Source organism: Candoia aspera, chromosome 1, assembly GCF_035149785.1.
Source record: "Candoia aspera isolate rCanAsp1 chromosome 1, rCanAsp1.hap2, whole genome shotgun sequence".
Taxonomy (NCBI): Eukaryota; Metazoa; Chordata; class Lepidosauria; order Squamata; family Boidae; genus Candoia; species Candoia aspera.
This window is the reverse complement of record NC_086153.1, coordinates 89160782-89304960: the sequence shown is the minus strand read 5'-3', so window position 1 is coordinate 89304960 and position 144179 is coordinate 89160782. Positions and strand designations below refer to the sequence as shown.

General features: G+C 38.0%; 1 protein-coding gene across 1 annotated transcript; it reads left to right on the top strand.

Moving 5' to 3' along the window:
* The first annotated feature begins 27023 nt into the window (after positions 1–27023).
* On the top strand, positions 27024–139078 carry ADGRG6 (adhesion G protein-coupled receptor G6). Its single transcript, XM_063294338.1, has 26 exons — positions 27024–27287; positions 29821–29981; positions 31998–32086; positions 71394–71741; positions 74083–74703; positions 81064–81132; positions 84191–84271; positions 96041–96126; positions 98942–98994; positions 99079–99138; positions 101209–101345; positions 102550–102664; positions 102872–102933; positions 106025–106232; positions 107375–107540; positions 109399–109539; positions 112941–113069; positions 114272–114317; positions 115913–116019; positions 118653–118780; positions 119762–120030; positions 123393–123504; positions 125479–125762; positions 130347–130448; positions 133166–133318; positions 138534–139078. Exons 1-26 carry the CDS (start codon positions 27024–27026, stop codon positions 138710–138712), a joined length of 4170 nt encoding a protein of 1389 aa, XP_063150408.1. The 3' UTR covers positions 138713–139078.
* Positions 139079–144179: the final 5101 nt, after the last annotated feature.

Sequence of the window (144179 nt, the reverse complement as noted above, 5' to 3'; positions counted from 1 at the left end):
CGAAAAAACTGGGGCCTAAGTACATCGGGCCGTTCCGAGTCACGCAAATAGTGAACCCGGTAGCAATACGCCTGGACCTGCCACACAACCTCCGGAGACTCCACCCGGTGTTCCATACCAGCCTCCTAAAACCGGCAACCACCTCCCGATGGCACCCAAGCACGCCACAGCCCGCACCGCTAATGATCGACGGGCAACACCACTTCGAGATCAGGGACATCCTCGACTCCCGCAAGCAACGAGGAACTCTACACTATCTGGTCAGGTGGAAACACTTCCCCCACCCGGAATGGGTGGCGGCGCACAACGTTAACGCGCCTGACCTGACCAGAGCATTTCACCGGGCATACCCCGACAAACCGCAACCAAGGTCAGCAAATCCAACCCCCCCCCCGCAGGCCCCCCCCGCCTCCCGTGCCCCAAGGGAAAGGGCCCCCCCCAAGCCCGCGACTTGGGTGGACCTTCCCCCCCCCGGGACTCACTCCCCCCGCCCCGGGCCCACGGGGTGGTGACAAACGATCGCCAGCACCCTCCCCCCGCCCCCCGGCCGCGGGGGAGTGGCAAGCAAGTCAACAGGGCAACCTGGGGGCAACGCCCAGGAGACACAACAAAGGCGACGCACTCTAAATAAGAAAAGAAGGGCCCTACCTGGAGCTGAGCAGCACCCGACCAGCCACGCCTCTCGCCTCGCCGAACTGAGCCAAACAAACAGGGTGTGGTTGGAGCATGCGCACGCCAGGTCAGAACCCGAGCATGCGCACCATGGACACACCCTGGGAAGGCACGTGGTGAGGGAGGAGCAAAGGGAGGGGCGACAACTACTCCGGCGGGAACTTTGAAAAAAAAAAAAAAAAAAAAAAAAATGTGGCGTTTTGACAGCTCCACGGGGAAAACCAAGAAAACCGGGGGAGAACACTATTCGAAAAGGGGGCAGTATGTCATGAGTGCCGTTGAGCTAAAGTCATCAGCGCAATGGCACTCATGACAATGACAAGGAAATAAGTGAAGGGGCACAAATTAAGTAGCCATCAACCCACAACGACTAACGGCTAACAAACAATAGCTAAACGAATCACGGAGCCACCCAAGCCATCAGCGACAATACAACGGGGATCGCCCAGCTGAAAGCAATCAGCAGAAGAATGGAAACCTGAGGATGGGTGATCCTGGAAACCCTCAACCAATGGCAGGGCAACGCATGGGACAAAGGGGGGTGACGTGACCGTGAGCGAGGGGGCGCTGACCGGCGCGGGGTATTTAAACCCCGCACCGGCGCGCTCCTGTCACTCTCAGCTTTTTTCTACCAACGTTGTACCTAACCTGAAATAAACCAGAACCTGCTTTGCAAACCAGCGTCTGAATGTTATTCAGAGGTAGGCAGCGCATGACACCCATCAGTATCTTGTAGCATATTGTATCAGGATGGATCCTTCTATTTTTGTTCTTCCACATATGGACTTCTTCAGTTTTTCCTTCAAGTAGAAATTGCAATTGTGCCTTCAGGATCTCAATCTGAGGAATGACATTTTGAGGAATGTTGTTCCTCAAATTTTTCTGCAATCATTTGAGACTGTGGCCAATGGTGTAACTTTATGAAGTAACATAGTTGTGGGATTGGGCACTGTGTTCATGTCTATTTGTTTGTGGGGCTCTTGCCTGCTAGGTGTGGTTTAGCTGGCTCCCTGTGTCAGCTGAGTATAACACCTTACAGCATTATATCAGAACATCATCCGAGTGTTGCTCAGGGTGGTTCAGTGAGCCCAAGATTCTTGACAGTGATCAACAGTGATTCTCCAGGTTTTTAGAAATATTTTCTCATCTTCCTGGAGATGCCATGGATTCAGTGAGAATATCTATAGGCTCTGCCATTCAGTTATGTACTGTTCATTCAGAAGTAAGGCCAATGTAATGTAATAGGATTTAGGTATCGTGCGTGTTTATGGCAAAGATAGATAACCTTTTGGTGACCAAAGGTCACACAACATTTTTTCAGGACTAGAGAGCCCCAATAGGGAAAAGGAATGGAAAGTGCCATGTTCCAAATCTGGTCTTAAAATCAACAAAGGGACATTGCTCCACAGATAGATCCGCTGAGGTTCAACTGAATTTTGAGTCAATTTTGAAGGTAGAGTCAATTTTGTAGATCTTCTACAATTGAAAACAATAGCAATTGCATCCCAACCCTAACCATGTTTATGGAGAAGTTTGTCCCAGAGATTTGCAGTGGCTTGCTGCTCCTGAGTTACAATGCCAAGGACTGAAGGAATGTAATTTTGCTCTGAATATAATTAAAGCTTTCCAATTCCATAATAAAACTCTTGCCAGTAGGATGGAACATTTGAAATCTTAAAAAAAATTAATAACAAAATAAATTGGAACCAGGCATTCTTACTCTTGGGGGCAGGGGAGTAGCTGGCTTCTTGTGCACTGGCAAGGGACAACAGTGAACCAAATGGGTTCTAAGAATAGAGAAGAACGTAGTGCAGTAGTGACCTATAATAGGCACAGTATTTCCAGAGGAAATTTCAGTTACTAAACATGGGGCCAGGACTGTCAGTGGGTGCACATATATATGAACTGGAGTAGAGGGGGTAGGAATTGCCATCTATATTCTTCCTCCTTATCCTTTGAATACACACATCCACATAAACACGCACATGTACATGCATACACACAGAGAAATATAACCACTTATTCTCAGAAATGCAGACATCTTCATATTCGAGAGTTAAGCAAGTGTCACTTTCCCACAACCTCAAATAGCCTCTCCAGGTTTGTAGCTAATTCACAACCTTTTATTTTTCTCACAATGGAAGCTTTGAGTTAAAATACTGCAGAGAGAAGAAAACAAATGGCAAACTATTATTTCCTGTCAAGAATGAATATTAAACCAAGATGTCTTATAAGACAACTAAGGGAATATAGCTTTTTGGAAAGGGGTATGGAAAAACACAGCTATGAATCTAGCAAATAACTAAGTATAATCTCATCCATAATAGAATATGAATCGGTGTCACACATCGATTTGTCATGAAGTCTCTACTTTCTTTAGGCTGGAGAAGAGGATGCATTGCCAGATTCTCCCACTTTCCCAGCTATAATTTCCTCACCATCCATTATAACCGCCCAGAGTCCCCTTTTCGGGAGAGATGGGTGGTGATAGAAATTTGAAATATAAATAAATAAATAAATAAATACTCCCAGTTGTACAGTACTAGAATCGTAAGACTATAATATGCAGATATTTATTAAATGTATAGGCAGTGGAGCTGACATCTCCACATTTCTCCCTTGCCAATGCTTTCAAGAAACAGTATCTAAGTGACCCTGGACTGGTGGCAGCATAAAACTAAATGCACTGTCAGACACGTAGGAATGAAGGAGTTGGTAGAAAGAGCCAGACAGAGAGGAAACAAGGCTTAAATAGAAGCAGGGAAAACTAATCACAGAAGACTACTTTATTAGAGGACCTCATCACAGGTAATTGGAGACTGATCCCAACCTGCCTCAATTAGGTAAAGGGGCTGCAGCTCCTACTTCACAGTCTCAGGGATCTCAATAATTATCAACAGTGTCTGTGGGTGGGGGTCAAAATCAGCAGATGGAGAGTTGTGAAGAAAGCCCCTCCTACTGTACCCACTTGGACACTGCACACATATTCAAAAGGGATGGGTTTTGCATTGCAACGTTGCATCTGCCATCCTGCGGATTTTGTTGTCTGCCTCCCTCTCCCAGCTGACACTGCTGCTAGCTATCCCAAGTTTTCACATGTACAGTATACACACAGACACATACTTATGTACCCAGTATGTTATTATTTTGGAGAGTAAGCCACATTATGCCAACTGCACAAAAAAGTATACAAAGTAGTAAGCCAAAGGAACTGAACATAGAACAGAAAAGGAAATCAAACTAAATCCACTTTATGCCAACATCTTCTCTATACTCTTACCCCAGATTTTTAATTTTCCAAATTAAAAAAGAATAAGTCTCAAGCCCCTGAAGAGAGGGAGATGGAAAAATGTTCACATTCTATTTTGTCCAATAATTTTGTGCAAAAGGAAACCATTATCACTTTTTTCATATGTTTAGCTGATGAAATCACAGCTGTACTTGACACTTGGCAGTGTGTAAGCAGTGCTAACTATAGAGTTAAGTGAAGAGTGACCATTTGGGGGCTGAAGAAATTTCTTGATTATTTAAACTAATTCTTGGCCAAACCTCCTGGAGCAGTGGGTGATTGCTGCCCATTGAAAACGTTGCTTTTTTGCTTCCAAGAAAATATAAAAACAAATTTTCAGCTAAATCATATTGCAAAAATGTTTTTACAGTTGAGTGTCTCTATACACAAATACCATAATGTTTTAAAGTAGACTTCTATAGTCTGCTAGTCCCTGTCAATTTCATCTATCCCTAGAATTCAAGCACTACTTTTGTACCATCCAAAATTGTGCCAGCTCAACAGTCCTCAGCATCCTTTCCATTCCTTTATACACTATACAACCAAAGAGTCAGAATACATCTAGAGTAGCCTCAGATGTGTGAGACTACAATTCCCACAATTTCTAGCCAACACGGCTAACAATGGAGAACTGGTCTACAAGTCAGTAACTTATTGCTGACTGTTATTCATAAGATGGAGAGAAGATATGCAGGGTCTAGAGCTTTGTCATTCCACCCTGCCTTTTTAATAAACAACAATATCAGCATCAACAACAACACATTTTAGCCAGTCTTGAAATTTTGCCTGGTCCTTTTTAAACATTTATTCCAATTAAATAGAACACATAAAAGGCTTACATTCGCTGCTTCTCCCTCAGAGGAATATATCTCTTGATGGGAAAATAGATCTCACATCTACTTTAAAATGTAAAACCATAATATAAGCAAACTGGCTGGACAAAATGAAACAGTTGCTGCAGAACTGCTAACCGTTTGATTAAAAGACAGGTGCCAGAGGAATAGTAAAAGTAGAAAGCCAAACACATAGGCCACATCCCCACTTGCACTTAACTGTGGCAAAAATATGTCCTGGTACACTGCTTTTCTTCTACTGTGCCTCCATTCCATTGCCTACTCCTTTTCCCCAACCTATGAGTAAGACAGGCTTAGAACATCCTTAGCTATACCTGTATTGAACCAACAATTCCCCCTTACAGTATTTCAATAGCATTTAAAGACAGGTTTGAGGGATTTTTGTCATCCATTTTGTTCATGGGAAGTCAAGTAACTGGCAGTGACTAAATGGCAATAGAGGCAGAATTGAGATTGACCACAGGTAGAGCAGATTTCATGTTGGTATAGTGTTCTGCCAACTCAAGAATGGATGGATGGATGGATGGATGGATAGCACTATAACTATGGCATTGGAAAAGGTCCATAAAGTATCTGCATTCCAGTATGATGGCAATGGAGATAGGAGGTAGAAGTATCAGGCCCATCAGTTCAGGAAGTGAGCAGTTCCTGATGTCAGGGCCAAGGGTGGCATGACAGAAGCCAACAGTTCCCAGACTAGGGAAGAATATTATATAAACAAATCTGAGCCACTCAAGCCCACCAAATGAACCACCAAATATCTGCTAACTCAGAAAGGCACAAGGAAAAAGCTAAGAGTATAAACTTAATTGTACAGATTCTTTGCTCTGCAAAGAGCAATCAGCTATTGTGTTTATGGCTTCAGTCTTGCCTGTAATTAAAGTTCCAATTAGCTGAGTTGTATCTTCTACCTGAGAGCCAGTTTGGTGTAGCGGTTAAGGCATCAGGCTAGAAACCAGGAGACTGTGAGTTCTAGTCCCACTTTAGGCACAAAGCCAGCTGGGTGACCTTGGGCCAGTCACTTTCTCTCAGCCCTAGGAAAGAGGCAATTGGAAACCACTTTTGAAAAACCTTTCCAAGAAAACTGCAGGGACTTGTCCAGGCAGTCTCCAAGAATCGGACATGACTGAATAGATTAAAAAAAAATCTCCTACCTAGTCAAGCCAAGTCCTGAATAAGGCATTAAGTGTCTGGAAAGTTGTGATTTACTCTCAAACCCTGGCATGAAGCCTAACAGCTGCCCCCTGGAGGAATCATACAATATGGCCTAGAACTAATTGCAAGTAGATTACCAGCCAATTCATGCAGTTGATCAACTTTAACTGACACTGAAGAACTCTTAATATATAAACAAATTCAAACTGTTCTACCCCATTTCCCACTGTTTCCTTTAGCCAATCCAAATCTAGTTTTCAATTTCTCATCACCCCCTTGGAGGATCTAGAGTCTCTGCATACTCAGCATTCATTTCTACAGTGGTAGACAATGCATTGTCTTCAACTTGAGAAAGCTCCTCTCTTCCTACTGTTATGACAGGGGTGGTGGTGTAGAGGCAGAAATCATTCAGAATGAAACCAAAGGAAGAGCAAGATATGGAAAAGATAATGGGTGAGTCTTAACAATTACAATTAACCCTCAATTTAGCAGGTCTCAGTTTAGCAGATGTTGGATGCAAGGGATGATATCTCTGTATGCTTTTGTACATGCATAAAATCCCATCCCCATTCCATACATACATAAAACGAAATGTGTACAATAAATAAAATACTCATGCCTAAAATTCCATTCAGATTTGAGGGATATTTTGCTTTAACACTTCCCTTGCTTAGTCTATTAAACAGAGTTCATTATATTACCATGTATATTCAAAATGGTTGGTGAAAAATCACTACTAATGTTGATAGCTAGCATGCTGAGTTAATCTCTCTGTTAAGGGTTTGATTCCTAAGCTCCTTGAAAGACAGCTGTGCCAGGACTGATAATTTAATAAGATTTGGAGGGACACAGTTTCTCCACCAGTGACCTCTGTAACCATTGGTATTTTTAATAACGTTTTAGTTACTTGAAGATATCTATAACTTTTTAGATATAGTGAGCAATCAGTTCTGCCTCTTATGGATAAAGAGGGCTTCAGTTTTATTCAGAGAACTGTTGCATTAATTGTCATGAGAGAACAGTCAGGGCAGTTCCCTTCTACATTTCACCTGGCTTTCTGGCATCAATGAAAACTGCCCATTTTGATTTTAACTATTGTTTTGCTATATTAACAGTCCATTTTATCACTTTTGTACATTAAAAAACATAGTATTTTTTAAAGAAAAGAGTATATACCTCTGCATATAGTTTTCTCAATATGCACATTTTTACAGAAACTTTACCATACCTGCACATTTTTTGGCAAGGAATCTTCCTTGAAGGATTGACCTTTTGTGTGTATTTTTCCTTAACATTATTTCTATATGCTCACATCCAACTTACACTTCTTTACACTTTTTTGGTAACTGCATCTCAAAATCTAGATTTCAGCATATTTGCTGTATGCATCTATATTCCTCTTTGCATTTATGCTCAGAAAGTGCACACTGTTAAGGTTGTAGTATTGCTGCAATTCCCTGACATTGCAAGCAACAGATCTAAATCTTTGATATTGGGGCCATGATGGAAGATCAGGAGAACAATAGATTTTTTGGAACCCTGGACAACCCAATCAACCCCTGTCTAGCCCCTTCCTACAGATTCTTTAAGGTATTTCTGATATTAAGGATTACTAATGGAGGGAGGAACTCTTATAAAAGTTGGTGAGGAGCATCCAATATCTGATTCTACCCTAAAACTTGAAGCATTCTCTCTTAAGTTTGGTAGGGATGGGAGCGAGGAAATACAATCTATTACACTGTCCTTCAGCTGGGTTTGATTTCGTTGTTGAGTTTGTTTGGTAAATTTAACACCTCCATGGACTGACCTTTGATACTTGTTCTGAATCTGATATGGTATAAGGCAAACATTTTGTTGTCAAACTACAGGAGATTAGCTCACAGCACTATCCTACAAATGGCTAGTCATAGAAAAGTCCCATTGAGTGCACCACCATAAACAGTCATGAAAAGAGCTGTACATCCCACTAGAGATCAAGCAACTATGAGGCAAGGATAAGAGCTATAGAGGTCAGCAGCACAAACTAATCACTGTGAAGTAGCAATTTAACACACAAGACCAGAATTAAAACTTCCTCTTGATCATGAAGCTCATCTGATGACCCTGGGCTAGTTACTAATTCATTTTGTTTCTGCCTTTGGGTCAGTGTTGACTCCTGGCAACTGCTTGGACTAGTCCCTGCAGTTTTCTTGGCAAGGTTTCTCAGAAGTGGTTTGCCATTGCCTCCTTCCTAGGGCTGAGAGAGAGGGACTGGCTGAAGGTCACCCAGCTGACTTTGTGCCTAAGGCAGACTAGAACTCACGATCTCCAGGTTTCTAGCCTGATACCTTAAACACTATGCCAAACTGGCTCTCTACTAATTCATAGCCCAACTTATTTCTCAGGGTAGCTGTTGTGATTAGAAAATGGAAAAGACCCATGTATGTTGACCTCAGTAACCTGGGAAAAGGACAGACTAAAATTGTAATGTACAAGTGCAAATCTGTGCCAGATGTTTGAAGCGCTGGGAATGATCTACCCCCTTGTTCAAAATGGGATCAAAGTATCTGCAGTTGTGGAAGTGATTACTTGCCAGGGCAAATAGAGCTGATTCATAATTCTGGAAGGGATATTCCTAAATCTGCATGAATCATTTTACTGTCCTTGTTTTCTTTTTCTTTGCCAAAATTAACAGCTAGAGCATTTGGGACAGCTAAGACATAGGTCCTTCAATATTAATAGAAGCTTAAATGGTCCAGCCCTATGCACAATTACAAAGAAGTATATCCTTTACATTCAACAAATTCAACCAAATAAGGATTCATGAGATTTCATTTTCAAGGTGTTTCCAGACAACACTTTATAGTGTAATTGCTCTGTTTCATTAAGAAAATACTACATGCAGGGTAAAAGAATCTTCCAGCTATAACTCGGGTTTTGCACTACATCTATATTTTTAATGATCTATCAAGGAGGAAATAGCTGCACAATGTGTTTTTTGGACTGGTGATATTAGAAATCATCTGCTTGGAGGAACCATTTCTAGTCTCTCTCATTGAAACAAAAGCACTTCCAAACATTTTCCATGTTTTTCTGTTTTCTAAAGCTTGCGGTGGCGCTGCGGGTTAAACCGCTGAGCTGCCGATCGGAAGGTCGGCGGTTCAAAACCACGCGGCGGGGTGAGCTCCCGTTGCTAGTCCCAGCTCCTGCTCACCTAGCAGTTCGAAAACATGCAAATGTGAGTAGATCAATAGGTACCGCTTCGGCGGGAAGGTAACGGCGTTCCGTGTCATCATGCTGGCCACATGACCCGGAAGTGTCTATGACAACGCCGGCTCTAAGGCTTAGAAACGGAGATGAGCACCGCCCCCTAGAGTCGGACACGACTGGACTTTACGTCAAGGGAAACCTTTACCTTTACCTTAAAGCTTGCTTTAGAAAGAAGAAAAAAGAAAGACATGTAGAGGGAAATACAGTCTTATGAGAAAATCTCTTACTTTGTAAGTGAAGAAATGAAGTTTTAGAAATCTAATCAGAACAACATTAGCATTAAAATACAGTATGTCAGGTCGACAAATGCTTTCAGAGCAAACTGTGTAGTGGGTGATAAGAAAAATAATCCATCTGAAGTCCCACTCAAAGTTCAACTACTTAATTCAGACAAGTAGCCCCTAGAGCTTCTAACTGTAGCTGAGTTCACACACCTTGCAAATGTAAAAGTCCCCTGATCCGAGCAGTACATGGTTTGGCTCTGCCTTCTTCCATAGGGCCTTTCAGTTTCTCACTCTAGCCAACAGCCCTGGAATTCCCAGGCAATCCACCATCCAAGTACTAATCTGTTTTTAAGTACCGTTTCCAAGATCAGCTAAGGCCAGCTAGATGTTTCCATCTGCTGTGGTTGCTACCATAAATCCTAATGTAGCTTATTTGGTGTGGCTAATCTAATTTGGTTTACGGCATTTGCGAACTCAGAAATTGTGGTCTGTGCACTAATTTGTAGTGTAGCAAAATATGTAAATCCAGGCAATTGTGGATTAAGTCTGCAAAACATTATTGGGGGGGGGAAACCCAGAATAGTGCAAAGTGGGAATATAGCTAACCGTTTTTGAAAGGCTGAAAACAAATGATAGGCGTTCCATGCTCATCACATTCTAGATGTCATGCAGCCAAGAAAATGCAGCTAAAAAGGATGAAAACCCCTTTAGTTTAACCAAAAATAGACCCAATCATGCAGCCACTACACCCAGATAATCTTGTAATGGGTACATCCAAGTCCAATCAACTGAGCAATTTTGCTTAGCTAGTCCTCAAAGGAAAAAGCTGAAGGGAAAGAACAGATGAAGAAGCAAGCTTCTCCATTACAGAACTTGCCACCAAGATTGGCACCATAGAGTAAGATCCCAAGTGCTGATTGGTTCAGGCAGTCAGCAGCACTTATTGCTCCTACCTGACCAACAGGGAAGAAGTTATTTATTTCTTTTGTTTAATCTAATTTCAACACTGCCTGACTCCACAATGACTCTGGGTGGCTTACAGCAAAAAATATATGGAAAAAACACACAACTGACCAGGATGGAAGAACCAGCTATAAACCACCCACAACAGAAGGGAGCACCACAATCGCCCCATCCCAAGGCCTTATGTTCCAATCCCCAAGTTAGTGACGTCATGAAGCCCTGCCAATTTCTTTTGGTACAAGAGGTAGAAATAACAACTATATCAGTAGGCCAGGGTTTTAGAGCCAGAAATCTGGCCACAAATTAAAACAGCAGTGTGAAAAAATTATCAAGAAAAAAAGACAGCCTGGTAGGTTTGTTCGTTTGTCTGTCTGTCTGTCTAAAGAAAAGAAAAGAAAGGCAAAATCAATTCCTTTCACTTTTTAACCCTGTCTAAGCCCTACCCCCAGGTTGCTTGTTGTCCACCCTGATACAGAGTTTCAAGATGTGAAACATAATAAACTAACAATTAATTCATCTCATTCATATTGTCTATCCAAGAGCAGCTTTCAAAGGTCTGAACCTGGACCTTCTGGAAGAGCACCTACTTTGCACTCAAAAGCTCACAGTCAGTGCCTTTGTCTCGTCTACATTCCACAAACCCTGTGGTTGAAATGTGTATGTGTATGTGATTGTATATTTATTTCCCCAATGAATTTTTTTAAAAAAATCTCAAATAAAAATACGTTTATGTTTGAACAACAGTGATTCTTTCATTGCCAGCCCTGGAGTGCTGTACCTCTGTGAACTTTCTCAGATCTCTCAGCGTTCCAGCCCAGATGGAAAATTGAGGGTTGGAGGTTGCTCAAGATCTTGTGATGTGGATGGTGACATTTTCTACAAGGATGCTTCCCATTAGTTGTCATTTCCATGGAGAGGGACCTTTTGAGCTGACCAACTGCCCCCCCCCCCGGTACATTCTTCCTTGCGCACAACAAATAGAAAAGCCATGTGAGTTTCCTCTGTTTTGCCAAAACCATTATTCCTATCTTAAGAAGAAGTGGGAGGGAGGCAGGGGGGAAAGAAGTTCTCTTTCTTCTCTTCCAGGCATCCACAGGAGCAGAAAATGTGATGTTTTCACCAATAAACCTGTGAACTTCAAGGTCTGAGACAAGACTTAATGGTTACTGTGCCAGTTCTCATCACCTAGAATGGGATGGCTTGTAAAATAGGGCAAATATTGCTCTTGGCGTGTTCAAGCTGTCAAAATCCTCTCTTATGAGAGGCCCAGTTTATTCCATCAGGAATTTCTATTTAACATTTGATTGGTTTAAAGCTGGCTGCATTTACAATTCAGTCAGGAAATGGGGGACATTTTAGTTCTCTATTTTTATAATAGACCTCTGGATATTGGTTTAATGTTCCATTTCCAGATGATCTGGAGGAGAAGTAAATGACAATAAGCACAGTGTTTTTGAAGCTAAATTAATCTTTGTCCCACATTCCTGGGAATCATAGAAGTCTCTGGAGCTATGTTTGAATGGGTCCCCATAGATACAACACTGCCACATAAACACTGAGTGCAGATGACCAGCTTCATAAGAAGCATTTTAAAATTCAACAAATGTAATATTGTTCAGTACATACTACTGACCTAAACAGGTTTTTTTTTTCTTTTCAGCACAGCCTAAGGTGGAAGAAAGGACATGGTTTAAATGTGGCTCAAAGGTACCCAGAATCCCAACTCTAGAATGAAAGCATTATTGTGACTGTAATCAGTCCATCATTTTGGATATTGGTTTCTTGCTTTCTCCCATATTCACCAAGGAAGGTGTGCACACACACACACACACACACACTTTAAGACAATTCCAGTGAGATAGCAACCTCAGCTCCTGCGCTGTTGCTATCTTATTTATTTATTTATCATATTTCTATCACCGCCCATCTCCCCCACATGGGGGAGATTCATTCATCTTGCAAATAAATTCTGATGTTACAGAGCTGTAACTTTTGATGGTCTCTCATACTTCTGGAGTCACAACTGATCTGAAAGGATTATCAAATAAATGTAAGTTGTAAAATAATGCATGTTTCTCTCCCCTACCCAGAACTATTTTATACTGTATTTCAGGTTTTCTTGTTCAAAGCAGAGGTCAGCCCCCGGTGGATCTTAGGATTAAATCGACATGACATTGGTGTTAATTAGCCCCAGTTAACATGGTGTGTAAAAATTAGAGCATCTGCAAGGGATTCTAAATGACAACAGTATACTAGAAATTCTAATTTAATAGTATTTATATCTTTTTTCTATTTAAGCAACTATCATTTCTAATATCAACATGAAGCCACTGTGGGAGGTCATCTTTTAATTCAGGGTGATATACTCATGATTGATTATGTCCCATTGAGTCACTGTCAACTCTTAGTGACCACATAGATAGATTTTCTCCATGATAATGTCCCTAACCTGGTCTTTCAGGTCTTCCAATGGTGCAGTCATCTATATATCTCCAATCTGGCACAATGGAAGATGCAGATGATCTCTTGACCTGATACCTGGATGTACCAATGACTGGATGGGGGAAAATAAGATCATTCTCAACCCAAGCAAGATGGAGTAGCTATTTATTCAGAAGCCGACTGATTCTGGGATGACACCAAATGTACTTGTGGATGGAGTTGTGTTCCCCATGAAAGAGCAGGCCCACAATCAGGTAGTCCCCCTGGACTCAGAGCTCCTGCTGGAAGAGCAGATGGAGGTTGTGGCACCTTTGCCTAGCTTTGGCTGGATTGCAAATGGAGGCCTTTCCTAGAACAAGATGCCCTGAGGATTGTCACTCATGTCCTTGTCACTTCCTGTACGGATTACTGCAATTTGTTCATCATGAGGTTGTCCTTGAAGATCACTCAGACATTTCAGCTAGTACAAAATATGGCTGCCCTTGTGCTTTCTGGTCAGACATGATATTGCCATTTAACCCTACTGCCACTGGAGCTGCATTGGCTACTGTTTTGTTTCTGAGTGCAATTCAAAGTGCTAGTTATCGCCTATAAAGACCTCTGTGGCTTGATGCCAGGGTATCGTTGAGACTGGCTGCCTAAGATACATTCTCCGTATTCAATCCAGGCAAATAGAGGAGTCTGCGATGATGGTACCAACATTTCAAGACATACCATAGGGTTGGGCATCCCCTACTCTCTGAGGCAAGAGCAGCTTCTCCTCTCATGACTTCCTAGACGTGTAAAGACCTGGTTTCTCCAGAAGGTCTTTGAGTCCAGTGCCAGGATGGGACACAGCTCTTCACTGGTGATGGTTTTATTATATTAATATTGCATTGCTTATTATTTTTATTATTATCAGACACTGCTTAGAGCCCTGTTGGACTGAAATGGCATAAAAAGCCTACAAATACATGGACAAATAAAGGTTCGTCCCTGTGCCAGTTTGCAAATCGTGATTGTGTTTGTTCTGAGGCAAACTTTCTATTTAAAGCAGGAACTGTCATGATCCATGGCATCCTGTTGTCCTATTTTAGTGGATTCATCCTGAGAATACGTGAAGATTTGCTCTTGGACCTGCCTTTCCTGGATATAAGAGCCATGAGAGCTGCCTGCCTGAATGGAGGTCTGAGACCTTTAACGCATCTCATTAGATACACTGACCCATCTACCAACCCCAAAATACCAGGTCACCCCTGCTAGGTTCACACATTGAATTAAGACATGGTTTGTTTAGCTGCAGTTTACTGAATGCAACTAAGCTAACAATTATGGTTTCTAAATGAGAATAAGTGTTCACACAGCAACCATCTTTACACAATGATTGTGCTCACTCAACATATTAAGCTAAAAAGCAAGCATGTCTCAGCATGATATATGAACTAAGCCAATATTTGTATCTTCTGCATGGTAATTTTCTCTGAATGCACACTGTGATTTTTCATCAACGTCACCAGCATGGCTATACATATATTCCTTGGGACCAGGTTACCTTAGGGACTGTCTTTCCCCAGTCCTGCCCGTCCAATCCGGTCCAGCAGGATGGGCATGCTCCAGGTCCTGTCAGCCAAGGAATGTTGGCTGGCAGGGACCAGGAAGCATGCCTTTTCTGCTGTGGCGCCTGCCCTCTGGAACATCCTCCCTCCTGATAGTAGGATGGCCCCAACCCTGTTGGCTTTTTGGAAGGCCTTGAAAACCTGGCTTTGTGCCCAGGCCTGGGGCCCTGAGTGTGGGAAGGCCCCGTTTCATGGTTATGTTAACACCATGGCTTTTAGATCGCTTGACTGTATTTATATTTATATTTAATTTTTGTTACTGTTTTTATTGTTTTATATCATAACTGTTTTTATTGTTAGCCACCCAGAGTCACTAGTTTGAGATGGGCAGAAATATAAATTGAATAAATAAATAAATATTCCCCTTTCAGTATAATCCTCCATGTATCTGATGAGGTAGACAGTAATTACAAAAAATTGTGCCATAATAAATGTAGTCTTTAAGATGCCACAACACCCTTTATTGTTTTCTCTGGTCAAAATATATTTTTAAAAAAAGCAATTGGAAAGAAAAAAAAAACCTTCACTTTTGGACAGTTTCTTAGCTGTACCCAAACTATTCATCCTGCTGAAATCTAGTGAAGCAATTCAGTTTTTTTAGTGTTTTGTTTTCCTAAAGTAGTGCCTTAACTAACCTAAGGTCTCTTTCTGTTATTTGTTCATAGTCCTAAATAAACTTGGAGAGCTTATCCCCATGTCATGTTGGACTTTTCCCATATTGCTTGTTGTGGTAGTGGTTTCTATACGTTCTTAGTACACAGGGAAAATAATATTGTTTGAGTTTCTAAGAATTCAGTTTTGTAACTGGGAGACAGTGGAGGACAGGAAGGCCTGGTGTGTTATGGTCCATGAGGTCTTGAAGAGTTGGACACGACCTAACAACTGAACAACAACAACAACTTAACATCAAACTGAATTATTGGGAGAGGTGAGAATACATATAAGCTAGAGAGTCTTTAGTGTATCAGTGGTACCCAGTTCTCTTTCCATCTTTCATCTGATGGCTGAAGAAGTTGTGAAGGTTTTAAATTGGTCAGTTCAATAAAAAACTAGGTACGGGTTAATGAACTGAGGTATGAATCAGAAACACGTGGCACTATTGTTCAGTGGGAGAATTGTGGAGATGCATCCAGTTCTGGATGAGATTTTTCCTTGAAAGATCATGTCTGATGTTTGGAAGATATACTGGTCCCACCCTTGCTCCAGGATGTACAGATGGTTTGTAGCAGGGTTTTTATAAACCAGGGCTTACCCTTTTCCTATGCTGTTTGTGCAGTGCAATGGATCATCTGCCCAACTATGCCTACAGTAGAGTAGATTAATGTAATAGGTTCTCTTTGGGGCTGCCCATTGAAAAATATTTGAGTTTCATTTGGAGCAAAATTTGAGAGCCAGAACACAATTTTGTTTCCTCTGCACTGGCTCACAGATCATTTCCAGAGGATTCAAACTGCTGATACTTACTTCACTACATTACATGGATTGGGATCGGGTATCTGAAACACTTCCTCTAATCTTCAGTGGGTTTAATACTGAACAGTGTGCCTATTTCATGTATTCAACATTAAAAGTCCTACTATGGAGCTCACTGGTTTGTCCCTTAACTCACTAATGTTTGATGTTAAACATGAATAAAAAATATGTTACTTCTATAAGCTATTTTTTAATCTCTTGTTTTATTCTAATTTTTTTTAAATTACTTGTTTAGAAAATACGTTAAAGGTAATTTTAGGTTTTATATATGTGAAATGAGCACCAATTTGGCATAATGGTTAAAGGACTGGGCTAAAAACTGGGAAACTGTGAGTTTTAGTCTTGCCTTAGGCATGAAGCCAGCTGGATGACTTTGGGCCATTTACTCTCAGCCCCAGGAAGAAGGCAATGGCAAGCCATTTCTGAAAATCTTCTAAAAACTGCATTGACTTTTCCAGGCACTAACCAGGAGTCAAGACTGATGCAAAGGTACAAATAAATAAATCAAATGCTATGGAGTCGCATTTTTCTTTTATGCTTTATTGTGTGTCACTTGAAGAGTTTTCTCAGGAACTTGCTGCTTTCATCCTTTTCATATGTGTATGTAATGTCTCAACACATGTAAAAAAAGGCAGAGGTTTTGTCGTGCTGCAACAATAATTTCATCAGCCTTCCCTGAACGTCTTGCAAGCACTGCTGTTTCTTGACATAGGAGGATTTTCCATAACAACTAAAGAGAAGCCACTCACTCTACACAAGCAGTTAATATTTGTTACCTGCAGCTGAAATAAACACCCTGCTTCTACCCAACCCAAAAGCATCTGGGGTAGAGTAGTTGCTTAGCTATTTTAGCTGCCTCAGCTCCAAACTAGTCCACTTCTCTGGTGTCTTGCCTTGAGGTCAGAGTATAGGATCAGCCAGTCTCATTTATCTAGGTACAAATGCAACATGATTACCAGTTTGTTGGCTTTGGCTCATTCCTCACTGTTCAACTAGTAGCATGAAAGATTCAGCAATTAGTGCCAGGAGCCGGTCTTTTAGGCCAATCGCTTGGTCATGATAGCAGCACTGCTTGAGAAGTTTTATGGGCAAGTAAGATGCAAGAAGAAAGCCAGGTGGGTGTAGCAGTTAAAGGCACCAGGCTAGAAACCAGGAGACCGTGAGTTCTAGTCCTGCATTAGGTACAAAGCCAGCTGGGTGACTTTGGGCCAGTCACTCTCTCTCAGCCCTAGGAAAAAGGCAATGGCAAACCACTTCTGAAAAACCTGCAGGGAGTAGTCCAGACAGTTGCCAGGAGTGACTCAAAGGTGCACACAGACAAAAAAAAATTACATGAAAAAACTTAAGTGTTCTTATACACTTTAAAGGTAGCAAAAGGCTTTACTATACAAATATCTTCCTCTTTTACCCTTGATCAACTTGTTTATCATTCACAGAAGTGAAAATATGAAAGGAACTTTTCCAGAAAGTAGTTTTCCAGAAAGACACATACTAATACAATATAACTGTGTTGCACTGTGGTGAATATTTTATGGAAAATCTTGCATTTCTAAAATGCATCCTCAACTGTGGGCAACCTCATTCATAGAAAGAACCACAGACTTTCCTGTGAGGAAATTACATGCAAATCCATAATTGCCTAAAGTGAATAGAATATGGTAAATTTTTCAAACTCTCCCTTTCTTCCTATTAGAGGCTGATTTTTGCTTAATTTCAGTTTTAATTATGGCTCTAGTTGCTCATGTTCTCACTGCCAGAAGTACCCTGAAATGCAGAATTTGATGTATTTGAAACCATGAATGATCCAAATTTCCTAAAATTATTTGTAATTGTTCTCCCATTTTAGGAATACCTCCAGCATATACAGTAAACATTTTAAATAATAAAGTCCTTTCATCATTTAACTTTGATATTATTCAATTTCATCTTCATTATAAAAAGCATGACAAAATATAAAATGCCAAAGAGGGTTGCATGTGAAGTTAATTAAGGGAACATCTTTTCCCAGTTTTGAACATGTTCAGAAGAAATGGGTTTTGATTATGTTTCAGTTCTTTATGAAAGTTTTGGGCAAAAAGAATGCTCTAAGTTTTGCTAGTGGCATGTTCATACATTCCTTCTTTAATCAAGGTGTTAATTCTTCTGACTTATCAAGACAAAAGGTTGTTGATGTGGTTAGCATCATAACAAGGTTTAATATTTGGAATGTCAAGGTCTCTTTCATTTGTGTTTATATATATCATAGTTTATTCCTGCATTTTGCTACTATGTATAAATTTACTAATCATATTCTGCCACTTGTTCACAGTTTGAAACTCAATCGGAAGAATTTATCCAAACTGTTAACAATATAAACCCTTAGATATTTGAAAGAGTATACAGTATACAGATTTCAATTCCTCACATATTTTGTATCATCATAGGGTAGATGGTCCTGTATATCATTATTTCCTCTCTGTAGTTCATCATGAAATATTTACTTTCAAAATCAAAGGGGCATTTAAATACAATGTTTTCTTTAAATTATGAATGAGAGATATGTACAAATAAAAATGATAACATGATTCTAAGTATAAGAACAGTAAGTGATAACTGTAACTGCATGGGATGCAGTTCTTAAGCTCTTTAATGTGCCTTCCTATTCAACATAAAAACTGAACTCATGATGTTACAATTATTCAGTTTCTGCCTTCATTAATAAGTGGAAACAACCACCTGGGACACAATAGAGTGAGCTCTGGAAAAACTGGGTAGGATAATAAATTCTCACAATCAAAAGAGCCTTAATTGTTGACAACCTTGGGGCCATATTTAATTAAGTTTTTCTACACTTTTGTATTAATCATTCAAGGTCCATTTTATTCTTGCACAAGAATAAGGCCAAACATGTTTCCACTAAAAGAAGAATCCAGAACTCAATCTCGCATTTTTGTCACTAATATAGCCTGCTGTCTCATTACTGTAGTTTTTAGGGGTTTGGTCACCAAAAGGGCATGTTGAAAAAAAAGAACAGTGTCAGATGTCAAGTGCAAAGCTCTGTATCATCCTTAGAAGAACATTGTGAAATTTTCTCTCCAGTAAATATTGCATCCTTATATCTTCCTGTTGAGTTACCCAAGTTTCTTAATTTTATTGAGCACTCTCTCCACAGATATATGCCTGACCTCTGCCCTATACATATTTTTTTTATTTTTATTTATTTATTCATTCATTCATTCAATTTATACAGCCACACATATCAAACAAGTGACACTGAGCAGCGAGCGCTCATAAAATCAATTAAAACCAATTAAAAACACAATACAAAAAAGTAAATATATACAGCAGCTGAGAAAAATTATAATCATAACTAAGAAATGGGGCCCTTAACACACTCAGGACCCCAGGTCTGGGCACATAATCAGGTCTTCAAGGACTTAGGAAAGCCAACAGGGTTGGGGTCATCCTAACCTCTGGAGGGAGAATGTTCCAGACGGCAGGTGGTACAGCAGAAAAGGCATTCCTCCTAGTCCCCACCAGCCGATATTCCTTGGCTGACAGGACCCAGAGCATGTCCATCCTGACGGACTGGATTGGACAGGTTGAAACAACTGGGAAAGATGATCCATCAGGTAGCCCAGTCTCAAGCGATGAAGGATTTTAAAGGTGACAACCAGCACCTTGAATTGCACCCGGAAACACACTGGCAACCAATGCAGCTCACAAAATCAAGTACCCGACACCATTTACAACCCATGCATCTGCATTCTGCACCAGCTGAAGCTTCTGAATGCTTGTCAGGGGCATCCCCATATAGAACATGTTGCAGTAATCCAGACAGGAAATCATGAGGGCATGAGTGACAGTGAGCAGAGCCTCCCAGTCCAGGAATGGGTCACCTGGCACACAACCCAAAGGTGTGCAAAGGCCCTCTTAGCCACAGCTGCCACTTGCTCTTCCAGCAGAAGCAGTGAGTCCAAGAGGACCCCCAGACTGTGAGCCAAGTCCATCTGGGGCAGTGCCACCCCATCCAGGACCAAAGGTGGAAAAACCTTGACACCAGAAGGCCCAAGTACCCAAAGCCATTCTGTCTTGCTTGGGTTGAGCTGAAACCCATTGCACCCCTTCCAGGCTCCCACAGCCTCCAGACACTGAGGCAGGACTCAGGCAGCCCGGGGTGGAGATATAAAGTTGGTTATCATCAGCATACTGATTATATCTCACACCAAACTGTCAGATCACCTCACCCATCGGCCTCGTGTAGATGTTAAATAAGAGGGGAGAAAGGAATGAGTCCTGCAGCACCCCACAAAGTAGGGGCCACAGGCTGGACCTCCCCCCCCCTCATCAACACCAACTGAAACCAACCCCAGTGGAAGGAGGAGAACCAGCACAACTCAGGGCCGCCCACACCCAACTCCCAAAGCCAGTCTAGAAGGATACCATGATCAATGGTATCAAAGGCTGCTGAGAGGTCAAGAAGAGCAAGGATGGATATACTACCCCCATCCCATTCCTGCCAGAGATCATCCAAGAGCACAATCAATGCTCTCTCAGTCCCGTAACCTGACCTGAAAGGGGTCCAGATAATCCGCTTCATCCAGGGTCCTTGGAAGCTGCTGTGTGACCAGTTTCTCCACAGCTTTCCCTAAAAAGGGAGGGTTAGAGACTGGTTGAAAACTGTCCAGATTAGTTGGATTGAGTGATGGCCCCTTGAGTAGGGGGTGCACCACCGCCTCCTTAAGAGCCAGAGGGAACCCCCTTTCCCTCAAGGAAGAATATTCTGAAAACAAGCCAAAGATTAATTAAATGGTGCCTTTGATGTACTTGTTGTTGTTGTTAATTTATATTATTTACATATGTTTTTAATACTTGGAGTCAATTTTCCCTGCTCAGAGTTCCTAAAGATTGGGCTGGGCTATAAATAGTTTATAAACAAACATGATCATAAACATGACAAATTCCACTTTAGAAACAGGCCTTTTGTCCTAGATCTTCCTCACCACCACCATCACCCACAATTTTGAATGATGAATTCCTACAAATTGTAAATCATTCAGTAATGCAAATTACTATGATGACTTTATATATTTTTTCACTTAATTTCTAATTAAATAATGTTATTGTAAGAACTCTTTTTATTCACAAATAAATCTCACTGAATTCAATGAATAAGTGCATATAGAAGTGCATATAGAAGTGCATATTTTTGCTGTTTGGCAATGGGACAAACTGATTTTAACTGAGAATGGAAAATGGGGAAGAAAATTTTGGTTAGCTATTCAAAGGTTATAGAAGTGATATCAAAGCAATGAACTGGTATGTGTCTTCATGGAGCATAATCTATTTTGGCCTAGGACCGATCTTTAAATGGTGTTTATTATTTTCATAACATGAAGAAATGACTCCACACTTACAGAGACTGAGCCATATTGTAAAGTAGTAAGAGTGTGAAAAGGCACCAGGAATTAGTTCACATAATATGACAACTATGGATGGAATCATAACTTTATTCCCTCTTACTCTTTCTTCCAACTTTGTTGCATGTCTTCAGTTGGATTAGAAGAGTTTTGGGGGCATGAAAGAGCTGCAGAAGGAAACACCTAATTAGATTTTACCATATGGTAGGTTCACTCAACATTCAGAACTAATCTAAATGACATTAGGTGATTCAGCATATTGTGAGAATCCAGCCATTTTTTGTTGGGTGAAGTAAGGCTTCACATTAAGCTGTAATATGTTTATTTGGACACCGCATGTTATATAAATACAGCAGTTGTGCTTTGTTAATGGGAGTTTCAGAGTGTCATGTTGTTTAAACCAGCCAAGTATTAATACAGTTCTAACTGGAACCTACCCAGATTAATAAGTAATGTTACCCTCCTATGTATACTTTTATCTTTGTAAACTATTCTTTATAACTTAATCTAGCATTATGTAATTCTCCTTTGATCTCAGATGAATATCTCTCACATAATGCACATTTCAAGAAAAACAATGAAACTGTATCCAAAACAGAACATCTGCACTGGATTCTCATGTTCTGAATGGTGTTCTACAATTTATTATGCATCTCGATGTGATTATATTGTAGGCTTCCCTTTCCTTATTGAGTGATGCCAGCAGTATGAACTGGGGATGAGAAAGTGCATGGTCCAGGACAAGATGCATTTATTTATTTGTTTGTTTGTTTGTTTATTTAATTTCTGTAGCTGCCCATCTCAACAAGCGATTCTGGGCATTACAAAGAAGGAAACAGCTCCATGTGTGAGCTTTTCCTTCCTCAGAATCTTAATCTCATGTTACAGTTTAAAGCATGACTTTTACATTGTAATCAGAATGTTGTGCCACCGCTTCCTACTTTCTGGAGTTTTTGCACTGGTGGCCAACTCAGTTAGCAATCTACTAATAAGCAAAGCTTTATACATTGAGATAAGATCAGCTCTTTTAGTTTCCTACTATTATTTTATTATTTTATGGCCTCTCTATGGAAATACAGAACATATTTATGTTACTAAAGGGGAAAATGACTTCTATCCAGTCACCACATTCAGCTGCTTTTCAGCCAATGCAAATATTATTATTCACAGGAGTCACTTCTTGAGTATGCTTTTAATATTTTCTTTGCCGTGCTCAGCTTTGTTTCCATACATCTAATCAGCATAATGTGTAAAATGTAGAAAATAGCTAAGTATTAATGGCCACATGAACTAGGACTTGCAGTTATTGAATCAATACAGCCTGGAAATACTGTCTGGAGGGGCTTGGAATGGTCATCTGACTAATCAGGCAAGATTGTCCCAATTAAAACAATTATAACAATTAACAGAAGTAAAATATACCCAATTAAGATGCATATAATAAAGTGACCAAAGGCTGCAATGTTTTTTTTTTCTGAAATCAGTGGGAAATAAAAACTATTACTTTCAATGAGTTGTCACTGATTCATAAAAAATAAATTATTTCTATTAATATATTAAATTAACAATATGAATTTACCAAACAGCAACCAACTATCCACTTCTTTATCCCTCAGGACAAAATGAGTCAGACTTTTCCAGATTTTCCAAACTTTTCAAGCCTGCTAAATTGAGCTGCAAACAGACAGTTGAGAAAACTTTTCCTCACGAAGTTTCCAGTGCTTTAGCTAATATACCCCTGATGGAAATAGTTTGAGGTCAGCCCTCCTTGCATATTTCTTAACTTCCACATCTGTTCAGAAAATGGAAAATATAAAAGTCAATACAGAAAATGGATTCTACTAACCTTCCAGTAATACATGTAATGTGTTTTTAATGGCTTTTCACCTTTCTAAAAGGCTGATTACCTAGTCTGATTCTATAAATTACTGTAGAAGGGTAGAAAAATATAATCTACAGTATTTATGGTGCCTTTTGTGTGAGCACCAATATTATATGAAGAACCAGTTTAAAAGAGTTTGTGTTCAGACAGTCCTCTGAAAATCATGTGGACTGAACTGATGAATCATATTGAACATTGTGTGCACGTTTCAAGCTCTTTGCACGGGAAAGAAGCTGAGAGGTTTCTGTACTTTCAATTTTACGCTGTTAAAGAATTGTCCCAGCAGAACATATGTCCTTTGTTAAATCTATTTTAGCCAAGCTTGTAAGAATAAAAATTAACATTTAAGCAAATTTTTCACAGTCCTTAAATGCAAATGCTGCACTAAAAGTTTTCCCTTAAATGGCATACAAAGATGCTGAGTGGTCTTATCCTCAATTTCTTAACAGCAAGTTTTCAAACTATCTTTGTTTGGTGAATGCTTTCCATATAAACTTGCCCTTTGTGGAAAGCCTATCTGCAGCAGATTTAGGTGCAAATTCTAAGGCACATGCTGGGGAAAGCAGAATGATAGCCAAATTTCTTTCATATCCTTTCATATCCCTGTAATTAAGGAGGACTGTAGCAGAGCACATCCTCTGCACGTAAAACATCCTTAGAAAACTTCATGGGATCTGCTCAATCAGTATAGATCATGCTCATGGACCAGCGGTCTGATGGCCTGTAAGACAAATTTCAATCTGGCTGTAAAGAGATAGGACACAAGTAGCACTTCTTTGGGGCTGCAGACTACAGAGTCAGACTGGTAATGAGAGGAACATGCCTCTGAAGAGTGATGAATATTCTTCTTAGAGAACATCTGATAAGCTTTCAATGAACATTGTGTATTCATTCAAAAATGTCTTAAATTATAGCTTGAAAACTATGAGATGACACTTAGGGTGATCTACAGAGAACAAGATACAATCATATACAGATACAATCATAAAGAACAGATTCAAGCATGAAGAAGTGAGAGAGGGGAATGGGTAAACTGGAAGACCAAATGTTAAGAAAAACATTTTAATGAAAACTTGGATGCATACAGTTTTTTTCTTCTCCTGGCTCTCATGAATGATAGAGGATGAAATATCTATAATGGAAGCTAGTTTTGGAAAAGCAGAAGATTTAATGAATGAACTCTTAATGATCAATAATATGAGCACAGTAGTCTTTGGCGACAGTTGAAAGATTGACACAATCTGTACAGAAACCAGAGTATTCTTTCCCTGTCTTATCTCAATCCTATTCTTGTTATTTATTTTTTACAGTTTTGGCTGGAAGGAGGTACTATATACTGTGTATATTTGTGTCTTTCTGTGTGAGAAATTAATTTGTGTGTGAAAGAGGATGGGTTGCATATGCAGATTGAGGATAAATTAATTTCATAAATGGGGTGTCTTATTTTACATGCAAATAATTTTAATCAATAATTATTACATTTTTTTGGCCTTTTTTGGCATGTGACTTCCAGAATACATGCATGCACACATATATACAAGTGTGTCACAATAAAGGTGGAACTGAATGATCACGAATTCATGCTCATTGCTTGATAACTCCCGGTAAAATTCTCCCACTGAAGATTCTTCACATGTAAAGAAAGCATTGTGTCAAAACTGATACGAAAACTCACCACATTTGATACATGATGGTTTTACAGACTGAAACCATCATGTGATATAACCATGCTAAAGCCATGCCTGTGCATATTTTAGTTAGCTACAGTATATTAAGGTTAAACAAATGTACATGTATGCCATGCATGAACGGAATTGCCATTATTTCTTTTTGTCGCAGAAATCCTGCCCTTTCTGGAAAAATTCATGAGACTGCGGGGGAAAAGGAAAATTTTGTCAGCAACAAATTCATGACATCCTCTCCCAGACAGGGTGCCAATAAGTAGAAGTTCACATTCACACCAAGAGTCTGAATGGCAAAAACCGTGGTGTTAACGTTCTGTGATGCCACCATAATCATGGTGTCAAAAGTCAAAAGACTTTTTCAACCTATTTCAACATAGAGATATTTGATCATCATCTCAACAATACTGATAGATAAAGGGTATGTAATATAAGAAATATTATGAACCATTTACATTTTGTAGTCCATTGTGCAATTTAAATAAACATTGAGAAAGTGGTGGCTTTGCAGCTCCAGAGGATTCTGGATGAAAAGGATTATCTAGACCCCTTTCAGTCAGGTTTCACGCCCGGTTATGGGATGGAAATGGCATTGGTCGCACTTATGGATGACCTCTGGCGGGAGCGAGATGGAGGCAGTGCATCCATTCTTGCTCTTCTTGACCTCTCAGCGGCTTTCGATACTATCGACCATGGTATCCTTCTGGACCAACTTAGGGAGTTGGGGGTGGGCGGCGTGGTTCTGTGCTGGTTCACCTCCTTCCTCCAGGGTCGGTCCCAGTCGATGTTGCTAGATCCGGCCCGCGGCACCTCTCCGCTCCTTTTAACAGCTACATGAAACCACTGGGCGAGATCATCCGTCACTACGGGGTGAGGTATCATCAATATGCAGATGATACCCAATTATACATCTCCATCCCAGGTGAAGTAAGTGATGCTGTGGCCACCCTCTCCGAGTGCCTGGGGACTGTGGGGGCTTGGATGGGGGACAACAGGTTGCAGCTGAACCCAGGGAAGACGGAGTGGCTGTGGGTTAATAGCTCCTTGATTTCTGGGAAATTGTCATCTTTAGTTCTGGATGGGGTTGCACTGCCCCAGACAGACCCGGTGCATAACTTGGGGATCCTCCTGGACTCACGGCTCCTGCTCAAAGAGCAGGTGGCAGCCGTGGCTAGGAGGGCCTTTGCACAACTTCGCATTGTGTGCCAGTTACTCCCTTTCCTGGACCTGGAGGCCCTTCGAATGGTCACTCATGCCCTAGTTATCTCCCATATAGACTACTGCAATGCGCTCTACATGGGGCTACCCTTGAAGAGTACCTGGAAGCTACAGCTGGTCCAAAATGCAGCCGCGTGGATGATCTTGGGAACTCCTTTGCTCCGTGAACTGCATTGGTTGCCAGTATGCTTCCAGGTCCAATTCAAGGTGTTGGTTATCACCTTTAAAGCTCTATATGGCACGGGTCCAGGTTACCTAAGGGACTGTCTCCTTCCCATCACATCAACCCTTCCCACCCAGTCATGCAGAGAGGGCATGCTTCGGACCCCGTCTGCAAGAGAATTCCATCTGGCGGGGTCCAGGAGGCGGGCCTTCTCTGCAATAGCACCTGCCCTTTGGAATATCCTTCCCCTGGAAGTGAGATTGGCTCCCTCCCTCCTGGACTTTAGGAAATAGCTAAAGACCTGGTTCTCTATGCCTGGGGCGGGAGAGAGAGTAGCCATTCCTGGGGATGGTTAGTTTCTTAGAAGGACCCTGCTCTCCTTGCAAATCACAGAGAGCTTCCAGCCATCGAGGTTTTTATTATATTTATTGTATTATGTATTAAAGTGTTTTACTGTTTTATATTTTTATGTATGTTTTATTGTAAACCGCCCAGAGTCCCTTTTGGGAGATGGGTGGTGATAAATTTGATTAATAAATAAATAATAATAATAAATTAATTAATGCAAATTTCACATTTGGAAAAAGGAAGTGCTCCCCTACATTTCTCACTACCTGGAATACCTAAAATTACAATCGGGTGCAGCAGATCAGGTGCAAATGATTAGAACATTGTTAGAGAGGTTCTGGGAGGGACCTGTCTTATTTAAACCTCAGACATTTAGTGCGATTTGCTCTTTGTTGTTGAAGTGTGTAGCATCACCATGCCTAGACTGAAAAAGCTCCCTGAGGCCTTCAAAAACAAGGATATAGATGCCTATGGTTCTGGGAAGGGATTTGAAAGAATTACCAAACAACTGGGCATCAATTATTCCATTGCGTGGAAGATCATCTACAAGTGGAGAAGATTTCAAACAACTGCCAGCTTGCCGAGGCCAAGCTGTCCCAGCAAGTTCAGCCCAAGAGCAGAACGCAGGATGCTAAAAGAAGTGTCTAAGAACCCCAGAATTTCGACATATGACCTACAGGTAGTTCTCGCCACTACTGATGTCAAAATGCACGAGTCCACCATTAAAAGGAAGCCACACAAATTAGATCTCCATGGGAGGTAGGACAGGAGGAAACCTTTGCTGTCCAGAAAGAACATCAGGCAACACTAAAGTTTGCTCATGAACACCTTGGCAAAGACCAGGACTTCTGGAACAATGAACTCTGGACAGGCAAGGCAAAGATAGGGTTATTTGGCCAGACATGTTTGGTGAAAACCAAAGGCAGCATTTCACTAGAAGAACCTGATGTCAACTGTAAAGCACAGCGGTTGAAATGTTACGGTTTGAGAAAAAATCCACTATGAATTCTTCATCTAATCAGAGGGTGCTTGAGGATAATGTGAGATGATCTGTCAGAAGACTGAAGCTCAGCCAAAAGTAGGCCTTGCAACATGACAGTGACCATAACATTTTCAGTGAATCTAGCAAGGAATGGCTGGGAAAAAAATAAGAAAAAAGAAAAAGAAATAGACTGGCCAAGTCAAAGCCTGGATCTAAATCCCATCAAGATGCTGTGGGGTGATTTGAAACATGCTGTACATGCAAGAAACCTCTCAAACGCTGCAGAGCAATGAAGAAGTTCTGTAGGAAGGAGTGGAAAAAAAAAACCCTCCCAGTTAATGTCAGAGTCTGGTATACAGTTGTAAGGAACACCCCAAAGGGGGTAATACCAGATATTAGAGCCAAGGGTGTACTTACTTTTTCCACAGAAAGAAATGGCAAATCTGTTAACCTTTTTGGTGAATAAATGCTTGCAAAGTCAATTTTTCATAGGTTTTTTTTTGTTCAGTTGCATCACCTTTATATACTGTTTGAATGAAGGTAAAATATTGGTATGTCCACATACGTTAAAAAAGAAAAAACTTTACATGGGGTGTGCTTATTTTTCACATGTCAGTATAGTGCAATATCACAGAACAACAGATCTGCTTCATTTGATTCCATGAGTGGTTTCCGGGGGGTCAAAAAAGTCAAAATGGCAGCCACAACCACACACACACAAAAGGGGTGTGGCTTCAATACCAGATTGGGGGTGCCATCTTGACATTTTAATCCTTTTCCCTTGTATGGAATCTCCTCAGATTTATTATATGAGTTGAAGTACTCCCTGTCCTTCAAAAATATATATGCAGACATATTTGCTGTTCCAATGCCCAATCCTTCTATTGCCTCTTTTTCAAATCACTGCAATCTGACTTCCCTCCAAAGTAATGGCTGATAAAGCCTAGAGAAATTTTAAAACGTTGAGGCTGCCCTGAGATAGGGACAGAATGAAGGGGAAGTTCCACTTTAACACAAGTACAGCCACCGATGACTTCATCCTGTCTTATTCATGGGTGGATGAATGTCATTGGGCATGGCAAGAAAAAGATATTGCCAGGACATGTTTGTGCCATATTCAGGCGCAAATGGGAAAGGCACATCTAAAGATTCACAAGGAACTGTTCTAATTATGCCTGACTTTGCATAGCATTACTGGAATGAGAACAGCTCACCCACTGTATTTCTTCTCGCGGGTTACAAGTAAAAGGCTCAGGGGCAGCTCACCTTGCCACCATAAGGTGGTGAACGTAAAGAGTGAATGAGGTCTCAGGGTGGCTTTCTGCACCTGATACCCTCCAGATCTGCTCTTCAACTCCTGTAACCAGACATTACTAGACTAGCTGACAGTACTGTAACTAGAACACCGTCTACTGCAGCGTTTCTCAACTTTGGCAACTTTAAGATGTGTGGACTTCAACCTCCCAGAATTCCCACGGGACCGGGGAATTCCCACGCTGGGTGGGGAATTCTGGGAGTTGAAGTCTACACATCTTAAAGTGACCAAGATTGAGAAACATTGATCTACTGTTTTTGGAGGAAAGCAGACTGGAGGTAGATTGCCCCGAGTGAAGGCCACCTCTTTTAACCAATTTCTTCATTTAGTAAAAATTAGATTCCGCCCCCCCCCCCACACTCCCTGTACGCACAGTTTAGTGTGCTAGCGATAATGAGGGACAAGAGATTAATTGGAATTAATGACTGCTCTCGGGCACGGGCGAAGTGAATCATGCGCGTGAGCAGGGCAACGCTCGCAGCTCGAAAACTTTGGGATGCCTTCCCTCCCTTTTCCGCCCCCGCCGTCACTTCGGGGTGGGGCTCAGAGTTGTAACCCGGCCCCTAGAGGTGAGAGGCGGTCGCCCGCCGAACCCAGCCGGAGCGGCGCGGGGACTCTCGCCAGGCGCGGGGGCCACGTGGAAGCCCCAAGCAGCGCAGGCTTTTCGCTTTCCAGACCTTGCGCGGGAAGCGCCCGACTGGGCGGGAACGGGGCGCTGAGTCGCGAAAACTCCTTTCCAGGTTGTGTGGCTTCTCCTCTGTCCGAAAGGCGCAGCAGCAGCAGCGGGAGAAATTGCTCGGTTGGCCACCGTTACTGCCTACCCGAGTTTGTCTCGAAGTTTTGAAGAGATTTTGGAGAGGGAGGGGGCAAAGAGACCCGGCGCTTTTCCCCCCTTTCCTTTTTCGCCTTCGCCAGGTCCCAGACCTTGCGCGTCGAAACGAAGGTGGTGGAAACGAGGGAGATGGACCATCCCTCGTGAACTTTTCTACAAGCCCGGCGCTAGACGAGGACCACAAGGAAGCCGAGGAGGGGGAAAAAGAAGAATCCCAACACCAGAGGATGCTGACTGAAACCAAGTAATGTCAACATGTACGTTTCTGTCTCGGCACTTGTCTTTACTGAACGGAAGCACTCTTCGTTCCCCATCTTTTTTTCTTCCATTTCCCTCTTTTCCTTGTGAATCTGTCTCCGTTTCCTTGCCAGCGCCAGAGAACCGAATAGGTTTGGGTTTCATATGCATTATCCTTGCACGGTACATTCCGGCCAAAGGAGTTAGCACCCTACCGCTTCTTTTTTCCTTCTTAGGAATTTGGATAAAGGTTGGTCGTTTGCGGTTCAGGGTGGACAGAGCCGGTGACTCTTATGAAAGAGAAAAAAGTAGGGCCAAAAAGGCTAGCTGTATGAAGAGCAGGTTGTTTTTTTTTTAAAGCCCCAAATGAACAGACTTAGCAGGATCTGAATTATTTGAAAGCTGAGATTGGACTTTAAATGATCACAGGAAAAGTTTTTTTTAATTATTTAAAAAAAATCATGAATTCACCTTGTAGATTTAAAGTAATAGTTATAATGACTTGTTTTTGCTTTTTCATACACATTTGCACTACTGCTTGATGGAAAGTTCATAAAAGCAGCAAAAACCTTTAGCCCTCTGATGCATAAATTCACATCCCAGCTAAATCTTTGGTTGAGGTGTAGTTTAAACCCCATGCTTTATCTGAGAGAAGATGGGAATAAACTGTTTTATAAATATTTTACGAAGAAATAATTCCAGCCAGAAAGGTGCTCTGCCAAAAAGAGGAACAGGCAACTTCCTAACAGAAGATACTCACCACCTTTATGCTTTCATCGTTCTCTGATTGATAGGTTGCCAGTGAGAGATCTTTTTCTCTATCTTGGGGAGAAATTATCATGCTAATTGGATTTGAATGATTATGCATTTAACTTTCCTAGTGGCTGGTCTAACTTATTTCTACAGTATATTTTACAATCCTGCATAGTGACAGAAGTTGCTCATCACTTTTGCTCTGGGTTGATAATTGCTAAGTGTCAAGTGAAAATACATAGTTGGGAGCAAGAAAGTAAGGAACAAGGGAAATCATGTGGAAAAATATACTGTCCCATTTTGTCTATACTGCCTAGGCACTTTTAACAGAGCAAACTACAGAGGATCATTTTCATAAATAAGTTTTCCTGTGAGAAATTTGCTTCACAGTCTGTCTGGTTTGGATTAGAAGTCTAAGTTGCTGAAATTAATCTTAAAAAGTAGTATTTTTGTGCTACATCCATCATATTGATCAAATTTATTTATTTATTTATTTAAAAGATTTATATTGGCCACCCATCTTAAGCAACTCTGGGCAGCTCACAACAACAATAAAACCAGTAACAATAAAACAATCATAAAACAGTAAAACAAAAAAAAACGATTAATAATTCTTAATAATTTGCAAGGAAAGGTAAAGATGGGGCACATATAGTATTTTAAAAACTTTACTATAAAGTGGAAATGGCTAGATTGACACCCATGAATATGAATGTGATTACTATCTAAAGAGAAACAGGTGGTACAGATATTATGGAATGGGCAGATGTAAAATGGCACAGATAATATTTACACTAGTGTAAGAAAGGGGATGTTGTGAATGTAAGTGACATATTGAAGGGGAGGGCTGATATTTATTTATTTATTTATTTATTTATTTATTTATCTATCTATCTATCTATCAAATTTATCACCGTCCATCTTCCCCACAAGGAGGGACTCTGGGCGGTTCACAATAAAAACATTCAGCCACAATATAATACACAATAATATACAACAATATCAATGACATAAAAATATAAATATATTAAAATATAATATAATGTTGGATGATATTGGATATTGGATGTTATTTTTGTCGTTCTTTGTATCTAGCTACCATGATTTTGGGTGGTGGGGGGTAATTACAAGCACTGGGATAGGTTAAGGAAAAAAATCTTGACCTGATATCCTGTTACACTTAATGAGGAATAAACTGAATTGAAAAGTATACATGTTTCTGAGTAAATGTGCATTGGATAAGTGAATGTTGTACATAACATCTCATTAGTCTGCTGACTGATAGTAGATTAAATGAAGAGTTGACTTTGAAGATGGGACATGATACTTTAATACAGATTGTTGTGATGGTGAAATTAGGTAAGATTGCATTATAATAACTGTTAAACCCTTGGGCTAATATGGAAAAACATCTGTGCAACCAATACGTAGCAGTCATTAAAATTAATTAAATTATATAATTAATTTGATTTAATTCCTGATTATTAATGATAAAACTTTAGTACTCCAGTTGAAGTGAATTCAGTTTATCATTTATACAGTATTAGTAGTAATGGTTAATACCTCAAGTACCCTTAATGGTAACATCCTTGTATTACATTTGATTTTGTTTGTTGTTGATTTGCCCCAAAGTATCTTGGAAGTTGCAAAGTCCATCCTTTTTTTAAAAAAACCAACTGAGGCAGCAATTTTTTCTATATCCTCTGTGTACTGTCAGCAAAAGTTGGTGTTCAAGAGGAAGTCCATATTTGCTGAAATTTCATTTTTAGTAGGCAGCTGCATAAATTCTAGTAGTTCTGATGGATAGTCATGCAAGGCCATAATTATATGAATGAAACCATGGAAACTTATCACTCATTCTATTCATTAATCTTTCCAAAGTCAGGCTTTGTTGCATGCCATTTTAGAGAGTTGTATAGAGCTCTCTATAGCAGTACGTCATGTTGATATCACAGTAGTGCTAAACAGTCATCTCTCTAATTCCTTTCAATTTTTGTAATGTGTCTTACTGCCTTACAAATTGCTTAATCAGCAATATATGTGCATTAAAATAATGGGATTTAAGATTAATGATTCATTTCAACTGCCTTGATCCTTCAAGGCTACAACATTTATACTGCCGTTTGTATCCGATGAAAAGAGGGATTTAAATTAAGGCAAATTATGGCACTTTCCTAAAAGCAGTGATAAGCCTAAATATTGTCCAGATATAAAATGTTGATTTGATATCTATCATCTGTCTGTCTGTCTGTCCATCCATCCATCCATCCATCCATCCATCCCTGGATATTTCTTACCCAGTTTCTTGTAGACTGTTTTCCTTGTTACTGACAGCATTTAAAATTGATCATCAAACTCTATTTAAAAGAAAATACTTCCAGGGGATTCTGCATGGTTCCAATGCTAATAAATAATAAAGAGCATCCTTGAATAATTACACTTACCAGATATAGGACCTGTTTTGGGCTTTATCCCTATCATTATTGTGATCATATCTGACTGCTATCTCTCTGGCCTAGGCCTCCATATTCAGAATGTCTTGGAAAAAAATAAAATCATGGGAAGCTACTCAGTTCATAGATATGAATTCTATGTACATGTTGGATTTAGAGCATATTTTTTTAGATCAGTAGACTATAACTCAGAACACAGCCATAAAGCTCAGAGTACTCTAGTTAAAAACAAAATATTAATGGAACTTCTGCATAGTTTGTCCCCTCCCTCCCTTCCTTCCTTCCTTCGCTAAATCACTAAGAAGTTTATAAGTTCCTAAGCCAAATGTATGCTGCACTGCAGTTCAACAGCATCTAAATAAATCTCATGTTTTGCTGAGAATAACGTGAACTGTTTTGTGTCTGATCACTGATGATTATTGTGGCTTACATTCATATTACACACTTTTGCTGTCTGAGAACCACAGTTGGTCACTGGTGGCTGCAGTAGCAATTGAGGGAAAAAGAGCACCCCTGATGGGTACTGGTGACAGTAGTAGTAGCTGGTAGAAGGAGCAACTTATGGTTATAACAGAGGATGTTGCAGTATTACAAATCCCAAGAGATACTCCAGCAGACAGGAAGAGAAGGGACTTAGAAGAGGAATGGGGAAAGAGACAAAATGAACTGTGGGAGTACTGTATTTAAAACTATTATATAATGAAAAGATTTAAGTTACAGCCTACGGTAGACTTCGTGTTAAAAAGGTTCCAGAACAGAAAATAGAATTGAATAGGTTTGTTTGAGCAATTTAATATATCTGGTCCTCAATACTCAATCTGGTCAAACTATGAGGATATTTCAATCTATTTTTACGGGACAAATTGTCTTTAAGTTATTCCAACATGGATTTCTGGATAGAGTACATTCTGATCATCTCCCTTCTCTCCACATTTAAACTGATATAAGAAGATTGCTATAGAGAGAAAAATAAAAATGTTTACATCTTAGAGACACAGAATGATGGTTGGGGTGATGTAGGATGTGGGGAGGAGAAGAGACATTAACTAATTGGAGAAAAGTTCTTACAATATTTGTTTTGGAATTGGGATTAGTTCCAGATATGTGTGGAGTTCTAGACATTTATATGAAACAGCGTAAAACCAATATAATTTGAGTTAAATGCTAGATTTAAGTTAGAGGATTGAGTGCGATCCTGTCTCTCGTCTTCAGTAGCTATAAAATATTGCCTAGTTCTTTTAATTGACTTTATACCTATGCTTTATTTCATATTTGTGATATATACTGTATGTATATATATACTATATATTATTAAGAATTTTTATTATAATAGTAAAATCTAATACAACGTATTTGTTTTAAGGGCTACTTTACAGGTACATAAGAATTGCAGGAACTTAGAATAATTTTTAATAGGCTTAATTTCTCTTTCAAGGTGAGAAAACATTTCTTTAAGTAGGATTGATTGAAAATGGATGACGCTCTGATATTCAAAATGGAGTCTGTATTTGCCCCATTTGGCTTAGCTGAGAATTATAGCTGTGGAATAATGTACAGTAACATTTGGGTTTTTCTGGGCAGATAAGATATTTTGATTTACAGAATTAGGGTCATAGTACAGCCCATCCTTAAAATGTAAAGCTTTCCTTAGCCATATTTTCTTAGTTAATATTCTTAGACTCTCTGTAGGGTATTTCAGTATTATCCACATATAGAAAGAAATGAGGCTAAGAGAAGGCAAACTTCTTCATCTAGTAAAGAATTCAGAATATGTGTTCACTTATTAACTATTCATTATGGATCTCTGGTATCTCGTTTTCAGAAACTTTAGCAAGGATTTATTTGCAATTGCACTGACTTGCAGGACAATCATTTTGTTGTGTGCTAATCTGGTTATTTTAGAGTGTCTGGCTTCATCAAAGAGCTTTTTATGTTTCAGAGCCACAAGTAATGTAGGATCATCATCAGTGCTATTAAGTTTAATGTTACTGCTCATCAGAAAGATGAGTCACTTTATGAGCTGATAATTTAAAACATGCATTCAGTAAAGAAAAATGTGATTGATTAACCAGCTACTTATGTATGAAAAATCAATAACAGGAAATTTAATTCTTAACTAAAATGAAACTGCTCTTGTTTGCACTTTTACCTTTTACATAGACATTTTTCTGTCCCTTCTAAGGAATTAATTTGTTTAAGAAAATCCCTGTGCCATTATCTAGGGAAGAGCAAGTTGCATTAGAAATGTTAGATCCCAGTAAAATGTTTGCTTTTGTCTGAAAAGAAAAACCAAAAGAAGATACTTTCCACACACACAGATTAATCCCAAAACAACTTCTTGTTTTACTGATGTTTTGGATTAGATCTTTCCTGATTCCAGAAGGATGCATGGAACTGGTAAGGCATCTGGAGGACATTGCACTCTCTGTGTCATGAGTAAGGATGGCGAGCAGGGGGCTCCCATCCAGGCTGTAAAGCGCATGCATAGCACTGAGGAATTGGTCAGCCATTCCAAGAGACACCGATCGGGCCCGCCTTAACCTTTGGGGTTTATATGTCTGGGTTTTTCCCACGCTTCTTCAGTTTGTTAGGAGTTCCCTGTTATGTAGCAACAATAAAACACTAGAGACCTGTTCCTTGTCTCAGCGTGGTTCCTGGCTGTTAGGACACTCTGTGAGGAAACTCAGATATTCTCAGAAGATCTAGTACTCCCATTGATTTACTTCATATTCCCTTTCTCACGTAGGCACAGTTCTCATGAACCTGATGAAATATGGCTACTTATATGGGATTAATATTAATGTAAGATGAAAGTATTTAATAAATTAGTAATCTTGTCTTAGATATTACAGAATGCAGGTAATGAATATTGGCCACTGGCCTATAACACCTATATGCCAATAGGACTTTAATACAGCTTTCCACTGAAATCAGTGAAGGTTACTTTAAAACCCTGTTATCACACTTTGGGAAGAAATATTTTGGACTGAATTGTGAAAGGCAAATGTCCCCTGGCTCTAATTCAACGTTAGTCACTGTTGTGTAGCTTTTTCCACAGTAGATGCATGGATACAAGAGTCATCCTAGAGCAAATGGTCTGATACCCCGATGGCGGAAGCGTGTTGGCCTGCCTCTTTTGTTAATCATAGTGTGATTCTCTCCTGGCCTGCATGCAATGGGGTAGTTCCTATACTACTGAACCTGCAGTAGTCACCAATTACAGCACACTGTCTCTGAACCTGGATGTACAAAAGGAACTTAAAGAAAAGGAGTGGTATGTACATCTCAGCTTCCTCTTCCCTGTTGGTAATTGTGATCTTGCTTACTTCATGGAGATTGCAATTAATGTGTAATGATGACTAGCTTTGGTTTCAAATTCTGGTTCTTGCAAATGTCATCCAGTTTGCATGACATATTTAACCTTAAGTAAATATTTCTCCTCCCTTAAGGTAAGTACTTCTCCACCCTCATTGCATCCACAGATTGCCGCCCCACAGGTCTATTTTGGGTGACACGAGCCCTCTTGGGTAAAGAGGACATGGGGAACCGCTTACAGGGGTGTGCGGAGGAATTTGTGCAGCATCTGTCAAATAAAGTTGCTCAGATTTGTTCCCAGTTGGATGCTGGCTTTGCTTTGGTCCAGAGGAGATGCCTGGGGAGGAGTCTTGCCCGGTTAAGGGAATGGTTTGCCTTGCCTTTCCTGGGGATGGTTTGATACTGTGGAAATGGACAGGGTCCTTAGGTCTGTGAGCTCGGCCACCTGCTCTTTGAATCCATGCCCCTCCTGGATGGTTAAAGCGACTGGGTTGGGGTCGTGTGAGTGGGTTTAAGCTATGGTTAATTCTTATTTGAGTGAGGGGGTTGTTCCTCTACCTCTTAAAGAGGCCTTGGTCTGCCCTCTTCTCAAGAAGCCATCGCCGGATCCCAGCATACTGGACCATATTTGTCCAGTATCTCACCTCCCTTTCTTGCGGAAGGTGGTGGAGAAGGTGGTTGCACAACAGCTTCAGAGGGCCTTGGAGGAAACAGATTATCAGTCAGGATTCAGACCCAGGTATAGGATGGAAACGGCATTGGTCTGCTTTTGGATAAACTCTGGTATGGTGGGATTGGGGCTGTGCTTCCATCCTTGCCCTACTTGACCTCTCAGGGGCTTTCGATACCATTGACCATGGTATCCTGGATCGGCTCAGAGGATTGGGGTGGGCAGCACAGTGTGCTGGTTTGCCTCCTTTCTTCAGAGCCGATTCCAGTCAGTGTTGATTGGGGAGGAGAGGTCCTGCTCTTGGCCCCTACTGAGTGGGATTCCACAGGGTTTGGCGCTTTCCCCTTTCCTTTTTAACATCTACATGAGTCAGCTGGATGAGCTCATCCATCGCCATGGAGTGAGGTATCATCAGTATACTGATGATACCCAATTATGTATCTCTACCCCTGGTGAATTAAGTGATGCCATGAATGTCTTATCCCAGTGCCTGGAGGCTGTGAGGGTCTGGATGGTGAACAACACACTTCAGCTGAACCCTGGCAAGACTGAGTGGCTCTGGGTTTTGGGGCCCACTGGTTCTGGGACTTTGCCATCTTGGAGCTGGATGGGGTGGTACTAACCCTGACAGACCTGATGCGCAATCTAGGGGTTCTCCTAGACTCATGACTCCTGCTGTGACAGTCATGCCTAGGAGGGCCCTTGCATAGCTTTGTCTTGTGCACCAGTTCCTGGACCACCAGACCCTGCTTACAGTCATTCGTGTCCTAGTCACTTCCAGATTGGACCACTGTAATGTGCTCTACACAGGGCTGCTCTTGAAGATATCCAGAAGCTTCAGCTGGTACAAAATGCAGCAGCATGGGCAGTTATGTGCTCTCCTAGAATAGCACATGTTACACCTCTGCTCCATGAGCTGCATTGATTGCCAGTTTGCTTCTCGGTCCAGGATTGCTTTAACCTTTAAAGCCCTTCATGGCATGGGACCGGGTTATCTGAGGGACTGCATCTCCCTGATTACAGCAGCCCACCCCATCAGATCTAGCAGAGAAGGCATGCTGAGAGTACCATCAGCGAGGGATGTATATTTGGTGGGTCCCAGGCATCGGGCCTTCTCTGCTGTGGCGCCCGCCTTGTGGAACATTCTTCCCCCCAGTATTAGATTAGCTCCATCCAAAGCTCCATTAGCTTTGACCTTTTGGAAATCTCTCAAGGCATGGTTATGTCACCAGGCCTGGGGCTCCCAGGGAACTGGAGACATGCTTAGATGGCTCCATTGCTGAGTTAGCTATCCTTATTCTCTCTTGCCTAGGGTTTGTATATTTGGTTTTTTTTATCATAGTTATCTTTTAACATTGATTTTTATATTTTTATACTGATTGTTTATGTATGTGTTGTTTTTATTGGATTGTTGTAAGCCGCCCAGAGTTGCTTTTCTGTGAGATGGGCTACAAATTAGATAGATAGATAGATAGATAGATAGATAGATAGATAGAGAGAGAGAGAGAGAGAGAGAGAGAGAGAGATAATACATTTACTTAAAGACTGTGTATGATGTGAGACTTCAGCAAAGGATCGTTACCTTGTTGTGGTGCTGGAGCTTGAGCACCTCAATGATGCCATGAGCTAAACCGTGAAGGGCCACCCAAGACGGAAAGGTCATGACAGAGAGGTCAGACTAAATGCAATCCCTGGGGAAGCTAATGGCAACCCACCCCAGTATTCTTGCCGTGAAAACTAAATGGATCAGTACAACCAGAGATATGTCGGTATACCATCGGAAGATGAGACCCCCAGGTCGGAAGATGGTCAAAATGCTACTGAGGAGGAACAGAGGATGAATTCAACTAGCCCCAGACGTGATGACGCAGCTAGCTCAAAGCCGAAAGGACGGCTAACGGCCGACGGTGCTGGTGGTGAATGGCGAATCCGATGTCCTAAGGATCAACACACCATTGGAACCTGGAATGTAAGATCTATGAGCCAGGGCAAATTGGATGTGGTTCTTGGTGAGATGTCAAGATTAAAGATAGACATTTTGGGCGTCAGTGAACTGGAATGGACTGGAATGGGCCACTTCACATCAAATGACCACCAGATCTACTACTGTGGACAAGAAGACCACAGAAGAAATGGAGTAGCCTTCATAATTAATAGTCAAGTGGCTAAAGCAGTGCTTGGATACAATCCAAAAAACGACAGAATGATCTCAGTTCGAATTCAGGGCAAGCCATCTAACATCACAGTGATCCAAATATACGCCCCAACCACAAATGCCGAAGAAGCTGAAGTAGAGCAGTTCTATGAGGATCTGCAGCACCTAAGGACGACACGCCTAAAAGAGATGTTATTTTCATCACAGGAGACTGGAATGCTAAGGTGGGCAGTCAAATGACACCTGGAATTACAGGTAAGTATGGCCTGGGAGAACAAAACGAAGCAGGACATAGGCTGATAGAATTTTGCCAAGACAACTCACTCTGCATAACAAACACTCTCTTCCAACAACCTAAGAGACGGCTTTATACATGGACAACACCGAAATCAGATTGACTACATCCTTTGCAGCCAAAGGTGACGGACATCTGTACAGTCGGTAAAAACAAGACCTGGAGCTGACTGTAGTTCCGATCACGAACTTCTTCTTGCACAATTTAGGATCAGACTAAAGAGATTAGGGAAGACCCCACAGATCAGCTAGTTATGAGCTCACTAATATTCCTAAGGAATATGCAGTGGAGGTGAAGAATAGATTTAAGGGACTGGACTTAGTAGATAGGGTCCCGGAAGAACTCTGGACAGAAGTTGGCAGCATTGTTCAGGAGGCGGCAACAAAATACATCCAAAGAAAGAGAAAACCAAGAAGGCAAAATAGCTGTCTGCTGAGACACTAGAAGTAGCCCAAGAAAGAAGGAAAGCAAAAGGCAACAGTGATAGGGGGAGATATGCCCAATTAAATGCAAACTTCCAGAGGTTAGTCAGAAGAGATAAGGAATTATTTTTAAACAAGCAATGCGCGGAAGTGGAAGAAGACAATAGAATAGGAAGGACAAGAGACCTCTTCCAGAAAATTAGAAACATTGGAGGTAAATTCCAGGCAAAAATGGGCAAGATCAAAAACAAAGATGGCAAGGACCTAACAGAAGAAGAAGAGATCAAGAAAAGGTGGCAAGAATATACAGAAGACCTGTATAGGAAGGATAACAATATCGGGGATAGCTTTGATAGTGTGGTCAGTGAGCTAGAGCCAGACATCCTGAAGAGTGAGGTTGAGTGAACCTTAAGAAGCATTGCTAATAACAAGGCAGCAGGAGACGACGGCATCCCAGCTGAACTGTTCAAAATCTTGCAAGATGATGCTGTCAAGGTAATGCATGCTATATGCCAGCAAATTTGGAAAACACAAGAATGGCCATCAGATTGGAAAAAATCAACTTATATCCCCATACCAAAAAAGGGGAACACTAAAGAATGTTCAAGCTATCGAACAGTGGCACTCATTTCACATGCCAGTAAGGTAATGCTCAAGATCCTGCAAGGTAGACTTCAGCAGTTCATGGAGCGAGAATTGCCAGATGTACAAGCTGGGTTTAGAAAAGGCAGAGGAACTAGGGACCAAATTGCCAATATCCGCTGGATAATGGAAAAAGCCAGGGAGTTTCAGAAAAACATCTATTTCTGTTTTATTGACTATTCTAAAGCCTTTGACTGTGTGGACCATAACAAATTGTGGGAAGTTCTTAGCGGTATGGGGATACCAAGTCATCTTGTCTGCCTCCTGAATAATCTGTATAACGACCAGGTAGCGACAGTAAGAACAGACCACGGAACAACAGACTGGTTTAAGATTGGGAAAGGAGTACGGCAGGGCTGTATACTCTCACCCTACCTATTCAACTTTTATGCAGAACACATCATGCGACAAGCTGGGCTTGAGGAATCCAAGGCTGGAGTTAAAATCTCTGGAAGAAACATTAACAATCTCAGATATGCACATGATACCACTTTGATGGCTGAAAGCGAAGAGGAACTGAGGAGCCTTATGATGAAGGTGAAAGAAGAAAGTGCAAAAGCTGGCTTGCAGCTAAACCTCAAAAAAACCAAGATTATGGCAACCAGCTTGATTGATAACTGGAAAATAGAGGGAGAAAATGTAGAAGCAGTGAAAAACTTTGTATTCCTAGGTGCAAAGATTACTGCAGATGCTGACTGCAGTCAGGAAATCAGAAGACACTTAATCCTTGGGAGAAGAGCAATGACAAATCTCGATAAAATAGTTAAGAGCAGAGACATCACACTGACAACAAAGGCCCGCATAGTTAAAGCAATGATGTTCCCCGTAGTAACATATGGCTGCAAGAGCTGGACCATAAGGAAGGCTGAGAGAAGGAAGATCGATGCTTTTGAACTGTGGTGTTGGAGGAAAATTCTGAGAGTGCCTTGGACTGCAAGAAGATCAAACCAGTCCATCCTCCAGGAAATAAAGCCAGACTGCTCACTTAAGGGAATGATATTCAAGGCAAAACAGAAATACTTTGGCCACACAATGAGAAGACAGGACAGCCTGGAGAAGATGTTGATGCTAGGGAGAGTGGAAGGCAAAAGGAAGAGGGGCCAACCAAGGGCAAGGTGGATGGATGATATTCTAGAGGTGATGGACCTGTCCCTGGTGGAGCTGGGGGTGTTGACGACCGACAGGAAGTTCTGGCGTGGGCTGGTCCATGAAGTCACAAAGAGTCAGAAGCGACTAAACGAATAAACAACAATGATGTGAGATAGGATGGTGACACATAGATCCCATTTCTAGTATGCATTTTCACTTTTATGTGTTTTTGTGTGTGTGTGTGGGTGTGTAAAAGGAGCTCTGTCCTAGAATTCCCAGTTGTAGTAATGGGGCATGGTTAGACCCTAGGAAGAGAAGAGTTAGCGATGTGCTCAGGGTTCCAAAAGTGCTCTGCGACCGATGGATTTATGCAAAATCTTCAGTTTATGTGCGGAACAGAATACAGGGAGAAAAACCTATCATTCCTTTGGGACTTTTAAGCATGTTTGGCCAAACAAATATAGCTTCATAACTTACTGTCTCTGTTCTCATCTCCAACTGTGGCCCTCACATACTAATGCGGCAGTTAGGACCAAGTTGATATTTTAAATATCAGAATAGCTATTTGTTTTTCCCTTGTATATTACAGTAAAACTAGGTGATGTTGGTGAGATCTAGCAAGGCTTCCACTAATCCACTGGCTGATGGAACACAAGTGCAATTTCACCCTTAAATTGCAGTCTTATATTGTCACCTATTTAAATCAATGGAAAAAAAAATCTTAGGTCTGGTACATTTGACTGTAACTTATTTGCTTGTTTTCACTACCATCCAGATAACAGTACTTTAGAATTGTATTTCATGAATAGCAGCTTTATTCCAAAACATTTGGAGACCAGCAGATAACCTTTCTCTGTTATAGATAAGAAAAAAAAGTAATAATTGTTAATGTGGTTATCAACTGTATGACTAGGAGATCTAGAAAAGGACCTCAAATATTGAGTATACAATGCAGGAAGAAATAGATTGAATAAAGCAACCCTTTAAAGAAAAAGAGGATTTGTAATACGTCAGAAATGTTAAAAAGGTAACTTTATCTAAATTTTTCTCATTTCTTGTTCCATAGGATGTCAGATGAAAGTCAGATGTGGTGCTGTCAGTGGAAAAAGAAGCCACATTTATTTTTTCTATTCATACTCAGTCTTATGGGCATACAGAATTCAGGTAAGATACCATGAATGTTTCTTTAGTAAATCTTTTTTAAAAATCTGTGTGTTTCAGAAGATAATGCTTAGGTTGGTTTTATGGAGGTTTTGCAAAAGGTATTTGAAGATAATTATATTATTAATAAAGCAAATATGAATGCTTTGCATCAATACAGGTCTATTTGGATGCTTTTTCTATCACCAATAATCATATTTTTTTCCTTGTTAATTTTCAGTAATGCATTTCATAAGTTATTAACCAACAATTTTCAGATCAGATGCCCAGTAAATGCAGGGGTGGCACCCAATGGCCTTTAAGAAGCATGCAGCCAACTAGCACCATTTTGTGGCTCCCAGAGGACCACGCACTCTGCCTGTGTGTGATTGCATAATGCCCTAGAACTAGAATTTCGCAAGAGCTGTAGCAGCACCAGTATGATAAGTGGTGCTAGAGTTCAATACTACTAAGACTTATTGTAGACAATTCCGTGCAATAGGAATTGAACAAATGTCATACTTAACTATCAGAAATAGCACCTATAGATCTTATAATTACTTCTTTCAATATGAACTGCACACACAAATAGTATCATTTAAGAAGTTTGTTGAGTTTTGTGAAGTACCTGCTAAAGGTGTGTTGTGAATGCAAAGTATAGCTTCATCTGTTCCGGAGAGTAAGAGCAATTTTGTTATATAGCTGGATTATGAAACACTTATATAAAAAAGGAGGAAAAGAAATCCCCCCAAAGGAAGGAAATAAGCTGGATATTTCCCTCCTTGGCACATCTCTGAGGTTCTGATAGGAGTGGCCTTTAATTATAGCTTCAATGTTATTATTCCTTGTCACCTTACCATATTTGTGAGTCTGTGCCAATAGTTCTTTGAAGGTGTGGTTGTATTTTTTGCAAACAGAAGGATGGAGGAGAATTAGGCTTCCTCTATTTGTATGCAGTGTTTGGATTAGATTTGCAATTAAGTAGAACAAAATGAGAAGTAAACGATATTGGTCTGCCTCTTTGTGTTTGCTGTAATGGGCATTATGGTGAAGTTTATTTCTTGAAGCATGTATTAAATGTTAAATTATATTTATGTGAAGACTGGGAAGGGAGATGACTTGCTCTGAGAAGTAGAAGGAAGGAATTGCTTTTGGTACAGATAAATTCCTTCTTTTCAGAAGACAACAATAGCCAGGGAAAAAAAAACACAGCACAAGAAGGGCAAAATAGAAAACAGGTGGATAGAAATAATCTAATAGCAGGAGGGACAGCTGCTGCTGTAATAGTCCAGGTAGGAGAATTCAAATGATACTACCCCAATGGCACGACACAAGACAAAGTTCCAGTTACAGTTGCTAAAACAAAAAGGAACTTTAAAAACACTTCTACAGTAACGTTAATATTTTAGCTTCAGGGTCTTTAAAATGACGTACAAATCTTTGAAATCAAAAAATATCAACCATGGTAAAAGCCATGTTTTTTATAGATTTTCTGAAAGCTGAGAGATTGGGGCCAGATGCAACACTTGAAGGAATGTGTTCCATAACCTGGGAGGAATGCTGGCTAAGGTTCTCTCTCCTTGTTAGAACCACAGATCTCTGGCAGCAGGGGCATCTTCACAAAGCTCCTCCTCCAGACCTTAACTGCTGGACAGTTTTTTAATGAGAGAAACACGTCATTAGATGGTTAGGCCTTAAAAGTAATATGGCTTAAAAGGTCAACACTACCACCTTAAACTACGTCCTGTAAGCAATTGGCATTCAGTCCCAATATTTTGGTAAAGAGATCATTTGATCTCTTCTCCTTGTGCTGGTTAGCAGCCTAGACACCATATTTTGCACCACTTGACATTTCTGGACACTTGGTGTCCAGAAATGTCAAGATGGTAGCAAGATGTGGAGTTTGTGGCAATGTCAGTGGTAGCAAGATGTGGAGTTTGTGGCAATAGACCAGCATGGATAGCCACCGTTAATCTGACCAGCTCACAAAGGATTGCAGTTGACACATCAACCTCAATTGTATGATGGTGCCCTTTAGCTCAATTGCTACCTGTGAATCTGGTGACAGCTCATGATCAAGGGGTAGTTCCAGATTGTGGACTTACTCCCTTAGGGGGAATGCAGGCTTGTCCAAAACAAGCTAAACCTTCATTTTTAAGTCCAGTTTCCAATTTACATAGGTTTTAATTTGAACTTCATCCATCCCCTTATCAACTTAGGGTATGTTCAAGGCTTCTGATAGCTTATTTGGAGTTGGGTGCTAAGGAACCATATAGCAATCCAGCAAAAACCTCCAGATGACCTCCTGCTGTGGTTTCATATATGTTGAAAAGTTTGGGAATAATTGTTATGATCCTAAAGACTATGAGCTCCACCCTCAGTAAACATGTAATAGATTCATTAGATTCAGGGAGATGTGTGATGCTAAGATGGCACTACTTTATGTTCTATGGGCAAATAAAAAACATTGCTTTGATGGACAGCTTTTCCCCGTGTTATTGTTTTAAATCTGAGTTCAGTACAAGTTTAGTTGTCCCTGTCTATGAATCCTACAGTATTCCAGATAATGAAAGTTTGGTGTGGTATTCTGTTAGGAAGACTATGTAAAATAGCAGAGTATGAAAGGATAATATTGGCGTGAATCGTCATAGTATTTTATAATTAGATGTGAACTTTAGTACTTCAGAAATAGTGGCCCCTGAACTTTCATAAAATTGCTTCATGAATGCAAATGCTGCAATGCGCTCAAGATCATAAATTAAGTAAAATGTACTTAAAAACAGGAAGCTACTGTTATGCAAGAATGCTTGGAAATATTAATTTAAGTAATAATGCACCTGTCTTGGTACATCAGTAATGAACATAGTATAATGAATATTGTTAAATTTTGAACCAGTGAAAAAAAAAATTGCTTAGCTGTGAAAGTGATTTTTTTTTTAAACTGGAGCCAACCACTCTGTTCAGAGCTGGCCTATTAGGCATAATAAAACTGTGGATTAGAATCAGTAACTGAAGTGGGGTTAAGTATTCACCTACTGCCTTCCAGATCTGTTGCACAGAGGACCTAGTCACTGTGCCTATGGCACACAGAGCTCTATGTAGTTTGCTACCTCGCCAGAAAGTTCCTCAGAGCATAGTGCAGCCAGCTTAGTAAAATGCAAATGCTAAGTATGGAAGTGATCATAACAAGGGAGTACTAGTTCCTTCTACTGCTTGGGCAAGGACTGTCTCAGGCTTCTTTTAAAAGTTATTATCTAAATAAAGCTGAAGTATTTAAAAATATTAGCATAAGAAAACTTAATACTGCAATAGGATTTGTCATTAAGGTATTGTATGTTCAATTTTTTTAGCTCTGTTTAGGAAGTCATAAGAAAAAGTACTAATAACCAATTGGGAATGTGTGGGTTACAACCAAAGCACTTTTCACATTGTGAAAAGTGCTTTGGATGTAACGTCTTTTTTCATTCTTGTGCAATTGTTTCAAAAGCTGCTTCCAGCTGTCTCCTGACGTGTGGACGTGCACAGACATTTCTGTTCATTGTTTTTCCCAGCAAAGAGAAGTGGCTGTGCATGGAAATTCATGCAGTGACAGCTGGGAATAGCTTTTGAAGCACCTGCATGACCCTGGGGGAAAAAGTAGCTATCTTCACTGTTCAAGACGAGATACTTCAAATGTACTTCTATGCATTCTAAAACACATCTTTTGAAAGATTTGCATAGTCCTATTAGCCAATCCTAACAATTTCTTCATTATTGCTTTTGAAACATCTACAACTGTCTTAAAAGTTGGACATTATATATATGTCAGTATATTTTCCACAATAGGTAGGATACAAAGACTTCCTAGTTCAATTTTGTCCTCTTTAAGTTGCATTCACTTTTGTAGTTGTAAACAAAAAGGCCTACTTACTAAATCATAATAGGACAGTATCACTGACCAGGCCAGTCAGTGTTTCACCAATAAAAAAACCCAAGTGATCATCTAGAGATTTACTATGCTAAATCCAACACTTACATTAAAGACTGTCTGGCATGAAGTTCCTAGTTCCTGAAGCAAGGATAGAGATTGGGAATAACATGTTCTTTCTCCTTCCTAAAGACTAGCTTAATTTTTGAACTAGTAGTAATTGAGAACCTCTGATGCTGAATATTGTAAATGATAACAGATGACTAGAAGTTTTCCAGGTCTCTGGAGCATCCAGATGCTGTATAGAGTTCACAAAATTACAAGAAATGGTCATATTTATTTATATTAGTGAGCACAATCAAATACGTTTTTTAAAAAATAAAATTCAGATGCTTAGAAATCAGAAAACACCCAATTTGATGTAAATATCTGCAAAAGTAAGAGATCTGCTGATCTTAAAGTATTAAGATGCCTAATATGACTTACTTCGATATAGCAGTTCTAGAAGGAAAAATATGCTAAGAATGCTGTATTTTTCTTTGTCAATTGTACTTCCTGAAAAATACTGAGCACTATTATGTACAGCAAGACTGATAATCCTCACTTCTTATTCAAAAGGAATGAAAACTGAATTTTAATACCATTATCTGGCCTATTCTGCAACTTCAAAGGTCTTCAGTGCTGATTTGAGTTTTTCTTGCTTCCACACCAATTAGATGATCAACAATGCTTTGTAAATCAATTTAGAACAGTCTTCCCTAACCTCTAGATGTGCAGTGACCAAAGCTCCAAAAATTCCTAGCCAGAAAGGTCCATGACTGAGAAATCTGGAATTGTACTCCCAAACAGACTTAGAGGGTACCATATTGCAAAAGAATAATTGAAAATAGGCAACTCTCTAGGTGAAATAAGCCAGAAGATATCAGGAGTGGAAAGAGTTGCTGCTGACAATGAATACATTGCAACATGAAATATTCTCCCTTGTTTCATCTAGAGAGCTGCATATTTCCTTCATTAGAGTTGAGTAATCTTTGTTTCTGTCACTCTAATTGGGAAACCACTTGCCTTCGAAAGAGGAAAAATCTAAAACACAGAAGAAGACTTCAATTCATGACAAGGTGTCAGTTCTGTTTTTTCCTACTTCATCCACCTCCAAGGAAAATAAAAGCATACTGTAATACTTTACGTTGAAGAAATGAATAGAACATGACTAAGGATAAAGGAATGAGAGATTCAGTGGGTGTACTTGAAACATCTGCTGATACTATCACGGCATAATTAATAAAATAAAAAGCAGTGTCTCCCAATTAGATGATAGGCAAACACATTCTCTAACTGGAATAACAACTTTATAGAAAGTTAATCTCGCATGTTACAAACCAAATTTATGAACGTGAGAATTAGTATAAAAATGTAGGCCATTGCTGAAGTTATGGAAAAGAAGCATTGCTTTTACTGAAGCCTTTTGCATGAGGTACTTATTTCATTATAGTTTCAATTAGAAGGAGAAGGGTTGTTGCATTCTAGCTCATTCTGTTATAGGAATGGTAATAGATTATCCTTGTCTGTTCGTTGTCAACTTCTTGATATTATCAGGAAGACATCCTTCATTATACTTATGATCAGGGAAAATATGAGGAGGAAGGAGTATTATGTATGTTCACCGCCTTGAGTTATTTATAAAAAATATATAAAGGGATATAAAATAAAATAATAATAAAATACTCATGTGTGGTCCTCTTCAGAGTCAAATGTGAACTTTTCTGATTCTACAAAGAAGGGCTTCTTTTAGGGTTGCTACCTATCCATTCAGATATAATATGGATGTTTGTAATCCAAAGGGGAGGAGGGGGACAATATTTTCCTGACATGAATTATTTTATCACACATGATAAAAGATTTACTGTCACTTTGTAGTCAAATTTACATAGTATGTTGCTGCTATTTCTTGTATAGACCAAATTCTAAACTCAGTTGTGTATGTGGAACATTTATTATCTCAGGCACATGTAATGCTTAATGTACTTAGCAAAAAACAAAACACGTGTCCTGGAGAAAACAGATGATTTACTAATTCAGCAATCTGAGTTTTAAATGGGCATGCGTATTGCCTTAGCTGAACGGAATTTGCTCTAAGGATTGTATAATTTGACTAAGGCTATAAATAATTCTAATCCAAATGGAAGTAGTCTTAATTTTGTTCAGAATGACTATTGTGAATGATACAAAACCATTATTTTAATGTGTCCTTAATTTTCAGTTATCACGAATATGTTAACATTGCATTATACTGGGGTAAATGTTGTATTTTGTTAACATGTTCCTCTTTTTTCCTCATTAAGTATTATTAACCTCCTCCAATTTTTGGAATGTGATAAAGTTAAGTTATTCCTGTTATCTTTTCCCTTCAGTATACAATTATTGGCAAAACTATCTGTTTTTCTTTTCCTCAAAGGAGTCTGATGTGAAGAACTCCAATAACCCCTGTGCCCTGCTGACTTCAGGAAGGAGGCAGGGTGGAAGTGAAAATGACAAGTTTCTTGCACCTCTGCTTCATTTCCTGGGTTTTTTTCTTTAAAGAGGAAAAGCATCTTTCTAGGGAAGAGAAAATAGGATTGCAGCCAAAATTTGTAATTTAAACTTGCAGTTACTATCAGTAGAAATCATGCTATGTTTCCTAACTGAAATATAAAGAAGTAATAGTACAAATGAAAAGATGAATGGGGTTGCTTTATGACTTAACTTTTTAACTGTGATTTGTTAGGAAATAGAGGAAAAAGAAACTGCAGGAATTGTTTGTGCAGACTAATTGTATGGCAGTGTGCCTGGAGCTTATGGATGGATATTTCTGTGTTTTAATCAACCTTAAAAAGTATATTCTTTTTGGAATATGATACTTTGATTTGAAAAAAGTCTTTAGCCAGATGAAAGACCATAGACACAAAGCAAAGACCTAGTGCCACACCTTTCTGTTTCCTTACCACTCTCCATTCCAACACTTTTGAAGTATCTGTATTATAATTCCAAGCACTATTTAAAAGAAGAATTTCCTTTAGATCTAAGAATTCTTTCTAAGCAATTATCATGTGACAGAATGATTAAACAGGAAATGGTTCTCTAGCATAAGGAGAACTTGAGATAGCAAATCTACTCTGAACGATGGTTTTTCTAAATTGTAAGGACAGGTTTTATGCCAGCCCAAGATCCGGCTAGATTTGTTTACTACTGGTACTGACATTCTTTAGATTGTTCAAGTAAATGGTTTGAGAAGTTTTATAAGGTAGCAGGCACAGTAATGGTGCTTTACAAATAATAAATAATAAGAATAAGAATATATAAATATGCCACAATTAATACCCACTTGTTGTTATTGGCTGTATTTACTGGTTCAATATTTTAGCAAATGTTTGCAACTTAATTTTAATTTTACTTGCTGAGGACAGTTTCTTTTGTTTTATTTCTGCCTTGCCAACGTCTATACTGTAAACACCAAATGCATTTTGACTACTAATAATATGTGATTAGGTAATAAAAATAGTTTAGCTGAAGAAGAGAAAGCTAAGGAGAGACATAATAGCAGTCTTCCAATACCTGAAGGGCTATCACAGGGAAAAGGATGTAGATTTATTCTCCATACTGCCTGAGGGCAGGACAAGAACCAGTGGGTGGAAGCTAAACGGAAAGAGATCCAAGCCTGAAATTAGGAGGAATTTCCTGACCATGAGAACTATTAAACAGGGGAACAGCCTGACTCCTGAATTCATGGGTGCTCCATTTTCACACAATGGTTAGACATTTGTCTGAAGATTTCTGCCCTCGGCAGAGGATTGGACTAGAAGACCTCCAATGTTTCAACCCTATAGTAGGACTAGTAGCACCTTTTCTGCCTAACAAACTTTGTTAAAAGGCAAGTGTGTATGAACTATAGCTCACTTTATCAGATGCCGTTAAAAAATTTTATTAAAAGGCACCAGCTTTTGTGAACTGCAGCATGCCACTCCATGCATTTGATGAAATAAGCTGTAGTTCACAAAGGCTGATAACCTTTTAATAAAATTTGTTAGTTGGAAAAAGTGCTACCAGACTCCTGATTTTGGGTACTCTAGACTGACACAGCTCTCCTTCTGCAGTATACACAAAGCTTATGCAACTCTAAAATTTACTCCTTTGGCCAATGCAAATTTAATTTCAATTCCATTTGTGTATAAGTAGTTTGGATACTCTGTTGCATTTTACTTCACTTTGCAGTGCTTATAGCTTCCTGTTCTTGAATAAGTTACATCTCCATGAAAACACCATATCTGAGTATTACCCTTCTTTCTCATATAATAAGGTCTGAGCTGAAGAAGAAGGCTGGGGTTATAACAGATAGCTCAATACAGTGGGGCTTAAAAGTTTGTGAACCCTGTTGAATTTTCAATATATCTGCATAAATATGACCTAAAATGTGATCTGTCCTCTATATGAGTCCTAAATGTAGATAAAGAGAACCCAATTAAACAAATGAGTCAAAAACATTATTCTTGTTCATTTATTCATTGAGGAAAATGATCCACAGCTACATATTTGTGTGTGGTCTGGTAAGGCCTATCCTATGGTATTGAGTCAAACCTACTGTCATGTATTTTTCTGTTTGAAAAGACATTTTATTCTTGGCCAGCCATTTCAACAACTTGGTGTTTGCAAGTGACTCAGTATCGGTTTGGGCATTAACATCCAAGACCCTTGGCCTGATGACCAGCTGAGAGAAGATACAAACACTTGAGCAATGGAGGTGAGGTTCCCTGGTCTCCAAAGCTTTAGAAAAATCTTTAACCATCCATACCCATAAATTGGCAGACACAGTTGAACTCAGAAACGAGTTTTCATCCTAGTCCAGGTTAAACTAAACATAAATTTCTTATGCACAGCCCGGTTTCAAAAGGCAATGCAGGCTAACAACTTGGCAAGAAAACTGAGCTGTGACAGGGAATATTCAGTGTCACTTAGGGAGAGCCTTAAATGTTTGAGGCATAGCTAGCATAGTCAGCTCTGATTGTAGGAGCTTGATTACTTGAAAATAGCCTGTTCCTGAGAGGGAACAGCCTACTCCCAAGTAGACCATTCTACCCAAGTACCTAACCATATACTCAAGCATTCTGCTATGTCTCTCTCCCTCCGGTTTCCTACATGGTGGCATTCCTGTAGGTTGAGTGGTTGAAATTCTGGACCACAGGAACAGTCAGGAGCAGCAAGACCTATCTCTGCCTCACTAATGGCTCTGGAGCCTGGTCCCTCAGATTTAATCTGTGAGATGCTTTATTGTTTTTTCTAATGTTGATTCTTATGATACGAGCATGGTTCTGGCCACCAAATGGTAGGCATCAGGCTATCCTGCAAAGCTCTGCAACTTCCTTCATGCATTCTTTCAGTGTTTCCAGAAAATAGGTTTTCACGAGTAGAAATGATGGATGGAATGGTTGCAGAGCTTCTCACCAATGCATAAGCAGCCTTACAGTGAACAGATTTCTACTATCCTGCACTTAGCCAGCATGGGAAGAAGTTATTCCCCAATCTTAGTAAGGAACCCTGTGTTGTTGCTTATTCGTTCACTCGCTTCCGACTCTTTGTGACTTCATGGACCAGCCCACACCAGAGCTTCCTGTTGGTTGACAACACCCCCAGCTCCCCCAGGGACGAGTCCGTCACCTCTAGAATATCATCTATCCATCTTGCCCTTGGTCAGCCCCTCTTCCCTTTGACTTCCACTCTCCCTAGCATCATCATCTTCTCCAGGGTGTCCTGTCTTCTCATTATGTGGCCAAAGTATTTCAGTTTTGCCTTTAATATCGTTCCCTCAAGTGAGCAGTCTGGCTTTATTTCCTGGAGTATGGACTGGTTTGATCTTCTTGCAGTCCAAGGCACTCTCAGAATTTTCCTCCAACTCCACAGTTCAAAAGCATCTATCTTCCTTCTCTCAGCCTTCCTTATGGTCCAGCTCTCGCAGCCATATGTTACTACTGGGAATACCATTGCTTTAACTATGCGGACCTTTCTTGTCAGTGTGATGTCTCTGCTCTTAACTATTTTATCGAGATTGGTCATTGCTCTTCTCCCAAGGATTAAACGTCTTCTGATTTCCTGACTGCAGTCAGCATCTGCAGTAATCTTTGCACCCAGAAATACGAAGTCTTTCACTGCCTCTATGTTTTCTCCCTCTATTTGCCAGTTATCAATCAAGCTGGTTGCCATAACCTTAGTTTTTTTGAGGTTTAGCTGCAAGCCAGCTTTTGCACTTCCTTCTTTCACCTTCATCATAAGGCTCCTCAGTTCCTCTTCGCTTTCAGCCATCAAAGTGGTATCATCTGCATATCTGAGATTGTTAATGTTTCTTCCAGCCATTTTAACTCCAGCCTTGGATTCCTCAAGCCCATGAGGATGTTCTGCGTACAAGTTGAATAGGTAGGGTGAGAGTATACAGCCCTGCCGTACTCCTTTCCCAATCTTAAACCAGTCCGTTCCGTGGTCTGTTCTTACTGTTGCTACTTGGTCGTTATACAGATTTCTCAGGAGGCATACAAGATGACTTGGTATCCCCATACCGCTAAGAACTTGCCACAATTTGTTATGATCCACACAGTCAAAGGCTTTAGAATAGTCAATAAAACAGAAATAGATGTTGTTCTGAAACTCCCTGGCTTTTTCCATTATCCAGCGGATATTGGCAATTTGGTCCCTAGTTCCTCTGCCTTTTCTAAACCCAGCTTGTACATCTGGCAATTCTCACTCCATGAATTGCTGAAGTCTACCTTGCAGGATCTTGAACATTACCTTACTGGCATGTGAAATGAGTGCCACTGTTTGATAGTTTGAACATTCTTTAGTGTTTTCCTTTTTTAGTATGGAGATACAAGTTGATTTTTTCCAATCTGATGGCCATTCTTGTGTTTTCCAAATTGGCTGGCATATAGCATGCATTACCTTGACAGCATCATCTTGCAAGATTTTGAACAGTTCAGCTGGGATGCCGTCGTCTCCTGCTGCCTTGTTATTAGCAATGCTTCTTAAGGCCCATTCAACCTCACTCTTCAGGATCTCTGGCTCTAGCTCACTGACCACACCGTCAAAGCTATCCCCGATATTGTTATCCTTCCTATACAGGTCTTCCGTATATTCTTGCCACCTTTTCTTGATCTCTTCTTCTGTTAGGTCCTTGCCATCTTTGTTTTTGATCATACCCATTTTTGCCTGGAATTTACCTCCGATGTTTCTAATTTTCTGGAAGAGGTCTCTTGTCCTTCCTATTCTATTGTCTTCTTCCACTTCCACGCATTGTTTAAAAATAATTCCTTATCTCTTCTGGCTAACTTCTGGAATTTTGCATTTAATTGGGCATATCTCCCCCTATCACTGTTGCCTTTTGCTTTCCTTCTTTCTTGGGCTACTTCTAGTGTCTCAGCAGACAGCCATTTTGCCTTCTTGGTTTTCTCTTTCTTTGGGATGTATTTTGTTGCCGCCTCCTGAACAATGTTGCGAACTTCTGTCCAGAGTTCTTCCGGGACCCTATCTACTAAGTCCAGTCCCTTAAATCTATTCTTCACCTCCAATGCATATTCCTTAGGAATATTAGTGAGCTCATATCTAGCTGATCTGTGGGTCTTCCTTAATCTCTGTAGTCTGATCCTAAATTGTGCAATAAGCAGTTTGTGATCTGAACTACAGTCAGCTCCGGGTCTTGTTTTTATGAAACATAAATAACCATGAAAATAACGTCTCTTTTAGGCGTGTTGTCCAGTAGGTGCTGCAGATCCTCATAGAACTGATCTACTTCAGCTCCTTCAGCATCTGTGGTTGGGGCGTATATTTGGATCACTGTGATGTTAGATGGCTTGCCCTGAATTCGAATTGAGATCATTCTGTCGTTTTTTGGATTGTATCCAAGCACTGCTTTAGCCACTTGACTATTAATTATGAAGGCTACTCCATTTCTTCTGTGGTCTTCTTGTCCACAGTAGTAGATCTGGTGGTCATTTGATGTGAAGTGGCCCATTCCAGTCCATTTCAGTTCACTGACGCCCAAAATGTCTATCTTTAATCTTGACATCTCACCAAGAACCACATCCAATTTGCCCTGGCTCATAGATCTTACATTTTAGGTTCCAATGGTGTGTTGAACATCGGATTCACCGTTCACCACCAGCGCTGTCGGCCGCTAGCTGTCCTTTCGGCTTTGAGCTAGCTGCGTCCTCACGTCTGGGGCTAGTTGAACTCATCCTCTGTTCCTCCCCAGTAGCATTTTGACCATCTTCCAATCTGGGAGTCTCATCTTCCGATGGTATACCAGCATATCTCTGGTTGTACTGATCCATTTAGTTTTCACGGCAAGAATACTGGGGTGGGTTGCCATTAGCTTCCCCAGGGATCGCATTTAGTCTGACCTCTCTGTCATGACCTTCCCGTCTTGGGTGGCCCTTCATGGTTTAGCTCATGGATCATTGAGGTTCTCAAGCTCCAGCACCATGACAAGGTAACGATCCTTTGCTGAAGAAGGAACCCTGTACAACTCCTATATGCTGAATGCATAACTGTATTTAATTGTAACAGCTTTCTATTGCTGTTCCACTCTGTAATAAAGTTCTTATTAATTTTTGCTGTGGGTCTCACATGACAAAATATATGCCATATAAATATATAAATAACTGGTAATAAACATAGAGTTCAAAAATGATAGGAAAATTTAAAAGGGAGAATATCTTTGTATATGAAATTTTAATTTTTTAAACTAGACAAGACCATTTATGGCTAGGGGCCGGTGGCAGATTTGTATTTCATCCAGGGAAATGATGACAAGTATAGTTAATCCTGAGTTTGTACATAGTGTTAAAGTTCAAGATAAGGAATATTGTGCTAAATTACAAACATAGACACACTGTTTTAAAACAATTTGTTCAGTCGATTTCAGTAAAGACATTAAAATATCTTAAGTCACTTCCTAATTCATTTCAAGAATCTTTGTGCACTTGTTATCCTGCTTCATAAATCTTTCCAAGCCTCTTTAAAGTATGTCTCCAGAGATAACTAAATGCCATTTTCCTGTCTGTATTACTTTTAAATACATAATCATGAAAGAGATTTCCTTTTGGCTAATATCCTTGGGTTGGTTTCAGAAGTTGTAAAGCAAGTCAGTTGTAAAGCTCTGCAGTTTTAGAGGGAAATACAAGGTGCAACAGTAGGTCAGACATTAAAACAAGCTGAATTGCAACAGCTTTTTTCTTGTCTTTGCTCCTTTTGTAAGTTATCTGCTTGGGATTTGGGGTGATAGAAAGTTGCCATTTTTAAAGCAATACGCTATTCATGTCTACTTTCTATTTGTATTCTATATGGTCTCAGTTTAACTTTACGTTGAAGTTAAAATGAAGTGTGATTATCCCATTAATTTCTTCTCAGTTTTAGAATAAACTTGATTAGAAGCCATACCAGTAAAGAATATATACTTTTATAATTCTGTTAAGATGCTAAAACTTACATTGAGCCTATATTCAGTTTAACAAAAAAGACATGAACACCATTGCAAACCCTTCTTCAATCATGATTCTTATTATTCCTATTTCTGTACCTCCTAAAAGTGTTCTTGATTATGTATCTCCGTATGGGTACAGGTGTACAACTAGATTTACCCTCATAAAAAGGATGTCATTGTAGAGAACAGAATTTTTGTCTTGTTACTGGATTTTGCTTGTCATAATTGCTGCCATTATTTTTCTTGCGCACTGTTGATTTTATAGTAAGTTTGTAGTGCAAGATCCATCATAACATGCTGATATGCAGTCTATTATTAGAAGCTGAGCTGCTGCACTGTTGAAATACAACCTAAGCCTGAACTAAGGATATAGTCAGAGCAGCTTGAAGAAAGAATAGATTTTTTTCCCCTACAGTAGTGTGTGGAAATAAATTACACTAAAATGAAATTAATTTGTAGAAGGAAGAAAATAAGACCATAGGTCAATATTTTTCTGTGCATTTAATTTTTTATTTAGTGAAACACTGTTGGGTATAAATTATTAGAGTACCTTTCAGTCTACTGAGCTATAATTAATTTATAAAAAATATAAGTAGTTTATATAGAAATGAAATTAAGATTCATATTAGCAACTCAGTTTTGTTATTTGTAAAAATGTATTGCATGAATGCCAATGAAAATACTCTTAAATTACATTGGGTGTAACACAGGATTTTCATGTTACCTGTTCCTCCGAGGGAAATCCTTACTCTGCCTTCAGTGTGACCTCTTCAAAAACTGGATGTGGATTGAGCTAGTCAATGCATTGTGCTTCTATTTGAATTTTCACTGGCAGAAGACCAAAGTATCACGGGAAACAGGCAGGGCAGGGCCCCAACTCTGGCTCAGAAAATATGTTCTGCTTTTACAACTTGTTCTTTCATAGTTCAGTCTATCTATCAGGAAAATTAACACACACATATGCTATCATCCTGGAAAAAAATCGTAATCTCTAATTATACATAGAAGTATGCAACTTTTTCAAGCAACGTAGAAGTACACAACTTTTTCAAGCAATTTTGCTTTTAATGTAAATTGGTCTTTGGCATATCAAAGGGATTTCAGAGAGCACCTCCATGTCGCACAACTTTGATAGGAACAGAGTACTTTGCAGCAAGACAGAGAAAGCTGAAAGCTGAGGAAGCCACAAGGGAAGAAGTAGCCCTGCTAAGAAGGCTGTGAGTGACAGGATATCTTCCCTTCAAGTGAGAGAAGACAAGAAAGGCAGTAAGTGGGTACGAATGAAAATCTCATATTAAAGTACAAAGCAAAGGGAAACCAAGTTGGTTAGAAAGACCTCAAGGTCTACCTATTTTTCCTCACAAAAATTGTATATATATATTTTTGAAATACAGTAGCTGTATCACTGGGAAGTATAAAAGAAAACCAATTTCCTGCTGATGCAACTTCTGTATAAAATGTCACTTACTTGAATATTATATGAGTAAAGACTGAAATCCTTAGCAATTAATACACAATAGAATTTCAAAACAAAAAAAAAGTTCATGCTAAACTTGAAGTAAATTTTTGAGAGAATTACTTAATAGACTTTTATGTTTAGCGTACAGATTGTCCTTACTTACTGATCACAATTGGAACTGGCAACTTCATCGCTAAGTGACACGGTCATAAAGTGAAATGTCACATGACCATGCCCAACTTACGTCATTTCATCAGTTCCAGCTACGGTCATGAAGAGAATCACCCACAGTTGTTAAGCACAACATTGCATGACTGTGACTTGTGACTTCCTGCCGGCTTCCCCATTGACTTTGTTTGTTGGAAGCTGGCTGTGAAGGTCGCAAACGGCGATCATGTGATCACAGGACACTGCGACTGTTGTGAATATGCACTGATTACCAAGCGTCCGAATTGCGATCACGTGACTGCAGGGACACTGCGACAGCCACAGCTTTGAGGCCTGGTCATAAACCGACTTTTTCAGAGCCATCATAACTTTGAATGGTCGCTGAACGGGCAGTTGGTAAGCGAGGACTACCTGTATTACATATCCATTGTTGACATTTAGTCTTTCTTTCACTTAAAGGAAAAAACAAATAACTTCTGATACTGCAAATAGTGAGATTTTCTCCCACATGGTGCAAAGTACCAAAGATTAATTTGAAAAATGTAGTGCTAGAGTTCCTATCATTCTGAAAAACAAGTCCTCTGTCTGACTATCCTTTAATTTCATGTGTGGCAGCAATATCATGTTGTGCGAAAATGCAATTTGTATGCTTTTGGTGGTTCATTTTTAGCACTTTATTTATGCAGTCATTTTTTTGTGTCACATGCCTGCAAGATCCTAGGTGATTTATAATTATGAAAAGGTAATAACAATGATTAAAGACACAACCAAATTCCTCCATTGTTGTCTGCCTAATTTGCCACACCAAGATGGTGTAGAAATGCACACTTTTTATAGCTTTCCTAAATGATTACTATAGCATTCCCTCTGTTTTCTGCAGGCAGCTTCTACTTAGAGAACATAGGCCTAAAGGTATGGAGGACCTGAGCCATAAATGGTTTTATAGATGATGACCAGCACTTTGAACTGGGCCAGGAGCCTACTGACAACCAATGCATTCCTGTAGTACAGGCATTACTCTCCTAAACCAGTTACTACTGGTCAGTGTGCAGCTACCTTCTGTGGCAACTGTAGATTCTGGGTCATCTTTAAGAATAGCCCCACTGCAGTAGTCTGACTGGGAGATGAAAAGGGCATGATTTGCCATCTTCAGCACTTGCTGGTCTAGGAAAGGTTGCAATTGGCAGATGAACAGAAGTTGGCAGAAAGCTCTCCAGGCCTTGACTTCCACCTAATGTTTTAGGAGGTATGCTAACCCAAGAAAAAACCCAGACTGTGCACTTGCATTTTAGGGAAATGCAGCCCTATCAAGAGCAATAGATGGAGTATCCATAGTACCTGCGGGTTTCCGTACTATCAGCAACTCTGTCTTGATGGGATTCAGTCTGAGTTTTTTACCCTCATCAGTCCCTCACAGTCTCTGTATACTGGATCAGACCTTCAGCTGCATCTCCTACTTGGCCTGGAGTGAAGATGTATAAATGGGTATTGGCAGCTTACTGCTGACACCTCATCCCAAACCAATGGATGACCTCTCTTACCAGCTTCATCTTAGTACTGAAAAGAACAGAGAGTGGGCCAAGCTCCAGGGTTCCACACTTTGAAATGCTTAAGAGTTTGACATCACAAGGTTGTTGTTATGTGGAAAATAGGAGGCAAGACCATTATGAACTCCACCTGGCATTGTTCAAAAGTATAAATTAGATATAACTCTGATAAATAATAAAAAGTGACTTTCACCATCAGTGATTGAATCTATCCACTCAGGTGAAATCAGTACAGAACAGTCCCCCAATCTCCCACCTAACAGGCACCCCCAAAGAATACTATTATCAATTATAGCAAATGCCTTTGAGAGAGCCTACAGGTCCAGGAGGGGTGCACCACCCACATCCAGGTTCTACCACAGGCTATCCACAAGAGCAGACAATGCAGTTTCCAGCAATGTGGTGGCCTGAATCCACTTCATGGGATTGGACATTGGAAACTGGGGATGGACATTGGAAACTAATTCCAGTATCGTGATGCCTGTTTTGTTTCAAACTTAGATGGGATGGGAGATAAATTACACTCAAAACAATACTGGAAAATTAGAGGATTAAGCTGAAAGTAACAGAATTAAATAGAGACATGCAAAGTTTTTCACTTAGGAAACACAAATCAAGTGCACAAGTATAGGATGAAGAACACATGGCTTGATAATGGTTTTTGTGGAAAAGAATTTGGGCTATTAGTTCATTGCAAATTGAATATGAACCAGCAGTATGATGTGGCTGTTTTAAAAAGGCAAATACAGTTTTAGTTTACCTCAGTAGAAGTTCAATTTCCAAATCATAGGAAGCAATAGTTCCACTCTATTTTGCACTTTGAGCATTTTGTCCAGTTTTGGGTTCAGCCATTTGAGGTAGGCCAGGTCAGAAAAGAGACACCACAAGAACTACTTTATTGTTATAGGGTATAACAACAGAATCTTGAAAGCTGCTTGGAGAGTTTCTCTCTGCTCCGTTACACAAAAGAGAATCAAGGCTGGATCATCTTCAGGGTTTTTTTTTTCCTCATCCCCTCTTTCTCAGGGATGAGCTAGTATTTACATAGCAGCTGTTAGATTTCTTCTTCAAGGTTACCTTAGAGGTTACTGCCACATCTGAGTATCACCCTTTAAGAATGAGTTAGAGAAATTGGGATACTTTGCGAGAAGAGTAACAAGGAAAATCAGGAAATTAAAACTTGTGAAGGGAGATTGAAGAGGCTTTGAGAAAAGATGACTGGGGGTGAATATGATAGCATTCTTCAGATAACTTGAGAGTTTGTCACAAAGAAGATGGTCACACCCTGCTCACTCATTCCAGCGTACAGGACACATAATATTGGTTTTAAGTTACAGGAAGTAGTTTAATTTGGATTCCTGCATATTATGACCTAGATGACTTCTTCTAGCTCTGGCCCTTTTTTTGTTTCAAATTCTTTCTATCTAAAATGTCCTCTGTCTCAGATATTCAGTTCTCACTTCCAAGACTTTAAAGCAAAGATGTGTAATATTTTGGTGATCAAGGGCTGTACAATATTTGTGGATGGACTGAGGGCTGCAAGTTGGGTGGGACAGGCATGTCCACAATAGGCAGCCCAAGAAGGTGGCTATAACCATGGATCAAAACCCCTTCCATCTTCTCCTCCACTCCCCCCATTACAGATGCCTCTGGGATAGTGTTACATTTAGTAGGGTCCCTTTTGTTGTTTAACTATGATGTGCATATTCTACTCTATGTTTTCATGTGCTTCCCACCTCAAAATGATAGAAAATTGCCATCAGTTTTGTGCATCTTGTTCAGAGGGATCTAATGGGGACTAGTGAGCTAAAGGTTGCGTATTTGTGCTTTAAAGCAACATGTTAGTGAGATAGTTAAACTCTGTTTAGCTGAAAATTCTTCAGGTGATTTTGGATGACAATTTTAATGCCATCAGTCTGTATTCTTCACTCTGTAAAGACTACACAATATAAACATTATTAAAAAAAAATTCAGCGAAGCATTTATTTTGGGGTAGCTCATTCAGGACATCTTGTGATTGTATCCCTTACTATTATACACATTAAGCAGTTGAGCTTTCTCTAAGACACAAAGTAGCAGCACATAAAGATATAAAGCAAGCTGGTGGGACTAACAATAATGCTCTCTTTGTTTCCTGTCATCAGTGGCCAAAACCCAGTTGAATAATTTTATGAGTGCACAATCCTGTCTTTCATTGAATTATAAAAGATTTCATGAGGCTTGTACATTATTTCCAGTCCAGACTCTGAAGGATTTATATTCTTCTGGGTTATGGGAGTCCCACTGTGCAGTTGAGAGGAATGAAACAAAGAAAAATAATAAGGCTAGGTTGCAATACCTCATATAGTGTAGGAAATAGCATCAGTGAAATAGTGCTTTTGAATATTCAGAGCAGGAATACTATAATGGAACATTACGTTGTTACTTGGGACCTCATGGAATAAGTACTTCTATATTTATGCATAGCCATATATGGCAATATAGTTTTAAGACTTGGAATTATTAAAGATTGACAGTTAACCTTAATGTCACAAGCTATAGTTTTACTAAAATTCTTTGCAGGGAAGAATCCCCTTCATACTTTCATGTGAGTTTGAAAATTACAAAATAGGTATTCAGATTGATGCTGGTAGAAGCAACTGATTCTTTTTAAAAATGTAAGTGAAGGACATTTGATAGAAGTGTCTTTGTTCTTGGTATTGATACTTTGCTTTTTGATAATAAAATAAAATTAACCCACAAAGAAAAACCTTCTAATTAAAAGAATCATTTCTGAATGGATGGTTTAGTGAGAAAATATTCTAAGAAGAACCTAGCCACAGAGAAGGGCTCTGTTAGATCATGTTTCTCTCTCATGTGCCTGTCCTTTGGAACTATATCCCCCTCCCCCCGATCCCTTGAAGGCCCTGTGGCCCCAACCCTGCTGTTCTTCGGGAGGACCTTAAAGAATTGGTTCGTCTTGCAGGCATTGGGCAGGATGGTGTGTAAACCCACTAAATGTTGCTTATCTGAGTCTGACTTACCCCAGTGCTGTTCCTTTTATTGTGATTTCTACAAGTCAGTTGTTGTTTTTAACCCTCTGTAAGCCTCCCAAGACAGCAATTGGTTAAGGCACCAGGTGAGAAACAGGAGACCATGAGTTCTGGTCCTGCCTTGGGCACCAAGCCACCAAGTCAACACTGACTCAAAGAGACATACACACACAAAAAGCATCCCAAAGTCACTTGGCAAGTTGGTGGCATCAGAAATTGAATATATCAATTAATAATAAATAAAATAATGCAGTGCTGTTTCAAGTGTGTATGTAGAATCACTCCTCTAATTCTGCTTCCAGGTATTTGCTGAAAAGCAATACCCCATTAGTACTAAATAGTTCCATTGTGGAATCAACTGTGATTTTCTTAGCATGTGTCCCCATTTTTTTGCGTATTCCAAATCTTCTTGACATTTTCCACTTCGTTATTTATTTATTTATTTCACCTGTTTTCAACGGCCTCTAGAAAATTTCATTTTTTACTGCTTTCCAGAAGCTCATCACAGTCAGGGCTAACTTAAAATCAGAAAGGAGACTATTCCATAAGAGTGTAGCTGTGACTGGCAGTTCAGAGATGGGATGCTTATGTTATCTGCCCTGAGGATGGGTGAGCAAACAAGGCAGAGGTGCTTGACTATACAGCAAGCAAGACCAAGGCAGATGCAGACTCCTCCACTGTATTATATCTTTGTTGTTCATGGAATGTATGCTCATGAAAGATGCCTATTTTAATTTCCTGCAACTTAAGACCACACTTCAGACACATTATGTGAAGATCTAACTCTCTAAAGAAAGCTGTAATGTTGGGAAAGGTGGAAGGAAAGAGCAGAAGATGACTAGCAGCAAGGTGAATGGACTCAGTTGCAGTGGCAATAGGTGAAATGTTAGAAGACATGAAGGACCATGTTAGGAACAGATCATGAAGAAAATCTATGTGATTGCTAAGAGTCAACTCCAATTTGATGGCACATAATCAGTGGTCTTCCTTTGTGTAACTGTTCAGGTATTTGGAGGGTGTTATCATTTTGCCACATAGCTTCCCTTCTCAAGGGTAGACATGCTTAGTTACCTCAATCTCTTCTCTTAGGACTTTTTTCCCAGCTCTCTTGCATCTCTATACAGGCCTCTCTTACAAATCTTAGTGGCCAAATTCACAATAGGAAAGGCAGTCTTTCAGAAACTCAAGTCCTAAGTCATTAAAGTTAACACTAATAATTTAAATTGTGTCCATTCCATCCTTCCGAGGTCGGTAAAATGAGTACCCAGCTTGCTGGGGAGGGTGATGACTGGGGAAGGCAATGGCAAACCACCCCGCTATCGTCTGCCAAGAGAACATCACGAAAGTGGCATCCCCCCAAAGGGCCAGACATGACTCAGTGCTTGCACAGGGGACCTTTCACCTTTCACCAAATAATATGCAAGCAGTGCAGGCATCATATTTTCTCTGTTCTTTGTAGATTAGCAGCTGAGGTATCACATCTTGTACCAATTGCAACTTCAGGATTTCTCTTTAAGGACAGGGGCTTGTAGAGAACATTGTATTACTAAAGATAGGATATAACTAGGACTGGTATAACTATTGTCAAATCTGACCACCTCAGATAGAATTGCAGCTAGCACACTTTTTTGCCACAGCTGATACCTGTGAATCCAGAAACAGCTGAAGACTTAAGTTGCACTGTTGTTTAATGCTGACAATTAATATCCACAATTTTAATTTCTCTTCAGCAAACAAAGTGCCCACATCTCCCAACACAGTTGAAGATTACATTGATTTGGGCTCTACCTGGCAACTGGAAGAGCTACTGTATCTTTTTCTCCATACATAATTGTTAAGTAGATAACTTTCTGCAATGTTTAATATTAAAAGTAGATAATTTTCTGCAACATTTAATATTAAAAACTGAAGATGTATTCTGCTGTTTAGTATTTTTAGATACATGGTTTTAAAAAATTATCATGGATTTCTCCAAAAGATAAGATTGGTTAAAGTTAAGTGCTGCTCTCTAGCCTTGTCCATGAGTCAGCGTGTGGCTCATCCTATCCAAGAATTCAATAAAACTAGCTATATAAACAACCATTAGTCATTCAGGCCCTTACCAAATCTTTGTCTTGTTTTCCACAAAGTTTGGCTCACACAGATCCAAGTGTTTCCAGTTCTAAGTATGCTCTCTTGGTTTGAAAAAAGTTACCAACTACCGCTGCTGAACAGTCTCTTTCTCATCTCACAGATGTTCTTATGCTACTCGTATGATCATAAGAATATTTAAGAAACTGTGGCAAAATAATTATGTAAGGAGAACGTAAAATATTTTAGAATCTAGATAGTTTACTATTGTTCTAGAGGTATATGCGTAAAGCAATAATAGGTCAGTGAGAATATATTTCTACAAATCACTAGTATACTCTGAGTGACAAAGTATAATTATTTACAGAATTGGGTCTAACATTTAAGGTTTTTTTTTCCCATTCTGGAAAAATATGTCCTAATATTAACCAGTAAGGATGGAAAAAATGTGGGGGTGAGGTGGAGTGGGGTGGGGTGGGAGTTTGAAAGTCAGGTTCTTAAATTCCTGTTCTTGTAGTGTTTTTGACTATGAATGTAATTAATTACATTCATTATACTATGAATATAATTAATTGTTCACAATCATTCAGCATGTATTTTCTTGCCAGAATATCTTGCAAAATATTACATGCTTACAATTAATATCCACAATTTTAACTTCTCTTCAGCAAACAACTTTACAAAGTATTTCTCTGCTATGGCTGTGAAGTGAGCTTTTGCCAGAAGCAGGCTTTTAGAAATAATTGTTCACAAGTTAAAGAGGTGGCATTATGTATAAACAGAAAATATTGCCAAATTGTACATTCAAGGCCAATTCTGATTATATGTGCTTTTTGTCATTTTTACTGTTTTTCACTGTGATCCTATGTAGCATGAAGATTGCCAAGAAAGTTATTATGAAAAAAGAAATTTTGTTGTTCGATATAACTTGACAGGGAAAATGGAGTGAACAATTCCAAGGTGGCAAATAGCAAAAAATTAGAGCAAACAGAAGATTTTTGCAGAATGTTTACTGAAGTTGAGGAATGGAAACATTTCAAGATGTGTAAATGCTGGTAGAAATATAGTGGGTAGTCTGTGGTCTGCTGTGAGGAATGAATGCCTGTCAAAAGAAGCTAAAAAGCTTATTAGTAAGAGTGCAGTTCTACCCATTTTGTTATATGTAAGTGAGAATCAGGTATGTCAGAAGAAACATAAAACTAAGTTGAATGGAGTGGGTTTGGAAACTGAATGGATGTTGAATGAATGTAGACTGAATGCAGAAATGAGTGAGCAGTACAAAAGAATATGTTGAGGTGATTTGATCATGAAGAGAGAATGAATGAGGATCAAATCACAAAAATACATGAAGGAAGGAGTAAGGGAAAGACTGAGAAAATAATGGTTGAATGGAGTTGATCAGGTCCTTAAAAAGAGAGAACTGAGAAGGGCAATGCATGAATCAGTACTTGGATATGATGGAAGCAAGAATAATTTGCAAGGATAGAAATTTATAGAGAAGTATATTAAATAGAATGAATAGGGTTGATGTAAACTAGATTTAGTCAATGTCCCGCTGTCTTTGCTTATCACATTCCTTAGGGTTTTTTTTTTATTTAACTACTTAATTTTTTTCTGTGTTGTGTATGCAAACATGTTACACGGTTATGCCGTTTGGGAGAGCTTCTAGATCTAGATCCTTCTCTTGTTTCCCAGATTGAGGCAATTATAAGCTTTGTTAATGTGCAAGCTGCATCCTTTTCTCAAAGAACATGACAAAAACGTGAAGCATCTGTTGGTAACTTCCAGCTACTCTATATGGAGTTGATTTTATGTTAATACAGAATGCAACAGCCAGGTTTGTTTGTTTTTTATTTATTTATTTATCAAATTTTGTTACTGCCCATCTCCCCAAAAGAGGGACTCTGGGCGGTTTACAATAAAGCCAAAAAGATTAAACTACAATAAAAAGGTATAAATATAAAATATAAAATGGCATTCAAGATGGCAATTAAAAGTTCTGATTCAGATTCATAAATACATGGGAACCACTTTAAGGCACTAGGCACCCCCAGGATTGACTACCCCCCTTCCCGCCCCAAGCAAGATAGCGGAGCCAGGTCTTTAACTTCTTCCAGAAGGCCAGGAGAGAGGGGGCTTGCCTCACCTCTGGGGGAAGAGTGTTCCAAAGTGCGGGAGCCACAGCAGAGAAGGCCTGCTTCCTGGACCCCGCCAGTTGACATTCTCTCATGGACGGGGTCTGTAACATGCCCTCCCTGCATGACCAGTTCATGGAGGTTCATCTCCAGAAATAGCTCAAACAGACTAAATTACACCAGTTACACAGCTGGCACTACATCTGTTGGTAATTTTTTCTGGGTGAGATGCAAAGTTTTCATTATTACCTTTAAAGCCCTGCATAACTTGAGTCTATAAGATGAAACAATACCTTCTTTTATATGAAATCCCCTACTCAGGGTCATCTGGGGAGAGCTATCTACTGTTTCTGTGGGCATATCTTTTGATCTCTTGGGGTCAAGCATTCTTTGTAGCTGCCCCATGTCCAGAAAATCGAATGTTTCCCAAATCCTTACATCTCTAAATGCAACAGCTTTAAAGGGGCCTTAAAAGCACATCTTTTGGAAAGATTTAAAATATTGATTATTTCATTCTGGTCCCTAATTTCAGTCTAATTTTTGTTTTATGCTTTCACTATAATCTGCTGAGATTTCAGCAGAGAGCAACAAAAAGCTTAAAATGTTTTATTTTATAATAAAATTCATTTTTATTGCTGTTATTAATATTAGTAATGATATCACCATTAATAGAATTGTTATTACTACTTATTTCTCATTATTATTTTAATATAATAATATTTTAATGTTACCATTTACTAGAGGAGGAAAAGCAAAGCTTTAAAATGATCACCTACCAAATTCAACCTAAGTATGAACAGGGAGTTAGCCAGAAAATTCAAAACAGGCACATTTAAATTCAAAAGTTAAAATCTCTATAAAGGAAAATTGAAAAGGAAAATAAAAAATGTAATATTTCTTCAGGGTGCTAAGATTATTTAAAAGCATGAGAATTTAATCTCTTATCATTTAGCCCATACTGGAAAGATACAAACAAGTGCAGGAAGGTACCAATAGGGTTTAATAAGCAAAGTTAAGAAAACTACATATAGAAAGAAGCCTTCCTTTCCAAAAGCAAGAATCAGCTCCAAATCAGAATAGAAAGAAAAATATAGGGAAAAGTACCAATTGTTAGGTGGCAAACTACGAAAGGATTTCTTGAAAAAAAAAAATTGAAAAAATCTGAATGAATTCATTGTGCTGCCTTCATTGTGGAAGATGATGAATGGACACGTGCACATGAACCACCTATTTCATTCTTCTCAGAAACTACATTTGATGAACTAAGCAAAAGCAATAAAACATTTGGAACGCCCCAGCTTCAAAAGCAGATTGCCCTATAGCATTGGGCTTCCCTTTTAAAAAAAGCAAAATTCAAGCTACTTTGAATGTCTGAAACTAATGCTGTGACCCTCTCAGGTATGTCCTTAGTCTTCAAGTAAGTGGATTGCTTCAGACAACTGCATTTGTATGTACTATCACTCAGAAAGAAGTTAATTTTACAGTTACTCTCTTTCCTTCAAATATGTGTTCTGGTACTGTAAAAATAAATCTGGATTGTGTTAGGCACTACTTCAGACTTTCCAAGTGTAATGCCCTCTAGTGCTTTGTTCTATAGCTCCTGTCTTTACCAGCATTAACCATGTTGACTAGGTTGATGAGAGTTATAGTCCAGAATATTTGTGGAACTTGAATGGGAAAGCTTATTTTTATTATTTAATGATATAATGGAAAATAATTGTTAAATTTTAAGTCTTTGTTTTATTGGGTTGGAGATAATGACTTCATCTTCAGGGTTTGTTTGTTTGTTTGTTTAGTATTCTTTTCATTCTCTTATTTGCTCATGTTTGTTTTTCTTCAATAACCAGATTATGATTAGAGTTTATCATTAAATGAGGACTTTTCTTTAAAAGTAAGGAGCTTAGTGTTTAGAATGTAATAATGCAATTCATATTAGATTGCTACAATGCACTCTTCCTGCAGCTGTCTTTAAAGACTATTCAAAAACTACAATAAGAGTCTATGAAAAAAAGCTAATTGCTTCAAACCTCACACATAGAGGTGACCTATCCAGCTATGATTCAGTGTTAGAAATGAGTAGATTTATTTATTCTTTCAAGATGTTGTAGAGAGTAGAGGGAAAGTCCTTGAAGGATAGGAGGAACAGCCACTACCAAGACAACGATCAGTTGAAAGGGGCCTGAGCCTGAGATAAGATTCTGTTAGTACAGCTTTACAATAAAATAATTACTGACCTACATGGCATTGGTTTCCTAGTCTGGTCTACCTTGAAGGGCTGACAACTGTAAAGCTAATCAATTAAAATATACTCTCAAAAGTTACACTTCCATTCACTAGGCCATTGATTTGTAATAGTATGTGGGAATGACCTTGGGAGTCAAGAAGAAGAGCCACAGACTGGGCAACTGTCATGTAAAAGATATCTCAGCCCACAGAAGCAGAGGGGATGTGGGAAGCATTTCAGAAGGGACCCTCCCTAGTTTTCCAGACAGAAGGAGGGAAGGGGAGAAATGTACTTTCAAACTTGCAAGGTTCTGTTAATGTAACTTTATAATAAAGATAGAGCCCAACAAGAGCTGGTTATGCTTCTTCTCTGGACTACCTCTGAAGGGCTAACATGATTTCAAAAGACAAAAAGGAAAAAAAATGTATTAATTCTGAGAGGGAGGGAGGGAGGGAAGGAAGGAAGGATCAAATGGGCATTGTCAGACTCCACAGTCAGGTGATTGCTGAATCATCTGATCGTGTTCGTCTGCCATGATGAGTCGATGCGTGTCAAGAACAAGATGGGAGGGGGGAATTGCAAGGAGTGTGAATCTTTTCAGTTTGGGCTGGAAGTGGGGGAAAGTCAAGGTTGTACTGCCAGAGACATCTGTGCCTGGTATGGCTGATAGTTTGAATTAGGTGGGAAAGAGATAGGAGGGGAGAGGGAGGTACTGGAAAGTTTTAATTAGCTAGTTTAGGCAGGAAGCTTTCAATCATAGCTTTTCTTCTGTTCTGTACCCTTGTTTCCAATAAATCTGAATTCTGCATATTTCAACTGTGCATGAGTCAGGTCATTACTGGGACTAATGGTGTCAGTTCTTACAGGCATTATGCCACCAGACTTCTAAGAAACTTGAAAAGAGTCATATGTGATTGGAATGGTGTAGTGGTTAAGGTGTTGGGCTGCAGCTGGGGAGACCCATTTTAAGTCCATCTTCAGCCACAGAAACTTGCTGGGTCGCTCTCAGCCCAACAGTATTACTGCTGTGGGGATAAAGTGAGAGGAATACCTCTTGTAAACTGTCATGAGCTCCAAGAAGAAACGCAGAATATACTGTAAATCTAACAAACAAAAGCATGACTAATAAACTTCCAATCCATGTTATATATTGGATACTAGGCCTTAATAGTATTCACTGATTGCCAGGCTTTTTCCAACACCAATTCACTGTGCTGATTTTCATGTTTAAAAATCCTAAGTGGCATGTGATCATGGTAACTTCACAGCAGTGAGCAGTGGCCATAGAAGCTGAGATAATGTATTGCATCTTTGTGTCTGTGTGTGAAGGTCCATTCAGGGTGGGAGCAAGCACGTGTTGCTTCTGTGTGTGTTTGTAATAAGGATGAGTTCATACATATTACCTCTGTCATTGTATGTTTTCTGTTCTCCCCTTGCTGCATCTGTTCATCTTTGTGTCTATACAGTAAATACACTGAGAAACACAAGCTGGGCTGCAGATGGTCACGTGACCAGGGGTGCTTAAGAATGAAGCAGTTGGCTGCCCAATTGCTTATCTCCTTGGATGACACTGGGGTGTTTTTTCTCTGCTTCTCCTGGCCAGATTTGGCCCATTTTCAAACTCAACATTTCTTTTGTCAGCTTGTTCTCCTACACCAAATTTAGTCCCATTCCACCCTGGTTTTGGATAGTTATCCTGCTGATAGGCAGAGAGGGTCCTTTTACATAATATATTTCCAAAGTTCTTAAGGGAATCAAAATGAATTTCTGCTTTTAGGATGTCCTGATCTAGATCTACAGAAAGATCTTTCATCTTTCATCTTTCATCATTTTATTTGGTATATTGTTGTTGCTGAAATGTCAAACTGTTTAAAATTATTTATTATGATAATATGTTCTGTTTTGCACATTTTTGTGTACTTTAATAGTATGCTCTGTTAGCCTCTTTGAGGTTCCTTTTAAATGGAAAGCAGGATATAAATAAATAAATAAAAACATCTAGGAGTGGAAATAAAAATACGTTTTAACTGCCTTAGCAACCAATTAACAGTTATGCTGGAAACATATAAATTACAAATTAAGAAATTTTATTTACAATGTAGTGTAGCCCTTGCATATTTATTCAGAAGAAAAATCCCTTAATTGAAAGAATTTACAGTTAGGTAAGGACAGGGTTCTAGCCTTAAATGATGTAAATAAAGACTTTTGCTAGTGATCTAAATCTTGTTTTAAATCATATTTAAATATATTTACCTGGTTTATAATTCAGAGATATATGAAACTATGGCTGTATTTGAAGGAGACCAAGTTCAGTTAATTGGAAATATTTCTTAATTATGCATGAAGTGATCAAGAACATCTACACTGTGGTAAATTCTACTTTGTTTTGTTGACCAACTCTTCTCTGTTTTTTGTTTTTGTTTGTTTTTGTTTTTATTCCAAAGTTCTAGGATGCTCAGAGTGTCGTATGGTACTCTCCAATCCCACAGGAATTTTTACCTCTCCTTGCTTCCCCAATAATTATCCCAACAATCAAGCATGCAAGTGGACCATCAGGGCCCCTTCTGGGTACATCATTCAGATAACATTTGTTGATTTTGATATTGAAGAAGCTTCTGGCTGCACATATGATCGTGTAATTTTGGACACTGGAGACAAAGTCAAAAAAGATCTCTATTGTGGCATGACTGCCAGAGGTTTATCATTTAATTCATCTAGGAATGAAATGATTGTATCTTTTATAAGTGACTTCAGCATCTCAAAAGCAGGCTTCAATGCCAGTTATACCCGAAGTAAGTATACGTTTCTTGCTGCTTCCAATCTGTCTTCAGAATGTAGACTGTGTGCAAACTTTTGAGATTGTGATTTGATAATATCTATTTGACTGTAAAAGTACAGTTTTTTTATTTAACAGTGTTAGGTAAGGTATCCAAATCATTGACTTAAATTAAGTCGGAGTTCTCTTACTTATTTTAATACAGCTTCTGTGCAATAAATAAAAAGAAAAAATTGTGTTGCACAGCAGATAAGAGATAAGGTTCTTTGTTCAGATCTCCCCCCTATCATGAAGTCAGTAAGAGGGTCTCAAGTATGCTGTACACTGTACTTCAGACTTTCTGCATCTGCAGTGTGTAAAATAATATTGATCTAGGTTATAGGGTTATTGCAAGATAGGACTACCATATGGGCTGCAAAAATCCAGATGAGGAGCAGATGGCAGCAAGACAAACCAAATCTCTAATTCTTGGTTGCCCTCTAGTACAGGTTGCCCCCTTGTACAGTTTATATATAGTAATCATATGATAAAGATTATGGCATGGGCTGAGTGAGTAAATAGGGATGTAATGGATTTCCTTAACATTCTAATTGCACATCAAAACCTTTCAAGAGTAAGTAAGATGATATAGATGATATAGAAGTTATTTTGAAATGCTTGAAGGAAATAAGTCCTCTGGAAACCAGATTAATGGAATAAGACTGCATATCATTATTTCATTAATGAAATAAGATTTCCAAATCACTAACTGAAAAGTTAACCCTAGTTATAGTTACATAAAAAATAACACAAAGCAATGAATTAGCCCAGATGATCTAATTTAAGTTTACTTCTGATTAGACAGGCCTGTAGTCATCCCATCTTGTTCTCACAATGTGGTATTAAAAACCCTATTAATTGCCTTTTTTATAGCCCTTTCCAACTTTTCAAGGAAAATTTAAATTGTATCCCATAGGGGAAAAAAGATATCAATGCTCAGTTTCACATTGACATTAGTTACTATTTAATACATATTTGCCATTTATAGATGTGGTTGCTAGGAGTCGAAAACAACTTAATGGCACATAATCAAAAAAATTATAGATACTGATTGTAAAAGGAATACCAACAGCAGGGATTCCTCAAGAAATTTAAACATCTTGATATCAGGAGAGAAATCTGTTACTAATATTGGCACTGCATTTCTTGTGAAATTACTGACAGAATGTTTGTCCTTTCTCTCTTGAGCTATTACTGAAAGTATTATTAGCATCAGGTTGCCATTGTTACATAACTGTATTTGTAAGAATGTTTTTTCAGTGTCTCTTTTCTAGACTTACTTCTGGGGTTCAGTATGGTGTGCTTGTTTTTGACAGACTTCCAAAAAGTATTAAGAGGCAAGAAGTAGCTTGAGTTTCTTGTTCCTAAGATAAATCAGACTCAGAACAAGTTGATTTACATGGTACCTGAGTCAGAATAACTTTCGCTTTTTATTAGTAAAAATGAAGTAACAATATACAATCAAGTGCCCTTTCATGAAACCCTAGTACAGCTAAAGCAGCCGCTTTCCTCTGCCAGATGATGTGGCTAGTTATATTATTTGTGGAGGAAGAAGTAAGGTCTTTATATCACTGTATTTCCTAAAGGAATCTGTTAATTAATCTGTTAATATTTGTAGCTAACACAATGTCTATCAATCTGTTTTGTATGGGATCAGTCACTGAAATGTCTTTAGGATTATGCTTGGCAAGATAGATAAAAATCATGAATAGGATTTTTAAGAGTTAAGCATCAATAAGCCATTGTGGCTACTATCTTGTATATGTTTACTGCAGAGTAAAGCTCAATTAAAATACTGAGATTTATTCCTAAATATAGATGCAAAGGATATGGCTGCCAGATGTGGCTGCTGGTATATTTAGTAAGTTGTTTTGCGATGAAATGTGAACAGATTTATTCAACTGAAATTCAAAAGTTTGTAAACAAAGAGCTTTTATTTGCAAAATAACATGGCAAGGCGCAGTCTGAAGAAGATGTCTGGCATTCATTTATTCAGTGTAATGCAGCTGTACAAAATAACCCATTGGGGGTAATACATAAAGAAATGAAAGGGCTGTTTCAGGTTACTGGTTTATTGCTTTGTCAAATACAAACAGGTAAAGTACCTAGAAAATTTTTTGGCAAGTAACTTACATTTTGTAGGAATCAAATGGTCACATTATTATTTACAGTATACGTTAATTGAATACAATAATACTCCTACATACAGTATACTTCTGACTGATGCCTTTAATTATACAGTGATAAAAAATACTACATTACTTTAATTAAAATTTGGTGGTAGTTGATTCCGAAAACATTTTCTTTCTATATTCTAGTTGCTGTATCTTTGAAGAATCAAAAGGTTGTCATTCCACAATTTCTAGATTCTGATTCTGTGTCTCTGGCAAATTCCATCCAAGTACCAGAACTTAATCAGTTCACCTTGTGCTTTGAAGCAACAGCAAACAACAGAAATAACCATGACTGGAAGGTTTTCTCCTATGGTGATTCCTCTGTGGAATTCTTCAGCTTTGGAAAAACAAAAAAGGGGCACTTCATTTTTATCTCAGACACAGAGTGTTTTTTAAATGATGCACTTGACGTCGGTCTAAATGAGGACTTCTTCACGGAAACGTTTGAAGAGCTTTGCATTGTATGGGATAGCTTGTCAGGCACTGTAGGTGTAAATGTTAAACAGATGTATAAAACAGTCCGTTGTTCAGATACTTATGGAAAAGTGATTCCTGGTAATGGGAAGTTGGTTCTGGGTTCTGACAGAGATGACATAAGCCCTCTAACTGGAGATATGTACAACTTCCGGCTTTGGAATTTTACAATGAATTCCCAATCACTTTTCAACCTCAGCTGTGATGAGAAAGGCAACATTGTTGACTGGGAAAATGATTTCTGGAGTATTCCAACAACATTTCTAAAAGCAGAAAACAACCTGAGTTGTGGTGAGTTTGTTTTTTTAAATTTAGGCTTTCCTCTCTGGCATAGCTGTAAAGATGTTTAAGTCAGAAAGAAACTTTGTTTATATTGAAAATGAGTTAAGGTTCCCATAGAACTTAATCCATTTTCTTGGACTTGTTTGGCTATAAAATTCATATGCCACAGGAAATATTATTACTGTGTAGGTTCTTTTTGTGAATTAAAAACCACAGTAATGTGTTTGTTTATTAAATTTATGTCCCACTGTTTTGTTAAGGAGCTCAAGGTGTTATGCATAACACTCCATCCTCTTTATTTTTCCCCACAATAACAACCTTGTGAGTAGGCTGGACTAAGAGGCAGTGATTGGCCCAAAGAAAATTTCCATGGCTGACCATGGACTAAAACCAGGGTCTTCCCAGGACCAGTTCAGCCCCTTAACAGCACAGACTGATTTCAAGAGTTTCAAAGATAGATTTTACAATGAGCTGTACACACAATGTTATAATTTTAACAATTCTTAAATTGTTACATTTTAGTGTTAATTGAACTATATTATACAGGCTACAGTCAATAACAAAAACTATAACATCAACTATGTTATATTATGCTTCTCCTTACACTCACAACCTTAAACTAAATCTATTCATTTATTTGTATGCTGCCCATTCCCGAATAAGTTGTGAAAATAGAAACAAAGATTTCTAAGCAACCAGAGTCTTGCTAGTGATCAAACTATATATGGAAGGCATCTTAAGAAAAAGCTGACAGAAGAGGGAATAAAATCACCCTTCCCCAAACTTAATTCATAAAGTACTCTGGATCTGTTAAACATTTTTCTTCCAGCCTTGTTTAGATACTGGAATAGAGTTGTGTGGGGTGAAGTCTGGAATACAGAAATCTGGTATTTTCGGATTGAGCCCATAAAGTTGCTCCACACCTATTTTGATTATCACTGTACTTTCTCCAATTCCAAGCTGGATAGAAGCCTTGACCTGTACATTTGAAGGGTCCCAAAAACCTCTCCATGCAAAAGTGTTCTTCTATATTCATTTTAAGCTTGAAGCTCATTACATTGGAGGCTTCAGAGGGCAGAGGGGCACTTACCATTAGAGGAATGTTTTTGAATAATTGCCTTGGTATCTTGCAGAGGGTATCAAAGAGGCAGGATGGCAGGCACAGAAGTGTGATTAAAGCCCTTTCCTTTTGTAAGTGCATGCGGCACACATGGAAAAGGGGCAGTTTCCTTTGCTCTGACACATCTGCCATCTTGCCTCTTTTGACTCCATCTGTGATTGCCACTGACAAACAGCAAGTTAAAATAATAGTTAACAATTTTAAGAAAATATTCTTACTTTGTTCTGTATATTTGATCCTTAATCTGCCTTCTATGACTGGTGATTATAAAATTGGAGGGGGCATTCTGTATATATAGTTTTGAGATCCTGGCAGTAAGGCAATGTATTCATGCAATAACTGAATGATCAAGATGATGTTGATGATACATTTATAGCAAAAGGAACAATTTTCTTTCTTTCCTGAAATTCTCTTGTAAGTGAAACTGATTAGATCAAAACTTCCTTATTCCAATCTACTTAATTTCAATACATCCTTGATTTTTATTTAGGGTATATGCTGATCACAAGATTAGGTTCAGTGATTTGAATAACACTCCAGTTAATCACACACTCTGCTTCAGAAGTCACATAATTCAGGTATGACATAAATCAGAATCACACTTCAAGAATACTTAACTTTGTGCCTCTCCCCTGATTGTCACAGGAAATCAAAAAAGATTGCAAATTTAAAAAAATCAGAAGAATCAGATATATATAATAGCCCCCTCTAAGAAGATTATGTACAGTTGTCTTCAAATTGAGCTTTGTTCCTGGGCTCAATGGATAGAAATGACCTCCCATCCAACTACTATACAGTCTAGCTTAGTTTTTCAAGATCAGTCATGGTCAGCTAGATACTGCCACCCTGTTGAGCCTCGGATATACCATCTGCCAAATTTTAGGCTGTTAGGTACAGTGGGGTAACTTTTCAATCTGGAAGCTTTCAAAAGTGGAGATGCTTTCTTTTCTGTGGTTAAAAAAAAAGTGAAAAGAAATGGGCTTTGTAAAGCTCCTTTACACTTGATTGGGCCAGAATTAAAAAAGAATTTGCTTTGTTCTTCAGCTTCTATTTTACTTTTTTGTGAGAAGTTTTATCCTTATTTTGCAGAGATACCCCTAAGCAGGAAATCTTAAAAATTTTCAGAAGAGCAAGGGAAATATAAGGAATACACACAGCTTTAGAGTTTTATTTCTTTAGATTTCTACTCTGTTGACAGAATTCAGTCCCAAAAGCTTGTAAGTATTTCATGCTTCATGGTGTACAGTAGGTTACCTTATATTGAGAAAGACATGTAAACAACACTGTAGAGCTTGTATAGTCAGTATAGAAAGAGTCTGATAGACCTTTTGAGACTAACCATTTTATTTAAGGCATAACATTTTGTGGGCTGCAGTTCATTTCATCAGATGCATGGAGCGGCTTGGCTGATGGAAGATTAAATACATTAGGATGAGGCAGAGGGGAAAAGGGAGGGAAAGACAGGGGAGATGGGATTAGGGAGATGGGGTTCTTGGGAAGGCAGATTACATGTACCTACCAACATGGTCCTCCTACAAAATATAGTTAATATAGTGTATTTTAAAGGAGCCTTTAACATTTATGGTATGATTTTAAAAGCAATTTGCTGCTATGTGCAGAAAGAAAGTGACAGCACAGTGCTGAAGCAAGCAGAAAATGCTACATTTCACAGCTGCTATGGTCTATGTCCATAGCTTCCTGTTATACATTGATAGCAAGCCTCACACTAACAGGAAGATAACAGTCTGCCTCCCTGCGGTAGCATCATTAGAGGTACTGAATTCAATGGATCCGCAAATTTCTACTTGGACTGAGTCTCAGTAGCATCACTCAGTTACAGCTAGCTCTCAAGCAAGCTATTTTGGGAAGTCCTGGTGCTGATGCTGACCCAGAAACATAGCTCAAGACACAATGAAGGCATAGGACTGCCTCTGATAACTCCTTTATACATCCATCCCAAAAGCCCTATAATTAAAGTGAAAAGTTCTGATAAGTTCTGAGTTCTGATAAAGTTATTCCTGATTAGAGGTATCAGTTCTTCTCCTTCCTCCCTTTTTTATCTTTATCTTCTAAATTTGGAGGGAAAATAAATCAATTTTGGGACACCTTTGAATCTTCAGTTTGCTCACAGTGTTTAGGGAGACTTTGCTTGGAATGAAGCTCAGATTTGTCTGAATCTGCTATGAGCTCAGGATTTGGGGTTCATCTGAATTGTATGCACACCATAATTTTGAACAGGACCTGAAGTTGCAATTAGAAATAGTAAAAATGGATTGTAAAATGGTCAAGTGTCTTAACTGGCTTTCCTCTCTCTTCCATTATATTAGTGCAGTTATCAATATTACCAATGTTAGAGCATGGGCAATTTCATAGAGCTGCTAGGGGAAAAAATCAATCTGTGCCCTTTTTGTTTTGTAGTAACAGCCTTTTCATATGTATTACACACACACTCACATCACATCACATCACATATACCTACATGTCTCTTCAGCCCCCTTTCTTCTGTTTTATTCCCTGACATTTTAACCTGATACCGTTTTTGCAAAAAGGCTGTTTTGCTTAATACAGGTATCCCATTCATGTATTTAAAATCTGCTTTTAAGTAAGCTATTGATTAGTTAATATATTAATAGTTTAGCAGCCTTTCTCAACTTTTTGACCCTGGAGGAACCCCTGAAATATTTTTCAGGCCTTGGAGAGCCAGTGTGAAGAGCTGTAAAAGATGCATACAATACACTTCTTTATTTTGCTAGGAAAATAGATAATTTATTTAAAAAGTAATATTTGGAAATACAGATGCTCTGGATCAGAAATGATGCATTTACTCAACTGTAGTGTTAGCCACTGTACAATTAGTGTGCTGTATTGTGTTAGCTACAATACTGGCAATGTAACTGATCTGAAATTTGTATTTTCAAAGGTTATGGTAGTGATTAGGTATAACAGCAGATGGCAGCACCCAGTGGCCTTGGCTCATCTCAAAAAGCTAAGCAGTGTCAAGCCTGGTTAGTATTTGGATGGGATACTACAAGGAAATCACAGGATTGTAAACTGGACTGAGAAAAGTAAAACTGCTTCCATATTGTTTCTAAGAAAACTACATGGACATGTTTAGCAGTAGCTATTGATTACTTAATATATTAATAGTTTAGCAGCCTTTCTCAACTTTTTGACCCTGGAGGAACCCCTTAAATATTTTTCAGGCCTCGGAGAACCCCTGCGCATTCAGACTCAAATATAGGGCACAAGTTACAAAATTAATTACATTCGTTTCATGTGTAGGCCTATATATATGCATTAACAGTGTTCTTAAACTAAAAATAAAGAATGAAACATACCTCTTTAATGTGAAGCTGCCCAAATTTGAAATAATTTTTTAAATAAATTGTGATCTCCCAGGGAAACCCTAGTGACATCTTGTGGAACCATAGGGTTGCACGGAACCCTGGTTGAGAAACCCTGGTTTATAGAAAGAACCATCCTGTAATAGTCACTGTAACAAGATTCAAGGAACAATGAAAGGTCTGATTTATTTGCATATGAATGTCACTACCATGATCATACTTACACATTTTTATTTACTGATTTTTGGCAGATGTTTTAGTTATTTTCCTGGTAAATGTCTCAGGTTAATATGACATTTGAAATTAGCTTCCTTGTTCCACTTTTGTACATGCCTTGACATGTGGATCATATTATTGTTAGTTTAGTTAACTAAAACTAGGGTTTTCAGCAGGTAAGAAAAGTTGTCCTGCATTCCCTTCCATATTTCAAATACCAATGCAATACATACCAGCACCCCAGATGTCTTGTAATACATGTATAAACAGAAGAATATTGGCGTGTAAATTAAAAGGAAATGAATATTAGGCAAAAGAAAACAAACAAAAAGGCACAGGACTTTCTAGGACCATAGAATATGGAGGGTGCCAATTTTTTTAAAAAAAGTGGGTAGACAACTAGGATTGGACAGAAAAATTCCCCATGCTATACAAGAAAGTTTCAAGAGAGAGACATAAGATAATGATAACAAAAACAACAACCATTGCACCACAGAACTATAAAACACTCAAGTTCAAAATAGTCCCAAATGCAATACAAATTTATCACACTGTAACCCAGGTTTTACAAGAGCAAGAAGGGGAGAATTTTTCCTTTACCTGAAGTTCCTCCAAGTTCACCAGTGCAAAGGAGTTCCCAACTGTCTCCTAATCATTAGTTTTCATCAATTAATCATTAAAGACTATTAATCAGTAAGCTTTCTAATAAAGTAATACTGTACTTGGCTAACAGCCACATACACTCCTTCCCAAATTCTTGTGACCTTTTAAGGCCCTGAGCTTCTTTTGGAATAGAGAACAAATTAACAATCCAAAACATGCAAAATGACTAATCAACATGCCCTCCCTAATAAGCTATCATCTTCCTGATTTCTACTCAGATAATTAATATAACACAAGAATGTTCTTTGTTTATAAAATGAGGATTTTGGCTTTTGACCCAAAAATTTTATCCCCATCTTCAGGATCATCTTGTTTACATGAACAGAAAAAAAGTGGTTGGAATTTCATTTATATATGCAGATGGTGTCAGGAAGTAAATAGGGTTTTCTTTAAGGCAGCAAATCCTCAATTTCTAATTATATTCCCAGAAAGGGAGCAATTATTCTGAGGTACATCCAAGCCCACCTCCAGAAATTGTGCCATCTGTGGTGAAAGACAAGATGTTCCCCTTACTGCTGCCACAACTTGTTTCATGCACAGAAATGAACAAGTCTAGCTTCTGTGTCTTATTTAACATGGGCACTGGAATAGTGTCCTGTCACAATTGGCTTATAGAACATAGGCTATGTGTCTAATTTCATGAAGAGTATGCCCTTCTATCCTTTGTCTTTTTTTGCAAAATGAATTATTAGCGTATTCGTTTTCCTTGAATGAGGCAACTTGCCATCTCATCTGCCTGAATCATAAGTATGGGGTTAAGCTAGCAAGCCTTTGTGTTTACACTTGTGTATCAGATTTTTTGGAACCCTAAAAAAGCTCCAAGATAGCACCTCAACTTTCACTGAGTTAGCAAAAGACTACAGTATCTACTGTTAAACTCAACACATTTGTTTGATTTAGTGATCTACTATATAACTCTGTTCATCTGAGTATTTACTAAGGCAGTTTCTGTAGCTGTCTCACTGAGGACAATTTCTAATTAAAAGACAAGTCTTGTTTATAGTCTGTCTCTCTGTTTTTTTAAAGGCTCATATCTCATTCTCTTGCCTACCGTTGAACCAACTAGCTGTGCCAGTGTAGGAAGCCTTTGCCAAGGTAAGAAAGCAACCCTATTATCCTATATCAGAATATATTGCTATGTTTTCTTTATGGGCTTTAAGATTTAAATGGGAAGTATACAGAGAGGAGCAATATGATACCTTTGACGTAAGTGGATAAGCCAAATGTGGAAGGAAAACAAAAATAACTCTACCTTTTCCATTACATGTTTTAAATTTTGCAGATAACCAACACATTCAATATAAAAGGCTCTAGCCTCATTTCTTCCTTCCTTCTGTCTGTTGCTATTGTATACTTCAAAAGTGTACTTTTTATTTTGACACAATAAGAGTATGAGCGAACCTGTGACTCTCAGCATTTTCCTTGAGAGTGATGCAGTGTTAGTTCCTTCTTCTCTGGCTGGACAGTGAGCCAACGAAGTATTCAAGAAAAGGGGGGATACCTTCACTGCAGTATGGCTTGTGGTAATTCATTATATTTCTTGATTCATGTTTTATTCCGTATAGCGTAGAAATTACACATAGATTTTCTATGGTAGGCTTTGTTTTATTTTATTTTTTGAGAAGAAAGAAGAAAACCCTTATTGCTCCTCTGCAGGCCAAGCACTCAGGAAAGCTTTTTATTTTCTTTCTGGTCTTTTTTGCTTTCTTATGTTGTGCTGCTCATAAAATCAAACTTAAGACATTACACATATGTCAAAGCCATTTCTTTATATCTTTCTTTGTATGTTTTTTCTTTTTCTCTACTTCTACTTTTTTCTTTTTGCACTTTTAGCTTTTTGTTTTATTTCTCCTTTTCTCCCTTTCTCTTCTTTTTTGTTCTACTTTAGTTTGTATTCTTCCTATTGTTGTTAAAACTTTCAGTAAACATTGTATTTAGAAAGAAAGAAAGAAAGAAAGAAAGAAAGAAAGAAAGAAAGAAAGAAAGAAAGAAAGAAAGAAAGAAGGAAAGAAAGAGGATGTCAGGACTGCCAGTTGAACAGCTGTGAGGCAGATAGCTTCAGATCCAAATTACCTATGAGAGTTCACCCATTTATTTACCATTGATTCAACATCACTGCATATCTCCTTTAGAATTTTGCAGTGAAAGGGTGAGAAATGAGGATTTCATGAACTTTCTGTTTCATAATGACATGATTCATGAGACAAGTCACACTGCTATGAAACTGTGTTTATACAAGCTGAATGTCTTAGTAGTAGGCATTCAGAAAAAGTTAATAGATTTAATACTGATGTGTGTGCGTACACACACAAACTCATTACATTATGTACTGTAATAAGTTATTTCAGTCAGAGGAATGGTTTGAGCTATATTATCCCACTGTGAAATTACTGGTATAGAATTTTATTCTGAACTGTTGTTTTGGCTTTTTTTTCCCTCTGGTGCAGACATACTTACATTTCTGCCCATGTTTCTATTCTTTACTTAATCATGAAGGCTTTACTATACTGTAAAGTGGGTGAAGGAGAAGCTGATGATTCTAGAGTGCTGCTATGTGCAGTTGGATGGGATATGAAATAGTCAGGTATTAATTGCAAGATTGAAGCTCAGTTTTATTTATTGGGTAGCTATTGTCTGCTACACTTTCGTTGTACTGTCCTGTCTCTGTGTGATGGGAGTCTAAAGTCTCTTGAAAATAAACAACCTTCTAATCCTAATCTAGCACTTTAAAATCTAGTGGTGAGACATGGAAAGTAGAGAGCAATTGTGAGCATGAATTTGTGAAAGAAATTAGATGCATATGATACACCCAATGATTTTGTAATTCATAAAGTATCTGCAAAATACATCAGGTATGTGCTGGAAGACACTGTGAATTTAACTGAATTTGAAAATCTTTTAACAAGAAACTCAGAGCATTTAGTGGGCCCTAATTATAAATTAGGATGCGTTTAAATTAGCATTTAGTGGGCCCTAATTATAAATTGGGACACGGTGGTGCTGCGGGTTAAACCGCTGAGCTGCTGAGCTTGCCAGTCGGAAGGTCGGCAGTTCGAATCCGCATGATGGGGTGAGCTCCCATTGCTAGTCCCAGCTCCTGCCAACATAGCAGTTCGAAAACATGCAAATGTGAGTAGATTAATACTGTAGGTACCGCTTTGGCGGGCAGGTAATGGCATTCCGTTTAGTCATGCTGGCCACATGACCACGGAAGTGTCTACGGACAAACGCCGGCTCCTCGGCTTTGAAACGGAGATGAGCACCGCCCCCTAGAGTCGGACACGACTAGACTTAATGTCAAGGGAAACCTTTACCTAATTATAAATTATTGGTGAAATATGACACAGGAACCAACAAGTTAAGAGTGAATGAATACATGGATTTAGGATCTAGATACAACTGATATGCACTGAGAATTTCAATGGAAAAAAATATTCATTTCAGACTAATTGTCTTATTCAGGTGACAGGTTTGATGTTAAACATAAAAGTCACTTGCAAATAATGTGTTTAGGTCTGAAATATCTTTTATTAACTAATGAAAGGTATTGTTTTGTGTAATATACTGTGGCAAAACTCTGATGGTAAGTTCATGTTACTTTCATTTAAAAAAAATATTGCAACCATAGGTTTTAGCAAAAATTCATATAAAATTACAATAATCCATATCAATTCAGTTCTTCTCCCCTCACAACACTATTTGTCAACATCTGCATCAGTGTCTTCCTTGCAACCATTGCAAACAAAGCAACTTGTTTTGTTACACACATGTCTACATTGGTCAGCAGGAAATAGTGTATGGTAATTTATGTCATACATCAGTTGCTGATCTAGTAAAAATTGTGAGAATAGTTTTAAGCATGAATTCACCCATCCAGTACTGTTAAATTGTTTGTCAAGGCACTGTTTTGCCAAATAAGTGTTACTTTCATTTTGCAGGTGAACAAATGAGACTTGTTTAAAAATATATAGCAGAACTGGTATTTGAACTGAGTCTAACACAAAAATGTGTATGCCTGTTTTTATGTTGTATATGGATTCAGTAGTTTAAAAGTAGTTTCCTCTGTTTGTGTTTTCATGTATTCCTATTTTGCCTGACCTTATTAACATTCATATTCCATACAAGTTCAATTCTTTTTCATCTTTGTTACCAGCTACTGTAAGTTCAACCACTTCATCACCCACTGTTACCACTAACATGCCTGATACTAACAGAACCGATAAAATAATGGATGGTAAGAAATTTAATGTTACATTTTCTTTGACATGTCACAACACCATTTTACCTTTTAAGCGTACTTGCATTATATATGGATGTCAGATTCTGTTTCAGCAAACATTGCTGAAAGGGGTTTGTGTCAAATAAATAACAATTTTGGATAAACAAAATTTCCTATGTAGGAGGAAGATTTTTTTGAAGCTATTTTTCACATATCTGATTTGATTATTTTATTAATCTTCAAGTGCTAAAGATCTTACAAAAGCAATCTTGATGTTGTTCTCTGTAGGGCTTGTTATTTTAATACTATTGCTTAGCTTGATCCAGAGCGCCCTTGGGGTTTCTGAAAAATAAGAATTATTTATACACTTCTGTTAGGGTCATTAATTCAAGTAATATCATTAAGAGTAATGCAAATCCTTTTGAAAGTAATTGTTACCTTTCTTCTGAAGATAAGCACGAAATATGATATTTCTCTTAGGATCCTGCATATAGAATGTGAGCAATATTCAAGTGACCCTGATGAAGCAAGAGTATATTTTAAGAAACTTTATATATTTTATCGTGTCCTTTAAGTAAGAACTCTCCCAGTGGCTAACCAAATTGTAGGCATAAATTAGCAATAAATATATAACATGAATGGATTGGATCCTGAGCCTTATTCTTTTGGCATCCTTGAGGGGGATTCTGCTTAGACCCTCCATGCAGCAGAAGTGAGGCTAGAAGAGAATTATCCTCAGAGTGCTACTCCACCACTGTTGGAATATGTTTCCTTCACCCCCAGTAGTACTGTGGAATTATAAGGATTAGAACCTGAAGAGGGAATTAAGATTTATGTTAATGCAGAGATGGATAACCTACGGTCTGTGGGCTGCATGGGATCCTCACATTTTTTTTTCTAAGTAGTTTCAGGCACCTCCTTGTTTGCGACCAAATTTTGGCTATATGCCTGACATTTAAACTAATAGAAAATTATATAATTTATAGTTTGGTGTGGCACGCATGGAATCTCTCCCCATTTTATTTTTGCAACAAAAGCCCTATGAAATAACCTGGGCCACAAGATAGCAATGTCCCAAAGTCATCCATGTTGTTATGAGTTCCATAGTCAAGTAGGCCTTGATCTTAAAACTCTCCACTCCCATTCCAAATTTAATTGCTATACTGGTCTGGAAGTAGAAAATATTGGAAATAACATCATATGATGACAATATAGTAGCAAAAAAATAGTTCCAGCTTAACTGCAGAAATATTTTTAGATCACAAACCATTAGAATGTATCCCTCAGGTTGGGCAGTAGGTTGGGGAATGGAGGATCAAGAGAGGTCCCTTAGCCTGTAAAAGCTTGTCTACTCTTGCTTTAAATCATTGTCAGATTCTGGAATGGAATTTTTTCAACTTTCATTGGACTATAGGCAAATGCAATAATAATTAGATACAGAATAATAAAGAAGGCAACAAATAGCAATATAGGTGGAAGACCATCAAGAGAACCAGGTTAGAGCATGAGTTGGGGGGATATCTTTATGTATAGAGTAAGAACATTTCACAGATGGTAGATAATATAATAGAATTTATGACCAGGAGCTCATTCGAAAAGAAGTCCGTATATCTTATAAATAATGAATAGAATAAAAGTTTGTTCAAAGTTAGAACAGGACTGAAGTACATATCTATGTCTCCTGTACACATTTTGAAAAGTTCATGTCAGCAGAAACAGTTTTATATAATGAACAGTTTAAGAATAAACTGCTTAAAATTTCTTGTTTAATCTTTGCATATCAGAACTCAATCTATTCAGTGCAGTTCTTGCTGAAATACATGATTTCTTCAAAATCAGTCTCTGAGCTGTATTTAATGAAAAAGTAGTTTCCTTAAGTAACATTTTTCATTTATTAATTGAATGACTTATTGTATACAGACCTGCAGGAAATGAAAGGTCCTGCCACAATGGTCTTCAGAGTCAAGAGAAATTCAGCTGACTCTTCTCAACCTATTCAACAATGGCAAGAAGACTCTAAGATAAGAGGCATCAAAAACATAGGAATTATATCAACCCCAATAGTTTGGCCTGTAAAACAGAGGCCTCTGCACACCAGTAAATTTACAACAACTGAGAGAAAAAGTGCACCCAGTTACTTCATCACAATAACTCCTGAGGTCATACCATCTGCTTCTCAAGAAATTCAAGTTAATATCTTGGGCCCTTTTACAGAACAAGTAAACATAAATTATAATTCTTCCATTGAGTTCTCATACTTTAATAATGTTTCAGGGCATTCTGAGAGCTTGTTAAGTCAGAGCAGTATTTCAGAGGAAATACCAACTCTCCCACTTGATCATATCAGGAATTTAGGATTCCACATTCAACAGAGTGGAAGTGTTGAGATAGAAGATTCTAGATCAAACTTGCTATTTCCTTCACTGGTGAACAAGGACACTTTTTTTGAACTTACAGAAGATCCCCAGTGGATGCTATCTCCTATTAGTTATACATTTTCTTCTGTGTATAAACACGCTAACAGTTTCTTGCAGTCTTCGAGTATATGGAAGGAAAATACAACTTACAAGAATTTTATTTCCAGAATTCCAGAAGAAAACCTTTCTTCTCTTGCTCATCAATATTCTTATACATACCCTAAGGAATTAGTGCAAGAAACAATGCTTGGCTTACTAAACAGATCACTTGAAAGTGTCTACTTGCAACCCACAAAGAGAATTCTACAAGAGGATTCTCTTAGAAATGGCTTTTACATTGTAGATGACTTACAGACTACAAAATTAAATCACATAAAAGACTATAATTCAGTACATTTCAAAAAACAAATGTTTAAACACAGTGCATATCCTTCTGGGTCATTACAAAACATGAAGGCCTGGTTTCCAGATGTTATGCCCAGAATCCATCCAACAGAAGTCTTCCTGTCAGTGGAATACAGTACAGAACTACATTTATCAGCAGGTTTACCAAAAGCAAGAGGCAGAAATTCAGAAATTCAGCAAACTGTTTTTGTTTCATCTTTATATCAAGAAACATTCAATAGAGGTTTTTTAAAAAGTGACTTATTTATATTTCATCCTCTCACTGAGCAATTAGATAATTTAGAAGAAGAAGAAGGCTCATCTCTAGAAGATGAATTTGAGCTTCCAGATAAGTTCATATCTTACAATAATGATGTATCTTCTTTTTCACTTCTATTGGAAGATGTCAAGTCAAAAATGATTTCTGGAGCAGGATATGTAGAAAATAACACATCTAGCAGCCCATATAATAATATTGCTTTTCTCACAATTGATCCTAGGAAGACTAATGATATAAGTCTTCCAACACAATACATAAATACTTCATTCTGGACTATGGTGCATGATCCCCTAGAATCTTCTAAGGAATCTACAGGAAGATTGTTGTCTTCTTTTAATCAAACATATTCTTCCCTAACAGAGAGAATGTCTTTTTTCATGTCTCCTACACAAATAGATGATATCACCATGCAAATAGTTCCTTATAATAAATTGGTAGGCCATGGTGTTTCAAAGTTAAATGTTTTTACTTCTATATCAGAAGAGAATTTTAGTTCAGTTCTTCCAATATACTCACCAAGGTTTTCAGATGTTATTGAAAGAATATCACAATCAGCAATAAAATCAGACCCCCTTCTTAACAAAAATGGACCCATAAATGATGTTTCAGCTGTTTATGTTCCTTTAACTTCCCAGGTAATACCTTTGATTCAACCTTCCTTGCATTTACAGATAAGTACTTACGATATATTACAAGCAAGGTTTACTTATGATTTAAAAATTACTGCCAGTTTAGCCATGCAACAGACCATGGAGAAAATACTGGCTGACCAAGTAATAACTTTTTTTTCTTATGCTGAAACATCAGCAACACCATTTTTTGAATCTTCATGTACAGAAGGTACCTGCAAAGTTTTATCGCTAAGTCCAATACATTTTAAGGAACTGACACATAATGTATATACAGACTTACAGATTAGTCAGCTTACAAGTACTTCTGATTATATGAAAAATGCAGCATACTCATTTATGAATAATGCTTTTTTTGAAAAACAAAATCCACAGATACCTGATCTGTTTATAAAGACAGTGCCCTTAGAAATACTGCCTAATAGTCCCAGAACAATTGAACAATTTGGCAAACACTCAGCAGCTGTAATGATTTCAGGCACTTTTATTTCACAGAGTCTTCTAAATAACCTTGATCAACATTCTCTTGATTCAGGATATTTGTGGAATGAAGAACTAGTTCAGGAAAGAAGCACAATGAATGAAACATATCTTTCTGGAAAAGAACATCATGATCCAGATAACTTAGAAAGCAAACACATTCTGCTTCTTCAACCTGATCATGCAGAAATATTTGTTGATATGGCTTTCAGAAGTGTTGATCTTAAAATAAATGCTACTGTTTCAAAACAAGAATCGGTTGTTTGGAAAATGCATCACAATTCTAGCAAGTCCACTGATGATTCTATTAAGAAAGGATTATCTTCTTTAAATCCAAATGATGTTAATCTTACTGATTTTTATGACTGGACAATTTCCTCATCTTTTGAGGACTTGAAATATGAAAAAATAGTAAACTACTCTTCCCTTTTGGAACAAGCCACAATTTCAGTAGTTACTGATACGATAGTTCAGTCCTCTTTGTTGAATGGACCTACTAAGTATTTTAATGAAAATGTATCAAATCATACAGAAACAATGGTTGGAATGATATTCCATAATGACAACTTGCAAGTTCAAAACGTAGTGGATATGTCAGTTCATGAAACTGCTCTGACTAATACGGTGCCAGAAGCAAATCAAAGTATTGTGTTCAAGACAACCTTGACTCCTAGTAGCAAATCTCTTTTGACTTATTTTTTATGTGATTCCTTCATGGACTGGGACTGCCCATGTGGATCTGAGGCCAAACACAGTAGGTCAAAACATGAAGCTAGATGTAGAACGAAAAATGCTTCATCTGCTAGATTGTATAAATAATAGAGTTTAGAATTACTGGGGCTAAATTAGACTTCATGCTTAGCATTAGAAACATCAAAGCAATAGAAATTTATTAAAAATGCATTTATACCATATTAAAATGATTAATGATCAAAGTGTAGAACTTTAGGATATGATTCTAATCACTACCATTCCATTTACTAATTCAACATCTTTGAGGAGACTGTTGCGACAATCAAATGACACTGATTCTCCTATTCAATCATGGAGATTGTTTTGTAAAACTCTAATGAAAACAAATAACTACAGTTTGATCAGAAAGTATGAGAGAGAGATCATGTCAAATTATTTTCAGAAGCAATAGATCCTTGCTTCTGAACCAGAACATGGAATCTCTATGTGTCTTTTTCTCTGTTCTGTGTCTTGCTGCCTATAGAGAAGAAAGGCATTGAATCTACTGAACTTCTGTTGTTTTTTTGCTGATTTTTCAGAATAAACAATATCCAACAAAATGAACAGGAGAAATTACTGCCTAATACTTATATTTAAATATATTTAAATAAAAAACAGTTTTGTTTGATTTTTTTTACTTAGATTTTTTTATAATACTTTTAAGTATTATATGATCATTTTAAGTATTTTGAAACAATGATCTTAAAAAATATGAGTATAAATTCAAATGGAAAGTGTATTTTGAATTCTTTTACTGTCATTTGATAGTCTCCTGAGAGTAAAAGAGAGTTATAGTTCTTCATACTAACTTCAAGATAACATGTTTTCACTCATTGTCCAGAAGTGGTAGATTTGAAATTCTTTAGCTCTGCAGTTTAGAGACAGTAGAGTTTTCCCATTCAGTGTGACATAATGTAAACTGTATTTTCACAAAACACATGAATAATTCCTTTCCTTTCCACAAGAGATTTTGTGTTCATAGAAAATTGGTTCACACATCATTTACAGCATATATATGTCCAAATAATGTTATGCTTAATGAGATTAGGGATTATTCATGGTCATCTGGTCCTGCAGATACCAGCAAGAGTGGTATATGAATGAAAATACAAAAAAAAAATTCTAAAGTTGGGACAAGTAATCACAAACATGGAAGGGACTATTGGGGTTGTGCGACCTATTTTTAAAGCTATTCAGCACTTGTTGAAGACACATTGACTCTACTATCCCGTAAACAGCTCGATATTTATTAAGTTAAATATGACCAGTGAAATGCTGTACATTAATGGAATCTGGATCCCATATAGGTAGTCCCTTCCCCTAAGTCACGCTTGTCTAATTTAGCAGGTAAACTCTGGGAATTTTTCCTACCCCATCTGATTACCTGTTAGGACTATAAATAGGCTCTGTTCTCTACCCTTCTTACTCAGTGGGAACCACACAATGTTTTAAATGTGCTCCAGATGGAAACTAGATTTGATCCTTTGTGTGTGCTACATTTGATATGCCTAGTGCCAGTAAGATAGAGAAGAGGAAGGATAAGGCAAAAAGATACCAGTCATTGAACTTTTGTTCATGTATATGATCCCTTACTGGACTGTATGTGATTAACAATCAAAAGGAAGATTATAGGTTCTTCTTCAAGAAGAGAACATAAACGTGTAACTAGTGGTAGAATAATGCCATTTGGTAAAATTCTATCTCCATATCCTTTGTAATTAATAAAGAAATATCAGGGACTCTCCCAATATCTGGCATCTTATCTTATATTAATAAAAATATAGAAACTAATACTGGAATTTAAAGAAGACATTGTTTTAGAGAATGGGCTTTAAATCTAAAGCATAATCTGTATGAGTGTGTGTGCATTCATTCATTCATTCATTCATGATAATAATCATTGTTATTGGATGTTATTGAACATACAGTTCACTCATATTCAAATAATATGAACTGTAATCAGGATTGTTACATATTTTCATGTTAACATAATTAGCTATAGGATGAACCCCAAGTACCCCTGAAAAGACAGCTAACAGCATTCTATTCATATAAATTCTGATTAAAAATGAAAGCAACTAAAGTGGTCACCTTTACTCTTAGTGCAAAGATTTCCATAGAGCTCCAATATGTATTTAAGATGTCTATGTTTGTTGTTCATTCGTTTAGTCGCTTCCAACTCTTCGTGTCTTCATGGACCAGCCCACGCCAGAGCTTCCTGTCAGTTGTCAACACCCCCAGCTCCCCCAGGGATGAGTCCGTCACCTCTAGAATATCATCCATCCACCTTGCCCTTGGTCGGCCCCTCTTCCTTTTGCCCTCCACTCTCCCTAGCATCAGCATCTTCTCCAGGCTGTCCTGTCTTCTCATTATGTGGCCAAAGTATTTCAGTTTTGCCTTTAATATCATTCCCGCAAGTGAGCAGTCTGGCTTTATTTCCTGGAGTATGGACTGGTTTATCTTCTTGCAGTCGAAGGCACTCTCAGAATTTTCCTCCAACACCACAGTTCAAAAGCATCGATCTTCCTTCTCTCAGCCTTCCTTATGGTCCAGCTCTCGCAGCCATATGTTACTACGGGGAACACCATTGCTTTAACTATGTGGACCTTTGTTGTCAGTGTGATGTCTCTGCTCTTAACTATTTTATCGAGATTTGTCATTGCTCTTCTCCCAAGGATTAAGCGTCTTCTGATTTCCTGACTGCAGTCAGCATCTGCAGTAATCTTCGCACCTAGAAATACAAAGTCTTTCACTGCTTCTACATTTTCTCCCTCTATTTGCCAGTTATCAATCAAGCTGGTTGCCATAATCTTGGTTTTCTTGAGGTTTAGCTGCAAGCCAGCTTTGCACTTTCTTCTTTCACCTTCATCATAAGGCTCCTCAGTTGCTTTTCGCTTTCAGCCATCAAAGTGGTATCATCTGCATATCTGAGATTGTTAATGTTTCTTCCAGAGATTTTAACTCCAGCCTTGGATTCCGCAAGCCCAGCATGTCGCATGATGTGTTCTGCGTACAAGTTGAATAGGTAGGGTGAGAGTATACAACCCTGCCGTACTCCTTTCCCAATCTTAAACCAGGCCGTTGTTCCGTGGTCTGTTCTTACTGTTGCTACTTGGTCGTTATTCAGATTCTTCAGGAGGCATACAAGATGACTTGGTATCCCCATACCGCTAAGAACTTGCCACAATTTGTTATGGTCCACGCAGTCAAAGGCTTTAGAATAGTCAATAAAACAGAAATAGATGTTTTTCTGAAACTCCCTGGCTTTTTCCATTATCCAGTGGATATTGGCAATTTGGTCCCTAGTTCCTCTGCCTTTTCTAAACCCAGCTTGTACATCTGGCAATTCTCACTCCATGAATTGCTGAAGTCTACCTTGCAGGATCTTGAGCATTACCTTACTGGCAAGTGAAATGAGTGCCACTGTTCAATAGTTTGAACATTCTTTAGTGTTTCCCTTTTTTGGTATGGGGATATAAGTTGATTTTTTCCAATCTGATGGCCAAATTTGCTGGCATAAAGCATGCATTACCTTGACAGCATCATCTTGCAAGATTTTGAACAGTTCAGCTGGGATGCCGTCGTCTCCTGCTGCCTTGTTATTAGCAATGCTTCTTAAGGCCCATTCAACCTCACTCTTCAGGATCTCTGGCTCTAGCTCACTGACCACACTATCAAAGCTATCCCCGATATTGTTATCCTTCCTATACAGGTCTTCTGTATATTCTTGCCACCTTTTCTTGATCTCTTCTTCTTCTGTTAGGTCCTTGCCATCTTTGTTTTTGATCATACCCATTTTTGCCTGGAATTTACCTCCGATGTTTCTAATTTTCTGGAAGAGATCTCTTGTCCTTCCTATTCTATTGTCTTCTTCCATTTCCACGCATTGCTTGTTTAAAAATAATTCCTTATCTCTTCTGGCTAACCTCTGGAATTTTGCATTTAATTGGGCATATCTCCCCCTATCACTGTTGCCTTTTGCTTTCCTTCTTTCTTGGGCTACTTCTAGTGTCTCAGCAGACAGCCATTTTGCCTTCTTGGTTTTCTCTTTCTTTGGGATGTATTTTGTTGCCGCCTCCTGAACAATGTTGCGAACTTCTGTCCATAGTTCTTCCGGGACCCTATCTACTAAGTCCAGTCCCTTAAATCTATTCTTCACCTCCACTGCATATTCCTTAGGAATATTAGTGAGCTCATAACTAGCTGATCTGTGGGGTCTTCCCTAATCTCTTTAATCTGATCCTAAATTGTGCAATAAGAAGTTCGTGATCTGAACTACAGTCAGCTCCAGGTCTTGTTTTTACCGACTGTATAGATGTCCGCCACCTTTGGCTGCAAAGGATGTAGTCAATCTGATTTCGGTGTTGTCCATCTGGTGAAGTCCGTGTATAAAGCCGTCTCTTAGGTTGTTGGAAGAGAGTGTTTGTTATGCAGAGTGAGTTGTCTTGGCAAAATTCTATCAGCCTATGTCCTGCTTCGTTTTGTTCTCCCAGGCCATACTTACCTGTAATTCCAGGTGTCATTTGACTGCCCACCTTAGCATTCCAGTCTCCTGTGATGAAAATAACAGCTCTTTTAGGCGTGTCGTCCAGTAGGTGCTGCAGATCCTCATAGAACTGATCTACTTAAGCTTCTTCAGCATCTGTGGTTGGGGCGTATATTTGGATCACTGTGATCTTAGATGGCTTGCCCTGAATTTGAATTGAGATCATTCTATCATTTTTTGGATTGTATCCAAGCACTGCTTTAGTGCTTTATGGATTATGAAGGCTACTCCATTTCTTCTGTGGTCTTCTTGTCCACAGTAGTAGATCTGGTGGTCATTTGATGTGAAGTGGCCCATTCCAGTCCATTTCAGTTCACTGACGCCCAGAATGTCTATCTTTAATCTTGACATCTCACCAATAGCCACATCCAGTTTGCCCTGGCTCATAGATCTTACATTCCAGGTTCCAATGGTGTGTTGATCCTTAGAACATCGGATTCGCCGTTCACCACCAGCACCGTTGGCCGCTAGCTGTCCTTTCAGCTTTGAGCTAGCTGCGTCATCACGTCTGGGGCTAGTTGAACTCATCCTCTGTTCCTCCCCAGTAGCATTTTGACCATCTTCCGACCTGGGGGTCTCATCTTCCGATGGTATACCGACATATCTCTGGTTGTACTGATCCATTGAGTTTTCACGGCAAGAATACTGGGGTGGGTTGCCGTTACCTTCCCCAGGGATCTCATTTAGTCTGACCTCTCTGTCATGACCTTCCCGTCTTGGGTGGCCCTTCACGGTTTAGCTCATGGCATCATTGAGGTGCTCAAGCTCCAGCACCACGACAAGGTAACGATCCTTTGCTGAAGAAGATGTCTATACTAATATCAAAATATTTCCAGTTTGAGCCACTGAGCACTTTATTTGGAATAGTCCTATCAAAGAAGTATACTCACAGGATAAGCCAACCCACATTTTTCATGGTATTTTTGTTAAAAATTCAAGGGCTTATCCACGGATGGCCTTATCCACAAGTATATACGGGATATACAGGTACTTTTAAAAAGTATTACCATACAGTATATATTCATGGATAAGCCCATCCACGGATAAGCTGTACACAATTTTTGGGGTGCGTTTTGGCACCTAAAATTCTTGGCTTATCTGTGTGTATATACTGTAGTCCATGGTTACAGTCATAAGAAGACCTCAGGAAGTTGTCTGTTGTTGGCTCACACTTTAAAGTCTAACTATGATCTTTCTATTTTGGATATGCATTGGATTTGGCTACAGCTTGAATTCTATGCAGAACTGATGTTAACTTTCATTCTTCATTCCTTGTTCTATTTTCCCTTTTTTTCAGATTCTTATCTGAGCAGTTGTGTGTCAGCCAGCTCAGTAACTTAACAATTGATTTATTTTATAAGATAGTTGAGAAGTAGTCTCTTGTCCTTCTGCCTCAACCCCCATCAATGACTTTCGCTAGATCAGGAAGATCAGTGTTTCTCAACCATGGCAACTTTAAGACGTGTGGATTTCAACTCCCAGAATTCCCCAGCCAGCATGATATAGATTAATAAACCTTTAACCTTTATGCTTGAAAAAAAAATATTCTTCGCCGTAGTAGCTATTACTGTAAGAAATTGCATATCAAGACGCTTAAGCACATTTTAAAAAAGAGTTTTAAAGGAGTTTAGCTCAAAAACATTCATGCTGGTTTCTATAAAATTGAACACAATCCCTTCATAATAGTGTGGTTTTCTTGAAAACATCATCTCATTATACTGAAAAAACAAGAAAGGTTATTGCCAATTTTGCTTTTCCCATTGTAGGGTTTTCCAAAGTTTTCCACATCCCATTTCAGATCTGCAGAACCAAATTAGATCAGGTTATCACTGGAGCAACTCAATGCGGATTAGATTGTTTCTGGAGCTTCTGATCTTGCCTTCAAAGCAAATTAGCTGTTCTCTGCATACCCCTAATTTCTCCTGAGAAAAATCAGTAGAATATTGCTCAAAAGACTGGGTAGACATTAATAAAATATTGTCAAATAATGATCAGATATTTTAAAATCATTAGCCTTGCTAGAACAAAAAATAGATATTTACAATAATAAAAGCTAATTACCTGTTGTAAAATAGTGGCATTTCTGTATGTTTGTCTATTATGAAAAATCAAGGTACACATGCATTTTTTAAAAAGTGAAATTAAATCAGGTGACAACTATTATTATTATTATTAAAAACCTAAAGCCAGTTTTAAAAACATTAGCAGCACTGGGGCTTTATCACATGCTTGATGCTATTTCTTGGTGAGAATTTTACAGATTATAATAAATAAGAGCCATAACTCTGACATTTACGTTGTTTTCGTAATGCCTAGGTAGATTATACTACAGAATTGACCTTACTGTCTACAAAGTGAAAGAAGATGCAGAACCAAATATTCAGAATATAATTAGTGAATGGGTAAGTTAGGCTACTTTGCAAACCATTCTATATACGTTTTAAGTGTTCTTTTGAAGATGTTGTTTTAAAGACATACTTTTTAAAATGTTAATTTAAAAGTGTGATCTTTAATTTTAAAAAGTATGATTCAGAATTGGTAATTTCTAGATTATTTGTTCAAACTTACATACTGTATATCTGAAATACTGCTTTTTATTTTGATCTTTTAAAATGTATAGTTGATTGATTGTAATCTTGGAGTATGTCCACTGGACATGTGAGACACATTAGAGACAACCATAATCTTGGTTGAGCCACCACAATTGTAAGCATGTGTTCATTTACACCAGGGTGGGCTGCATATGAATCCCCTGAAGCCTCCTTTTTCAGCTATCATGTCACTAAAATTCAGTTGTAAAATTCATAAACTTAGATTACAATGATTTTTGGCTGGAAGAAATAAACTGGATTGCAAGAAGATGAGTGTGGTTTTAAAACTGGAGGAAGAAACATCAATACCTTGCACTATGTTGATGGCACTACTCTGATATCTGAAAATATAAATAATCTGGAAGCTCTAGTAATTAAAGTCAAGGAGCACAGTGAAAAAAATGGGGCTAAAATTAATTATAAAGAAGATCAAACTAATGACGAGGTACAACAATCAGCCTTAACATTGATAATGAAGACATTATCCACCTCTCCCTGAGAGTATCAGCCTGTCTTACCAGATCAGAGAGAGTAGGCACACTGCAGGTCCCATCCCTGAAATCTTGCCATCTAGTAGGACCTTGGAAGCATGTTTTACTATAATGCTTGGACTATACAAGAGATTAGCACTTTAGATCAGTTAATTTCTAATGGTTGCGTTAAAGACTTTGAGAGGTTATCTGTTGCATATAATTTAGCTATAATATTGTCTTGACAATATGTAGAATTGAAACATGAATTAGAGTATTGCCCTGATGCTCTAGCAGCCTCTGAGTTACTTGCAGTTTTAAGATTCTTAAGAGATGCAGCACCTGAACTGAAACCAACAATTCAATGTTATAAGGAATTTAAAAGTAAAAGGAAAGTTAGTATTAGTTATATATCTGAACTGTGGAATGAAGAATTGGAATATCCAATTTTGGAGAGTCTATGGGTCCAGATCTTAAGAAACCTGAATTTTATTTATTATGATTTTAAAATGAAATTAATTCATCAGAGAATATTTCATGTTTATTGGACCTCTCAAAGAATGTTTAAAAAAGTATGGACGTTAGATTTTTTATGTTGGCTGTGTAAGAAATTGGAAGATTCTTTAACTCATACGATCTGGTCTTATCCAGCTATAAGGTTCATTTTGATTTCAAATCAGAACATATGTCAATTAAATTTTAGGAAGAAATTTTATATGTGATTTTCACTTATATTCCTAAAATATGGGATTTGTTATCTCATGAAGAGATTTGATGCTATGGAGCCTGGGGCACAGGAAAATGAATAATTTTACATAATTAGAAAGCTTACATAATTAGAAAGAAGCTTACTTTCCTAATTTTAAGTAATGGATCCACAATATATTTATTATGTATTTTTTCAAAGTCTCTATGTTCTAAAAATGGAATATATTTCTGTATGGTCTGGATTTTAATGATAAGCTTAAATTAATTTTATATTGTTATCCGTAGCTATTGTATGGATCTTTTTCCCATTAGCTCTTTTTTTTTGTCACATTTGTGTGTCCCTTTGACTGCTGGCAACTGCCTGAACAATTTTCTCAGCAACATTTTTGGAAGTAGTTTGCTCTTGCCTCCTTCCTAGGGCTGAGAGAAAGTGACTGGCCCAGAGACACCCAGCTGGGTTCCTGCCTCAGGCAGGACTAGAACTCACAGTCTCCTGGTTTCTAGCCTGCTGCCTTAACCAATAGACCAACCTAGCTCATTCTTTTGTCATATTTAGTTTACTTTATTCACCACTATCTATATAGTGGTGAATATAGGTTTTCTTTCACTGTATAATCACAACCTTTGTGGTGGTGGTGGTGGTGATATAGTTTTTTGTATTTCACTGTTAAAAAGTGTTTTTAAAGGATTGCCAGTTGTTAAGGACAAATGGAATCTGGATTAGTAATGTTTGAAGGTTATAAATTCTCCAACAGCGCCATTGAGACATCAATTGAGTAAGACCCAGCTAAGTCTTCTGCATGCAGATTTTCTTCTCATATTTATATTTCTGTCACAACTTTTAAGGAATAATAAATCACTTCCATTATTATGTTATCTAGATCCAGCTTCATTTCTCATGTGTCTTATACATCTAAGGTAAATTTAGAGCTTTATATTGGTAGTGAAGGTATACATTAGATAGTGAACATTTTCACCAAGGCATACTGCCATGTCGTTTAGAATTCTTGATTTTCTGCAGTTAACTTTGCTGGATTTCCCTAGCATGTTGTTCTGTGCCTTACTTTATAAAGACAATTTTTTTCTCAACTCAACAAAGACAAATAGGAAATATGATAAAGAACAAAAGAAAATGTATGAAGTAGTTTATGGGTGTAGTAAAAGCAAGGGCAGATTTTACAATAGCTATTTGCTTCCCCTAGCTTTTCCCCACCCACCCTACCGAAAGAAAACCTCTATAATTTCTTTGGCTTACTATTTCTTACTCTTTTTCTGCACTTCGCATAAAAACATGAAAGGGAACAGTATGATTGGTGTGGCAGTGATGGTAATAATGATTATATAAAAGTAAACTCTGAGAGAGTTTTCATACAATAGCAAAATGGAAAAATTAAAAATTGAAGCAATTTTATGCATTTTAACATTTGCATTGTTTTCATATTTTCCAGTTAATTCACACCATGGAGAATTGGAATTATACTGTATGTGTGGTCAGTATAAGGTAAGTACTTGATAGAATACAAAGAAAATATACTATCTTTTGCAGAAGACACTTTTCTAAAAAATATATATTTTCTTGTTATAGTATTCAACCAAGTTCAGTGAAAAATGGATCAAGAGAAAAGAGAAACACTGGTCATCAAAGGTAAAATTGTAAGAAATTCTTGTTAGAAATACTCTGAAATAATTTAAATAGTTCTGTTATATTTATCAAATGCTAATATAATTGCATGGACTTACATCTGTCAAGTAATGGTAGTAACATGAGACTTATTTCCCAAGATTTCATTTCAAGCTACTCTTCGATTATCTGCTTAATGGGAAGAGCCTATGTCGTGATTTCTTCTCTGAGCACTCACTTGCTGAGAAAGCTAGAAACAAAGTTCAGGAAGCATCCAGGAGCTCCATTTATGAAAGATGTCAATTGATGCATGAATTTTATAAGGGACCTACTGGATGCTTCCTAAACATTGTTGTAAACATATACATCAGCACCATACAGCCAGCAGGCATCAAATTCTTCATGGAGCCGGCATGTAAGCAGAAACATAAACTCCATCATAAGACCACATGCTTCTGGGGAATGAGAATAAGTAACTACAGTAATATGAATCTGCCACAAGACTTCATTTTTCCCTGCAAAAATCCAAGTTACCCCGCTGAAAACAGTTTGAAAATTGTTTGTTTTCTCAAAGACTCAAAACTAGAGTACTCAACTCAAAGTACTCAAACTAGAGTTATAGAAGAGCTGTCATAGAGTATTAAACTCTGGAATACCTTGATGAGTGGCTTGTTCATCTTACATCACTTAGTAATTACCATTAAAATGATCAAAAGCGCTTAATGCTCAGAATGCATTAATCATACACCAGTGGCAGGTGTATGTTTGCTAGCTCCTGAACCACATGGTGTTTTTGCACCTGGAGCAGCGTAAAAAGATCTCTGGACAACAGTAAAGTGACAACACATTGTCAATATATTGTTAACTTTTTAATAAATGCAGTGTTTTCTCAGTTGTTACTGTAATGACGTGTCTAATTTTCCCATCTCAGTAGTTCTGGTTCCCAATTAAACGACATCTATTAGAAAGCAGAGTTCAGAGAGAATAATTTTTAAAATGATCACAGCTTGCACTGGATTCTTTTTTTCCTTTTTAATCTCAACATTTGCAATCAGTAACTGATGCCATGCCATTTTTGACGTCACAGTAATGCCACACATTTCTGTTCCTGCTGCTGCTGCTGCTGCTGCTTTCCCCTGAAAGATCGTACAGATCCTAGGTGTAGCCATATGACCAAGACTAGGTCACATGGGTAAGAGATGTATTACAAAAGGCTCCCTTTTTTCTGTGTGTGAATTCCCCATTTTACTTTGCAAATAGCTTTGTTGCCTTTGATGTCATTTACCAGCTCAAAAAATATGCGCTTGCTGCACACTCATAATACAGTGGCCATTCTTATAACCAATTAACAGCAAATCCAATCAAACAGAACCATCTGTCACATTTAACAGTCTACTGAAGAACAATTTCCTAAAACTGCATTTTAAAAACATATGAAGCTAAATGGAATAACTAGTGTTTTTGTGCAATGAAATCAATAGCTCTGTTTTATGGTGCAAAATTACATAATACTTTTATATGCTTTGGTATTGACTATTTTATCTGATCACTAAAACAAGCAATAAACTATGGTTTGTTGGTTTTCATTGACCCCAATTAATATTAGTTGTTCCACTGATCCTAGTTAAGATAGTTTGTCTAGGTTTTAAAAGAGGAAGTAGAAATTTCAAGTCTTCTTTGTGGTCTCCATGTAATCCCTGGGAAGAAGGGGTAAGGGGAATACATGAGACCAAGACACACTTAAGGTTATTTGAGTAAACTAAACTAGGTATTTATGTTATGTTCAGCTTAATTCAATGGAACATCTGAACTCCATATGATTTTTAGGCTCTTCCTTTTCTTCCATATTAAATGACTTCCTTTGGAAAGACTTTTCATCATTAGTTACGATATCATAGAAAAAAACTCATAAGAATAAAACAGGATGTTCAAACATGACATATGCAAATTGACCATTTTTTTTAGCTCTTGCATGTTGGTGAGTTCATTAATAGGATTGATTAATTAATGAATTTTGTGGATTATATTAAAAATACTGTGATCATACTTAAATGTCTTACTGGACTTTATTCTGATTCAGTAATTCTTTTGCAGTTTTGAGGTCCGTGCACTTTTAGCTTACAATTCTACCAACAATGTAAGTTTAGAAGAACAAACAATTCAGAGGAAACTCCTAAGCAGTAATATCACAGACAACTTGAGACTCCATGAAGTGAAGGTTCATTCAGTTGGTAAGGACAGAATTTCTGTCTGCTGTACTCTAATCGTTCTGTGCTTTGTAAATATTATTATTGTCATTATCATCATTATCAGTGCATAAGAACAGTATGTTTTAACCAATATTGTATTTAAAAAATGCTGTTTCCGTTTGTAGTTTTATATAATATACTATGCTTTAAGGGACTAACTATTCTAAATTAACCAAGTAGGCAGAAGACATTAAAGTAGTGAAGTCAGTTGCAACATAGGAGAAATCAAAATTAATAGGTTTACTAGTTCTGTTCATAGTTTGAAAATGGTCCAGAAGAAGTGCTTCAGACCTTGCACAACCACAAGCATAGCGCCTTTCTGCTGTTGATTCATTCACAGATGTCATTTTTCAGGTTTCTGTGTGAGTCTGAAAACAGGTGCCATTATTTTAAGAATCATATTGAAGACATACACCTTTAATGCTTAATGAATATCAGAGGATTAATGTACTGGCATGAGATCCAAAACACTTCTTCCAAATTATTTTCAAAGCATGCAGTTCCCTGATGTTAAACATTTTTTCTTCCAGTGCACTTTTAGCTTAGCAGCTTGCTGGAAATAAATGGTTTAGCAGAAATGAAATAATGAGAAAACTGAGGCTTCTTCAAGCCATTTGCACTTGTTTCTTCACAAATTAGAAGAATGAGTGGAGACTGTTTATGCCTGAGAAGAGCTCTGTACTCTGGAGTAGTACTGCAAAACAGTGGTGCAATTCAGGCAAAGCCAGATCAGTTTTAGTTTGACTGGAAATGGAGCATTCCATGAGCAATGTCCAAGCTTAAAGGAGAAATAAGACATCAGAACTGAGCAATTGTGAATTTTGAATACTGCACTGCAAACCACCCATCCAGATATAAGGACATTCAGAATACTGTAATTTGGTCTCAACTCATATCAACACATTCCTGATTCATTACAACTGTCGGACTATAAATCAGTTTAAAATGCTTTCAAAAATACATAGGCATTAATTTCTCCCAGATTCTAGACTTCTGTCTCTAATGAAAAGTACATTTGTATTCAGTGATGTACATTTTGTTTCATAAATAAGGCAAATAGGCATTTGTACGTAAAAATAACCTGGTATAAAATTAAATGTGATTTATTCAGACTAGCCTAACTGAACCAATTTTTATTAGGAAGCTACTGTTTTTCCAGTTGACTGTTTTTCATTTGCTGCTGTAGAAAATTGTGAGGCTCAAGAATACCCTCAAAATTACTCCTGGAGAGAAACTGGACCGAGAGAGACTGACACCACAGTCTGCCCTGGCAACCCTACCCAGATTGCATCAAGAACATGGTAACAGCTCAAAGATCATGAGATGCTTAGTGGTGAGACAAAGATGTATACTACAGATGTAATTAAAGAGTGACAGAATATAGGTTTTTAAAAGTGAAGAAGTAAAGGATACAAAGGATTTAAAATGGTACGAAAGGACTATGCGATTTCATAAGAACCTTCCATATATTGATTGCTAATTACATTTTCTGTTCCATTTTTCCTTAGCTTTCTAAGCCTGGATAATTACACATCATACTGGGGTACTCCTGATCTTAGAAACTGCACAGGCAAGTGTTTTGAGTATCTGTTCCATCTAGAAAAATTTGAAATATTTCCTTTTTTTAATAATAATTTTATTAAAGATCACAATTGTAAAAAATACAAACTAATACAAACTACAAAAAATATAAGGGTAAAAAGAAAAAATAGTACACAAAAGAAAAAAGAATAAATAAATAAATAGAGAAAAACGAGGGAAAAATGAAAATATATCAAGAAGGAACTTCCCCCGTAATCATGACAAGTATAAACAATTTTAGTAACTTATCACCATCTCTTAAAATACAGCAAATGCTGTCTTCTTCCCATATCTCACCTCTTAACTATAGACAAAATCTTAAAGCCTCGTCATTCATTCCTAGTCAGCAAAAGTGTATTAAGGATTACCAGAGATAACTTCATACCTGCTTTAACCTTGATCAAATAAGCCAACTCTATATTCCTTCCCTGTACTTTTAACAATCTTAGTTTTTAATCCCTTCAAATAATATCCTAAAATTTGATTTCTTTTCATTTTTTCTCTGTCCCTTCTCAGAAAATCCTTCAAAACTTTAAGAGATCTCTTTTGTAAATCCAGTAAAAAGAAGGTATCCAAATCACTCTTCTGGTTTGATATTTGTATGTCCCTTTTACATATTAATATATCAACCAGTTTCATTTGTATATCTAGTATAACATCTTTTTCCATATCATTCTTGTACATGGTCATGTTTATATCCACATTCAAATCAATTTCAATCTTATCCAGTATAGCTTGTTCCTCTTCTGTGTGAGGTTTGAGCCCGCTTCTGACTCCGAAAACTGAACCTATCTGGAGTCAAAAGGGGAAAACGAAATTTATCAGGAGGGACTTAGAGAATCTAAACCGGGAAGTGACTCAGCAGAGCATCAGAATTTGCAGACGTGGATTGGACAAACTCCGGAGGGGGATTTGAATCCTCCAGTCAGCTCTCAAGACAGGAGAGCAGAGAAGTGTGCAAATCAGAAGGCAGCCAGATTGGCTGCAGGGGAGAAAAGGCATGGAAGGGATCACTTAAAAGGCAGGTGTACGAGGAGCAAGCTGCCGGAGACAACCAATCCTTCAAGCTCATAGCACTAATGGAAGCGTCCTTACAGCGTCAGAAGCCTTGCCTGTAGCCAGCATGGAACCAGCACCAGTGCCTTCTGCCATCACAGACTCGTCTCCTGCACAAGCCACTCCAGTCGAGCCTCTCCTTACCGTCCCTGCTGAGCACAGTCTCGCATCCAGCTTTAAGCCTCGTCGCATTGCCCCAGTGTGATCCAGGTGTGCTCCCAGATTCAAGCCTTGCCTAGATTCTCCAGTCCAGTCGAGCCGTGCTTCCAGCTCTCAGCCTTGCCTAGACCCTCCAGTCCAGTCCAGCCTTGCTTCCCGATCTCAGCTTTGCCTAGACTTTCCAGTCTAGCCCAGCTTAGCCTCCAGAGCCAAGCCTTGCCTAGAGGTTCCAGTCCGGTCGTTATAGATATTGGTTGCTGATATAAAACTCATATATGCTTTACTGAAGAACTATGCAGTTTTGTTAGATTTTAAAAGCATGATCCACATTTATTTTAGGCATATACACAAAATAGAGCATGTGTTTTTTAAAGCATAAATAGTAAACTCTACTCAAAATATTCTATCAGGTTGAGGGTTCTTTATTCTTTCTGAAGAAAACTCAAAATATTTTTAGCAGTTAGCCATAGGAAAAAATGGAAACTTGGCCCAAACTCACTCCATTGTTTTTCACCCCAGCACCAAATGAGTAGTTTGGGTGGCAGTCCCTGCTGACTGTTACTAGACTCCCAGAATGCAGAAAAATTGCTTTAAAGTTAAAGAATCTCTCCCAAAGCGTAGCTCTACTTAGATAACTGAAGTAGCAATCAAATCAGAATAGCCTCTTTTCCCCTCACCTTCCAACAAAGAGTGTCTTTAAATTTGTTATATAAAACCTTTGAGTCATTCATCCAGCATATTAACCCAGATGAGCTAATCTCTCTCATCAACTGTTTGAGCTACCACGTACATAGCAGCAGGAGGTACTCCATTTCCTCTCCTGGAAGCAACAGGAAGAAGCAGGAGCCCCATAAGCAATAAACAGAACTTTATTGCACAACACAAAAGCAGCAACAACAACAACAGCAAAATACTTGCTCTCTAACTAATAGGCTGAACAAATGAATTCCAAAACTCAAAGTATGAAAGCAACAAACACACCGAGCACTGAGTCTGAAACAGCTAAACAACACAGAACAAAAAGCAGATTACATTGACCTACAATCCAAAGCAATATAGAATCTCCAACCTTAACATTTCTAAAGGCAGTTTGAAAACTCTACTGCAGCAGAACACAAAATATGCACTGAGTGCATACATACCCTGATGTTGAACAGACCAATCCAAACCCACACAATGGTATGGCCCGTGCTTAACTACTGTTTCTTCAACACTTGACTCCTCCATCACCTACCCAGGCTAAACCAGTAACAGCATAGCATAACTAGCCCCTGTTGCTCTGTTGACTTGAATGGAAAATGTTTGAAAAAGGCAACCTAAGCAAAAGCTCCCAAAATAACCCAATTTTGAATTGAATTGAATTCTTGGAATGTTTATTTTGTTTCCAAATTGGAACCAAGCTGCTTCAATGTCAAAACATTTGGAGTTGAAACAGTGTGCACATCCCTAACTTATTTGTATGAATTTAAATATACCTAAATCTTTGCTGATTAGGTGAAAACTTCAATTGTTCTGGTTTCTCATGAAAACGTGTGCTGTATAATAAAATGTGTTATATAGTCTGCCAAGAATACATCGCGTAAGCGGCATCCCCCCCAAAGGGTCAGACATGACTCAGTGCTTGCACAGGGGACCTTTAACCCTTCACCTTTTCAGTCTTAAAAAGTGCTACCAGATTCTGATTTTTGGTTTTGGTTAAACCACACTAACATGCCGCCCACACTAGACCAGAATCAAAACCCATCTATACTGTATTTTTGGGGGGACACCAGATTTTCTTGTATTTAGTAAGGAATCTGCTATAATTGGAAAGGAAATTTTTCTGGGATTAACTGTCATATATTGTTTTCTTTGTGTGCTTTCAGAAAATGCTGCTGATATAGCCAATCAGCTACTGAATCTTACAGGAGAAGGACAGCAGTTGACTTCAGACAAAGTCAATGATGTGATCCAAAAACTAAAAAAACTTGTGAATGATGAAGAAATCAATGAATCTTTGGGTTCTACTGTGATCACAATATTTTCCAATATTTTAACTAGTTCTGATAACGTATTGGCTGCATCATCTTCTGAGTAAGTGTTACTGGAAGCATAAGAGAAAAGGAAAGAGGATCTATGAGCGTGATACAGAGTTTTAAAAAATATTTATATATTGGTAGTCCATGAAGGACATATAAACAGTGTGAAAATTTATCTGCATTTTAAAACTTTAAAGAGTTAATTCTTAAGTGAATATTCAAGTGAATTATTCAAGTCAATAAAGAAATGACACCAAATTTTATATATATTAGCATCTCGATTCATGGGCTTGACAGTAAATCTGCTATTTTGATATTAAATCATTTTTTTAATCTAGGATCATAGCAGTTAAAAGTAGTCAAAGATAAGTGTGACAGGATGTGCTAGTGATGCTAATAACATTCTCTAGTTTTAGACACAAACACAAAAGTACTTCATTGAATCAAATTACTATAACACATTAGCTAAAGTAACATCAATTAACTCTTAACTGCAAATGTAGTCAAAAGGAACAGATGCCCAGAAGAGATAGGCATTTGTTTGGAGCAATTGTGGCTCCCAGCATGGCAGTAGAATGGAAATTGAAGTGCCCATTAAAGCTTTTGCAAATTCTGTCCCATTCTGCCCATGCTAATAGATGGGACACAACTGCTTTGGTGAGTAACTATAATTGTATTCCTGGGGCAACAACTCTCAAGAGTCCTGGGCATCTCTACAGCATCTGTCAGTTATTACAAGATTTCCCCATCACTATGGGGAAATAAAAAAATAAAATAGAACTGGGCCTAAAAAAACACTGAGGAACATCATAATCCATATTAAAAAGTATGTTCAAAATCCACCATTCTAAGAGGAGAAGGAAGCATTGAGGAAGAAGCAACTTTTCCCTCCTCCAGCACTGAAAGGACAGAGCAAAGAAAGAGGATGACCTGCATGGTTTTATTGATCGCTCTCCCATCATTTTGGAGTTGCTGAATATTGATGACTAGCTGAAGGGAGCTGCGCATCACTAGAATTTTCTCACAAATTTCTGCATATTTTGCAATTTTGTTTTTCTTTATAATTAGGTAAATCAATGCCAAAATAATACCCACTAATGTATGCAAAGAGTTGTATGCAAAGATGTTTTTATTCTTATTATTTTATTTATATATTTACATACATACATACATACATACATATATGCTTGATTTTAGAGCTATAAAGACAATTGATGCCTTGGCACTGAAGATTCAGTTCACAGGTCCCTCCATGAGCATCTCAACCCGCAACTTAGCACTTGGAGTTTCATCCTTGAATACATCTTTATTCAGTGGATCTTCCTTCAGTGTTGGTCCCCAGAACAATGCTTCAGATTTTAAGGTATACCGTGCATATTTGCATATAAACATTTAAGCTTGTTTTCGAGCAAGTTATATTGACAGGAATTCCATTGATTCAACTCTGTTTTATGTTGAATTTGTCAGTTTAAGGCAGGGATGAGCAACGCATACTTTGTAAGCCACAGGTACTTACCACTCCATTTCTGGCTTCCAGCACCCCCTAGATGTTTGTAGGAGGGAGAGTTTGGGGGGCTTCTAAAGGCCAAAATGGATGTCTTGCAAGGTAAAGCACCCATTTTACTCCTTAAAATTGCTACTATCCCCACCCCCCACCCCCAAATATCTGCTAGATATCCGCAGGGGTGTTTAAGGGCAAGTGGGTGCTTTAAGCCCCTAAATATTGTTATGGCCAAAACCTGGCTCACCTAAAGCAGCCAAATCACTTTGAAGATACAGCGTAATTTTATTTGCGTACAATCAATAAACAATATGTGCTGGGCTCCCAGCAAAGCATTGACACTTTGCTGAACAGTCATGAGCAAAAGCAGAACCAGAGGTTATATACCTTTGGCCCACTACATTGCAAAAACAAGACAAAGGCAGACAGGGTGGAAATTACAACATGACGTTGGAATGTTTTTGATAAACCCATCCATGTGACATTATTATTATTTATCCCTTCCTACTAGGCCAGCATACTAGCCATACTGTCTTCGAGATATGATCAGTGAATAGAAACAATTTGGTTTACTGGCCTAGAAGTTCCTGACTGATTCTTCTCCCTGTTACCACCCAGGGTCAATTCAGCTTGCCTTGAATATTTTCTTACAAGGTCACTTTAAACAGTTATGGAGGGCATCTCATAGGTTTGGTAGTGAATGTTGATATATGTATGGGGGGGGGTACCTTCTACCACCACAATATACATCATAAATCCTGAGCAATTTAGTCCTACCCTCTCTGAAGATGTTATGACATCACTGGCCACACTCTTTGTGGTTCCCAGCAGGGCACATAAGCAGTGTGCTGTCTCTAGGTTGAAGAATGTGATCCATCTCTAATTTAAGGCTTTGGGGCTGTGTCCTGCCTGATAAGTGTTTTGAGTTAGCCTATGCAGTCCTGTATTGTTCCATGAACTTTCAACAGCAAGTTAAATAAAGAGGCTGATATCTGTATTAGCCTCTTTATTTAACTTGCTGTTGAAAGTTCATGGAACAATACAGGACTGCATAGGCTAACTCAAAACACTTATCAGGCAGGACACATACTAGAATTTGAAAACTACTCCTATTCTTTATTAAACATTGTACCTCAAGAGAATCCATGCTGAAAGGAGTCTGATTTAATCCATCATGACTTACATTTCTCAGCTGAGCAGTGAGACACTCTTGAAGTGGGCTCAAGGCCCCATTCCAGCTATTAGTTGTTGCTTCACTGGGAGGGAGGCTTGTGAGACAGACTCTCTTAAGTATTTACTTTTCAGTGAATAACCAAAACATACTTAACACTATTGCCTGCACATTAAATTATGTAAACAATAGCTGGGAAGAAATGAGAAGCTGATCTTGTAGAATATTACTTATATATAGACTGCTAAATGGAAATATTTTCCAGTGAATTAACATTAATGTTGATCTTGTAAAAATAAACAATATTAAATATAAATTGATATTAAGTTTAATAGAGAGGATTTTAAAATTTTCTTTAAAAGGGCATACTCTAATAAACCTAAACAAAATAAATATTGATTTATTTCCATAACCATGAGGAAGGGCTAAAGCTTGTTATTAACTTAAATAATTATGAATTCATATCAAATTATATATCCCCACATTCAGTGTGGAAAATAGTTTCTATTTTTATTTTGATAGAATTTTTTTTTCATTTTTATGTTTTAGATTGATTTTGATAAAAACCAAGAAACTTCCCTTGCTACTATTACTTTGCCTCCAAGTTTGCTACAGAATTTAAGTCAAGAAGATCTTGAAGCTATATCCAGGGCTCAGTTCACTTTTTTCAATAAAAATGGACTCTTCCAGGTAGGCATCAATGTGCTCCATTCCAGTTTAATGATTACGAAGGATATAGGAATACTGAAGTTTATAATTTTGGTGAGATGTTACCGTTTTTATTCAGACACTATATAAATTTAGGGAGATGGATAGTAGGATGCCATTCATTTTACCTCTATGTGTTTATTATCTGATAAAACTTTTTGAAGATTTTTACTGTTGTGGGCAAATATATTAACAGAAACTTTCTAAAGACCAATTTAGATGTGATGTGGATTGCATGATGAAATTAATGGGCAGGTTTTTAAAAATACCAATAGAAGCTCTTTTTTCTTTTTCTTTCCATTGACTTTTATTTTTGTCCCTGGTTTATTCTTAGTATTTAATATCCTTGGTATTTAAAAAGCAAGTCTTGATATTTTATTTGGTAAGTTTGAAAAAACTTAAAATGCACAGTTGTATGGGGACTAAAGAATACTAGAACTACAGGATTTGAAAAGAGAATGTAAACACTTCCTTGTTATACTGGTATTATCTATAGGAGTTTTTTGAGTTTGTGATCTACCAAAGAGGTCCTGCTCTCACATTGAATAATGAATTGGTGGGTAGAAAGAATACTTTTCTCAGTTGCCTCACAGCCTTGAAACCTATTCCCCAGTGAAATACATATGGGCTTCTTTATTTCTGGTTTTTTAAAAAGGATTTTGAAAACATTATTATTCCACTCTGTTTGGTTGATTTTACTGTTGTTGTTTTTTAATTCAAAACAATTAGACTTTCCCACAGGAAGGATTCTCTATAATTAATTCCAAAAACTTATTTCAAATTTATCTGGACCATTAATCCATTTATAATTTTTTAAAATCAAAGTCTTAATTAAATTTTTGCTGTTGATTTCAATTTTTTTTAAGTTCTTAAGCTTGTTAAAAATTCCTTTCATTAAGGATTGAAGGCAGACAGTGTTTTCAGATTTGTTACTCCAAAGATTTCTAATAGCTGAAAAGTTGTTAATAAACAATTTCCAAATGTGATTAGAAAAAGAAGTATGCAAACTTAGTATCCTTTTAAAGGTGCCAACCCTAGTTTGAGCTAGACGGCTATTCCCTCATCTCCCAGAGCTCTAAATCTGCTGGAGACTACTGTCTTGCAGTCTCCTCACAAGGAGCAACTGTCTGGAGAGCTTGTGGGCAATCTCAAGCCCTCTCTTTCTCCAGAGAGGTTCAAAGAGCTGGTCTACTCATCAGTTCTTTGTTCTTCGTGGAGCCTTCTTCAGTCCACTATTTCTTTCTCCCATAAGAAGTCCTGAGTTTCAGAAAACTCTCAGCAAAATATCATCTTATATTATACTAAAGCTAAGTTCCAGAAAGAAGTTTTGTTTTTCAACAGTTTGTTTCCTACAAGTAATTTCTAGTGACTGCCAGGTTATCTGCATTGTGCTGGCATATATTACATGCTTTTTTATCAGAATGGTAGCTAGTAATTAAAGATAATGTAACTTGGCAAATCACCATGACCAGCCACTGTCTTTTAAATGCACTCAACAATAAAGAGTTCTTAGTCTTTATTTTCAAAATGCCTTTACAACAGAGAAATTTACAATGGACAGGAAAATCTGAGGCATACAGTAATTGGGAACTATATTGGGACATCATCCTAATGACACTTAATTAGGGACTATTATTAAGCTTCCAGGGACACGGTAGCTCTGTGGGTTAAACCACTGAGCTGCTGAGCTTGCCGATCGAAAGGTCGGCGGTTTGAATCCGTGTGACGGGGTGAGCTCCCGTTGCTACTCCCAGCTCCTGCCAACCTAGCAGTTCGAAAACATGCAAACGTGAGTAGATTAATAGGTACCGCTGCGGCAGGCAGGTAACAGCATTCCATTTAGTCATGGTCCACATGTCTATGGACAAACGCCGGCTCTTTGGCTTTGAAACGGAGATGAGCACCTCCCCCTAGAGTCAGACACAACTGGACTTAATGTCAAGGGAAACCTTTACCTTTACCTTACTATTAAGCTTCCAGATGGGGAAGGCAGTTTAAGAACCAGTGGATGAGCCATATGTGCAGAAACAGAGGCAAGTGAAGATTTTCTGCTCTTCTGAACTGTCCTAGTTTGACAGGAACTAGATTATCATCAGCCTGACTAGGTAGACCAGACAGGAAACAAGAGCAGATGAGCTAATTCTACTTTACTGTAAGCTACATTAACAGAATCTTAAAAGTGTAAAAGTACAATTCTCCTGTTGTCCCCTTTACAGCCCGAGAAATTAGGAAGGGTCTCTTCTGAGCCTCTTGCCCCACCCACTATCCAGCTACAAGCTATGCGTCTCTTACCTGACCCTTCCCTAGGCACTGTCTCTTGGCCCATCCCCCAAGGTAATTCTCACATACCATTACAATTAACTTGTTTCTCCCTGCTAGGCCTAAGGGAGAACTAAAAAGGAGGCATTGGTACAAGAGCAGAGATGTTTGCTACCCTACCCCATATGATTTATAAAGTATAGTACCATGTCTGGACTGTTTAGTGTTGCACATAAATGGAGAGAGAACAGATGACATTGCCCAGTTTGGGTGTATTCTCATCAAGTTTTTAGGTTATATTCTAGTAGCAGAGACCTTCAACATACTATATTTGAGGAAGTGCAACACTAGACTGAAAACAGTTTCCCCACTCATGCATTAAATGTTAATATTTTATTTATGAGTGTTAACAAGCCACAAGATCTTTTTATTTTCCATCTCTTTATCAAAAGATATAATGAGTAAAAGATTGGAAGCACCTATTTCCATTTTTTAAGTAACTATTGTCCTTGCTCAGTCCCAATTTAGAATGCAAATCAGGGTTAAACCATGGCTTATGTGAAGAGGTGTACTGAAATAATTGGATAAGTGAATAGATAGACAGCTTGTGAAAATACGCCAGGATTTTTGAGGGGCAGTACTTGAAAACTGTATGTCTGTTATCTTTTGGACATTCATAATATGGTAGTGTGTAAAGGAGTGTTGTAAGTAAATATGAAAACAAGTATGATCTCCTTTCTGTAGAGAAGTTTTGTTAATATGATAAGAAAGCTATTCCATTCTTAGATTGGGAGGTAATCTAATTATGTCACTGGATATCAGCATTGTTTGTGGATTAACTTTGCCTCAAGACAATTATTGAGAGGGAAACATTTTCTCAGAATGACTGTTAAACTTTCCTTATAACAGTATACATTGCAGTAGTAAGGGAAATAGAAGACTTTCTGGAAGAAAAAGCAACCTTTTAAGATAATAAACAGGATGTTCTTGTGATCTGGTAATGTTAAGCATTATGTAGTGGCCATATTTATTCTGGTAATGTGGAGAAATAAATTTATGAACTCTTGTTACTGTTGTGGGGGCTTAAAAAACCACATTTTCTATAAATCTTTAATATCCTAAAGGATACAGAAGTTCATACCAATTTAACGAGTTACGTGGTAGCATGCAGTGTGGGGAATACTACTATCCGTGATCTCAAGGAAGCTGTGAAAATTACAATTAAGCATACGTTTAAGCATGACAACATCCAGGTAAGAGATCTTCAGGTTTTGTTTAAAATATAATTAATTAAGTTAGAGTGGGAAAATATCATTTGTCTGTACTAAACAGGAGAGAAAAAAGTGGCTTTTTTGAAACAGAAATGATTCTACACATGTATTGAGAACCTCTGAATTATTTTTACAACCCTGAAATCAGGGACCTGGGGGACAAAAAGTGAAGGTGAAATTTCCTGCCCTTTGTGAATTGAAAATACTGTACATAAAGTTATAGGGTAACTCTTAAAATAAGTTAAGCATAGAACATGAAACTTCGTTTTCTCCATATACCCCTGTCCCACAAAAAACTCTTGTTTGTGACAGCTACATGGGTGTTTGTTCAAGAAAACACTGCAAGTAAAAGTTAGATGTCCTTAAAGAAACATGTTAGCATTCCTTTTTCTTCCCAAATGAGAGAGGCTGTGTGCAGTGCATTAATCCACTGAGGCGTTTCAGGCAACCCATTATGACTACCTTTTCATGACTTTTAATGGGAGGAACGAGGCAAAGGGAAGAGCAGAGTGGCAGGTAGAGGAGCTCTCACTGCATTTCCTTGCTGAGAAGCTACACTGTCATGTAAACTAGAAGTCACTATAAGGGAGGAAGGTGGCCTGAGATACAAGAACATTTTCAAGGACAATCAGTTGTTGCTAGAGAGGATAATGTTCCCTAATCCACAGTCACCAATTAATTCTTGCAAGTGCTTTCTACTTTTGCATTCATGTCAGCTCTTTGTTACGGGACTAAGAGTTCGATAGTTTCTAATCCTGCTGTTTTGAGGCAGCCAGAAAATTACAAAGGATATAGTCTGAGAAAATGTAGCATTTTTTTTTCCAACAAATGATTTCCTCACCAAATACTAACTTCAGAAAAATGGATTTTCCTCAGGTTGGCACTATAGAACAAAAGGTTTAATTTCACTACCATGTCTGTTTTGCTCCCAGTAGTTATCCAACTGATGCAACGCGCATGTTCAGAAGTTTGCATTTTTAATTGAAAAGGCTCATTTAAGATTGTATCTAATTTGTTCTTTAGTCGTTTATCTCAGTTACAAGATTAGAGGAATAAATTGAAAGGAATGTAGATGGAGAATTAGCTTGGCGTGCTTAATTAGTAATATTTTAGGAGGCGTTGCCTTTTAATTCATGGACTTCATGGAGATGCAATCTTGTTTGTTTTGCTTGTTTAAATTTTAGAAGGCTCGTAATACCACTTGTGTCTTTTGGGATATGAACAAGAACAGTAAGTCTGATTTTTTTTTCTCCCCCTCTTTGATATGGAAAATATAGGGCAATTTCTGAAATCTTTTATCTACTTAGCAGTAAGACAGAATTCACATTCAAACTTAGTAATAATTATGCAGGAAGTAAAGTCTACAAGAAGTTTGGTCTAGTAGCGGCACAGAGCCTCCCTCAAGTGGAGACCCCTTTAATATAATCCAACTATGTAATATAATCCAACTATCCATTATAGGTGAATAGTTTCCATATATTTCTTCGAGATTTATTTGCCCATTCAGTTGTCTGGTAATCCTGTTGCAGTTCAGGCCAACTTCTGGAATCAGAAAATAGACTGGAAAGCGATTACAACTAAGCAACTTCTCCCATCCAGATACTTAGTTTTCTAGAGTAATGAAAAGGGGTGTTGATGGAGGGCAGTTGTTGGAAGTCTTGAGATGCATCCAAGTGAGCACAGGTTATATTTTACATTATTTTCCAGTTTCTGAGAATGGTGGTAATAAAGACATTTTTAGGCCCGCAACCTCTAGCAAATACCAGCTGGAGGAGCTATTTCATGTACTGAGATGTGCATTAGGAAGAATAAAGGACAAAACAGATGGGACATGGTTGTCCATACCCTTTTGCTATATCCTCGGGCCAAAACTAATCTTCATCCCATAATTTTTTGGTCTGCTTTTGTGTAGCCAGCCTGGAAGGATTGATAATATAAGCAACATTTTGCTGAAAGCATTTAGTAATCATGTCATAGCAAGCGTGAACGGTTTTTGAATCCCTCCATTTAGAATAAGTAGATGCATGCTATGATCCATTGAGGAAGACTGCTCAATGTTTTAAATTAGCTTGTTGCCCACCTTGCTATCACAGAGTTGTAGGGGCATCTTCTATGACAGTCAACAATGTCAAAATAGGAAGTGCAACCAGCAATTGAAGCCTCACTCTTTTTTAATGTACATTTCAGGTATCACACATAAAAATGGCAGTGCTTCAATTGCCCAGTCACACCTGCCATTTTGACATCATTGACTGTCACTGTAGGCACCCCTGCAGAGTTGGCTTGTGAAACCTACAGTATGTTTAATCATTCCATCATCTTTGTGTTAGTCACCCAACGTGTGGTAAAGGAGGGAAGAAACCACTATAGCAGAGTGCAGTGTTTACTACCCTCAACATAAACTTTAAGATATGTAAGATTTCCCCTGCCAAAATTAAAATCTCCATCTCTGTTCATGGTCTTCCCTTAAACAGGATTGATAGAATGGGTGTTTGAGATACAGCCTTTTCTTTGGTACCATCAGGATAAAGAAATACAGCATTCTTCTTACAAAGATTTACTGGGCTATCTTTTTAAGACTTAAAGTAATTGTTGAAAAATTTTCTGTTGTGTACTTTAATGTTTGATCTTCATCATTTGTTGCCTGTCTCTTTCACTTTGTTCAATTTTGCTTGCATTATGGTTGTTTTATATTGTTTTCTGTTTTACTGCATTATTGTATTTTTTAATAATTCTCATAAGCTGATTTCATATGTTGTACATATACATAAAACATACAAAAAGGATCATGATCAACAATAGTCTTCCTTCATTGATTATTCTAGGAGGCCAAGGTGGGTGGAATATTACAGGCTGCTATGCACTTCCAGAGTCAAATGAGAATGAGACTGTCTGTCTCTGCAATCATCTTACACACTTTGGTGTATTGATGGTAAGTGCCAGTCGTATTCATTTATGACATTCACAACATGCTATCTTCCTTGAAATATTTTTATAATTTTAGTTAAATGAGCTGCTTCTGAACATACCAAACATTTCATAAAACATTTTTATTCTTTTGCCCTGAATTTTAGTATTCTTGATACCACATAATGGTGTTAGGCTTTAGATGAGGATGTGTCATCTGATGTTATCTACACAGGGAAACATACGGGGAACACATCCTCATCCACAGTGTTCAGTGTTGATAGAGATATCATATGCCTTCGTTTACTCTGCTTTGAACCCTATGCATACAGTTAATAATGTAGTGTAGAGGACTGTACATAGCCCTTTGGCATATTCTTACATATTGTGGTCCAGAGTGAGAATCTGCTATAAGAATTGTACTTCTGTTGCTGTCTTAGGAAAATAACTAACACTTTTCTGGAATTTATCTTGCTCTTTTCCTTTTTTTCCCCCCAATTCTTGCCCTGTTGAACCATTTGTAGGCAAGGCAAAGAAATAGCAACTGTGTTAAATATTGAACTTCTTAAAAACCTATGATAATTTTAAAACAATGAACAAAACTTCTCAATGGGCTCTTTTCAGTAACCATTTCAGCTTGTCATCTTGATATTGATAATCCCTGAGGTATTTCTGTGATCTTCTGTCTAGGGAGGACAAAAGTTAAGCAGGTACACAAGATTTAACTGATTTAAATTATTTTTTAAAGTAAATTAGGTATGAAATATCAAGTTACAGTGTGGGAATGAGTTTTCCCCCACTCCTTCTTTCATGCTTCCCTCCTGTGATTTATAGTAGACCACACCCACGAAGTTTAATATATGGCTCCTACAGGTCTAGTAATATTGCAAGCTTTTCTGTTCCCTTCTCAAGATAGTTCTGTTCTGCTTCCACATACTTTTCAGAAAGGAGAGCATTCTTTGAGATAAATTCAATGTGTCCTTTCTCCTGCAGTGAGTACTTTTGTAAGGGTTTCAGAAATAAAGAGAGGGAAGGGTCTTTAGAATCCTGGCAGCATTCCAATATGAAAACTTTAATATTTTCTGTCCAGTTCTTTTACTTCAGTATCCTAATAACACTTCCAGGGTTATTTCTGGGCAGAAATGTATGAACCTTCCCCACCTACAGCTGCAGTTAAGACATGATGAGGCAAGGGTGTCCATCCCCAAGTTTTGACCTCTTTAGTGGCTGAGTACTTTAGTACAGTACACTTTCCTCCTCTTTCAGCATAGTTAACATCACTAACTGCAGATGCTGTCAATACCATATTTCAGTATTTTCTCAGAAATGCTTAATGCTGAAAGGCTAAACACATTTGTCTGGGGTAAAGGCCCATTGAACTTAGTGGGACTTCAGTATAAATAGGTATGAATGTAATTGTTCTGAGAGTCTCATTCAGGTATGGTCACTGTCATAAGCAGGTTGACACTGCATTGTTCTGAGAAAGGTCAATCACCTGGAAAGTGATCCTATACACAAAACCCACAGATTGCCTGTCCTTGCACCGTAGTGAATATTCACTCAAATCTGAGCGAATGGAAAGTCTAAAGGTGTCATCGTTACCAAATCCCAAACAAACAGCATGTTTTTAAAACCTACCAGCTGCTTTAACTAAGGAAAAGCAGCTTCTCAGAGGTGGGGAATTTTGTAGTTGAGAAATAGCAGTGAAAGCTGTTCAACCCCATTTCCCCACATAAAAGTACCTTCCTTGCAGCCTTTTGTGATACCTACGCAAGATTCCAGTTACATGTTTACTTGTGCTATTAAATGTTTGGGACCTGGCTGGGGGAAATTAACTGTGTGGGTGAGCTTGTGGAAGAAAATATTCTTGAAGCCATTTGGATATCAATCCTCATTTTACTCCTTCATTCATTTAATCAATTTATATGGCCACCCATCGTGCTGTGGTGACTCTGGGCAGTTAACACACATAAAAACACATTGCAAAACAAGCATCAATAAACAAGAACATAAAAGCCTATAATGGCAGCCAAGGGCAAAACGCAGTCAGCAAGAAAATGACAACATCTCATGGGCTCCAACTAACCTCCTGACCTGCATGCCCAGGAACAAATCCAAGTTTTAAAGCCTTTTATCTCCTCTCACATGTTTCCAATGCTCCGTTTATTTTTATCAAGCTGTGGCACAGGATTCAGACTGAAGTTCCCAAATGGTCCTATAAAAGAACACAGGGATACATTTTCACACACCAAAATGTCATATATGACAAGACTGTTAGACTTTCTGGACTTTTTTTATAAAGCAAGATTCCACTTATAAAGGGAAAAAAAATCCTGATTTCTAAGGAATGCTGAGGAAATAGAAACTGCAAGTGGAAGGATTACGTAATGTTTTTTGCTATCTGTGGGATGAAATGATATAAGCTATAGTGGCTTGCATTCACTGCTCATTCCAGCTGTTACGCAATGTGCCCTCTGACTTCAGGAACTTTAGGAAGGAAAACAAAGGTGTGACAGCGAAGTACTAAATATATCAAGTGCACCATTTTTGTCCAGCTTTGCCTATGACTTTCATCTATGTTGTCACAGGAGAAAATAAACAGGGTTTTCAAAAATGTATTCCTAACAGTTTATATACTTCGTTCATTTTTCTGCATAGGATTTGCCAGGAACAGCTTCACAAATAGATCCTGCAAATACCAGAGTTCTCACTTTCATAACATATATTGGTTGTGGAATATCCGCCATATTTTCTGCTGCAACTCTTCTGACATATATTGCTTTTGAGTAAGTATTTGTTAAATAATAATTCTAATTACATTACAGTAATACTTTTCAATCTAATCAGTGTCACCCAAAATCATTCTGTGGAGAGAGCAACAAGATCAAATTTAAAATTCAGATTGTCAGTGAATATGTGAAATCAAGAAAATTTCATAAATGTAAGCCCTGACCCTTAGTCTGCTGTATCAGCAGGTACATAAGATATAAGTTTTATTTGTGGCAGGAATGTTGTTTTGATGTTGAAAACAAACCAGAATAGATGCCTACAAACAGAATGGCAAAATATATTTTTAATTCCTCAACCAGGTAAGAATTTGGGGTATCAGTATTAAAATTCAGCTGTTACCTATTCACTCTAACATACATGCCCATACATTACATACACATACAAGTCTATGTGATACCTATAGTTACTTTAGGGATCCAGACATAGAGTTCTGTTTTCCTGGTAATAGTTTCCTAGTTTCTGTGGAAAAATAGAATCAAACCCAAATTACAAAACTATCTGCTATGATAATAAAGATACCACTTGAAAGCAAATTTATATGTTATTTTCTCACAGTAGAAAATTGTGAGAGAATGATAATGATAATTATTTATCATTAATAATAACCATGAACAGCACAGTGCATTTGTAGGTATTGTCATTCTGTAGAAATGACCCTGCTATGAATTACATTACATTGTATATTGACTGTATATGGACTTCGGGATCATGTTCTGAATGATAAAAACTCATTCAGGAATAAGAATTTTGTGTCTGTGCATTTTAGAAGGAATAACAACAGGATACCATCCCATGTAAGGTTAATCGCACAAGTTTATTAACATACTTAACGTTTATCAGTAGACATGAGTACACCTATCCGTGTGTTCTGTTATGGCCTAAATAATTCTGAGGTTCAAAAAAATGTCAAAAATGAATGTTCATGAAATGGAATTCTTCCTCAATTACACCATAATTTGCTATCCATTTATCACCAGAAAACTGCGAAGAGATTATCCTTCTAAAATCCTAATGAATTTGAGCACAGCTTTGCTTTGCCTAAATCTGGTCTTCCTCCTTGATGGTTGGATTGCGTCATTTGACATAGAAGGCCTCTGCATTGCCATTGCTGCCCTCCTGCATTACTTTCTTCTGGCGACCTTCACCTGGATGGCCCTTGAAGCTGTTCATATGTACATAGCTCTAGTAAAAGTATTCAATACTTATATTCGCCGATACATATTAAAATTTTGTGTCATTGGTTGGGGTAAGTAAGATTTTTACAGTTTTTGTTTTTAAATTATAATTAATTATAATTAAATTATAATCTAACCCAGCATAGTCTGTACTGTTTCTTCCATAAAGCTAAGGGAAAATTACTAAAGAAAATAATAGGAATTAATTGATAAAGAAATACGTTGCATTTAAAATGCATTGTAAAGATTAATACGTTCTTTGAAGTATGCTATCATTTGTATATAGTTCTTCTGTTCTACTCCTTCAATACTGCCCCAGTTTCAAAAATACTTATACTAAGTGCTGTTTTCAGATTGGAAGGAGGGACAGCTTTTATTTATAAAAACATGCAGTGAAGAGTGAGTCTGATAAATAACTGTACAGTTCATGAAACAAAGCTCTTATTCAATCCCCCCACCCCCCACATTTGTAACTTTTGAATTATGGAAAAAGCTTTGAGGGCTTGAGCACACTTGCTGCATGCAACAATTCACAGAAAGAAACACAAAGCTGTAAACATTAAATACAGAAATAATCTAATTTGTAAGTAGATTTCTTATCATTTTAACTGTCTTTGTTATTGACACCCATTTTGAGATACTGTATAAAATACCAACCACTAATCTAGAATGGAGTGTTGAACGCAGATTATTGACATAGGGCTGAATCCTCAGAACTCAAGATGGGTTGGAATGCAATTTTCTATAACATGTCATCATTAAATATGCCCTAAGGTCTAATAAATTATTTTTAAGGTCTTTAATTATTTTTAAGGTCTGATAAATTATTATTATTATTATTATTATTATTGTGGTGGTGGTGGCAAAATTTGACAAATAAAATAAAATAAATAAATAAATAAATAATTTTAAGAGCAATTTAGGTGGTCCAGCATTTGTCAGTTTAACAGAGGAATGGTGCTGCCCACCAATGAAGAAAAAATCTATACACTTTGTTACCAGTTGAAATTAGTATCTAGAATACTTTACATAACATTACTACCTTCTCTTTAAAATAATGGGTTAATCTTTATAAGTCTTTATGAGGCTTTTGACAGTCATTTGCCTGCCCCTGCTGATATATAGGACCACTCTTAGGCACTGCAGCTATTTAGAGTGAAACACTGAAACTGAAATCTAGTGATGTTTTGCTGTGGAAAAAGGAAAGAGGATTTTCACCCCCAGAAGTGTGACCATGTATCCACAGAATCTGCTCTGGGAAGTTGGAGAGGGTTAGAAACTTTAGAGAAAGAAGTCAGCTTGTCCCATTTAAGATATATCCTTACTGGTGCAGCATCACGTACAAAGAGTTTTATTATTTTATTCAGTGCTTTCTCTCTTAAGGTATTTGAAATGGGACAGAGATACAAGTCAAGCTGAGCGGCATTAATGTATCTCTATGATACATTACCAACTGGCAGATTTGCTGTTATCTGTAGTGCATACACTGCAGCTTAAAGTTTACGATTATAGTGAGTATGGATGAATGTAGGAAAAAGATGAATGCTAACAATTTTGTTCTCAGCAAAAAATTCAAATGCACACAGGCATACATCAATAATCATTATACATACATAGTGATGTACAATAGTTTTAGAAATATTGGTAATTAATTTTAAAGCTACTGTTGCTTTAATTTGCTCTATTAGATGGTGTAACAGATGGCTGAGGTTCACAAGGTGGAAGGCCAGAGGTTCTACCTCTTTTCCCAGAAACCTTGAAGGTCTTCACACACTTGTCCAGCTTCTGCTTTGAGGTAGCAGCTTCGTACTTCCTGTTACCACCATCTATCTTCTGGGGAGTGCCTCACCTAGCGTATATGTCTTATTCCAGAGATTTGAGAGAGATAGGACTCTTACACCCTATCCTTCCTTTCTGGTGATTAAAAGGTCAAAATGTAGCATTTGAAATAATTTCACCTCCTGGTCATGTAGCATATAAGTACAGTGACTATAGAGTTCAGCCCTTCCTTCCCCCATGGAAAGTAAACCCAATCCCAGAGGAGATAAACAAAAATCTATAAGATGAAGATCCACGTGTACTCATGGAGATGTGGACTGTATGTGTCCTGACTAAGCAAAGACCACGCCGAGACAAGGAGGAAGTCTGTAGTGTTTTATTACTGCTATTGTAGACAAAAAATCCTACCAACCTGAAGAAGCATGAGAAAACCCAGACAGATAAACCCCAAAAGTCAAGGCAGGTCTGTTCTGGGTTTCTTTGAATGACAGCTTAAATCCTCTAAACTACGCATGCGCTTCCCCCCCTGGATAGGGCTCCCCTCCTGCTCACCATCAGTACTCATGACATCACCCTCCCCTCCAGATTCACATTCCATTTCAGCCCCTTCCTTTCCAGAGTTCCCTCCTCCCTCCAAAGTCTCATGAGAGTCCATCTCCTCCTCCAACCTCCTGTTTGAATTGGTCTTTCAAAGCACTCTCATTCCAGTCCAGATCCCCTGCTAACAGCTTGAAGTCAGCAATGTAAATTCCCACTCTCTTGTTGCCTTGCTTGAGCTTCCAAATTTCCCGGCTGGCAGTGACCTCTCTGATCGGCTCGTCAAAGTGTGCTCGGAACCCTGCCAGAAAATTCTGGTACTCATTGAGAATTGGGTCGTTGTTCTCTACCATGGGAATAGCCCATTTGGCTGCTGGGCCCTTTAGCAGACTTAAAATAAAAGTGACTCTGGTTCAGTCTGTTGGGAACTCTGCCGGTCTGTCGAAAAACATTGTGCACTGGGTAAGAAAGGTTCTCAACTGTCCGGCTTCTCCCCCAAACTTCTGTAAGCTGCCCTGGAATCTCAAGACTACTGGCGAAGCTGCTGCTGCTTCTGGCACCGGCTGTGGGATGATCGGAGCTGGTTGTTGTAACTGTTGAAGCATAGCCGCTTGTAATGTGTTGACCTGGAGATCTACTTGCTGCTGGTGTTGCTGCATGGCTGCTGCCAGTTGTTGTATGGCTTGTTGTAGCTCCTGGTTTTCCAAAGACATTTTGCCAAAAAAAAAAAAAATATTTTCTTTCCTCCCTCTTTCAATGGGAGTAGGAGTTTGGTAAGATTGATGTGCTGACTAAGCAAAGACCACACTGAGACGAGAAGGAAGTCTCTAGTGTTTTATTATTGCAACTGTAGACAGAAAATCCTACCAAACTGAAGAAGCGTGGGAAAACCCAGACAGATAAACCCCAAAAGTCAAGGCGGGTCTGTTCTGTGTCTCGTTGAATGACTGCTCAATTCCTCGCTACTACGCATGCGTTTCCCTCCCTGGATAGGGGCTTCCTCCTGCTCACCATCAGTACTCATGACAGTATGTCTGAATCTGCAATCTACATTCACAACAGATGGGTTATTATATGTTCATAAAACTTCCTATTGCTATGTTTTATTTTATTGCAGGTTTACCAGCATTGGTGGTCATTGTTATTCTAGCAAGCACACACGCAAATACAAGTCATATTTACAACAAAGTTCTATATGGCAAAAATAATGAACAAGGTGGAGATGATTTGTAAGTATTTGGTATAAAATGTAACAATGCAGAAACCCTAGTGCATTCTTAATAATCATTTTTGAAAGTGATGCAAGTCCAATAGAGTATGTATATCAAATGCTGGTAGTAAAGGCAAATGTGGTAAAGACAAACCTGCCATGATCTTCTCCCTTCCAAAGAGCCAGTTAAGTGAGCCTTCCACTTTGTTTAAACTGCAACGCAAGCAGTTCTAGCCGTTGGGTGAGGAAGAAGCATTATTTAATGAGAAACGATGTACATATGCAATTTCTCAACAAGTAGAAGCTTGTTCTCATAGACATTTCTGTCCTAGTTGAACTGTGGCGCATGATTAATAATATTTCAGTAATGCGGTGAGAGCCACTTTGGCATAGTGGTTAAGGCACCAGGCTAGAAGCCAGGAGACTGAGTTCTAGTCCTGCCTTAAGCACAAAGCCAGCTGGGTACCCTTGAGCAAGTCACTCTCTCTCAGCCCTAGGAAGGAGGGAATGGCAAACCACTTCCAAAATCTTGCCAAGGAAACCGCAGGGACTCGTCCAGGCAGGCCCCAGGAAGTGGATATGATTGAACAGTTTTTTAAAAATGCAGTACAGCAGCTCCCCCATTTAAGAACGTCCCGGTTTACAGACAATTCCTAGTTAAGAACAGACTGCTATAAAGACTGTTATATTAAAATCTCAAGTTAAGTACAATGTTTTGGGTTAAATCCACAGTACTGCTTTGTGTATTATTATGTTTAAGATGTTTTAATGTGTTTGGAAGTATTTCTTAATGTTTTATAATGCATATAATGTAAAATATATACTATATACTAAGACAAACATTTGACTAACTGATGCTAAATAACTGTTCTGACTTACCTACAAATTTGACTTAAGGACAGACTTAGGAACGGAACTCGTTCTTAAACCAGGGACCTGCTGTACTACAATTGTTTGTGTTAGATTCTTGTTTTGCCTACTATGTCAAAAGTAGTTGTGATGATTCTCCTGGAAACATTTAATAGAAACCATGGACTTAGGTTGATGCGTGAGTGGTCTTCACATGACTGTTCTTTGCTTCATTTTGCTTGTGGACTTAAATGTCTCTGCCCAAGTAACTTCAAAATCTGATAAACTCATGTGCAGACACATGTGCAGAATGGTTTAAAATGGAGGTAGTTGTATTTTTTTTATCTGCACTTTAAGTGTTCATTGCTGAAAAGACTGGTATAATACCAGTATTGTGACACAGCATTTATTAAGTCTGTCCCTGCTGGAGTTAACCGCTGCTGAAATCAAAGGATTAACTTTCATTTATATACTTTTAGACTGAAATCATTGCTCAAAAATGTATGCTTATGAGGCACTTACTTGAATTTTTCACTCCGCTATAAACAAATATGCTCCTGGTAAGATAACCATGCGCTCTGTGAACCTTCATTGTTCATGGGATGCCTTCATATTGTCTAAATTCCAAATCAATAAATATTCAGGCTGCAGTTTTAGGTTTTTTAATGCAGCCTGAATAATGCAGCCTAAACAATTAGGAATGTTTACATTTGGGGTAATACCTATCAAAACATTGAACTTCCTTGGACCGATTTCAGGAAATCAGAAAGGGTTTGTTCCTTTATCAACCTAATGGATCAAAAGAAGCAAAAGATTTTAAGTGCTCTCAGGTTTGTTCAGAGAAACTCTCAGTCTTCGCTGAGGCAGCAGTGGCAATATTTGAAGCATCTAGAAGCGCAGAACAGAATAACTGATTCCGAGTTTGTCTGATTCTTGGTAATGCTTCTAAATGGCTGGTAAAAATCAACTGGGAGAGAGAGAGAGAGAGATTATCTTCTAATCCAATATCACCCTGATACACAACTTTGAGGAAGTACTAGCTAAGGCACAATACTAATGTGTAAAGCAGCCCAAAGCAACCAGAATAAATGGACAACCAATTTTGTAACATGGGAATAATGTAGAATTAATACTTTCTTTACAGCTGCTGGATTAAAAACAGTATTGTATTTTACGTGACGTGTGTTGGCTATTTTGGAATCATGTTCCTCATGAACATTGCCATGTTTGTTGTGGTGATGATGCAAATATGTGGACGAAATGGCAAACGGAGCAATAGGACTATGCGGGAAGAGATCCTGAGGAACCTTCGTAGTGTTATTAGCCTGACCTTCCTCCTAGGCATGACATGGGGCTTTGCTTTTTTTGCCTGGGGGCCACTATATTTTCCTTTTTTGTACCTCTTCTGTATTTTCAACTCATTGCAAGGTGAGTAGAGAACCATTTTGGAAAAGCAGTATAAATGATAACCTTTGGCAACTTACATGCCCAGGTAGCTATGCATGGAAGTATACATTACGTAGCAGTCTAACAGGTTAAGCATTTGTAGATTAAAGCCCATTTCATCCACTGTATTAATTGTTATCCATGTGTGTATCTGTGTATGTATACACACACACAGAGAATCAATAGTAACAGTTATAGAGTATAAATAGTAACAATTCACATGACAATAATTGATGATAATAGAATTCAGAAACAGTGTCATATCATGGTGGGTGGAACTGCTTGGAACTGGAAGCCAACAAAATGTGGAAGTTCTCCAACCTACCATAGGAGCATGTTCTGATTGTTTCAAGAGAGTAATTCATCTAAGTCTCTGGAATTAGATATGTGGAATCTACACATTTCTGCTTTCCAACTTGAAAGATTATTCAGAATGTCTAATTTGGAATTAACAAGGCACTCCAAAACTAAGCATAAAAGTTTCCTTATTTTTTAATTTTTTTATCATCGTGATCATCATTTGCATTTACATAGTGCAATTTGTAAAGATATATTCCTGAACATATTTTATACATTACGAACAAGTTAGGGTGTCTGCAGTGCTTTCCAAGTGACTTCTTAAAAGTTAATTCACATGATTGAGAAGGAAGGGTAGGGGAGTTTGGAATGAAATAGTGGGTAATGTTCCAAGCCACTACCCATACAGATTCATTAGGAAATTGTTTCTGAATTTTTCTCTCTGTAGCCCACCTTTAGAGCACCAGTTTGGTGTAGTGGTTAAAGGCAGTCTAGAAACTGGGGGACAGTGAATTCTAGTCCCGCCTTAGGCACAGAGCCAGCTGGGTGACCTTGGGCCAGTCACTTTCTCTTGGCCCTAGGAAGAAGACAATGGCAAATCACTTCTGAAAACTTTGCCAAGAAAACTGCAGGGACTTATCCAAGCAGGCTCTGAGAACTGGACACAATTGAAGGGGGGAGGGAGCCCATATTTTTTTTATTTTTCTTTTGCCATCTTCTCTCCCCATACCAAAATCTGGTCCAGTTCTGTTGTGCTTTCAGAATGTAATCTTGTTGGTAGACAGAGTCCTGAGCCTCTTTACATAATTTCTTTCTACCCTTCCACTGGTTTGGAGAGAATAAAAGGGGGGGGGTGGAAATGTATTATAAGGTATTATTATATTATACAGAGTTCCTTATTTTTATTTATTGGAATAGGAGCAGGTGAAGGATGCAAATACTAAATTAATTCTCTCAAAAATCCAGCTTTTAAAAAAACAATATTTATCATGTAGACAATGTATGGCTTTCTTTTAATAAAATTGTATCAGTTTAGTTTTGGTTTATCAAGCCTATATCACTTCCCCTTCAGCGGTGTTGGGGAAGAAAAAGGGCAATTTGATTACGTATAATATGCAGTGCTTAATTCATCCTTCAGTATTATTAGTATATAATAAAAGATATACTAACTTTGCTTAGACTTTTCTGACAACTGTTTGGAGAAATAATTGTCACTTCCCTCATTTCAGCTGTTTGCTGGACTTCTCTTTCACTCCATCAGCTCTCCATTTGTTTTTTCAACCATTTCCCTTTTTATTCAAGATACTCCTAATTTTATTTCATGCCATTCTTTTTTCCAAGGCTGTTGTCACAAAACACCTCTGGCAGCTTGAACTGCTCTGTTTTTCATGCTGAAAAGACTGCTCTGCAAAGGTTTCATTAAAACAAGCAGTGGGCTGAACTTTATTTATCAGGACTCTCCTCAGACTTGATTTTAACAGAGCTGCTTGAGAACTCTTGCAGGAAGGTCATGGAATCTGGGTTCTTATCCAAAATCCAGCTGAAATATTAAAGGTTGTTATTTGGAAGTCCAGTGAGAGTTCCAAAACAAATTCAACATGTATGCATTTTTCAAAGAATCTTCTTCTTAGCAAGAAGAGAGTTTCCAGTGTAGCAAACAATCCTAGTAGCAGCCTGTGCTAATTAGTTGGAGGAATTGAAGGAAAGAACTTGAATTATGAATTGAACAGTTTTTTTAGTGTTCAGCAAACTTGGGCTCTGTTACTGAAAAATACAGTATCATAGGCACCCACTTCTTAAGCAGCTGTGCTCCACTTGTGAAACTGTTCCGATCTGCTTATTAATACACCTGAATCCAAGCAAAACCCAGTGGAGTTCCCGTAGCTGTTCCCCTAGCAAATAAAAAGGCCAGATGCCTGTGGGAAACCATTCGATCAACATATTACTTTGTGGGCACAACTTGTGCAATATATAGGTAATACGAATACTATAAAAATTGTATTCAAAATTTAGAGTCAAATTATGTAAGCAGTATGAATCTAATTACTTTCCCCATTGAATTCCAGATAACTGTACATTGATAATGTCATGTTCTGATTATATACATTAGTTTTTCTTTACCAGTGCCTATATTCCATCTTTAGCGCTAATCTGCAAAGTTAACACATAAAATGGTTGTTAATCTACAACATATAGTATGCTATAAAGACCTGCAGTAGAGTCTTGAAGTACAGATGTGGACTTTTAAAAAATAAAGAAGTAGAGAAATGTTATAGTATTTTTAAATTAATAAAATGGAAGAAATAGTGTTTGTTAAAAATAACATAAATAAATACATTTGGAGTACAGGTAGTCCTCACTTAACAATCATTCATTTAGTGATGGTTTGGACTTACAACAGTGTTGAAAAAAATGACTTATGACTAGTTCTCACACTTATGACTGTCACAGCATCCCCATGGTCACATGATCACAATTTGGGCACTTGGCAACTGGTTTGCATTTATGACCATTGCTGCATCCCATGGTCACATGATCACCATTTTCAACCTTCCTGGCCAGCTTCTGGCAAGCAAAATCAATGGGGAATCATGTGATTCGTTTAACAACCACATCATTTGCTTAATGCCATGGTGATTCACTTAAAAACCACCGCAAAAAGGTCATAAGATTGGGTCAGATTTGCTTAATGGCTGCTTCACTTGGCAACCAGAATTCTGGTCGCAGTTGTGGTTGTTAAGCAAGGACTGCCTGTACCTTGTCATTAAAAAGTTTCAGTTTCATTAATATAATTAACTAGAACAAAATAGTATTCTAAAAAAAATGGGTTAATAATGTGACAATTGTCAGCTTGTGGGATGTCCATGCCAAAACTCTGTTGGGACCAATAAGCAAGGTAGAATAATATGAACATGTTACAGTATGTGATTTATCTTCTACATCAACATCCAGGTGAACGTAATAATAGACAAGCTGATAAGACATATATTTCTGGATTAGGAAAGTCTTGACTTTTCCTACTGCTCAAATAATACACAAATTGAACATTTAACCCAGATTTTAACTGAAGTAAAATAATACTTAAAGTTCTTCACCACTCTCCACATCTACACACTCAGGTCCCAGAGCCCAGATCCATCCAACATCAGTACTCAAATTTGCCTCTTTCCTGTCACTTCTGTGATTGCTTCATTTCTAATGGCACTACAGGAGGGGGAAGGGGATGGACTCTGGAGTGCTGCTATATTAGGACTTAAGTATGAATGGCATTGGGGAAATAACAGTGATGTTTAGAAAAGTTTTGTTTTCTCCTATTTGATGTCACCATTAAGGATACAACATCAGCATGAGTAGTGGGAGTGATGGGGGAAGGATTTTTGAGTACTACTGGAAGAAGGAACAGGTACCCAGAGTTTTCTGAATTAGAGGTCATTCAGATATTAAATAGATTGGCTTAAAAATGTGGTGGTGTCTCTAATTCAGGGTTCTCCATAGTGGTCAATATGGACCCCCAAGGGTTGATGGGACTATCCATTGTTGTTGTTACTGTTGTTATTCGCGGTACTATTAGTTAAAGTAGTATTTATTAAATTATTTTCATATAATAAATGCTTGGGGGTTGATACACAATCTGAAACTACATGAAGGGATTGACAGGCTGAAGAGTTTGGAGACCCCTGCTCTAATTTATTAGATGTTCCAGCTTACTCTTGAATCAGTTTAATTCACATCTGGTTGGGTTTGCACATGAGTAACAATTAGTGAATGTATATATCCAAATATCATGTACACTATTTCATGAACCAAAGGTGTTTGTGTCTGTGTGTGTGTTTCTTACCCATATTTAAAAACCAAAATTGAATTAACGAAACTTGGGAGTTCAATGTCCAGAGCACAAAATATTAAATGAGAAATAGCAGCCAAAATAAGATTTCATAGATATTGTATATTTTTTTCTTGCGATCCAGAGACTGCATGCCACATGCTTTAGAAATATAGGGTTTTTTTTTAAAGGAATTTTTAAAAGAAAAATCTAGCGTACTCAAGGTAGCTAAGAGTAATTGTCATGTTGAATACAAAATGTAAATTAGAAGCATAAAACTAATACTCCAATTAACACATAAAGCCTGACCAAAGAGATATATCTTGGCTGCTTTTCTGAAGGGGCAGGGAATAGGAGTCAAACACAATTTCTAAATATGTTACTTATTATCCTTTTAATAAAGTTTTATCTGGATTTTCTGGATTATTATTATTTCTCTTTTTCAGGTTTATTTATATTTATATTCCACTGTGCAATGAAAGAAAATGTACAAAAGCAATGGAGAAGACATCTTTGTTGTGGAAGATTCAGGCTGGCAGATAACTCAGGTATTATGAACTACCATTTATAACTCCCCTCTTTTTAAGGAACTCAGAAAGCTAAAATGTACACTCTAAGATAGTCTCTCATCCATGCGCTGACAAGCTAGGACCTGCTAAACAGATCTTTCTGGGACTATTTAATAGAAACTACTAGAAAATTGAGAATATGCTATTTCTGCAAATGGTGTTATTTCAAATAAATATTTCTTTGCAATGTTTAAGGAGATATTAGAAAGTAAAGGCTGAAAGAGAACAATTGCTTTGATCCTTTATCTTAGCTTTCACTGAATAAAATATGACTTCTCAAAGTCTGCCAAAAATTCCCATTTGGTAGATATATGGACAAGGCCCATATGTAACAGTCATTGTATTCTATGATTTGTTACTTTAATTAAGCTCAGTTCTATTCATTGTTAAAGTCTTCTTCACTTTGAGTGGGTTATAGACATGACCTTGTAGTATTCTTGGCAACTGTATGGAAGTTATTTGCCCATGCCACCTTCCAGGATTTCTTTTTTAACTTCACAGTCATTATTATTATTATTATTATTATTCAAATTTAATTACCACCCATCTCACCCAAAAGAGGGGATATAAAATATACATATTTTTAATGTATACAATTCCAGGAATGAATGAATTTTTAGTAGTAAGCAGAATTTAAAAAGATCTTCTGTAGTAGTAAAAACCAGGGGTTCTGCATGGTTGAATACCTCTGTTGCTTTGAACTTCTTTAAAATTGTCTCTGTAGTTTAGAAAATATTGTTAATCACCTCAACCAGTTTGAGGAGGTCAGAAGCCAAATTCCCAAGACTGCAAACATTTGAACACACTGAATATACCAACTGTGCCCCAAATGAGGAACATTCGTGTTTATGTAGTGGGCAGATGGATACATTTCTCTGACCTGTGTTGGTGGATTTGTGGTTGAAAAGCTTCTTTTGCATGTTGAGAGCTGGCAGAGGAAAGAGTATGAGTCAGAAGCATAAAGGATCTTGAAATAGTTTCTTACAGAAGTTCTCCATATCCTATAATATGGCATACAATAGAAACTAAAAGCATAATTTGCATATAAAGTGTCTTTTAAAAACATCCGGTTAAAATTCACAACTCTTTAACACAATAGTGAAATTTACCTCACTTCTAAATTCAAGATACGTTTCTGAGTTTCCTTTTAAATTAAAAGGAATTAATTAAATTAAATTAAAAAATTTAATTGTTCCTGCTTGCAGTTTAAGATCAACTTTTGATGTAATCGTAGTACAGGTAGACATTATTTAGCAACTGCCTCATCTAGCGACCATTTGCAATTATTATTTTTATTAATTTTTATTAAAAGTGTTTACATAGCTAAAAGACTAATATAGAAATATTTATAGATAAAAGAAAGAAAAAGAGAAAAGGAAAGGTGCAGAAAAGAATAGAGTTGAAAGAAAAAAGATAATTAAAGAACTAACTTCCACCCTCCTTTACAACAGTTACAAACAAGCTCATTATCTCTCCTCTCTCCTTAACATTACAGTAATCCATTCAGCCCCTTATTCAATCTTTTTTCAACTGTCAAATCCAGAAATCACCATTTCACTTTTCTCCATTTTCAGCAAAAAGGTTTCCAGTCTTTAAAAAAGGTACCTGTTGTTTTGTCTCTGACCAAACAGGTCAGTTTTGCCATCTCTGCTAGACCTGCCATCTTCACAATCCATTCCTCCATTGTGGGTATTTCAGTATTTCTCCATCTTGCTGAATACAGGTAGTCCTCAACTTATGACCATTTGTTCAGCAGCTGTTCAAAGTTATGGTGGTGCTGAACAAATGGTAGTAACAACTGGTCCTCGGAGTTCTGGTCATCCCAGCACTCCTATGGTCACAATGGATCACAGTCTGGGCACTTGGCAACTGGCTCAAACTTACAACTGGTTGCAGCACCCCGCAACCATGTGATCATCATTTGCGAACTTCCCTGCCAGCTCCCCCAGAAAGTAAATGGGGAAGCCAGCAGGGAAGGTCACATTGCACTGGGGTTAGTCTCTCCCATCCATGCACCGTCCCCCAGCCTCTCTGCACTTGCACTGTGCCAGCCACTCACACACCCCCATGCACCCTCCCCAGCCTCCCTCACTATGCCATTCCTGTGCACAACCCCTGACACACCTCCCTTGCATACCCTTACCATGCCACCCTAACACTCCCCCAAGTCTCGCCATGCCACCCACGTGCACCCTCAGGCCTTGCTGCACCGCCCTTGCAAATCCCCGCACACCCTCCTCGAGCCTCTCTCGCACCCTCATGTACCCCAACACGCTCTCCCTGAGTCTTACTGTGCCTCCCCGCTATTCACACACCCCTGCAAAACCTCCCCATGCCTCCCCTGGCACTTGCATACCCCCTTGCTCCCTCCCCCATCCAGCAGCAACAACCCCAAGCCTCGCTAAACAAGGATTGCCTGTATCTTATATTAGTGGCAGTGTGGGAATAATTTCAGATGTTAAATGTGAGTGGTACCATTGACATGACTGTATCACTGCACATCATAAATTCCCATATTGTCAGCACAGAGGAAATGCATGATTGCATGATTTGCATGATGAGGAATAAGCACACTAGGAGAAAATGAAAATAATTTGTGATTTCTTTAATTCCATTTCTTTGTTTCTTCTAAGGTCTGAACAATTATTTTAACCTGGTATGCAATTACAGCCAGATTTGCTTTCATTTATTTTCAGACTGGAGTAAAACAGCAACGAATATAATAAAGAAGAGTTCAGACAATCTGGGGAAATCCTTATCTTCCAGTTCTATTGGTTCTAATTCAACATACCTGACTTCAAAATCAAAATCCACATCAAACACCTACCATAAAAGGAACAGCCATTCTGGTCAGTAGTTTTCAATATGAAAAGTCTATCTTTAAAATGAATTATCCACTGATTGGGAACCTTAGATAAGTTTATGCACAAGAAATGCAGCCATAGGAATTAACCAAAATTTGGCTGAGGTTCATCTGGTTCAATGCAGTCTTTCCCAACAGCCCATAGAAGTGAACTATATAGGCATAAGGCCCTTAAACTGCCTATGCATTATTTACCTTTAAGATTACCAAAAGCTAAGGCTTACCTAAATCTAAAACAGGGTAAGATTGTTGGCATTTTCCAATGAAACACTGCTAACACTCCTTTTTCGTATAAGGGATATTGTATTAAATGCAATAAAAATTTCTCTGAAAGTGTTTAAAAGATTGGCATATAACACCACATTGCATTAATTGCAAGTAGTCTATTAAATGTTTATGAATCACCATGGGTAACTAATTTGATGCATTGTTATGAATTGCAGTTTTATTCCCAGAAATACTACATTACATAGTAGGGGTTTTCTTTAAGTATCTGTAGGTACATTTATTCCTGGTCATGATACAGACTATTAGGCTCTTTTTAATATAAATAATATGTTCATGTTATGTGCAAACTTTGTAAGGCACAGTCTGTGTTAATCTTTCATTCTGTATGAATTGTTATCTGCTTGAGGACATCTATGTAAAATAGTTATTCAAATTGGTATATTAAGCTCACGTTTGATCATAATTTAGTAAATTATATGGTGGTAGATATCTCCAAGTAATTGTTGAATTATTTTACTGTTCTTGTAATTGATTCAGCTGCTCATATGTTTATGGTATAGATAATGTCTTCTAAGAACATGTCCTCACCAGTGGTCGAACATTCAAGGTAAAGTGTTGCTGAATGCATGATTTCCAAACGCTTGCATAAGGACATGTGCATGAAGTTTGAACCAACAGAAAAGATTAACCAATCATACACATTGCTTCACTCTATACTATGCAACTTTCTCCATCATTAATTCTGACTGGCTATAATTTGGTGCACAAGAGCGCTTTAGATTATGGTTAGCATGAAAACGAAACACTCAGGATTGTTTGAGGTAAACATCCAATGAAATCAGCTCTGTAAAATGGTGGTGTTTGCTTGCCTATTCCAAGAGCGACTCTTGTGCAGTTTGTATCATGAAAGTTCATTACAAGTAGGTTATTTCTCAGAGGCTTCCCCCACATTTCTTTGATTCTGTTATTTGGCCCGAATAGAAATTGTTCAATACACGTTTTTCTCAAAAATGTATATGGTGTAGTAGCTTACAAAAACAAAGTGAAAAAGACATAAAGTGGTTCACCTAATTTATAATAATGTCTGCAAGAAATTACTGTATTCTCTGATGCTGAACGTGTTTCTAACCATTAGAAAAAGCTTTCAGTTACCCACTGAATTAGATTTTTAAAATATGCAGTAAACGTAGACAGTGTATACAAGCTGGTTCAGCACTTATTGTAATATTTAGCCAACCTAATGAAAGTAGGATGAACTCCGTGGATTCGGCTATCATACAGTGACCAACAGAGGCATCCCAAAAGCTGATAGGTAGGAAATGAGGGAATTGCCTTCTTCAGTTACTGCTCCCTTTACAGCTGGTATAAGCCATGCTGCCTTTGAGTCTCGGCATAATACACCACTATTAAGCCATTGCTCCTATTCTCCATGAATATGTCTAGCCCTGGGGACTTAGAGTTGCCACCCTCCAAGTCACTGTCTGTGGCCCATGACCCTCAATCCCGTGTACCCTCAATTCAAAAAGCCAGCATGCCCATGTTCATACTCCAGTGCCTCATTCAATTTTAGTCGCCAAGAAATGAAAGCAGGCGGCTGACATCCCCTTCCTGCAGGGCCCGCCTTCCCCTGGCTGGGAGGGAAGTGATCAAGGCAGGGTAGGCAAGGATGGTATCTGGGAGTGGGTCAAGCTACTCTGCATCAGCAGCCAAAGGTTCTGCTTCTGTCTCCAGCTACCAGGATGGAGAAGGTCTTCCCAGCAGAGGGAGGAGAGAGAAAAGAGGAGGCAGCTGGGAAAGCTTGAAACAATGGTGGAAGCTTCTCCACTCACCACAGGGGAGGAAAGAGGGGAAACTATGAAAGGCCATAGGGCTGGAGCATCGCCGCAGCACTGAGTTGCTGCAGTTTGTTCCTATCTGTGGTGGATAAGAATCACCAAGGCTGAGTGCCTCTCTTTGGATCCTCCTTGATGAAAGACAACTGGAAGAAAGAGTTAAGACTGCCGCTCTCTAGTTTCCCCCTTTGACACATTTCACACATGGATTTGGAGGAATAAAGCTATTTCCTCTCCAAAAGAAAAGGGGGGAAAGGAAGAGATTCACTGCACCACCCCAAGCAACCTGGGGCCATGATAGGGGTGAGCAGGTCCATGAACTGTCTTCATAAGGGGATGATTGAAGTGCGAGCCTCCTAATCTAGTCCCACTTCTAAATTTACTCTTACACAATTCATGGCAGCAGATGCTGTTTTGCTCTCTCCGGCTGATTCCAAGTTCCAATAGAGTGAAGCAGAAAACTTTCTACATTTTCCACCTATGGTTTATTTTATATACGTACCTCTGTTGTATCTCCCCTTATTGATCTTCCTCCTAAATCTGCAAACCCCAAACACTGTAGGAGAACTGCTTTAACCCTTGAACTGTTTTTCTGTTAATTTAAAAAATACAGATTGATGTATAATAAATGCACATAATGTAACATGCAAGAAATCATAACTACACTTTTTCAAAACTAGTACAACAAAATCAGAGTAAACCATGAACCTTGCCATATAAGAATGTTTGCCCAAAAAAAAAAAAAACCCCTTTCTGGTACACTTTAGCATGCCAGTGCTTTCGTCCATGTGAAAAAAAAAATCCAGTGTTATTTGCATTTGCTTCATTTGCACTTCATAAGTAATTCTAATTTTAAATCTACCTAAATTTAGCTGTGCGTTATTGTAAAAAAATTGAGGAATCCTCCTTTCCCTCTTGTTTATACTTGTGACCAATTTAAATTTCATATAGTTGCTTGTATGAGTAAATGAATGCAAAATATTTTAAAGAATGTTTATTTGTTTGAATAAAATGTTTATTTGTTTGCATAAACATTTAAATATTCATAGTAAAACATACCAATTGTAGTAAGATCAGCAGGTGAAATCTTACTTGTTGGATACCTATAACACATTATAGAGGGACATTATGTCAGCACCATCTAATGGTCACATTTAGACCAGCAAAGCTGCTTACTGGCTTGAACTCTAGCCTTTGTTAATACCTGACTCAAAAGTTTGTTCCGGGTATGCTGTACTCAAGGTCTGAAATTAGCGGGATGAACACAGCTGACTGAACTCAGTTGGTTTCAGATGATACTTGAGACAATATTGATTATGATGTAGTGTAACTCTGCCAAAGGCTGAAAGAATTAAAACAACATATTTTACCTATTAAGCATCATTGGAAAGGAATTTTGTAAACTCTGTCAGCGTTGTTATAGACATTCATGTGCACCCAGATCACAATTACGTATCTTAGCTTTAGTGGGGGGGAAAACTTTTCTCAAGTTCTTTTTCTTTTTCGGTAACATGTAACACCATTTATTCTATGTAATAATTAGAGATGAATAAAATAAAATCAATCTTACTTTCCCAGATATTTAGCCATAAACTCTTGTTGTAATCTCTACACTGAAAACAACTCAGTCCACACAAAATGCATTTAAATATGTATTCTTTTTTCTCAAAATATAGTTGTTAAGTGCATTTTGGTACCTTTATATGAAAAGAATGCATACTGGAAGATGCGCTGCTCCTAGTTTGTATCAGAATTTGCAAATATCAGTTCTGCCAAGCATCTTTAGTCATATCCTAACTATGTGAAATATCTTCCTGTCAATGCCCATACCAGCTAATTTTGTACAGCATAATGGAAACACATAATGTGATCATAGCACAACGGAGGGTAAGAGACAATGCATGTTACAAGGAAGAATGTGAAGCTGTCATTTTCAGTGGCAGTTCTGTGCCTTCTTCACAATTTCAAGTAATGTCATCTTTAGATGTGGCTCTATAGATTCTGCATCTCCAGGGAGTGGTACATGAGTCTGACATTAATTTCAGTGAAGATAACACAGTCTGCATGCACAAATTAAATGGAATATGTAAATTGATAATGAGGAACTTAAAAATGAGGAATGCACTAAAAACTCGTTCTCAGCACATAAAAATTGAGCCTAAAAATGGTGAAACCTGCGGACATTAATTGCTATTGATTTTAGTGCAACTTAAACAAAGTACCCCTTTCTTCATTTCAGCAATTCAGCAGTAAGTAATGTATTTCTTTCCCTTTTCTGCATAGCTCTTAGCGAGATGAATTTTCTTCTGTCCTTATACACTCATCATAATCACATTCCCAATACAGTGACAGGCTAATGCATATACCAAAAAGCATTTAATTGTCAGTCTTTAGTGCAGTTTGATACCATGGCTTCAATAATGCTGATACCATGGTTTCAGTAACTACATAAGTCAGCATGGAAATGTCATTCAATAACTGAAAATCAAAGCTAAATTTCAAATCATGTAGGCTGAAGAAGCAGAATTTAATTTGTACTTCTAGATAGATCAGGAGTACAAAATGTGTGGTACACATGCAGCCCAACAGCACCCATTTTGCAGCTCCGAGAGGACAGGTAGGGCTGAATATTTCAGGCAGATGATGATTGTTGTGTACCTTAAGACTTCAAGACACTCACTGCATCTTTTAGAAACCCTCACTCCCTCACCCCACAGTTCAACTGATTGTTCCCATTTTGAGAGGTTTTAAAGAGTAAAATTGGTGACTTAACTCTTAGGAAAGCTTAAAGCACCATTTTGCTTCTTCTGTTTCTCCAAGCCTCCCAAAAAATGGCTTATTTGTAATTGCCTCCTTAAAACAGAAAAATGATAAAAATTTACAATAAAATAATAAAGGAAAAACATTTGTAGTATGATCGTTAACTTGCAGTGTAAAGCCTGTCGTAACACTGAAGCCACAGAGCTTACACATTCATGGTATGGATTATAAAAAAAAATTACAGTTTGGAACAAACATAAAAGGGTATTATATACTTTACAGTATTTACTGAGGGGTTTCATGAGGTCATCCACTTGGTGGTAAATTCTATCTTCAAAATTACTGACTTTCACTGTTTTGTTTTGTCTTGTTTTTAATCAGACAATGTTTTTCTTGACAAGCCTTCACCAAAATACATCCAAGTAGACACAGAGCAGACGTCAATCATCCCAGTTCACCAAGTCATTGACAAAGTGAAGGGTTACTACAGTACTCAGTCAGACAATTTCTATAGAAATATGATCATGTCAGACTCCCTGAGCCACAGTACAAAATTCTGAGTGTCTGGGCATCTGGAAGAAGAGAAGTCAACAAACAGAATGAAGATTCTAAATGTTGAACTTGGTGGCTGGCCGAAGAAATAATCTACCCAAGTGTTGTTATCCAGTTATATAAATTGTTCAGCGACATCCTTGCTATCTCTGGTTGGAGAAACAGAACATCTAACTAATTATTTCCACTGACCCAGTATGGATGCTGACACTCTCTCATCACAACAGTTCTCAAGCATCTATCAGTGACATGTTAATTAATCCCATCTGTAATCTTGCAAAATTAAGAATATTGTAAAGCCCAAAACTAAAGCATGCTGTTAAGATGTTGTATGGAATCCTACATTCTTGGAAGTTTTCTGGTGTGTGTGTGTGTGTGTGTGTGTATGCACACGTGTGTGTGCATGTGCATGTGTAACCTTACACAGGGAGTGCTATCCATAGGTAGAATGGATCCCCTTTCTTCTTATAACCAAATCTACTCTGAAGAGAGTATAGAGGGATGGTAGAACATTCTGCTTGTGGCACAAGCAGAAGTCTGCTTGCGCAATGCTAGAGAGATCGTGGAGGATTTTATAGATCTTTTTTCCTCCACAGACAAGGCAAAGAAAAACTATTTTAGTGAATTAATACATTTTTGCGCCTAATTGCAGAAAGCAAAAGTGTTTCAAAGACTATCTTATTCTTGATCTTAACTCTTGCTTGCAAATTCTGGGCCATACTTATAATTTTACTAATGGCAGAAGTATTGAAGAATGTTTCTTTGCCTTTAGAAGAGCTTAATGAAGTGTTTTATGTAACTTGAAAGTTTGTCTGGTCCTAGACCGAAAGAAACTGAGCTGTGGAATATGTCACCGTTGCTATGCATCTTCATTATGATCAAAGAATAGAAATTCTGAGTCAGCCCAAATATTATACATAAGCTTTCATTGGTTCCTCCTAATTTGCTTGATCTTTCACATCTTTATACATGCAGAATTCCAGGCTGGAGGTTGGTTTTCTATTGATTCCTGCCTTAAGAGCAACACAAACATTTATTTAGAACATTTGCAAATTTAAAAAACGAGTCCTCACTATGTAAGAGGAGAAATCCATTTATATGGGAGATCTATATGTTCACTGGCCTGCACATAGAGTACAACATTGGAGCCCATGTTTATTAACCTGTACAAATATATACAGCAATGCATATTATTGATTAATAGAAATACTGATTGTGTGCCATCAAGTCAGTGTCAATTCTAATACCTTTTCCAGGATGAGTATTGAAACACACCTATCCAGAAATCTGTATAATTTCAGATACATGCATCTGCTGAAACAACTGAGGTACTCATGTGAGCCTAGTAGTCATGCCATCATCCTTACTTCCCTTCATACAATGTTTTGAATTACAGACTATGTTATTACATATTCTGATTGTAGCACATGTACTTAGATTTACTAAAGTCAGTATGCCTCATCCTTAAAGGGGAAGAGTGTTATATTCATTGTTTATAAATATAGCACAATTTCTCTTTGGATGAAATTAGGTTAAATAAATGCTCCAAATATCAAAAAATATATGCTAAATATAAAACAATCTTTGTTACTTGCTCACTTCTTTAAGAACTCTGTGTGCTACTTGATTTAATCTCCCAGTAATTCATAGCATAATCTTCAGTATGTCTTCTCAGAAGTAATTCCCACTGAATAGAATGGGACTTACTTTGAGGTAAATTTGTACAGAACTACAACTGCAAATTTTATCACCCACTGACAAGTAGTCATAGAATTCCCCCATATTTCTATTGCAATAATCTCTACATGCTTACTTTCAAGATACATTTTAAGTGTTGTTCTTCTGCTGTACTATATCTGTTTTAAGAACTACAATTTATTAATTTGCACCATCAGAATTGTCAAATTAAGTTGCCGTGTTATACTAAAGCTGCTTGACTTCAAACTATTTAATCTTTTTTTTAAATCTCTAAAAGGAATTATTTATCACGGGTTATGGATTTAACATAATGTGAGTGAATGATTGCTTACAACATCAAAATATACCAGAGTCTGATGGGATCAAACAGCTTTACTAGGGAGAATATTTTGTTCATATGTGCTTTCTAAAAAATTAGTAAGTTTATATCTGTTAATAAATTTCAGAAAAGTAGCTGGTGTGTCATTTATCTTGGATAAAAATATTCAAAATGAGAAGGGAAAATGTGTGAGTATGGTAATTGGAAGTGAATAAAATTAAAATGATAAATAAGGCTTTACTTTCATTCGGAAAATGGTTATACTTTAGTTTTCCTTTAAGACAGTTTTATCTGACCAGAAGATTAATGTGAAATTTGCTTATATTTTCACTAAATTAAGACTATTCTTTGCCTTTACTACCGTGTAGTAATCCTTAAAAATCTATTTCAGATAAATATTTTCCAGTGCTGCTCTTTCATCATATTGTCCTTCTATGTAAATCTTTGGTTTTCTTATCAACAAAGTCTAACTTCCCTTGTATATATTTATTTATTTCTGAGGTTCAAAATATGTACGCATATTTCAGCTGCATACTGGCAATCTTTGTAATTATATGCAATCTTTAAGTGATGGGGAGAAAAGAAATGTGAGAGTATGTGTGTGCAGGTTGGATTTGCTATGTGTACAGTTTATTGGATAAGGTTTTGTTTATGAGGGAAATAGCTGGTGTAATTTCATGTATTAGTTTTTACGGACTAGTGATACAGCTTATAGAAAGAATTGTAATATCAATAGTCCAAGTCATTAAATTTTTTTCAATTGTGAGTGACCTTGATTCTTTGCATCTGATCGGTGAATTCTTTGGGAGGATGCTGGAGAATAACCTGTTCCTTCCAGGTGACCTTTCGCAACCAGAATTTGGAGATGGCAGAGCTAGACCAGGCACTATTTGGAGGACAGAGAACTTTAAACTCTGCCTAATTACCTTCTGAGGGTCACAGGAGCATACCTGGTTGTAATCGGAAAGGGTAGGGATGACACGGGGAGGGCAATTTTTATATATTGCCAGGGATTGCAAGGGGACAAGAAAAGCAAACCATCTCATTCACCTTCCCCCTCCCCTCCAAAAGAGTGCAAAATCACAATTTTATGCCAATATCACACCTTTTTTAGGGAGGTTGGGTGGGATTAAGAATGAAAGTGGTTTGGCTCCCAGGGGCTTCTCACTCCTATTCCCACTTTTAACACGAAAATTGGGCAGGAATCACAAAAGTGCATTCACTTTTATGTCCCCAGCCAATGCTTAGCATCACATCATGCATTCCTTACACATTTATTCATAAATAGGCAGACAACCAAGGGGACCTCACACATCTTTATTCCCTGCTCTCAGCTTTGAATCGTCCTCTAAGCATTTCATTTATTCATATGGATGTTTCCATCATCTGTCACTGTTTCTGAATTCAGCAACCAACTTCCAACTCCATACTTGCACAAAGCATTCCAAGATTCAAGCCCATTCACTTTATTCAATAAGCATAAGCCTTTCTCACATTCATATGACTGTCTACACCAGACCAGGTTATACTGCACCTGCAGAATTGTACTCATAGTTGCCTCTTGTACCTTTTCAGTCCAAATTCTGGCACTGCCCCAATGCAGATGTGCTCTTTCCATTCATTCTGACAACACTTTCCAAGGGGCAAATGAAGTTTTTTGCATTCACTCTTGCTATCCGGCCCTTTGCATGGGAGGAAAAAAATAGAATTCTTCCAGCCGTCTGGTATGGATGCAGTCTTCACACTTCACACACAAAGTAGCATTGGTGTTCCTTAAGCAAACCACATCCATATTTAAACTTTTCCCCAGTTATGCCATCTACTCCTGCAGCTTTACCATTATTCAAGATTCTCATATTTCTGAATTCCTTTTCAGCATTTTTTTCCTTGAACATCAACCTTTATGTTCCTTTCTATCCCACTCTTTGACGCATCCCATGCAAATCTCTAAAACATTCCTTCCAGCATACCCTCATTTCAGTTTCATTCCAAATCATGTTATCCATTTTAATTCCATTCACTTGCTGGAGGCTCTTGTCATCCCTCTTCACACAACTATATTTATTTTCATCCTCATTTCTTCTATTTTAATCTGGTTTCTGACTTACCAAGAAAAGCCAGTTATGTCCAGTCACACTATAGCCCATGTTTATCAAAGAGCTTGTTTAAAGGTGGTCCAGAATAAATTCATGAGATCAATCTTAGCCTTACCCCCATGTGTACCAGCAGCAATGTTGAGATTAGAAGCAGGCCTTCCATCAATAAACTTATAGGAGAGTTGTTCTCATGTCTGACACTTACTTGGCAAAGCAGTGCCTCCACGAACAATTTACCAGTAGTGGATGGGTAAATCTGTGTCTAAAATTCTCACAATTTTCACTAGATCAGGAACTGTTGAACGACAAATTATGATACACTGATAAGACTACTTGTTTTTTTTTAAGATTTTAGACAAAGAGCACGTATACAAGCTTAAGTGGGCCAAATGGTACCGATTTCTCAAAGATGGAAAAGGAATGTCATTTATAGCTTCTTACATCTCATTCCCTGAGACAAGCTTTCATAGAACTTTGTTTTCAGACAATGCCAACAGCCTATTTGGATGGAAGATAAAAAGGATTTCCAAGTACACATCTTTTATGCATTTGTAATAATTCACATTGCAAATTATATCAGGAACCTATCAGGAACCTAGAGCTGGATTCATCATGCCTTTGTTAACTCAACTGAATCAGTCTAGCACAGAAGAAAAAAAATCTATTTTCTCCTGACTGGTGTAGATGCATATGTAACTGAACAAGTTGCATTGTTTGCAATGGCTGCAAAGAAGATACGAAAGCAGATGTTGACAGCTGGTGCTGTTAATATTAGAGGGAATGAATTGAACTAATACGGATTGTTGCAATTTTGTATGACTGTTGCTAAAACCTATGGGTGCAAATAAATGTATTACTACTACTACAAAGAGCCTGTTGGCCAAATTGGTTGGTCTCTTGGAGGTGGGTCATTGGAATTAACTAGAAAGAGAAATTCTTCCTGTTGATCTGTTCTAGGAAAATTCAGGAATCCTAGCTCCAGACTGGAATTAGATTGATGACATTTAGTTTATTTCTTGGCAACGTTTATATGAGATGGAAAATGATAACAAAGTATATGAACTAAATGTTGACACAATGTGTGTGAAGCAGCAGTTATTATTATTATTTACAGTATATCTGCTCCCCTTTCTCTTCAAAAGCATTTTAGCTTGCTACACATTAAAACATACAATATTGTTTTTGTATTTTTTTCATTTGAACAACAGAACTGTCAGGGATGTTATTTCCGTGGCAAAGCAGTCTGGGAAATGTAAGAATGTGAGGCAGAGAAAAAGTGCTGTCTAATGGTCTGATGCAATGTCCAGCAATGTCTGATGCTATGTCCAGCACAAGACAGTCACAAGACAATGACAGAGCAGG

Bases quoted from the DNA above. Each gene is read 5' to 3' on its own strand.
- ADGRG6 (XM_063294338.1), top strand. From the start codon at position 27,024: ATGCCTAGACTGAAAAAGCTCCCTGAGGCCTTCAAAAACAAGGATATA. The intron at 102,934-106,024 runs GCAAGTGTTTTG...GTGTGCTTTCAG, and splicing joins TGATCTTAGAAACTGCACAG to AAAATGCTGCTGATATAGCC. The intron at 118,781-119,761 runs GTAAGTATTTGT...ATTTATCACCAG, and splicing joins CTGACATATATTGCTTTTGA to AAAACTGCGAAGAGATTATC.